The sequence below is a fragment of the Microcebus murinus genome, chromosome 13 (assembly GCF_040939455.1).
Source record: "Microcebus murinus isolate Inina chromosome 13, M.murinus_Inina_mat1.0, whole genome shotgun sequence".
In the NCBI taxonomy this organism is placed as follows: domain Eukaryota; kingdom Metazoa; phylum Chordata; class Mammalia; order Primates; family Cheirogaleidae; genus Microcebus; species Microcebus murinus.
In genome coordinates, this window is record NC_134116.1 from 6,480,337 (window position 1) to 6,624,515 (window position 144,179).

Genomic DNA, 144,179 nt, shown 5'->3' on the forward strand with positions numbered 1-144,179 from the left:
ATCTTTCCAACATAAACCACACGACTGTGTAACCAGATATAATATGAGGAAAATCTTCCTTTAACACAAATGTCCCAGCTAATCAGTGGAGAAGCGATAGAACTGGAACATGACCATGCTGCACCCCAAGAGTGCTGACGGATCTGGACGCGGAGCTGCAGCAGCTGCAGCCTTGGGGACGAGGGGATGAGGGGATGAGAGGACGAGGGACAGGACGGCACCCGAGCCCAGAGCAGACGCAGAACGTCCCGGAAAGCACCGCACTCTCCCCAGCATGAAACCCGAATCCGGGAACCCCAGGGCTAATTGCAGCTTATGGGAAATTCGGAGGAATGAGTTAGACCAAACCGCCGAGTGCAATGGGGAAAGCCCAAGTGTGGAAACATCATAGAACAAGGAGTGTTTCCTTCAACACATGAATCATAAGGAAAAGGAAAGGAAAAACAGCCACCAGACCTGTAGGTTGAAAAGACTCACGAACCCTTTCAACAGTCATAATTGTAGGAGTCTTATTTTCATGTTGGCTCAAGCAAATTAAAAAACAAACTGAAAAATATATCTATTTATGACGTATATACATCAGATAAATGACATTAAATAACGGGGTTGGGAAATTTAAGCACTGACTAGGTATTTTACGTTATTAAAGAATTATTGTTATTTTTTTAGGTGTGATAGTGTATGTTATCATAATTTTTTTAAAAAGCCTTTATTTTTTTAAAGATCCACGCCTAATATGTACACATGAACATATGTGCCATGTGGGCTTTGCTGGGGGAGGACGTGGGGGTGTGGACTGAACAGGACCTCTGTGAAGGGCTGGTGTCAAACTGGGAGATGGGTGTGTAGGGGCTATTGTGCCACTTTCTCCACTCTAATGTGTTTAACATAATTTGAAAGATAAAACATGTACACATATATATAGTCTCGGATTCTTAGAAAATAAAAGCATTACCACTGCTCAAACACTAAAGATTTTCTGCTCCTACTTGCAACATTTCTCTGTGCACACACAAACACACACGTGTATATATTCCCTAGGAATATATAGTCACGGATAACTAGATGTACATTTTAATTGCTTTCCCCAGTGAACAAGATAATACATTCGGGAGCCCCTGATTAAAAACATGAACTGTAAAATTATGCTGCAAAGTTTAGAAAACTTTCACAGGTTACATTTTGACATACTCAGATCTTGCCTTTAACAATGACAGAATGCTACACAAAAATACTGCATTTCATCTGGTATGAGTCTTTATCTTATCTTGACAGATTATTGCTGGTTAAATTGTAGTGCTGACTTAAAGGCAGGACTCTTCAAGGGAGTCAGAAATTAAGGCTTCACCAAATGGTAATAAAGCTATTAAAAATGCAAACAGCAAACAGCTACACTGTACAGGTTAGACAGCTAATCCAAACTAGCAGTTTAAAAAGCAGAGCAATTACACTTTTATTTAAATGCAAGGAATATGAGCAAGAGTAGAATGAGGAGCCTTGTTTAAATGCATTCTTTTGAATATTTATTAGAAATAATACATGTAGTTAAGCCACTTATCTGATTTCAGTGAATAAGTAAAATGCAAAAGATCAATTTTCATAATTATACCAAAGAAGTCTGTCTTTCATAAAAATCTCATTAATAACACCATTATTACTGAAAAAATATCTTGGTATTATTATTGTTATTCTAATTATCAGCAAAATGCTACTGATAATGTTGTCATAAAATTTCCTTTTAGTATCCTATTAAGAGAGATAGACTAAGTAGTGGTTTAAGTTAAATCTAGACCCTAAGTGGCATTATAAAAATCTTCTTTGTGTATTTGGTAAAATACATTATGTGTATATTACATAAATTGCTATGAGTTTGGCAAACAGGACTTTATGTGCATGTATGTCTTTATGTTGCACATAGTGGCCAAGCACACGTGCATACATGCACACCCATGACGCCATTCCCACAGGCGCAGGCTTTGGGAGGACAATAGCAGGGATGCGTGGAAGTTGCGCCATGTATTTTCTCAAGAAGAAATATTCTTGTTATTACTCAACAGTGGTTCCTGCTTTTAAAAGTTTATAAATTGGTTTTTACTCTTGCTCCTTAGTCATTTACCTGTACTCACTAACACCACCTTTGGAGGAACCTGTGCCTTTTGGAGTCTGATAATACACTGACACTTACGCCCGGATGCAGGGAAAATTACTCCACTCCTTGCCAGCCGTCTCTGAACAACCATGCCTAGGGAGGAAGGGCCTCAACCACCATTTGATTCCGATTGTTTGGTAGAAATAAAACAATGAGTAGCCTGAATCTTTGGCAAATATTGCTGCTACAAAACAAAGCAAAACAGAAAGCATTTTGAGACTTCTCTTCGAGTAATGAGCTCCATTAAGAAAAAAAGAATCTGAAGCCAAATTAACTCTGCAGTTATCATTGGGACTTTGTTCTTTGTTCCAATTTTAAAAACGAATGGACAAATCCAAGTGTCTTTGTTCCAGCAGCACAGTTTCCTCCCAGGGCCCAGCCCCGCCCGGTGGACGCAGCCGATGGGTGGCCAGGCACTCGCCCAGCAATTCTCTGTTAGGAGACCACAGAACAGAGGGCCACGACCCTTTCACTCAGGGGTCCTCAAAATTTTTAAACAGGGGGCCAGTTCACTGTCCCTCCGGCTGTTGGAGGGCCGCTGGAGAGTGTGGCCCACATTCTACACATGCGCACTGTGGGCCCGGGACGACTTGGCGGCGAAAGTACCCAGGGGGCCGGATACATGTCCTCGGCAGGCCGCATGTGGCCCGTGGGCCGTAGTTTGAGGACCCCTGCCACTCTTTGATGGTGAATGTTACAGACTGAATAAACAATCAAAAATAAGTCCACCTAATTTAATACCATTTGTGAGTTTATCTAAACATCATTGTGCTGGTGTGAGTAGACATGAATACCTAAAGCACTTGAATGTGGAGACTTATTTAGTGAATTAATGCTAAAACATCTCTTTGAATTGGAAGAGATAATTTTTTTCACAATGTAAATGAGCAGAAATAGCCACAATGAAGTAAAAGTCTTATTTTTATTTTCAGCTCAAAGCTGGAAAAGTAAAGACATTTTGGAATGTGGAATGATGGGCCACCGCAGGCCCCCACCACATCACAATTGCCCCCAGTGTGGCCCAGGATGGAGCTTGGGGGTTGGGCGGGACACTTCCAGGGGCTGCAACCCCAGCTGTGGCTGCCGAGGACTGTCCTCTCTGGGGAGGAGGCTCCGGCTCAGAGCGACCCCAGGGCCATCCTTGGAGAGAAGGAGCCTCACAGGTGTGGCGAGGGGCTCCCTCATGTCAAGGGATGTCAGAATTTCAGAGGCAGATTCCATGCCCAGAGTTCCACCTCCCACATGGTCAGCACCTCTCCGCACAACGTGACGCAAGGAGCCCTCTGGCCCTGACCTGGGAGACCTGCTGACCCCACACCGTTGCTAGACGGCTAGGGCAGGATGTTCTATCAGAAGCCAGGCCAGAATTGCATCCAAATTTGTACCTAGGGATCCTGACTCAGCTCCCTGGAGCTGTACACAGTCAACCTTGTTCCTGTGAAAGACCTCAAGCTTCCGAGGACAGTCACGATGACACTCTGACTGATGTTCCTCTGGGCTCCAGTTGCAGCTCCAGCTTTGCCACATGTGGTCTGTCCTCACACCGTCACCACGATGCCCTGGCTGGAGTCAGCTGCTCAGGGTTCCCTCCCCTTCCACCCACCCACTGAGCCTCAGCTCTGTGCCAGGCACCATGCGGGCACTGGGGGGAAGCGGGAGGCCAGGAGAGAGGGGGGCAGGGAAAGGGAGGGAGAGGGAGGGAGAGAATGAGAGTGGGGAGCACAAAAGGGAGGGAGGAAGACAGAAGGAAACGCAGAAAGAGCGCAGTGAACACGGTGCCACGGGACGGGCTGGTGGGGACATTCTGGTGGAAAGGGACACCGCCTGGAGGAGGCCTGGTGGCTGACAAACTACCTTAGAAAAACTCTTTTAAGCCAAGACCTGCAGGGTGACTACGTGCTGGTCAGATATAGGGAAGAGGAGTCTAGAATAGCCTGGAAAGTTCCCTCAGGGTCTGGCCAGGATATCTTGCATAGCTGCCATCTGCACAGAGTAGGAGAGTGGCCAAGCCACAAGGTGACCCAAGCCCTGGGCTTGGTGGAGGAGCAGGGGGCCGGGGCCAATCAGGGGTTGCCGCCCTCGGGAAGGAGAGAGGTTGTGGAGGGAGGAGATGTGTAGGACACTGCTCTGAACATAGTTCCGGGAAACATGGGCTGCAATGGGGGCTAAAGGGGCTTGGGTAGGCAAGGCCCATCTGGGAGCCTAACCTCTCTCTTCAGCCCTATTTGTATGAAAAAGTACTCTAAAGTCCTGCAATGAACTGGGGCACAACCTATTTGTAAACTGGGCACCACTGCCACTATAACTTTGGCAGTGCCCAGAGGGAGGGCGGGTCTCTTGGTGGCTCTTGGTGCACGCTGCCTCTCGGCGCTGAGAAAGGACAGCCAGGTCCACAGGACGGTTGGGACGGCTGCACGGGGCCATTCATAAAAGCACCTGAGCTGCTTTCTGCGACTCTAAGTTCACCAAACCAAAAGAATAGAAAAGCTAAAGCCTGGAGACATTTTTAAAAAAGAGCTTTAAAAAATAAGCCATAAAACTAGACCCTCTGGGAAGGTGAAGTCTTGGCTAATCCTTGCTACTGTTCAGTGTTAACAGAGAATCTGTGGGTACTGTCCCTGTGACCGAGGGCACCAGCCTGTGGCCAGGGACTAGCGTTTTAGTTTTAATTTCCAATCTGTCATGAAATGACGCTTTTGTAAAGAAAATAAAAATGAATTACTAAAAAGTGAAATAGAAGTAACCCATAAAAGAGAAGCTGGATTTTTTATTATGAGATTTAATACACGTAGCTCTCTCACTCTCCCAAACTGCTGTAAGAGTTTGGAACTTCGCCTCTCGCGTGCCGCGTGCGCGGCGCTGCGGTTGCGGCTGCCCGATTCCAGGCGGTCGGACGGTTTGGTGTGTGCTCAGGATTCTAAAGAACAATAAGCAGTCATTTTCCATTTTCCTTTTTGGCATGGAATTCCCAGGAGCAATAGGATGTATTGCCATTATTGTGGTCACTTTAGATGCTAAAATCAATTCTCCAGTTTCCTTTTCTTTAGGGGAATATTGTTATTCCTGCAAAGAGGTTATTGGGGCATCCAGGAGAAAGGGAGAAGGTGACTGTTTTCTAAACTGAAGAAGTGATCTTTAGGGCTGAAGTTAGAGGGAGAAAATATAGGCGAGAACCCCAGTGGCACCTGCCTCGGCAGTGGCCATGCGGCATGTATCACCTCCACCCCAGGTGTGAATCCCGGGAGAGAAAATCAAAATTCCACTGCTCCGTGCGTATGCCACGGTTGTGCTCACCAGCAAACGTCAGCTGTGTTCGCCTTCTCAGTCTGGTGAGAGGCGCTGTGACACTCTCCCGCCGTCGGTAACGAGGCCTGTTTTATTTCCTCTGTGGTCACCTCGGATCCCTGCCTGCCTCTCCTGCGTCTCAGCCGGAGTTTCCACAGCAAGTCAGTTGATAAGACGATTAAACAATAAGAAGTTTCTAGAATGAAGAGGTAATCTGGGGCTACCTGTGGGACGGAACTCCGGCCTCGCCCAGCTCTGTGCACCCTCCTTTCTCTCCGTAGCCCAGGGACAGGGGTGTATTGCCTGGGTGCCCCCCTGAGGCAGTCTCGCTGTGGAGCCTGCAGGTGATCAGCTGGTTCCAGGGTACGGTCTCAGCCTTCCTCTTTCTGCGTGTTTCTATTTGTGAAGGCATGTGCATAAGCAATAGGATTTTATTTTTGAAGAAAGGACCTACTAGAAAAAAGTGACCCTAATGAATGTCATTAAGAAGGAAACGTGGCTTTCTTGCTGGCGATGGAGTCAGCCCTTGATGGCCAGGAAAAGACTGACGTTGTAAACAGTCCAGGGTGTCCATGGCAACAAGCAGTTCACATTTAACTTTTCGGTGTATAAAGGAGGTAATTACTTTCTTCTTTACATTTGTATAGTTTATACCAGCAGTAATGCCACCCCCACCCCCCATGTCAGACAACTCCTGGTGATTAACAACCAACTGGCCATTTTCATTTATGATTTTTTTTCTTAAGAGCCTTTGATTTCACTCCAGGTTTTTAAACTCCTCTGGTCACTTGCTAACTGCCTAAAATTGTCCTCCTCTTGGGTCATGATTGCCCCCACGCGCCTGGTCTCAAGACAAAGGCAAATCCACCCACAGTGTCTTGCTGTGTGGCCCTGGGCTCATCTACAGGTGGCCCTGTTTTGTGCTACTCTGTGTATGTGTTTGTGCAAGTGGATCTGTGCATTTGAGCAGGTAGCTGTGAGGACATGGCAGGCAACATGGTGTACAGTGAACAAAGAACTATTTGCTGTCTGTGTCTTACAAACTGAAAGTGGTAATGCCATTCCAGAGTCTTCATTTAACCGTCCACATGTAGCTGTAGGCATTCAGGCTTTATTGATAATGCGAGGAACATTTATCAGTCACCATCAAGTGTGTGTGCCAGGTGATGCAGGATTACAGTGATGTATTTATTCTTTAGTCAACAATGTGTTGCGGCCGGGCGTGGTGGCTCACGCCTGTAATCCTAGCACTCTGAGAGGCTGAAGCGGGCGGATTGCTCGAGGTCAGGAGTTCGAAACCAGCCTGAGCAAGAGCGAGACCCCTGTCTCTACTATAAATAGGAAGAAATTAATTGGCCAACTAATATATATATATACAGAAAAAAAATTAGCCGGGCATGGTGGCGCATGCCTGTAATCCCAGCTACTTGGGAGGCTGAGGCAGGAGGATTGCATGAGCCTAGGAGTTTGAGGTTGCTGTGAGCTAGGCTGATGCCACGGCACTCACTCTAGCCTGGGCAACAAAGTGAGACTCTGTCTCAAAAAAAAAAACAAAAAAAAATATTGCACTTTGATTGTGTACAAACCTCTCTGCTAGACTTAGGCCATGCACGTGACGTGCTTACAGTCTGTTGAAAGAGACGGGTAAAGACAATAAACCCTACTAGAAGCATGCAGAATTAGCATCTTTAAGGAGACACAGTAATCTTAAAATTGTCCAGATGTTGTCATTTCCAACCACAGCTTTGGCAGCAGGGAGACAGCACTGTCACCTGATATCCCACTGCAGAGAACACGTCCTCCGATGTTCCCTAACCAGCTGGGATCGTTTGCCGGCTCACAGGACAGATCTCGAGGTGGGTTAAAACAGGCAGCACCCAGGGTGGGCTCTGCGGCTGGTGAGCAGACACAGGGGGAACCGCGGTCTCTATTCTGCATGAGCACTGAGTTTGGCGCGGCTGCCAGTGCAGTGGTGAGAAATAGATGTCTAAGCCTGTGCTGTGGCTTTGGAGATAGGAGGCTTCCTTATGACGTGGGCCCTGTGTCCGTGAGTGGGTAGGGGCTGAATGCGTTTGGGTCCATTAGTGACGCAATTGCTCGGCAGTGGAGGAGCTCGGACCACAGGCTCTCGGGAGTTCTTAACTCATGAAATACTATCTTCTGCTTATAATACTCCTGAGAATCCCAGAGTTATGTACACACAGACGTGAGACCCAGATGATTATGTCTGTCGCTTTTAGCTTTTAACTTATTCCATATGTATCATGAACTATGTGTAAAGGCAATTTTTAAGTGGCAGCCTTAAAAACAACAGATACCTAAATGACAACACTAATGGCGTTTGGCAAATGGTGTAGGCAGAATTGACAGATGTTTGTTTGGAAGATGGTGCAGCACTACAGTCCACGGCCTCCCTGCGTGCCTGTGGCTGGGCAGGAGAGAGCAGGCCGCTTCAGCTAGGAGAGGCCGGGCGCCGCCCCGCCCCGCAGCTGCATGCAGGCAGACAGCTCGTGCCCCTCCAGTCGCGATGTGCTGAGCACCATGGCTCAAAAAAAAAAAAAAAAAAAAAAAAGAAAGGAAGGAAGGAGGAGAAAAAACTACTCAGCTACTCTACTCTGCAATTCGTTCTCAAGGGAGGGCTGTCGCTTTTAGATCTCACTGAAGCTAAGCACACACTTCTCGTGTGGCCAGGAGCTATCGTGGCGCTCCTGTAAATACTCCGTGTAATCCCCCTCAGGGCTAATCGGCCAGGTCCCCACCGCTTGGGGTCCCCTTCCTCTCCTCATGCACTTTCCTCAAAGTTAAGTGTTGGTGATTCTTTAGAGTCTCTTCTCCCCTCCCTGCCGACGACAGCTGTCATTAATGTAATTATTCCCCAAAGCTCCCAGCTGGAGCTTGACTCTCCTTCACTAGAGTCCAGATAAAGCAGCCACATCGTCACTTCCTGTCAATTCAGGGCATTATTTATTTTGTCTTTATTTTTTATTTTATTTCGGCATATTATGGGGGTACAGATTTTAAGGTTTCAATAAATGCCCATTTCCCCCCTCCCCCCACAAGTCTGAGTCTCCATCATGACCATCCCTCAGATGGTGCACATCTCACTCATTGTGTATGTATATACCCATCCCCCTCCCCCCTCCCCAATACCCTATTACTGTAGTACCTATGTGTCCACTTAGGTGCTACTCAGTTAATACCAGTTTGCTGGAGAATATATCTGGTGCTTGTTTTTCCATTCTTGGGATACTTCACTTAACAGTATGGATTCCAGCTCTAACCAGGAAAATATAAGAAACCATTGTTTCTTAGAGCTGAATAGTACTCCATGGTATACATATACCACATTCTATTAATCCATTCTTGGATTGATGGGCACTTGGGCTGTTTCCACAGCCTTGCAATTATGAATTGTGCTGCTATAAACATTCGAGTGCAGGTGTCTTTTTTGTAGAGTGTCATTGGATCATTTGGGTAGATGCCCAGCAATGGGATTGCTGGATCAAATGGTAGATTCACTTGTATCGCTTTAAGGTATCTCCATATTGCTTTCTACAGAGGTTGAACTAATTTGCAGTCCCACCAGCAGTGTAGGAGTATAGAACTTTTTTATTTCCATCTTGATTTCTTCATTTATGAAGTAATCATTTAGTAGGAGGTTGTTTAATTTCCACGTTTTTGTGTAGAAATGTTTCTGTTAGGGTTGATTTCTACTTTTATTCCACTGTGATCTGAGAAGGTACATGGTATGATTTCTATTTTTTTTAATTTCTTGAGATTTACTTTGTGTCCTAGGACAAGGTCAATCTTAGAGAATGTCCCAAGAGCTGATGAGAAGAACCTATACTCAGTGGATTTTAGGTAGAATGTCCTGTAGATGTCAATCAGACCCAGTTGTTCCAAGGTTTTGTTTAAGTCCATTATTTCTTTATTAATTTTCTGTTTGGAGGATCTGTCTTGTGCCGTCAGTGGGGTGTTGAAATCTCCGGTGATTATGGAGTTGCTCTTAATCCATTTGCTTAGATCCAGTAAGGTTTGCTTTATGAAACTGGGTGCACCTAAGTTGGGTGCATATATATTTAAAATTGTTATCTCTTCTTGTTGAAGTGTGCCCTTCACCATTATATAATGACCCTCATTGTCTTTCACTATTTTTGTTGGTTTAAAAACTAAATCGTCTGAAATTAGAACTGCCACGCCAGCCTTCTTTTGGCTTCCACTTGCCTGGAATACTGATCTCCACCCTTTTACTTTTAGTCTATATGCATCCTTGCAGGTTAGATGTGTTTCCTGAAGACAGCATAGACTTGGCCTGTATTTTCTTATCCATTCAGCCAGCCTATGTCTCTTGAGTGGAGAGTTTAAGCCATTCACGTTTATTGAGAGAACTGATAGGTAAGGTAGGTTACTGTTCATTCTGTTGGGTTGGATGTTGTTGCTTTGATTTCTCTCTTGAGCCATTGTATTATCTGGCCTTTAATCTTTTGGTTTTGGTTGTTTTTATATTCGTGAGTTTTTATTATGGTGTTCCGTGCGTAACACTGTTTTGAGTACTTCTTGTAGGGCTGGTCTTGTCTTGGTGAATTCTCTGAGACTTTGCTTGTCTGAGAATTTCTTTATTTCTCCTTCATATATAAAACTTAGTTTTGCAGGGAATAAGATTCCAGGGTGGGCATTGTTTTGTTTCAGAAGAGTGAGAATGGGGCCCCAGTCTCTCCTTGCTTGTAAAGTCTCATTAGAGAAGTCTGGTGTTATTCGAATTGGCTTTCCCTTATGTGTCACTTGCTTCTTTTGTCTTACAGCTCTTAGAAGGGCCTCTTTAGTTGATATTTTGGTCAGTCTGATGACTGCATGTCGTGACGTCTTCCTGTTTGCCTTGAATCTCCCAGGGGTCCTCTGAGCTTCTTGAACTTGTATATCGAGATTTTGAGCAAGGCCTGGGAAATTTTCCTCTATTATATCTTCAAATCGCTTGTCCAACCCTTGGGTGTTGTCCTCTTCCCTTTCTGGTAACCCTATGACCCTCACATTAGGTTTCTTCACATAATCCTACACATCTCTTGTAGGCTTTGCTCTTTTCTCTTGTTTCTCTGCTCTATCTCTGTGATGGTTTTATTTAGCTGGAGAGTGTTATCTTCAATCTCTGAGATTCTTTCTTCTGTTTGATCTACCCTGTTCTTGAGACTTTCCACTGTATTTTGTAGTTCCCTGAATTGATTCTTCATTTCCAGGAGTTCGGTTAAACTTTTCTTCATTGTGTCTATTTCTTTAGTGAACTTTTGTTCTAGGTCCTGGAGGCTTTTTTTGGTTTCTTTGTGTTGGTTATTGAGTTGTTGTTGCAGCTCGGTGAGTGTTCTTATGATCCACATACGAAATTCCTCTTCTGTCATTTTGGTTGCCTCATTTTGTTTGGTGTCCGTTTCTAGGGGACTGGGGCTCCTCTTTGGGGGAGAGTTTTCTGTTTGGTTCTTCATATTTCCTGAGTTCCTTCGCTGATTTCTTCCCATGTCGATCAGTTGTTATTTCTTTCCTTTAGGTTTTTGTTTGGGTATTCACACGCCTTGTTTAGTTTCTGAGCCGTTAGGTGGTGCCTGTGGGTGAGATTCGACCACTCCCTGTATAATGAGTCAGTGGGTGCCGTGAAAAGGCTGTGCAGGATGCCGTCCCTGTCAGTAGGTGGCGCTTGCTTGGAGGAACAGGCTATGCTCTTGTTTTGTGTCCTGTTACCAGCTCTTGTTCTAGGCAGAGCTGGGTTGGTAAGCCTGCCCTCAGGCACCACCAATGCCATTAGCAGGGGTCAAAGTTCTGTTCTCTGTTTCCAGGAAAAGCTGTCAGGGCGGGGCTGGAATGGTCCCGCTCAGCCAGAAAGTCTGCTTGTGGGGGTGGGGCTGTCTGAGACCCGCAGTCTGGAGCAGGCCTCACTTCTTTCCACCCTCCCCAACTCCGCAGCTACTCCTGTCCTCTGCCAGCAGGCCAGACCACATGTCACCAGGCCTCCGCAGATTGTGATGCTGGCGGGGAGGTTCCCTGCACAGAAACGCTGCCTAGGCTGGGCGCACGGCCTCCTTTTGGTGGGAGTGTTGCCCTCTAGGACGCTGATCTGCCCCTGGAGGCAAACACACCTCAGCAGGCTGTTCACAAATATCCCTTCTGTGCCCCAGGCAATGCTAGACCTCAGTGCACGGGATCTGGTCTGCAGGTCCTACCTCTGGGTCCCAGAGTTCAAACTGTATCCCCACCAGGGAGAGGATTTCCGGTCCCAATTCACCCACAGGGAGCCCAAGCTGTGTCTGTGTCTCTCAGCCTCTGAGTCGGCACCATTCTCCTGGGAACACCCTGCCAGCAGCACTTGGGAGGGCTGGCGGGTAGGCAGCTCACAGTCTGAGTTCCCCTTAGTCAGCTGTAGGGTCCCGAAAGGGAAGGTCCTGTTCCCTGGAGGTGCCTCCGGCTGGTGGCTGTCTTGTCTCTCTGGGCAGCCGCGGGTAGGGTCGGCAGAGGGGAGGAGGAGGCAATATGGCGCCTGCCGCTCGGCTCGGGTCTGTGCACATGGAGGTGCCCCGAGGGAGTTGGGAGTCTGGTGCCGCGTCCGCTACAGGCTCACTGCTAGCTGGCGGTGGCTGTCTCTGGGCTGGTGTCCGCAGGTCTCTCCACTCGCTGGGGAGCCCACCAGCAGTCCCACATGCAGGGGAGGGGAAAGGTGATTTATCCACCTACCCTTCCTGCTGGTCTCCGGGCTGCTCCAGCGGTCTCAGCTTCCAGTTCTCCTCCGCAACCTCCTCCTGTGGAGTCTCCCGGGGTCTCAGGTACCCCTCCTTCCAGCCCTCGTCTGCTGTATGCTCGCCCCCTTGCTTCTTTTTTCTAATTTCTGCTAGAATCTGTCTTTTCTGCAGAGACACTCTTTCCGGCGGTGTTTCTCGTCCGCCATCTTGATCCTCTCCTGTAAATCCTATTTTGTCTTTAAATTGACAAATAATACTTGTGCATTTTATGGGGTATGATGTGATGCTTCGATGCATGTATCCACGTGGCATGAGCAAATCAGGCTGGCTGATAGCACTTCCATCACCTCACACACTTACCACCTCTTTGTGGTAAGAATATTCAAGACCCACTCTTTCAGCTATTTTGCAATATACGATATGTTATTATTAACTATAGTGACCTTGCTGCACAATAGATTGCCAAAACTTATTCCTCTTGTCTAATTGAAACTTCAAAGGGCCATTGCACCTTTGGCCCATGACTCTCCCCCTGCCCCGACCCTGGCCACCACCACCCTACTCTTCACTTCCCTGAGTTTGAATGTTTAGACTCCACATATAAGTGAGATCCTGTGGTACCTGTCATTCTGTGCTGGGCTTATTTCATTTAGCATAATGTCTTCCAGGTCCATCCTTGTTTTCCCAAATGGTGGAACTTTCTTCTTTTTAACCACTTCAGGGCCTGCGTCGACTATAGTCGACAGCCACAGATGGACGTGCACAGCAAGTTTAGCCGATACCTGTGATGTGACTTTTCTAATTTTTCATTTATCAAAATAAAACTGTGAACATTTAAACATAACGTAATGAAAATATATACGTATATGTGACCTATTCTGATTTACATGACAAGTAACGCTGCCTGCCAAGTAAAACAAGCTTTCAGTGCTTCAAGCTTTCCTCATCACACGAGAGCAAAGCGGATCCGTGGTCAATGCGCAGCACACACTGCCGCGCGGCCGGCGAGCGCGGTGTGGGCACGGTTTCGCGGCCGGCGAGCGCGGTGTGGGCACGGTTTCGCGGCCGGCGAGCGCGGTGTGGGCACGGTTTCGCGGCCGGCGAGCGCGGTGTGGGCACGGTTTCGCGGCCGGTGAGCGCCGTGCCCAAGTGGCTAAAGGCTGCGTAGCGTCCCACTGTGGATACATGCTGCATTTTCTGTGTGCATTCCACCCTTGGGGACACGCCATGGCTGTTGTGACGACACTGCTGTGCACGGGAGAGCAGATATCTCTTTGATGTGCCGATTCTCTTTCCTTTGGATATATGCCCAGCATGGGGTTCCTGGATCATATGATAGTTTGCTTTTACCATTTGAGGAACCTCCATACAGTTTTTCACAGTGGCTGTACAGTGGGCAAGTGTTCCCTTTTCTTCAAATCTCCTGTTCTCCATGTTGCTAGCACTGTTCTCTATATCTTACTTAATTTTTTAAAGCATGTTTTTAGGGCTTATAAAATACATTCTTTTATTTAAAAGAGAAAAGAAAGCCAGAGAATGGCTAAGCTGGAATAGTCTGTATCAGACAGCTCTGCAGCAGAGCATGGGATAAAGGGACAGATTTGGAGAAAGGGGAAGAGGCAGGGAAAGGCAGGAAGAGGGAAGTGGGAAGGAGCACAGAAGGGGGACAGAGAGGCGAGAAGGAGGGAGAAGATGACGAAGGGGAGCCGAAAGCTTCCACTCCGAAGGCACACGGCTGAGGGTGGGGTCCTCTGCGCCTCAGCGGCGGACGAAGACCCAGGGTCCGGCTTAGCACAACAGTTCATCAAAGGACCATATCCCCATGCTCGGTAAGAGGATTTGCTGTTGAGGCTGTGGGGAGAAAAGAGTAAAACAGAAAGGCTGAATGGAGAGGAAAGCTCTCAGCCGGTGAAGGGTTCCTGCTGTGCCCCGTTGCCCACGGCAACACTCGAGTGGCAGAGGCCTTTTCATCCCGGACTGTGCCTGGGGCCTGCGGCCAAGGCCCAGGGGGCCGGCTGGCCAGGAGTCCAGGGCCGCCTTGTCCCCGAGCCCTTTGCCAGTGCACAGCAACAACTCTCGGGGTCAGAGCTGCCCTGGGTATATCTCGGGGACCACACATGCCACCAAAGCTTGAGGACACTTTTGGGAGGAAGTCGTGGATGTGAGGCCTATTCAGAAGGGCTTACTGTGAGGAGCCAGGCAGACAGATGTGAGCATGGTGCCATACTCACTCCATTTGTTTCTGCAGGAGCAAACCATAGACAGAAATCGACAAGAGGGGAAGGAAAAGGTCAACCTGTGGACCAGAGGATGGATGGTTGATGGCTGTTCCTGGGTTGTCGTAGTTTCTACATGTGATAGAGGGAGAACAGAAGGATCCAAAGGCCTCAACTGGGAGAGAAAATTGAGGGGTGCTGTAGGCAGGAGATTTCCTATTACAAGGGATAAGGAGTTGCACCGGTTCAAGTCCGGCTCCAGGGTCGACTGCAGAGCCCGGCACCCCAGAGCGTCCACACGGCTCTCTGCACCACACAACCACACTGACTCGGCTCAGGACTCTGAGGTTGCTGTGAGCTATATCACGCCACTGCACTCTGCCTGGGGCAACAGAGTGAGACTCTGTCAAAACAAAAAAACAAAAAACAACAAAAAAGAGACTGTTTCCCCGCATAAAATTAGGAACAATATTGTTCCTAAGGTTGTCCAACCTCACCACTGCTGTTTTCTATTCAACATAACACTGGAAGTCCTAACCAATGAAATTAAGCCAGGAAAATACCCAAAACATACAGATTGCAAAGGAAGGAATATAACTGTCCCTATTCACAGAAGACATGATCACCTACATAACAAATCCTATAATCTACATAGAAAAGTACTAGGACTAATAGTTGCGTTTAGCAAGGTCACAGGATACACTATCAATATACTCAAAAAATCAATTATATATCTATATACTAGAAATAAACAACTAGAAATTAAATTTTAAGTACCATTTCAATTACAGCATACAAATGAAATATGGAGTTCATAGCACAAAAATTGCAGGATCTATATACTAAAAGAACTACAACATGCTGATGAAAGAAATCCAAGAAGACCTAAATAAATGTAGCAATATCTATGTGCATGAACTGGAAGACAGTATCGTCAGCATGTTACTTCTCCCCAAATAGATCTATAGATCCAAGGTCATCCTAAAAAACGCCAGCAGCATTCTTTTATTAGGTTGGTGCCAAAGTAATTGTGGTTTCAGACCATGAATTTTAAATCATTATAACTAGGCTCAAACATACATTTATTAATCAAAATAGGAACCATTATAATCAACACATTGTTGCCAGTAAGAAATAAGTCTGTTTACTCCTGTAGTATAAAAATCCGTGCTTCAGAATTCAACAAACTCTTTGAAAGCATTTTCTGCATCCTGCTGATTATGGAAGCATTTTCCCTGCAAAAAGTTGCCGAGATGCTTGAAGAAGTGGTAGTCTGTTGGCGAGAGGTCAGGTGAACATGGTGGGTGAAGCAAAACATCGTAGTCCAATTCATTCAACTTTTGAAGCCTTGGTTGTGTGATGTGTGGTCAGAAGTTGTCGTGGAGAAGAATTGGGCCCTTTCTGTTGACCAGTGCCGGCTGCAGGCGCTGCAGTTTTCAGTGCATCCCATTGATTTCCTGAGCATACTTTTCAGATGTAACAATGGTTTTGCCAGGATGCAGAAAGCTGTAGTGGATCAGACCGGCAGCAGACCACCAAACAGTGACCATGACCCCTGTGCAAGTTTGGCTTTGGGAAGTGCTTTGGAGCTTCATCTTGGTCTAACCACTGAGCTGGTCATCACCGGTTGTCATATAAAATCCACTTTCATCACACATCACCATCTGATTGAGAAATGGTTTGTTATTGCGTATGAGAAGAGAGGGTGACACTTCAGAGCAGGGACTTTTTTTATTTTTGGTCAGCTCATGAGGCACCCACTTATTGAGCTTTTTCACCTTTCCAATTTGCTTCAAATGCTGAGCACAGTAGAATGGTCGATGTTGGATTCTTCAGCAACTTCTCGTGTAGTTGTAAGAGGATCAGCTTCCAGGATTGCTCTCAATTGGTTGTTGTCAATTCTGATGGCCAGTCACTGCACTCCTCATCTGCAAGTCTTTCCTCTCCTTTGCAAAACTTATTGAACCACAACTGCACTGTATGTTCATTAGCAGTTCCTGGGCCAGATGTGTTGTTGATGTTGCGTGTTGTCTCCCCTGCTTTACGACACATTTTGAACTTGAATAAGAAAATTGCTCGAATTTGCTTTTTGTCTAACATCATTTCCATAGTCTAAAATAAATATAAAATAAATAGTAAGTAATAAGTCATTAGCAAAAATACATAGAGTAAGAAATGCACATTAAAAGTATGTATAACATAACCACATTTATTTAAGAATATATTCTAATATCAAATGGCAAATATCAACAATGTTAAAACCGCAATTACTTTTGCACCAACCTAAAATACAATAAACACTGATTCTAAAATTTACATGGAAAGGCATAGTTTCTAGAATCACCAAAACAATTTTGAAAAAGAACAAAATTAAAACCACCTAATTTCAATATTTTGAAGCTACCATAATCAAGACAATATTATATTGGCAAAAAGGTAGCCATACATCAATAGAGGAGAGAATAGAGCACAGAAATAGGTGAGCACAAATGATTTTCGACAAAGGCACAAACACAATTCAATGGAGAAATAGTCTTTTTAACAAATGGCACTGGAACCACTGGACATCTGTATAAAAAAAAAGGATCTCTATTAACTAAAAATATTAATAAATCATAGACCTAAATGTAAAGCATACAACTATGAAATTTTTAGAAGAAAATATAGGAGAAAACCATTATGACTTTGGTTTAGCAAAACATTCTTAGATTAAACATGGAAAGCATAACTCATAAGAAACAAATTAATAAACTAGATTTTATCAAAATTAAAAACTTTTGCTTTGTCCAAGTCATTGCTAAAAGAATACAAGATGCAGATCAGGATAAAATATTTTAAAATCATATACCTGACAAAGGACTTGTATACAAGCATATATATAACTCTCAAAACTCAACAATAGGAAACCAAGCAACCAACTAATTAAGTTAGAAAACATTTGGAGTCATACTTTTCCAAAGTAAATACATGGATCACAAATAAACACATAAAAGTGCTCAATACTATTAGTCATTAGGGAAATGAAAATTAAAGCCACAATCATATACTACTATATTTAATACATTTAGCCTGATTATTAATGGCTAAATTCTTTTTAATTACAATACTAAGTGTTGGTGAGGATGGGGAGCAATTGGAATTCTTTTTTTTTTTTTTTTTGAGACAGAGTCCCGCTTTGTTGCCTAGGCTAGAGTGAGTGCCATGGCGTCAGCCTAGCTCACAGCAACCTCAATCTCCTGGCTCAAGCAATCCTTCTGCCTCAGCCTCCCAAGTAGCTGGGACTACAGGCATGCGCCACCATGCCTGGCTCATTTTTTTATACATATATATATTAGTTGGCCAATTAATTTCTTTCTATTTATAGTAGAGACAGGGTCTCGCTCTTGCTCAGGCTGGTTTCGAACTCCTGACCTCAAGCAATCCGCCCGCCTCGGCCTCCCAGAGAGCTAGGGTTACAGGCGTGAGCCACCACGCCCGGCCGGAATTATTAAACAATGCAAAAATGGTTATAGCCATTCTGGAAAACAATTTTGAAATATCTTATAAAGTTAAACATAATCTTATAAGAACTTACCTATATGTATTTGTATTTATCCCAATGAAATGGACACATGTGTTCACAGAAAATCACTTTTCCAAATATTTTTGGCAGCTTTTTTTTGTAATAGCCAAAAATAAGAAAGAATTCATGTGTCTCACCTGGGAACAGGTAAATAAACGGTGGTCCCTCATAGGACAGAAACCCACTCAGCAATAAGAGAGAATGAGCTACTCACACACAACAACATGGAGGAATCTTCACCGTGTGGCATCCCAAGTGGAAGACGCCAGGCGCAAGGGGCTCCACTCTGTGTGCTTCCACTTGCATGACGTTATGGAAGAAGCAAAACTATAGGGCCAGAGACCAGACCAGCGGTCACCTGGGCTCACAAAACCCAGGTGGGGGCCTGGGGAGGGGATGTGCCCCAGAGGGTGTGGTGCGAGGTTGTGAGGGGGGAGGGTGGCGCAATTGTTCCTTTCCTGGTGGTGGTTACCTGACTGTTTGCATTTGTCAAAAATCATAGAACTGCGCATCAAAACAAGTACATTTTCATGTGTGTAAATTTTTCAAAGTTTCTAAAAAAAAGTATACAATGAAAATTATTTTTTTTATAAAAAAATCTAAATGTATTTTTTTAAAATTTAAATTTAAAATAAGAAAAAGTTACCTATATCCTTACCCAAAGATAACAACAATAGGAATTTTAGTGGATTTCTTCATATTTTTCTGTGCATGTATTTTTTTCTTAGTTTGTTTTGGATTTTTTAAAACCTAGGTTGTCATGTACGTAATTCACAGTCGCCTGCTGGAGGCTCCCAGGTTCGTTCTCCTTGTAGAGTCCCTTCAAAAAGAAAAATGAGGCACCTCTTACCCCTGGGCCCTGTTTCTCTGCTTCCCTGGTGACCTCCAGAGCACTGGTGTTTCTCCTGCTTGCAGTTGCTGGACCATCCTCTCAAGATGGTTCATCCTCATCGTCCGGATCTCAAAGTCCAGAGTGAGCCAGAGCTTGCAAAGCCTTTCGGCATAGACGCTTCCCTCACTACTCCATCCCCCCAAGTACCAGCCACACACGGCTGTGTGTGCAGCAGGCTTTCTGAAGGGTCACCCCAATCACACGTCCAGATGACCACATCCCCAGCTAATACCTCGAACACCCCGCGTGACACAGCCTGAGCTAGAGCACAAGCTACACCACCCAAATTGCGGATGCACAGAATCTACGAGGCGATAAATATTTGGGTAAGTTTTGGTAATTTTTTATACGGCAATAGATGACTACTACAGTAGCTAAGCAAAAGCAAAAGCAAAGCAGAAAAGTGCATTGGAATCACAGCGAACCATTGGTTTCTCAAGTGTGAGTGCAGCACCCTTTCTTTTAATATTGGGTATGAAATACAATCTTGGGGGAGAAAACTATCTGGTATGTTCAGCACTAAGATATGTGAAAAAACTAGTATAATAAAGAAAAAAATTTTTGATCTGTGAAAAGTTAAAGAGATTAGAGCTGCCTTATCCCTAAAAGCAGGGCAGTAAAGGCATGGGTGACCATGTCCTCCCTCCCAGAGCAGCTGTCCTCCAATCCACTGCCTGTTGGGCCCTTAGAGAATGAAGTAGTCAGTATAAAATAAAAGAAAAATACTCTTAGGCATAAACAAAAAAATGTCTTTATTCTAAGGAACTTCCAAGGATTATTATTAGAAGTCCATCTTTGTATAATAAATGAATGCCAAGGTAAGGGCTGAAAAATATGATTTTTCAAGCCAGAGCTTGAAAATGGATTTAACTGGATTTAAAGAATTAAATTATCCTTTGAATTATATCCTTTGAATTATAAACTTGAATATAAAACTCTGAAATAAGAGTTTTCCACATCCAATACCGGCACTAACATGACAGCCCTGTGCTGTGGCCGAGCGCCCTGTGCAGAGAGGAGCAGCAGCAGCTGGTGCTGAGAAGGCAGCTTCAGCAGGAAGCACCTCCGCCCTTCGCCCACAGTCCTGAGCAGAATGCTGTCTGGCCTGGGCGCAGGCGCAGTGGACGTGGGCAAGGTGTGGCGCTGTCTCTCGCTGGAGGAAGTCTGTGTGTCGCCGCAGGGCTGCTCTGGGCTGCCCCGGGTCTGCCGTGGCAAATCCCAGGCTGGCAAGGTCTAGGGACCTGCTGGCTCTTGTAGGTGCTGATCACGGAACACTCGTCCTGGAGCATGTTCCCTCTCTCCCTCCTTCTCCCATGTAATGCTGCCTTCGGAGATCAAAAATTGTAAGAAGGGGGAAAAGATACTTGATTTTACCACACATGCACAGTCATGCCTCCGTAGGACAGAGCTTGGATTTTTCAAGTTGGCATAAAAACAGCAGTCACTCATGATATTAGCGATTTCTTCCTATTATTTCCTAAAATAGCTGCAAAATAAGTTTGCTGCTTCTTACTTCAAATAACCAAAGGCCAGCAGTCTTTATCCTGTATTTCCATGTCCCTTGATAAGTTGAATGTGATCACAAAGCAGTTTTATGGTTTTCTCTTAAACAACTATTTTCATAACATTTTAAAAAATGGCTATCATTAATCTTTGTATTGGGGGATTTCTGGAACCTCCCTAAGTAAATATCTACTCCACCATTCACTTTTCTTAGAACAGGATCTGAATGCAAACGTGTCTTGGAGAAGAAAACTGATGCTGCTCACCTCCAAGACAAGCAGGACCAGGAATGTCAGAACCAACCACAGCTGGGACGTGGAATGCCACATTACTCTTGATCAGAGAGGCTCTTTGCACCCAGATTCAGAGCTTCACAGCTCAGGGCTTCACGCTGAGATTCTACAGCCCTGGGCATCAGATTGCTCAGCTATAGATTAAGTGCTGACTCCTTGATACAATAAAAAGGCAGAGATGCATGTGTTCTGTATTAAGGTCAAAGTTGTTAAATGTCTTCATCCTTTTCAAAGCATCGGCAGGTCCCAGGGTAATTCCCCCAGTCTCACTGAAAGTGCGTCTGGCGCTGGTCTGTGTGAGCCGCAGGACAGCTGTGACGTTTGAGACAGGCCTGGACGCTTCCTGGCATTCGGGCCACCCTGCATCGTCAGGAGAAGTGCCTGAAGTTTCTGGCGCTTTATATTGCTGGCAATCATTTGTTTATGCCCCTCCTCAACTAATCCTAAAAGCTTGCCTCTTTTTTCCCTAGAGAATTAAAGTCTAGGACGGTGAAAATAAAAATAATACAATAGATCTTGTCCAACTCACACCAGCCAATGGCTGGAACAGACTCTGACTCTTAAAGGCAGAGCCATTCTCAAAGCACCTAGAGCAGGAACAGTGGCCTCGCGCAGCAGCTACCAGCAACGCCACTGGGCCTCAGACTGTGGGGCGCGGTGTCAACGCCATTACAAGTTGGCGCCTGTTTCCGGCTTTGCCTAGAGCAGCTAACAAGTTCAGCGCACGCATAATTGCCCTGTGGCGCGAGAATGCAAACAAAGGGTCCTGATATGGGCTAATGCTTTGGTGGCTCGACAGTTGAGCGGCCTATCACAGCTTAGGGGTTGTACTTCTGGGGTATATAGCGGCCTGCGCGCTGCCGGGCTGGGTCTTCCGCATCATGTAAGTCTAAAGGGAACCCCATTAAAGCATGGTCAGAAGAACTCCTGTTGCCGCGTCTTCCTTGCTGGCGAGGCGGGCGCGACAAGTGGTGCCGAAACCCGGGACCTCGTGCAACTTTGAAGCACCAGCGGAGACGACCTCGACAGAGGTGAGTTCAGAACTGACGTGTGGGACGGCCAAAACTCCCCTGCTTCCAAAAAATGGGTAATATTCTGCTGCGGCACTTTTTGTGGCCTATTATCATGAAATGCCTGTATGATGAGACTTCAGGCCCGCGCGTAGCAGCTAGCCAAAGTGCACTGAGTGACTTGCAAGAAGCAAGCTCAGAGAGAAGCAGTAAGGGAAAAACCGCGGTAAAAGGTGGAAAAAAGGAATATAGAGCTCAAAAAAGGAAATGTAAAGCGCTAGAAAGGAAAATGCAGGGAGGGAAAGCGCAGCCCGACCTGCAAAGGGAGAGAAAGAAGAAAAGGGAGAAAGAAAGAAGAAAGGGGAGAGAAAGAAAGAAGAAAGAGGAGAGAAAGAAAGGAGAAAAAGGGAGAGAAAGAAGGAGAAAAAGGGAGAGAAAGAAGGAGAAAAAGGGAGAGAAAGAAGAAAGGAGAAAAGGGAGAGAAAGAAGAAAGGAGAAAAGGGAGAGAAAGAAGAAAGGAGAAAAGGGAGAGGTAGAAGAAAAGGGAGAGAAAGAAATGTAAAAGTACCAGGAATAAAAATAACAAAGGAAAGGACAGGACAGAAGACAGAGGAGATAGCCTTTTTCTGTCAGAATTTAAGAACTTAAATATTTCTGAGGATGATTCCTCTTCTTCCTCTTCTCTTCAGGGGAGGAGGCGGGGGAGGAACTAGAAAAGAAAGAGGAACCGGTTTTTCTGGAAGCGGCAGGTTGTGAGCGGTACCGCCCACCTCCGCCTGCCCCGCCTTGGGAAGGGCTGGGTTTTTCTTTGGGGCTGCTCGCCGCCGCTGGGGATCCTCTGCCCATACCCTGGAAAACAGAGGAGCCAGTGTGGGTACCTCAGTGGCCCTTACCCTCTGAAAAGTTACTCGCTGCCCATAATCTAGTGCAAGAGCAGCTTACTCTTGGGCATCTTGAACCCTCTCATTCTCCTTGGAATACTCCTATTTTTGTGATTAAGAAAAGGTCTGGTAAATGGAGACTGTTGCATGACCTTAGAGCAATTAATGCCCAGATGCAGCTTATGGGGCCTGTTCAAAGAGGACTGCCCCTTCTCTCAGCTTTGCCTAAACATTGGAGTCTAATTATCTTGGACATTAAAGACTGTTTTTTCTCTATTCCCTTGCATCCACAAGATAAAAGCAGATTTGCATTCACGCTTCCTTCCATAAACCATGAGCAGCCTGATGCAAGATATCAATGGCAGGTTTTGCCTCAGGGCATGGCTAACAGTCCCACTATGTGCCAACTTTATGTGGCCTCAGCTATCCAGCCAGTTAGGCAGAAGTTTTCAAAGGTAAGAATTATACATTATATGGATGATATTCTCTTGTGTCATTGTGATAATGGCGTACTTCGCCAAGCTTATGCGTCCCTTCAGGCTCACTTAAAGGAAAAGGGCTTGCTGGTCGCTCCAGAAAAGGTGCAAGAGGGAAAAGTAGGCGCGTTTCTTGGTAGTAGCATTCTCCCTGACAAAATTGTGCCTCAAAGACTGTCCATCCGAAGAGATGCCTTAAAAACATTAAATGATTTTCAAAAACTGCTAGGGGATATTAATTGGCTTCGACCTTTTTTATGTCTTACCACAGCAGAACTGAAGCCATTATTTCAGATTCTAGAGGGAGACTCACACATCACGTCTCCTAGAACTTTGACTCCTGAGGCCCTAAAGGCTCTTCATAAGGTAGAAGAAGCCATTCAAAAGGCGCAACTAGTGCGCATTCAACACCATGATCCTTTCTCCCTCTGTGTACTCCCTTCTCCTACGCTCCCTACGGCAGTGCTTTGGCAGGATGGTCCCCTTTTATGGGTGCATCCTCAAGCCTCTCCAGGAAAGGTGATTGGCCATTATCCTACCTGTGTGGCCGAGATAGCTTTAAAGGGTATTAGTTTGGCTGTATCCCATTTTGGACGTCACCCTGATAGCCTGATTTGTCCATATACTGCCAATCAGGTGAACACCTTATGTGCCAATCTTGATGCATGGGCCATATTGAGATGCACCTTCCCAGGGAGCATTGACAACCATTATCCCAAACATGCCTTATTGCAGTTTGCAATGAGAAACGAGCTTATTTTCCCAAAAGTAACTTCACTGCAACCTTTGGTTAATGCCTTGGATGTGTATACTGATGGCTCTAAGACGGGTATTGGGAGCTATGTCATTCAGGACAAGGTGTATACCAAACAGTTTAACTATTCTTCTCCTCAGCTAGTAGAGTGTGCCGTAGTCGGTCTGGTTCTCAGTACCATCACTGAACCTATCAACATCATCTCAGATTCCTTTTATGTGGTCAACGCAGTTAAACAGTTAGAGAACTCCTTTCACATTCTTGCCAAGAGTACTGTCTTTTCTGTATTTACAGAAATTAGGAATACTATTCAAAATAGGAAAAACCCATTTTCCATTCAGCATATCAGAGCTCATTCCTTGTTACCTGGACCTATGGCTGCGGGAAATGCTATGGCAGATCGCGCCACTCGCGCCCTCTGGGTGTCTGATGGCCACGCCGCCGCCATAGACTTTCATAAACTTTATCATGTGCCAGCTGAAACCTTACGACTTAAGTTCAACATCACACGTGCAGATGCTCGTGAGATTGTACTGCAATGTCCAAGTTGTGCTCCTTATCGCACTGTTGTTCATACAGGCGTAAATCCTAGGGGTTTGCGTCCTCTACATATGTGGCAAATGGATGTAACTCACGTCCCATCCTTTAAAAAGCTTCAGTATGTTCACGTGTCTGTTGACACGTGCTCAGGCGTCCTTCATGCCACGCCTCTGGCTGGAGAAAAGGCAAGTTACGTTATCATTCACTGCCTAGAAGCTTGGGCAGCCTGGGGCAAGCCCCGGGTTATTAAGACAGATAATGGCCCAGCTTATACCTCAAAATCTTTTCAGCAGTTTTGCACTCGCTTGGGTGTGGAGCACCGTACCGGTCTTCCCTACAACCCTCAAGCGCAAGGCATCGTGGAACGTGCTCACGGCACGCTCAAAATGTGCTTACAAAAACAAAAAGGGGGAGATGCCCTACAGCTAGGGCTATCACCCAAAGGACGCCTCTCCTTTGCTCTCTTTACTTTAAATTTTTTAAATTTAGATGTCAAAGGACGTTCGGCAGCAGACAGGCATGTCATGCCTGCTCCGCCACAGAAAGAATTAGTGAAGTGGAAAGATGTGTTGTCTAACCTATGGAAAGGCCCGGATCCAGTGTTAATGAGATCCAGGGGAGCTATTTGTATTTTTCCACAGGACCAGGACAATCCCATCTGGGTGCCCACGCGGCTGACCAGAACGGTGCAGCAGCCTCCAGAGCAGCATGGGGACCCAGTGGCTACTCCTCCTGACGACAGCATGGATGATCGCGAGGATGGCAGCGGAGCCACGCTGGAGGATCCTGTCAGTGCCTCCCCTGCCGATGCCTGTGACACATAACTCACCAACTTTCCCTCGCTTCTTTTCTACTAATGTTTCCCTGAGCACTGCGTACATGCCGTTGGACACGCAGAGTAGTAAACTGGAGGGAAATAGATCCTTCTCCTTAAAGAGGACTTTGTGTTTTGTGTGGGGTTAACGGAAGCTGCACGGACTTGGCCCCCCTGTCCATTGGTGGCTGGGGGTATGGCAAGGAATGCTAGTTTCGCATGGAATCTTAGCGACTCTTTTAAAGGTTCTGTGAGGGTGATTGCAGGAGGGCAAAACGCGACCTTTGCCCCTACACCTGTCTGGGTTTGGCCCCCGTTTATCTGGGTGGTATCCACGGAAAAACCCTCTGGTACACATGTGAATTGTTCCTCTAATACGTGCAATTATACATTGTGTTGGAATGCCATGTCTCACCCCTCTGCCATTGTTACTTGCTTGCCTAGATACATTCCTGTTCCTGTTGAAGCTCTTAGCTCTATGACTTTGTTTCGGTCTTGCAGCCACGGACCATGTGGTATTGGCACAGACATTTGCTGCGCTTGAACTGAGACAGTCTGCACAGGTGTGGTTGACCATGCTAAAAGGTTAGCCTAGTTTTGGGTTGCACCCGCTCCTACCCCCAGGTATTTTAGTAGACATGGCCTTTGCACTCTGAGGGGTCTCTCCCATTGCACCAAATAAGGCATGTCTCCTATCCCACAGCCAGCCTTTGCACACCTCCGAGTTGTGCTCATTGCACGAGGATAGGTGGTTGCTGGTGAAAGTGAGGCTCTGCAACCTTGATCGCACGGTCGAAGGATGGTGCTGAACGGTTGCTCAGCTCTCATTAAATTAATAAAACAGGGGGAGATGTGGGGCGCGGTGTCAACGCCATTACAAGTTGGCGCCTGTTTCCGGCTTTGCCTAGAGCAGCTAACAAGTTCAGCGCACGCATAATTGCCCTGTGGCGCGAGAATGCAAACAAAGGGTCCTGATATGGGCTAATGCTTTGGTGGCTCGACAGTTGAGCGGCCTATCACAGCTTAGGGGTTGTACTTCTGGGGTATATAGCGGCCTGCGCGCTGCCGGGCTGGGTCTTCCGCATCATGTAAGTCTAAAGGGAACCCCATTAAAGCATGGTCAGAAGAACTCCTGTTGCCGCGTCTTCCTTGCTGGCGAGGCGGGCGCGACATCAGACCATCACCTGCCCAGGACACCCACACATGGTCCTCGCACTGCCCCGTCCCCGGAACAGTCTTTCTCCTTCAGACACAGACAGCGGGAAGCAACTCACACCGCATGGAGGTTTCAGGTTTTGACTCCTGTCTTGCTCTCTCTGCTTCGCTATCCTTCCTTCCCTCTCTCCTTTCCTTCCTTCTTCCTTCCCACCTTCGCTCTTTTCCTTCCTTCCTCCCTTCCTCCTTTCCCCTCTCCTTCCCTCCTTTCCTTCCTTCTTTTCCTCCTTCTTTCCTTTCTTCCTTCTTTCCCTCTTTCCTTCCTCCCTTCCCCTTCCTCCTTCCCTCCCTTCCTTCCTTCCTCCCTTCCCTTCCCTTTTTCCTTCCTTTCCTTTCCTCCTCCCTTCTTTCCCTCCTCCTTCCCTTCCCTCCTCTCTTCCTTCCTTCCTTCCTTCCTTCCTTCCTTCCTTCCTTCCTTCCTTCCTTCCTTCCTTCCTTCCTTCCTTCCCTCCTCCCTTCCTTTCCTTCTCTCTTCTTTCCCTCCTCCCTCCCTTGCTTCCTTCTTCCTTCCCCTCCCTCCTCTCTTCCTTCCTTCCTTCCTTCCTTCCTTCCTTCCTTCCTTCCTTCCTTCCTTCCTTCCTTCCTTCCTTCCTTCCTTCCTTCCTCCTTTCCCTCCTTCCCTCCCTCCTTCCTCCCTTTCTTCCCTCCTTCAATTCTTCCTCCCTTCCTCCCTCTGACAACCCAGTCCAGCAGGGCCGGGCACTGTCCTAGGTGCTGAAGATTCAAGTCAAACTGGGGCAGGTTTCTGCCTTGAAGCAGTAAAGGACTGAAAAGCAAACCGTGATCACAGTGTGGTGTGACAGCTGAGGGGGCCTCCACGTGGAACGGGCTGAGGGGGGAGTTCTCTGGAGGAGGTGGGGGTGTCCTGGAACCCAGAGGAAGTCCCATGACTAACAGGGCCCTTCCCGGGTGGCTGCGGGGGCAGCGCTGCTACTCAGCCGTGTGGCTGGCGCACGCTCCCCAAAGTCACCGATACCATTTGAGTTTTAATATCCAAATTGCCCATTTTGAAATGTGTCTACGTGAATCTATTTAAAGTCCTGTCTGCTGCGCAGTGGTGCACTTGATATATGAGGTTTTGATTTCATTTCTCATTTATTATTCTTCATATTCAAATTCAGAATCTGTGATTTCACTCTGAGAGTTCTGAGGACTGCGAGTGGGGCAGGACACGCCTCTCGCTTCTGTGGGCTCCCTCGTCCGGACCGGCGCGCACTCCTGAACCCGCGTGGGGCCGGGCCTGGCCGGGCCAGCACTGTTGGTGACGGCCTCTCAGTCTGCTTGGGCAGGATGCCGCAGCGGGCCTGGAGCTGCCAGTCCCATGTCAGCCCCCAGCTGCCGAGCTCATTAGGGACCCTGAGGTCATCCCGGCCTCCCTGGCAATCTAAGCAGGAACCCCCTGATTGGGGCTCGCAGGCACAGCAGGGATCTGGGCGCTGGGATAAAAACACATTGGCCTCTCTGCAGCCCAGGGAGTGGCGGTCGTCAGAGCTGCCTTGGTTTAGAATAATTCCAAGCTGGGGCTGAGCCCTGAGAACGCAGCTCTGAATTGAATCTCCTCCTGGACTGATTGGCAATTACCCTGCCCTGCGTAGATGCAATCAGATCTGAAATCATCTCAGCCCGCCACCACCAGCCCCGCACTGCTCCTCGTGCACCCGATGAGCTTCCCGCCTTGCTCAGGAAGGTGAGCTACTGAAACAGGCTACACACCCCGCCCGGTTTGCTCAGAAGGGCCCTGGGCCGAGCACAGCAGAAACACAACGAGACAGGAGGGTCAGGACCGAAGCCCCAGTGGCTGGCTCAGTCGCAGGTGGAGAGAAAATGCTCACTGAGATGTCAGCTTGCAAATTCAAACAAGACAGAGAGCTGGACACACTGGGTTTTTCTTTTGTATGCAAAGAGCTTCCTTATCATCTCTCCTGTACTGCACACGGAGGAAGACATCGCTGTTTGCCAAAAACATGTTCACATGCCAGCGGGACCCAGGCTCACTGCACACTTGGAAGAACCCCGAGGCAGGAAGGCGGGACCCTGCCAATCCCACCGCCCACTTGCAAACCTGCTACTCTGACAGCCCTTCTCACAGGTAGAGATGCCCTGTCCTACTTCTGCCTGTGTCCACTGAGGGCTCGCTGCAGCTGTCCTCTGTACGTGGGCATGTCTGTGGCCTGCTTAGCCTCCAGCCTTATAGGCAAAGAAGGTGAGACACCTCGAGCCCGGTGGGTCTGTTGAGTTGGGCATCTCTGTCCTGCCTCTGCCCTCAGGCTCCAGCTGGGTCTGGTTACAGGAGCCCTGGCAGAACCCGAGGGGTGGAGAAGTGGGGCGTGGAGGTCAATGTCCACTCCCGGGGAACTGCCAGGGCCACTGCGCCCCATTCCACTGAACATTCTAGTTTCTGTCTATGCTGACCCAAGCATAGAAAACGCTCCCTTCTTCAGACTCCCTTGAAGCACCTTGTTTGACATGGCCATCTGTTTCCTGCCCATTGTGGCCTGGCCCGGGGCCCTGAGTGGTTCTCTATGGTGCAGGCCCGGTGAGTGGTAGCAGGTGTGATCGCGTGAGCCCCGTGCAGGAATGAAAGCCACGCAACACACCTGCACCCTGGCTCCGCTCAGCCAGTGCCGGTGCTGGGGGCCTGTGCACCACCACGACATGTTTATTAGTGTCTTGGGGCTGCAGCACCAAGTGTGCTGGGGGCTTAGACAACAAAAATCAGGGATCTCACAGTCCTGGACGCTGGGAGTCTGGAATTGAGACATGGGCAGGGCCACGCTCTCCGAAATGCGGGGAGGAGAACACTTCCTCCTGCTTCCTAGCCTCGGTGTTTGCAGCAGGTCCTGGGTTCCTTGACCTACTGCTGCATCCTGCAACCCCTGCCTCCAGCTTCACATGGCTTCTTCCCTGTCTTTCTCGTCCTTTGAGCTCTGATGGGTGGCACGCATTTCTTTTTGTTTATGCAAGTGCCTGCATTTCTCCAAATGTCTGAGACCCAGCAGAGCAGAACCACTGAGAGAGAACTTCAGGGCCACGTTGCCTGCATCCCAAACCTGGACCCAACACTCACCATTTCCTCATCATGAAAGTGGTCATCAAAAAGACACGGACAGCCTCAGAGCATGCATTTGAAAGTCGTAGGAGGTAATTGCTGAAGACTTAGGATGGTGCCTGGCAAGGAGCAAGCGCCGGATGGTGTCCGCACGGAGCACTGTGACCCAAGCCTCTGAGCCTCGCCGTGGGCCTGTAGCCGCAGCGGAAATGCCAGTGGCAGCTCCTCATCGCCTGAGCCAGTCGACTCTGCGTTCTGTCCTCCACCAAGTATCAGGAAGGGGCAAATATATCCACTTAAAGAGCTATATGCTTTTTGTTTGTTTATATAAGGATGTAACATAATTTTCTCAAGGTGTGTGAGCTATCTGTTAGGTCGTGAGTATTTCAAGGCTGGTGTTCACGAGGCTTGATGGGGAATATTTTTCCAGTCCAGAATAAAAAAATACTGAGATGTCTTTTGAAATGTTCTAATTTCATTAAGTTTTTATTTCTTTCATTCTTTGAAAAATCAATAAAAATGACATCTATAAACATTTAAACATGAGTTATATTAATATATTTTTATTTTTATTACCAATGTTTTACTGAAAAGCTCATGGTAGTGGGGAAAGGATTTTGTATTTTATCAAGATATTAATTTGGGCAATTCTATTTTTTCAACAGAAAAACTTAGGAAACTATTTTTACCCAGTGTAGCAAAACCTCACACTGCGCGTGTATATCCGTGGCAGAAAGCACTTTGGCAGACAGTGTCCCACTTGATCTGTCGTCTCTCACCAGTGGCCAGTGTCCTGCCTCCGCATTGGCCGCCTGCACAAAGCTTCAAGGTGGCCGGGCCTGCACGCCACATGCACCCCACCTGCACCCCACCTGCACCCCACCTGCACCTCCCGCTGGGCCGAGGTGACGGTGGGGCTGCGGGAAATGACCTGCCTCCTCCTGGCCCTGGAAACCAGCCCATCTGCCCAAGGGCAGCATGCTGCCCCGACTGTGACCACGCTTTTCCTCCCTCAGAAGCTCAGCTGCTCCTTACCCTCTCTTACCATGTTTTTACCCTCAGGCCTCTGTGCATTCCCCCTCATTCGACCAACACACATTGAGCACCGCGACAGGCCTGGCACTGCTCCAGGGCGGAGGGCGCAGCAATGTGCCAGCCATGGTGTCCGCACGGAGCACTGTGAGGGAGCTGCTCACGCTCGGGGTGGGAGACTAAGGCTGCAGGAAGCAGTGACGTGGTTAGCTGCTCCTTGGTGGCAGGTGCTGTGGAGACGAGCGGATGGGCCCAACCCAAAGCAGGTGGTCAGGGGGCCTCAATGACAAGCTGGCTTTGGAGCAAAGAGCTGACAAGGGGAAGTGAGGAAGGGAGGCAGTCTAAGGACCAGGTCCCGAGGTGGGAGGAGGAAGGAGGCCGTGTGGTTGATGTGCACTGACTAGAGCGGACAGCAAATTAGAAATGTGTCCCAAGGGCAACAAGGGGCCAGACTGTGGAGGGTTGGATGGCCCAGTGCCACTCATGCCAGGGAGGGCCGCCTCTCTGGACCAAGCGTCCTAAGGATGGTTGTGCACCACCCACTCTAATGCACTTATGGGTCTCTGTCTCTGCCTCTTTTGTCTCACTCTATCTCTGCCTCTTTCTGTCTCTCTCTGTCTCTTCCTCTCTGTTTCTGTCTTTGTCTCTCTGTCTCTGTGTCTCTGTTTGTCTCTCTCTGCCTCTCTGTCTCTCGGTCTCTCTCTCTGTCTGTCTGTCTCTGTCTCTCTCTGTTTCTGTCTTTGTCTCTCTGTATCTCTCTGCGTCTCTCTCTGTATCTCTCTGCAAGAGTGCAGTTGCTTTCAGAATTTCTCAAGGGCCAATTCTCGTGGACCCAGGAACACTCAATAACTTGATTTACAACAGCTCTGGTGGCGAGATGTCCCATTTGGCCCGTGTACCAAGATGTCACATACCACCCACAGCCCTCACTGCCCAAAGACTCAGGTCTCCACTCCTTAGCCTGCCACCCAAGGCCCTCCAGGCTTGACCAGACCCTCCTCCAACATGCCATGCTCCAGCAGGGCATGGCCACTCCCTTAGTTTCCCAGTACATTACCTGCAACTGAAATTGTCACACTGAAGGCCATCTGGGTTTATTAGCTTTCTTTGTGTTGCTGATCTTCTTTTGCTGCAAGGTTGCAAATTTCTTGAAAGCATTATTCATGACAAATATCTTTTTCACTTTTGTACCCTACACTTTGCAAAGTTCCATAACCCTCTGTTCACATGCTTAAAGTCTGCTCCACCCAAACGTGGGTCTGTCCCCACCTCGAACATGCTTTGAACATCAGTCTCATCGCACTCCCTCTGCTGAGAAATTCCGACCTTCCGTGCAGGCTCTAGGCAGGCCCTCTGTTTTAAGCCCTGAGAAAATTGAATCTCCTTCTGGGAAACTTTCTCTAACTGCCCAGCCCCAAATCATCCTTTCCTCTACAAAATCATGAAAGCATCTGTTCCTATAAACTAGCCTCTTGGCATAGACGGCTTGCACTTTCCTGGAGACACCCTGCTATGTCCTGCCTCTGTGCTTCTGTGTGTGCTGTTCCCCATCCACACTGCCTTTCCCTTCCACTCCCCTTTCTTCGAGACTGATCTCCCAGCAGGGCATGGCCACTCCCTTAGTTTCCCAGTACGTTACCTGCAACTGAAATTGTCACACTGAAGGCCATCTGGGTTTATTAGCTTTCTTTGTGTTGCTGATCTTCTTTTGCTACAAGGTTGCAAATTTCTTGAAAGCATTATTCATGACAAATATCTTTTTCACTTTTGTACACTTTGCAAAGTTCCATAAATATAATAGATATTTAACAAACACCTGCTGAATCGAATTCTTTCCCTGTGGAATTCTTTCCCTGTCTTGTCAAAGGAGTGTGAGTTGCTGTGCTGACTCATGAGTAAGCCCCTGTGAAGATGTCAGTTCATTGCTTGAGATTAGAGGGACCATGCCGTGGGTCTGCAGAAAGCCCCCTCAGTCCCTTCCCTCTGTCTTTCCTCCCTAAGAGAGGAGCCATGAAATATGAATCTTTAAAAGCCATGAACCTTCAGCCTGGCTCCGACCAGAGCGTGGCGAGGTGTGAACGGGCTGTGCACAGAGTGTGCCTCTCTGGCACAGCAGGACAAGGAACAGACTTATTTTTCTTCTGGAGGAGAAATGGATTTCAACGAAAAACCTGAAAGGCTTAGTGGAAGGCTGAGGGTCCTGCATGCTTCCAGGACACACCTGGGTTTGGTGCACCCAGTGGGCTGATTGGAAAACAGCCAGACAGTGCACGGGAGGCCAAACCAGCACAGCCAAGAGGGACCTGGCACTGCTTATCTGACAGCGCACCTGCAGCGTTGCAGCGGCACGTCTTCTGGGCTCTCCGCCCCTCACCCTGGGGACACATCCTCAAGACCAGATGGTGCCTCTAGAAGTTTCTGAGCATGAAGTAAGGAGGGGGGAAGTCAGGGTCAAGTTCCATCCTTGATGACCCATCTCCCATGGCCATGGTGGCCACAGTGACCCCCACTTACCTGCCCATACAAGCGCCACAGCAGGGCTGCTCCGGGGGCCACAGGAGACATGCTGGTTTGCTAAAGACACTGGGATGAGAACGCTGACCCCGTGGGAGTTGTCTCCCCCCAACATCCAATGGACACGCATGGGGAGAGCTGGGGCGGTTTCCAGCTCTCTGACGCCTTCATTGTCACATGAAATTTAGAATTTTAAATTTTTAAAATATTCTTTATTCCAGACCTTAGCCTCCAACCCCTTTTGCGTTCGTCCTCTTATTTTGGCAGCTGCTTCTGTGCAGTTCATTGTCCCACCTGCAGCTCTTGCTGACCGTGGCCTAGGAGCCACTGTGACGCTCTTCCCTGCCTGCTCACCTTCCCGTTAGAATGCACGCTGGCTGTGGGGTTCCTCCTCGGTTTCAGTTTTTTTGCATGCTCTGGCCAGTAGGGATGCAGTTTAGACCTAAGATGAAGGCTATCATCATCACTGCCACTCAGAAATATGTTCTGAGTGTTGTATTTTTGAAGTGGAGTGACATCCTGTGGGCAGCAGGCTGCTCGTCTACGGCTATTGTTTGAAATATGTTTACTGACCGCCATTCTGTTCATTATATCAAATTATCAACTTGTTAAGTAACTTTTATGATAATAAAGAGAATATAATGGTAACAGGAACAACAATTCAGTGAACTTTGATGAAAGGATGATAATCGCAATGATCAGACAAAGCAGTAATTTTCTCACCTACAAAATTACTTAAGAGGCTGTCTGTGAAAGCAAGCTGAGCTCTGCCGCTGACTCCAGCAACGTGGTCTTTGTGTAAAAGCCTCAGGAACCTTCCTTTCCAACCCTTGATGCTTCAGCTCTGTTATAAGGACTTCGTTAGCATTAATAGCAGTTTTCAGAACTAGAGAAACAATGTGTAGAGTAGATCTGAACACTATGCAGATAAGCAGAAAGTAGCCATCACACAACGATGTACAGGAATCAGTTTCTTGAGCTATCTCTATCCTAGAACGTGTCAAACAGCGCAGCCAGTGTGCCCTGAAACTTGATGGGTTTTCTGCCCTCACAAGAAATACATCTTGAGGAAAAGAACAAAGAGCCTACCAGCAACGGACCAATGTGCAAACTACATAACTGGCTTAGAATTATGGGAACTTTAGAAACATCTGTTTTCCCATACAAGTTGTCTAACTTGCAAAAGCATTTATAATTTGCTTACTGCCATATTAAAATCTAGATAAGGTTCCTCATTTACGAGAAGACTTTGTTGCTTTCTTATCTGCTTTTGAGACATCTTGTAATAAGAGGGTTTTTTTTCTTTTGGGTCTGTAGTGCTTTTTCAATCAATGTAGCTGACACCAGATAATTTCAACACAAGGGACATATCATACTGGCCTTGTATGAACATTGACCTAATTTAGTTAATCTTAGATTGTTTATCCAGAGTATCTTGTCTGTGAATATTTGAAAGTATATAACCATTGTAGTCTTTAGGGAGAAAAAGAAAAACAGAAAGCAAGCAATGGCTTTATGAGAGGCAAGAGCATGGGAGGCCATGCATGCATATGGAAAATAAACCAAAGAGAAGTGAGCTGAGAACTTTGCTGGCAGGGCCAGTGTCCACCTTGTCCCTGGGCTTCTCTTTTCTGCACCTGTTTATAATTTTTCCTTCTTTTTTTCCTAGATGATTCTGAACAAGTAGGAGAGCAGAGCCACGTCTGTTAGTGGCTAAATTCTTGCTGTTCACCTCTTAGTTGCCTAAGTGAATTTAGCAGAACAAACATGAGTCGTTGCAAAAATAAACCACTTTGTCATACTAATAAGCATAGCCACAGTCAGATTATTTGAGTCTCTAATGGGATCTTGATGGCTCTTTAACAAGGTATATGCTAAATTTTTAGTTATTTCTTTGGCAAATTTTTAAAAATAGGTAATTTGATTAAAGAATAAAACATTTTTATTCAATGTTCCTTACTAATTGAACAAAAGGCCCCAATTTTTTATTATTTAAATTTTTTTATTGATAAGGTATTACTCTGTTGTCTAGGCTGGAGTGCAATGGCACCATCATAGCTCACTGTAGCCTCCAACTCCTGGGCTCAAGCAATCCTCCCACCTCAGCCTCGTGGACTACAGAGCTCACCTAATTCCTTTTTTAATTATTAATTTTTGTAGAGACTGGGTCTCACTATATTGCTCACTGTGGTCTTGAACCCCTGGCCTCAAGCGATCCTCCCACCTTGGCCTCCCAAAGTGCTGGGATTGCAGGTGTGTACCACCATGTCCAGCTCCAGAAGCTTCGAATAACAAGTGACATTATCCTAAGAGTTAATAACAAAATTAAAACCATTTCAATTAGTTTACCTATAAAATCTTTTCCTTTCTTGGTATTTTATTAACATAACATTTTGTTTTTCCCTTAGTTTAATTTAACCAAAAATAAGTAAATGTATGTACTAATAATGAACAACAGGACAGTTTCTTTTATGATAAAACAATTTTTTAATTTTATTCAAAATTATCCATGAGACATTTCCAATTTATTAAGAAAGTAGACTTAATGTCACATTTTTGCCGATTCATTTCTTACTAACTATACAACCCTCAAAACAAATATATCAAAATGTAATGTGTGTATATCAAGCCTACATGCATGCAGAAGTTTTATGTTGTAGTTATACTGAATGTATCAAAAATAACACTCTTGGAGAACTCTCTTCTCACTCACTGTCATCAACAGGCAAAATATAATCTCTAATTTTTATAACATCACTTCTAGAAATCAGTGTCTAAAATGTTATGTAAAATATTTTAAATACTTCATTTAAAATAAAAAGTTTGCAAATGTGTTATCTTGTAACCGCCATGACCAAAGTATGACTCACAGATTTTTGAAGCTACAAGTCAATCATAGGAATAAAAAATCTAGAAGGAATTCCATTCTCAATTATTTAAACACATTTTCACCAGGTGTAAATTGTTGCTCAAGTTTTGTGTTTTGTTTGTTTTGTTTTGGGTTGCAGTGATGGTAGGTGGTGGTGATGGTGATACATCTGCGTGGAAAAATTAAAGCAGGAAAGTACCAAAACGCTGACCTGAAATTTGAAAATAACAGGAAAGAGGTTGCTTTAGAACAGTGTAGACATTATACAATAACCTGTAGTAATTTACATCTCATCATTATCCAACATTTGCAACAAGATTCTTCAAAAGTTACTGGAGAGTTCATGTAAGATTGCTGGCTGAGATCACAATATAGTAATTAGATGGAATTAGAGTTAAAATGGAAAGAAAATGAATCAAGCAATGAAATACAGTGTGTAGTGCCACCCCTCCCCATGCATTCTCAGAAAAAAGCAGCTTTCGTAACATGCTACGTTGCAAAAGCACGGTAAACTTCCTGCTGTATCAGAGGCTCCGCCTTTTCCTCCATTTTTGTGTTTTTTTCCCATTTTCTGAAGAATCAGTGAAGAAGCCTAAAGCTGCCCGGCAGACATATAATGCGAGCCACAAATAGGTGCTGCCTGGGTCATTTCAAATTTCCCAATAGCTGCATGTTTAAAAAGCAAAAAGAAGCAGAGGAAATTAATTTCAATAATATATTTTATTTAACCTAATGTATCCAAAATATAATCTTTTCAACCTGTAATCAATATTTTAAAATGAGTAATGAGGTATTTTCATGTTTTTTGAATACTACATCTTTAAGATCCTTTGTCTTTTACACTCAGCACATGCCAATTCAGAATGGCCACACTCTACGTGCCCACTGGCCACTGGCAGTGAGCAGCTGCAGCAGTGGACAACATAAGTCCAAGTAGCAGTCAAGGGCAGCCAAAGAAAAGGCACCAAGAGAGGGCGTGAGCCCGGAAGCGCGGGGAACCGAGTATGGTCCAGTCTACTCCAGCATCCTCAGGCAGGAACCCAACTCCAAGAGCTCAAAAGAAAAGGAGCAATTAAAGTTGAGAACTAAAAATGTTCTTGTCCTCCCTTTCTTGCTGTAGATGTTTGATTTTTATAAAGATTCATCATTCAGCGCTGCGTGTTTACCCAAGTGAGTGTTCTCCCAGCTGTGAGATGTCACCTTCCATGGGGACTGAGGCCACTTGTCACTGTGGAGACCAAGGGGACTGCAGTGTGTGTGTGTGTGCACATGTGTGGCTGGAGTGAATGTGTGTGACTAAGTTGTGTCTGCGTGACCCACGCGTGAGAGTGAACGTGTGTGACCCTGCAGTGTGTCAAAGTGAGGCTGAACCCGCGCATGTACGTGGCGCGCGCGTGCGCGAATGCAGCAGAATCCCCGCCACACTCTGGAGCGGCCTTTCGGGCCTTTTCCACCGGGAGGCCAGGTGGGTCCCAGGATGTTCCCAGCCACTGAGCCATGGGCGCCCTTAGGGCGAAGGTGACCTGCGCTCCCTCAGCAGGCACATCCGGCGCGTCCACCCCCAGCCGGACGCGGTCCAGCCTGGCCAAGGCCCCTCTCCAGCACGGCCCGCGCCCTCCTCCCATGGCGCCGGCTCAGAGGCAGCCCGGGCATCAGGCGTCCTGGCTTCCAGCCTGTCCCGGCCCCGCATGTGGCCTGGCCACGTGAGACCTGAGCGAGAGCCACCGCGCCGCGTCTCAGCTGACACTGCGCAGCCTCGAGGCCGCGTCACACGACTTTGGTGAGAAAAAGAGCGTTCTCGTCCTGCTCCCCGGAGGAGTCCGGCGTCGGAGGGTCCTCCCTCCCGCAGCTGCTCCATGGCGTCGCCATCGCAGCCTCCAGCGTCGCCGGCCCAACCCCAGGACACACACCCTATGGGGCCTCTTCTCCCTTTGTTTCCCTGTTCTCGTGTTCACGCAAACAGGATTTGGTTGCACGCCAACTCCATACCCGGCCCCCTCGGTTGGTCCAGAAGCCGGAAGGCAGCAGCGGCCTCGGGGCGCAGGGGCGAGCCGTGGTCCCGCCCGGCTCGCTCTGGGTCCCGGTTGTCCTGCTGGCTGTCTCCAGGTGACTCCCTTTCCTGGGAGTTCTTCCAGCCCAGGGCGAGGAGGGAGGGGGCATCCTGTGAAGCAGAGCAGCACGTCAGCAGAGGCCGGTGGGCCGGAGGGAGCTCGCCGGGCCTCCGAGACCCTCGCGCTCGCCGGTCCCAGCGCCCGCAGCCGCGGTCGGCCGCCCGCACTCGCCCCAGCGCCCGCCGGGCTCGCGTCCGAGCTCTGCGCCCCGCCCCGCCCCGCCAGGCGCATCCTTCCCGCCCCGGGAGTTCTCAGGGAACGAGGCCGCTGGGGGAGATGCGCCGGGCAGCGGAGGAGGCTATGGAGGGAGAGGGAATGAAAGCAGTTACATACATGACAGAGACGAAAGTTCTAGAGCTGTTTGTAAGAGTGCTGCAGAGTAGCGCTGCCTGGCCATACTACTTGTTTGCTCCAGGGAGCACAAACCCTCTGCTGTGTATTGTTTTGAGCTCAGCCTGAAGCAAATGGTTTCAGAAACTATCACTGGTGCTATAATTAAAACAGAAGATGATGTCTGTTAAATTCACTCTGCTTGATACCTTGGCTTCTTTCAATGAATCAAACTTGCAATATTAAAGCAACACTTTAGAGAAAACTAGGATATCTGGAAATCTCAGGGTCGTTTGAGTCAGACATCTGAGCTCAGAACCCCAAGAAAGGTTTTCAAAGTTCGGGAACCCACCAGAAAGAGGAAACTATGGATCAGCAGAGGCTGTCACTTGCAAAAAAAACTCCCTCCTCCCCACTGCCCCTCCTCTTCCTACCCCCTACCAACAGAAAGGGACCTGGACTTTGGAACTTGTCATGAGGAAAAGAAACCTTCCCTGAGAAGGCTGCTAATGAATTCGGATTGTATAGTTTTCAAAATCTGATGTTTTGCAATGATGACATTAGTGTGGCAACTGAGGGTCCGAGGCGACAAGTCTGCGCAGCTGCTCCGCACTTTGAAATGCCCCAGACAATGGGCGCAGTGTTCCCGGCGCTTGGCCTCTCCAGCCATTTGCATAGACTGTTCCGCCTGATTGACCGGCGAGTCTGTCGCGGGGATCAGCATTGTTCACGCATCACTTCAAGATGGCCGGGGCGACAAGATTCAGGTGAGAGATGAAGTGGGATGATTCCCGAACGCCACAAGAAAAAACAACGCTGGGAAGCTTAGCAAGAACTTGGGTTTGATGTTTTCGCGGTGGGACTGGCTTGTTTGCTCTTGAAGACGTCGCCTGCTGTTGGAGGGGAAAATTAAAGACAAGGATTTTAAACAGGAATTTGCAAAGCCTCGTTTGGGGAGTGATTTGGGGTCGTCTTTTATCCAAAACTCCAATAATTTTATGGCATTTTATTTCATTGTAATCTTTCACTCGTCAAAGTTTAAAAGTTACGCTGCCAAAGGGGGAGCAAATAGTTTCATTCTCTGTGGCCAAAACCTATTACCAGTTGAGTCTGAATTTGTTATTTTCCAGAAAGACCATTTTGAAAACTTGGCGGCTGTGGTCCTTGGGTGGCGACTCCGAGCTGTGGCAGTACATGGAGTCAGGGTGGTTTACGTCCACGTTGCCAGCCAAAAGCAGTACTTGGTTTCAGAAGTCGTTTCACACTTATTACAGCAACGAAGTCACACACGCAGAGCACCTCCACCACCACCAAAATAATTTTCGCTTGACGCTGATGTTTTGACTTCAGCTCAGAAAGACAAGTCTCTGTAATACAAGTTCGTCTTCCCCAGAGGGTTGACGCGCCATCTGCCACCATTTCCACCCCTAGCACTGAGCTCCGCATCACTGCGGAACTGGGGTTGGTGTCCGCGTCCAAAATTTCCCGGGGATTTCAGTCTTGAGAGGTGTAAATATTCTCAATAACTCGCAGAGACCAGGCCTTGAAGGAGGCTCTGGGGGAGGGACCTAAGTGGGAACGAGTGCAGCTAGAGGAACCCAGAGGGTTGGAGGGAGGGGGGGCGCTCAGGACATTGTCTCTCCCAAGCCAAAAATGTTTGATTCCTTCTCGGACAGCTCTTCCACTGCGGCCACTCAGAGGACGCACCGCGACACCCGGAGGGCCTACCCAGGTGGGGCTGGGCCAGGGCTGCCCAGTCCCCCAACCCTTTCTTCCCCTACCCTCCTCCTACCCGCTCCGTCTCCAGCGCCCCAGCAAAAAGCCAGTCCTGGGGAAGGCACCCAGCAGCCCTCGCCCGGGGACACAACACCTGGGCACGGCATGTCGGGGACGGAAGCAACACTTGCCCGCAATGTCCCCGCGAGGGCCCGGGAGGTGTCTCCAGGTCCCCACCCGCGTTCGCTGAGAATCGCAGCGAGGCTCATCTCGGGAATATAACTATTAATCCAGCCGCAGGTTTCCAGATAAGTGATTGTGATGGAGATTGTTGGCTTGAAAATAGACAATTATCCGCTGTTAGCTTTACATAAAGATCGCATTAACTCAAATTAGTTATCAGACAAAAGAGCGTCGGCGCGCGCGCCCTGCCCGCCTGCGCCCTGCCCGCGGGGACCCAGGGCGCACCCGGCCCATTGCTCTGCGGGCAGGGCCGAGGCCTTGGTGGGCGCGCAGCCTTGACGGGGCGCGGGGCGAGGGGACCGCGCACTGGGGATCCGGGCGCCGGCCCCCGCAGGGACTCCAGGTGGCGCTCGGCAGGACGCAGCTCGGGGGCTCTGGCCGGAGCACAGCAGCAGCCTCTAGGGCGCCCGAGCTCCAGCTCCTCCCCCAGCGCTCCCTCCACTGCGCTCTGGCCACCCCTCCCTCCCACTTCCAAGTCCCCGTCCCGCAGGCTGTCCTCTCCCGCGCGCTTCTCCAGAGCTGTCCTAGTCCCCCCGCCGCCCGCAGGCCCTGCTTGTCTGTCCTCGAGGGCGGGCGGAAGACACCGAGAATCACTCCAGGAAAGGACGGGCCCTCCCCTGCCGCGGAACCAGCCTCGCTGCGAAATCGTCCTAGGTTACGCCAGGCGCGCTTCGACCCACCGTTCCGGGACCCACCGCCCCCACTCCCCGCGCGCGGTCACTGTCCCTCCCCCTACACTGAGTGAGGGTCCTGTCCCCTAGACCCTGCTGCCACGCGGGGACGAAGACGAATGGGAAGGGCGGGTTACGGGAAGGAGCACAAAGCGACCGTTGGAGCTGAGTGTCGGTGGCCGGGGTCACCGGGAGACAAGCCGGGCCAGAGCTACAGCGGGCACAGGGCCGTGCGGCCTGGACGCCGGACGAACAAAAGTTACTCTCCGTCCGGACGCGGCGTGGCGTCCTGCCATGCTCTTTCTCCGTGTTCCTGTTAGTTTTGACACCGGCCTGTCCGAGCAGGGATTTCATTGACGTTGTCGTTGCAAAGCACGGCCCAGCTCCCAGAGCCCCAGCCGGGCGCAGGGCCCAGCGGGGTCCCTGCTGCCGCCCCGAGCTGGCGGCGGTGCTCCCACCGGGCCGGCCTCCTCGGCCCCAGGGTCCCCAGGTCCCGCTGAATGGGGGATAATGACCCCCGGTTCCCAAGGCAGGCTTTCTGCTGCCTGGTGAGCCTTGGATTTGTGTGGTCCAAGCCTTTCCCAGCTTGTCCCATTCTGTCACCGGGATAAGGGGCTCCCTCGGCTCGTTTGCACCTGCGTCGCTTTTGGCTCCTTCAGGAATGCGCTGAAGCTTGTAATCAGCTTTGTGAAGCCATTGAGTGCACGGCTGAGTGAAACTTCCAAAGCTCGAGGAGAACCGGCCTCTGAATAGCAGCCAGCATGGGGCTGCTCTCCAAGCTGCGGCTGCCAAATTCCAGCAGAGCCCCTCACAATCGCTCGCGCGGGCTCCGCTGCTTTCCCCACACTGAGAAAAGTGAGAAAAGAAAAGCGAAAATACCAGTCACCGAGGTTAGCCGTTTGTTCCCAGATTAATGGCAAACGGCTCCCTCCTCCCCCACCAACATAGACAGCTCACGACTCAGGCTACCGGCCAGGGGAGGGGAGAACAGTTATTAATAACTCCTCATTTGATTTCGCACTCTCTGTCCCCTGCCCCAGGGCGGGTCTTCGTGCCGGCCCCCAGGCTCCCCACTTTTAGTTGCTGAGCTGCGCTCCAAGCCCAGTCTGCTTTGGGCCTGTGGCCTGGGGAGGCCTTGGCAGTCTTGGCTGTGCTCCTAGCTTGAATGGAGGAGTGAGATGAAGCCAAACCCAAGAGATCCCAAAACTAGTCTTGCAAAGCCTCCAAAATATTCTTCCAGGAAACAAAACCACAAACCAGTCCTAAGCCTTCACCGACTCCCTTCCCCACATCCAGTCAACAGGGCTGCTGTCCTCCCACCCCTAGAACAGGAACAGCTGGATTTCAAGGGCTTAGAAGACAGCAAACTGCAGGGAAGGAAGAACTTCTCTGACCACTGAGAGGTGTGTGTGTTTGCTCTTCCCAGATGACCTCAGCATTTGGAGCTGCAACTGCCACCCTATGGCACATGTTCATGACTGGTTCAGGAAAACAGGCGTTCTTCAAGGTGTTATTTCTTACCAAGAGTCTCTAACCATTCAAACAAGCGCCTCCCAGGGCTGCCTCCCAGGCCCTTGGATCCTTCCCTCCCAATTAAGGTACACAACGGTTCTGGGCTGGCTTTCTTTCCAGAAAGGCAATCCTGGGCAGCCAGTAGCAGACCAATCAGCTTGCAAAAGGCCAGCCCGTACTCACCCAGGGCAAGGCATGCCTGCACCCAGCAACTGGCAGCTCGCCCAGGGCAGGGCTCCTTCGTGTTGTTAAGCCCTGTGGTCCTAGAACAGTGCCTGGTAGTGTGTATGTAAAAGACACACTCAAAACATGTTTACTGAATGAAGCAGTGCCATTTTGTCTCTGAACTCAAAGCCTGGAAGCCGGTCCTTTGAAAAGGAAATATGGAATCCTTCCTTGGATTACTCGCGGTCACAGTCTTCGGTTGTGACTAACAGGCATTTCTTGGAGGAGAGACGGTGAAGGCAACATTCTACTCTATATGTAAAAACTCTTTACACTTGCTGTGCATTTCTTTATCCAATTAATTCTTTCCACCATCAATTACATGTCTTTCCTTTTCTACAAGCTCAAATGTATCATTTTGACATTTGATCTTGATTTCCATTCCTTCCAGTAAACACAAGTTCAGTCCTACAGGGTTTTCCTTCTGCTGCAGTGCCTTGCTTTTGTAGGGGCACCATAATGTGTGACTGCTGCTCTGTGCTATAAATAGTCCCCTGGTGGATCGAAAGGCGTAATGGGCCTCTTTAAATACCTAACTTATTATAAAGCCCTGGAGAGAATGACATTAACAGGCAGACAGGAAAGAGAAGAGAGCTCCCCCTGTAGATGCCCTATTCGAGTTCTTGTTTACACTCTTTGTAAGACTTGGAGTGGGCAAGACTTAGAAGTTTAGACACAGTAAGGAGAGTAAGCTGGGGGGCCTTGGATGTGAAAGAGCCTGTTTGAGCAAGGAGGAGATGGTACTTCAAGAGGTCAAGTGATTTGCCCAGAAGTACTCAGGGGTGTCATGACTGTTATCGGTAATAAGAAGTAAGGAAATCAGTTAGTGCTTTGTCCTGTTTTTAAACACATTGGATAGTCCTGTTTAAGATCAACGCAATCCTTCAGTTCTGAATCCCCAAAGGTGGCACAAGAGAATTGGCACTCAAAGAAGAGTTAAATATCTCTCTATGCCAAGGCTTTGTGCATCCATTTGTAGATGCTTAAATGCTTTAAACATTCCAAATTCATACCACCCATTTTGACATTTAAAGTTTACTTTTTACTGTAAAGTTTGACATGTTGTTTTCAGTAATGTTTCTCCTTCCAACCATTCTCAGTAACAAGTCAGGAGGATATGCAGTAATTCAGAAATTAGTGAAATTTTATTCCTGGTGGGGGTGTTGGATTAAGAGGCTGGGAGAGTGTGAAGCAAGTCAACGTGTAATTGCATGATAAGGCTCTCACGAGGAATTTATTGGCCAAGTTGCTATTTCTATTCCTTCCTAATCTCGTTTAGCACATTCATTCTCTGCAATCTGTCTCCATAATCTTCTGTAGCAGAATGGCAGCCAATAGAAGCATGCATGTTTGGAGAGAAGAGAAAATATGCAGAAGCGTGATAAACTGATGCTAATTATCCATATTTAGGACACCAAGTGCAGAAGATCAAGGTTTACAAATAACAAACCAGAGCCAATGATGATGGCTTCCTCGTGTGGAATATATTGGAGGAGACCAGATAAGGGTTTCATGGGCAGGAGAGATTTATTGGTCAAAGGGTTCACCTTCCACTTTTCCACTTTTATATAGCAGTAAATTATTTAGGCTAAATTCACCAGAACATTACTCTTTCATTTGGCGCTGTGCCATGACTTGCTCTTTCTTTGTGTCCTTTCAATGCAAATCCTTGTAGTTTAACATCAGTTGATAAGAAACAAATAATTGAAGTAATAGGTAATTCCCTTTAAATTGTGCATATAGGATGGTCCCAGGAAGAATGAGATGAGGTACAGAGAACAGTGCCTGGACAGAAAGAGAAGCAATCTCAACCTCAGCCCTTCAGTGACACAACTGGGAGGGGAAAAGAATTTAGACACTCACCGCACACGTGCGTGTGTCTCTGCATGCCCCGCGGCGGGCAGGCTGGCGGTGAGTAGTAGGTGTGCAGCTGTCCCAGCAGAGGCCCAGCGTGGCTGTTTTTCCTGTCTGGAATCCTGACCATTTAAAACTAAAACAACAAAACAAAAACCTAAATATATTCTTTCTCTTCCCTTCACTCTCCCATACCACCTCTGACTGAATTAATATTTAGAATCGGCTCCCAATCCTCTCTAAGACTTATGGCTCTGACAAAAGACCTAGAAAGAATCCAGACTAGAAACACCCCGTGGCATGGTTGAGGGGTCAGTGATAGAGATTTTTCTGCATTACAATGATTGCCTTGTAAAGTTTCCAGAGGGCAAGCACGAAGTAGCACCGTATTTTGCTGTGAACTTCATGCTTATTTCAAAATGTGTAACATTAACTAAACATTCAGTGGTACTAACCTTGATTTGGGGGGAGGAGGGATACTTATTTTCAGCTTTGGCACCAACTGGGAAACTTGATTCATCCTCTGAGAATCTTCTAGAGTTTTCATTTGTAGCTTTTTCAGTTGATGGTGGGCAAAGCAACAGAAATTCTCCATTGAATACACACTCGAGCATGTGTAGACCACCTATTATAAAGACAAAAAAAGAGTTATGTGGAAATTTGAGTGTTTAATTCATAATTCCTACATAAAGAAGTATTAGGGAGGAGCACTGATCTTTGACACATGATTTTTCTTCACCTTAGACCAGCAGTCCCCAACATTTTTGGCACCAGGGACTGGTTTCATGGAAGAAAATTTTTTCATGGACCCAAGCCCAGAATGGGGAGGGGTGGTTTGGGAATGATTCAAGTGCATTACATTTATTGTGCACTTTATTTTTATTATTATTACATTGTAATGTATAATGAAATATTATACAACTCACCATAATACAGAATCAGTGGGAGCCCTGAGCTTGTTTTCCTGCAACTAGACGGTCCCATCTGGGGGTGATGGGAGACAGTGACTGATCCGACAGGAGGCGGAGCTCAGGCAGTTTTGCGAGAGATGGGAAGTGGCTGTAAATACAGATGAAGATTCACTCTTGCCCGATCACCTTTTGCTGTGCCAGGTTCCTAACAGGCCACTGACCAGTACTAGTCCTCAGCCCAGAGGTTGGGGACTGCAGGCTTAGACCATCTGGACAAGAAATCATTTGCATGCTTTCACACACATACACTTTTTCTCTCTATTTCAACAAGCTTAAGATGCCATTCATTAAAAAATGCATCTTTACATGCTGCTGTGAAAGAAAAAACTGTCAATTATAATTGTAAGTTGTCACTGATGGTAATAGTGCATTTCTATTCCAAAGGTGATAAAAATGTTTAAAATGTGTACCTTAGGACCAAAAAAGTATAGCATGTATAGTTGAGTTAGTCAAATAATGAGTTTATAACATTTTGTTCAAACTGTTTTCAAAATTACCCATTGTTCTGTAGAAATAAACTTTGTTGTAAATTAATAAATGTGTTAACAATCATGTGTAGTTAACACATAAAACACATACTGTCTAGTTATACATAGTTTAGAAATGTAGAATTAAAACATTTATCCATTCAATTCACCAAAAAGAGAAAGAAAAGGTAAAAATAAAAATATTCTTCCATCAGCAATAATCTAGCAATTGAAGCAAAAATTGTAGATTGCTGGGTTTTTTTCGTAAATTAAGTTAGAGTAAGAACCTCAATTATTCACTTTATTTGACACATTCAGATATGAAAAAATCCAATGTGCTCCTTCACACATATTAATACATATTTGGTATATGCCAAAGTAAAGTGAGTAATTTAGGCTTATTTGGTGTGGTGTGGTTTGGTTTGGGTACTCCCGCTTGGATGTGGTTAATTGGTGTGAATTGATGCCAGAATCAGCTTTTCTCCCTGAATTACAGGATTTTCATCTAAATGAACTAAACAGCACTTGAACTCGTTACCCATATGGGCTCTCATGTTCACCTTCAAACATCTCTTCTCATCCACACTTGTGACCACCACCTATATGTAAAAACTAACCATTATTTTGAAAGCAGGATTAAGTTCAGAGAAAAATCAACAATTTTAAAGTAACCAGTGAAATGCAAGGAACCAGTTAAAATGGTTACCAGTTGAACTTAATTTTAAAATTTTAACTTCTTCCTAAAATTAAATTCAGTGTTTCCTTTTCAGTTAGCTTGTGTTCATACAGACAGACACAATTTTTATCCCACTAGAAGTGTACCGTGGCAGAATGTGGGAAAGCAGATGAGGGAGGAAGTTACCAACCAACAGACCCAGGAATTCCAAATGTGGCCGGGAGGACACCTGTGCCCTTCTGAGCCTGTGTGCCTGTAGTGAGCTTGCACCGCACCCATGCAGCTGTGCATGTGTGTCTGTGTGTGCGCGCATGTGCACGCGCCCTGGTGCCCGTGTGCTCACAGATGGGGGCTGAATTGTAGCAAGATGCAGCAGACGGCACTTCTGGCTCCTGCCAGAGTTAGGCCCTGATGGAGCTGGGTGAGGAGAGAATGCAGGTGCAGAAATGCCAGGAGGAGATCAGAGGATGACAGACACTCTGAGTTAGTGTCTTTCTGGAGACCACTTTGTTCTTCCTGATAGCTCATGGAGCCAGCTATGTGCTGGCATGAACTGTGTGCTTCACAGCCACTCTTGGGGCTTTTTCTAAATGAGGGGATGATTAGTTTGGGGTGTGGCTGTCCTTTGGTCTTACTCCTCCTGTCTGAGCCTCTCCCCTTACCCTGTGTTCATTAATAAACAAATATATATTCATAATGCATGCAAACTTAAGTAAGCATTTCTTTCATAAACACCTAGCTCCCACTGAATTTTCAAATAATGCAGAAAATGGCTTTGTGTGTTCATCTTCCTGGGTCACTCCCCTGGATCGCTTTAGTGCAGACATTATAGCCTCTTTTAAAATATGTCTCCAGCCGTGATTTTCTTCTCTATAAGCAGTATATACCAAGGTATCTGAAATAAACACAGAACTCCAAGTATTGTTTGCTGTGAACTCGTTAGCAAGATGATTACAAGATACTGCAAATGTGCTTGGCGTTTTGAAGCACACTTTCAGCTCCAATGACTTCAAATAGCTTCTAAGTAAAACAAATAAACAGAATAATGGTGGGATTTATTTGGAATTATTCATTATGACACTACCCAAGGCATGACATTTCCAATCATGTCTTAATTTCTTTATAGAAGTAGAAACAGTTTTCATATCTTGACATATTCATCACACCAAACTCGGGGCAGTTACCTCTCTGGCTCATTCTGCAGCTTCAAGAGCTGATAGGACACCATGGGGTCTTTCAGAAGTTATGCCTGGCTTGCCCCCACTTCCACACATTAAATGCGAAATAAATGCCCAGGCTGACTCTCCTGCATTATGATCTGTGAGTTGATGTGTTAAATGAGCTCGTTGCTTTAAAGGTTATAAATGACAAGATTTTTACTATTACAAGTAATTTATAGCTATTTCCTGTTTGACATGACAGATCCTCATGGAGAAGTCCAAATTTGTCTGCTTGACATACATTTATTTTAACACTTTTCTCCTTCTCCAAATTCTAGCATGTATTAACTACTGTTTTCCTAGGTGTCAATTTGCACCTGTGGGGTCTACCTCTCGAGGCCTCACTCAGGTCCCCTAGCCTCTATTCCAGCTGGCTGCCTGCATCTCAGCCGCTAATGTGGGTGATTACTGGCATATTTACTATAATTTATAAAAATCACAGGAAATGACATTTTTATTAGTCACTGACTCCACCATCAGCAACTGCAATGGATGTTATGCACACAAATGCATTTAAAAAATTGTTCTTCCGAAATCAGAAGCTCTTTCCGGTCTCTGACTCTGTGAAAGGATCACATTTCACTTTCACTTACAACGAATGGGCTCACTCAGGAGCTCAGAACTTGGCTTAGTCCTCAGGACTTGGAATTTTGGGAGGGGACTGGATTAGGGGTCAGGACTTGCTCTCCACAGCTGAGAGGAGGCTCCCTAGAGTCCTGACCCCAGTCTGGGAGTCGGAGTGGAGGGCAGTTAAGAGCTGGAACTCCTGGGTCAGGCTGCAGCTCACAGACCCTCTCCAGCCCACGGTGAGCCCTGTGCCTGCACTTGCTGTCATTGCTGCTGTCGGTGTACCAGGACTTTATGTCCCGTCCACACTGTGGGCTCCAGAGCCACTTGGAGCTGCTGCCATGCGCCTCAGAAACCTGATAGTCTGGCTTTCCCAGTCCCCCCCATGTCTCCAGGAGGCCTTGCCCATCTGAGAAGGTTGGGGGTGGGCTGAGTCTTATGGATGAGTAGGGATTTTTGTGCGGACAGAGGGCAGGAAGGCTCACTTGACAAGAGTCAGGATGCGGTGTGCATGAGGAGCACAGCGCGCACCGGTGCTACACTGTTTCCACCCTCATTGTCTCCTTCAGTCCTCACTGTAACCCTGCCCCCTTTCCTCACTGAACACCGGCAGTGTCGGCCTGGGATTTGGACCCGCGCAGGTGTGACTCCGAAGTTTGCTTTCACCACTCCGCTGTGCCGCGTTACTGAGGATAACTGTGGAGCCAAAGGGAAGTAGACTTTAGACCAAACAGAGGAGAAGCCTCATGCAGGCAGGGACGGCCGAGGCGGAGGAAAGGGGACTGCGCTTGTTAGTCTCTAGCTCGGCTAATACGTGCACGCCCACGTGAGACGCTGCGAACCTGCGGCCTACCCGTGTGGCACAGCAAGGTGGATGCTCCTCACGCCCGCGTTACTAAGGAAACTGAGGTTCAGGGAAACGCGGCGGGGAGATGTGAACGCTGGCATCCGCCCACACCCGCACGACGGCAAAGCGCTCCTAAGCCCATCGCCCGCCCTCGGCGCAGCCTGTCCCCTGCAGCCCCGCAGGCAGCGGCGCAGGAGCCAGCGAGCCCAGCCCCGCCGCGCTTGCTGCAGAAGCAGCAGCCCAGTGGCCTGAGGAGGAGGAGGGGCCTGGTGGGGAAACTGTTGCAGAGAGGGGTTGAAAGATGGAGGGGCCGTTCTCAGGAGCGGACGAGTCGGAACAGGAGGGCACGAAAGGAATCATGGAGGGTTTTGAGGGCACAGCCGACTTCAGATTAACCAAACGGAGCACCCCACGATCTTGTAAGGAGGGTCTGAAACACAACACAGATCTTACTGCGTTAGGGATTAGGGCAGGCTATGGCCGTTTCACGCCCAGGGCAGTGAGAGGCCGACTATGCTGAAAGGTCTGGAATGGGGCAGCCTGGGGAAGGCCCAGAGAAGAGAAGCCACGTCGTGGGTGCAGTGTGGCTGGTGACAAGGGACATCTTAGAGCCAGGTGGCCCTGACTCTGCCAGAGTTCTGCCCCATGCCCTTAGCAGGACAGAGGTTGGCATGGCATGTGGAGAGAAGCAGAGAGAGAGACAAAGACAGAAAGAGACAGAGAGAGTCAGAGAGAGAAAAGAAGAACAATAAGAGAAGGAAAGAGTAAAGAAGGAAAGGGAAAGGAAGGAAGGAGAGAGAGAAGAGGGAGAGAGACAGAAATAGTTGAAAGGGATGGGACTGTCTTGTCACTTAGGGCCCTGAATCATAAGTATCTCACAATACAATAAATTTTATTTTAATATCATGGCCAGTATTGATGATCTAATTAACAAATCCCCTGCTCTTTGGAATTAATAGTCAGATTTAACAAATATTTTTTGAGGGTCTATAGTGTCTCAATCTTTGCAGAACGTTTCCTTCTTTTGTTCTCAAAACAATCCTTCAAGTTAGATGTCCTTTTTGCCATTTCCCATTTGAAGAAACTGAAGCTCAAAGAAGCAGAGCGATCAGCCGAGGTGCCCAAGGCTGGCGCCAGCACCGTCAGTGTTGGAATGAGACACCGCGCTCCCTCTCGCCCGTGCCCGCTGCGGGCCCACAGGCGTGTGCACATGGCGGTGCAGTGAGGGTGGCATCTCGCCACCCACCGGCTGCCCTAGAGAAAGACCACACGCTGTGGGAGGCGATAAAGTGGTGATGGTTGGAATTATGATACTTTGGAGATCGGCTGGATCTTAAAAGGTAAGAGGCTAAACAACAGTGCACTCTGGGAGGGCTGAAATTAGAAAAAATTCCAAAGACAAATCTCATTTACTTCAAGTCAGGTCTGGCTTAGAACGAACAGCATCCTCCTCATCCTGTAAGCGCCAGATCCTGATGCAACCCTGAATTTCCTGGGGTCCGCTGAAGCAGGAAGTCCCCACTGTTCAACCCCTTTGACAATCTGGCAAAGCGCACGAACCCCTTCTCAGGATAATGCTTCCAAAAGCCTAAAATAAGGTGAATAAAAGGAACCAACTCATTTTGAAAACTAGGAAGTAAAGGGAAAGAATCTAGCATATTTTGCATATTTTGTCTTTTTATACTACCTCCACCACTGGGTAACGCGTCAAGGAGACATGTTTTTTCTTTGTAGAAATATTACAGCTGATAAACTTTTAGGAATGATTGAACTAAAATTAACCATTTTGCAACTCCTAATTAACAGGTGAATTTGCACATTGGCATCATCACGGCTGCTAACAGAGACACCGAGAAGTAACGTCGTCTTCCCTTCTGCCCCAAACACAACCTGAAGAGCACTGGGCTTCAACTGCCAGTTTCCAGCAAACATAGGAAAGAGGGAATGAAAAAACTGCACCACAGATTCCATCCCCAACCCAGACTGTGGGGAATTCTACAGGATAAATAACTTTCTTTTATTTTAAGGAATAAATTACAAAAGGAAAGACAGGAGAGTGGTATTTTAATTGCATTCTTAAATAGTGATAATTTCTCACTAAAGCCATGGGTGTGCCTGCCATTGGTATCAGATCTTGCTGCCACCCCCTTCCTTTCATGTTCACATGGATTTTTGTGGGGTGCTTACTTTTTTTATCACAGCAGCTGCCAAAAACCTAGCTTCATAAAAAGTACAGTGCTGTTGTAAAAAATGGAACGGTTTGATGTTAACCTGTGAGCTACCAGTCTACACAGTGTCCACAGACGACAAGTAACACAGTATCACTGTGTTTCTCCAGCATGTTGAAAATATCAATGTTACCGGCTCCTCTGTGAGTGTGCCATGATGGCCCGGGGTATCGTGGCGCACAGCCAGAGAACCAAAGTTCTGGTCCGAGTCACGCAAGCAAGTGCACAGGGTCCAGAGGAACCAGCGTCCCTGGCTTCCCAGCCCCATGGACAGCACTCACCCAGGGACTATGCCTTCCTTCTCATTTCATTTTATAAGTGAATATACGTCCAGAACTTGACAAAATTATGTGACATATCACTGGCCTGATAAATTCTGAAAACCTTTTCTATCCAAGTAAAGTCAGCTTATCTGGACTGTGTCCTCTGGCAGATTTCTTTCATCAGTGGAAGGTCTACTGTATAAATTTAAAAAAAAAATAGCATTTTTTTCAGCTGTGACAGTTAATTTCCATTCGCACTTCTTTTTCATGAGGAAGAAGCTGGCATCAAACTAGACCTTCTGCTGTTAAAAATCTATAAAACTGGACAGAAGATAATAAACAACTGTTTTCAGATGCTGGACAACAAGCAGCTGTGGACTGTGGTTCCTGAAAGACGAGAAGCAAAGGAGATGACCTCTGGGCACCTTCTGTGTGGAGGCACTTTCCAAACAGCATGCAAGGAGAGGGGCCTGCTGAGGTGAGGAGGAGGAGAGCAAAGAGTGGGACTCTGCGGGGCCGCAGGGCAGGATGCAGGGGACGCTCAGAGAAGGGGCTCCAGGAACCCGCATGGAGGTCCCTTGAGCCTGTGGCTGGATGCTTCGCTCTGCATGCTGAGGGCAAGACTCAAACTGTCAGGCCAAGGTCAGTCACCAAGGAGATGAGAGCGGAGTTGAGATTCCAGAACTTACAGGGCGCTGGGAGACAGTGCAGGCCAATCATCCCGGAAGAGAGAGACCTCAGTGAACACATCACGAGCCCAACTAGTATGCCACACTTCAAGAACAGGGCACTCTCGCCCTGGAGCAAAGACCACTCTAGATGTGCACCACAAAGCTTATAGGTAAGACTTAGAAGGATTAAGTTGATCTGTCAGAATTAAACTCAATACTCTTTAAATGAGAACAAAACTCAGACAGTCAACAAAGTGGCATCCACTATGTGCAGCATGTAATAAAAAATTACCGGATATGTGAAAAAACAAGAAAATGTGAGGAAAATGTGAGTAGCAGACAAATCAGTCAAAAGAAGCAGACCCAAAACAGCAGAGATGATGGACTTTAACACAGACAAGTTGAAAGACTCAAACAGAAACGTGCACATACCATGGGACAGATGGGGAAACAAATAGGCAAAAATGATTGAAAAGACAACACTTGGGAATTCTAGAACTGAAAGTACAATGGAAAAGAAAATATTTCCATTTCACCGGTAAACTTTCCAATCACAATGTTTTGTCCACAAATATAATGCAGAATACAAAATACATTTTATCATCCACAAATAAAATACTATCTATCAGTAAGACTAGGAACCCTAGTCTATGCTAGGACAGCATATGTTTCACTCTAGCAGCTTTCCCAGAAGGACACCAAGGAACTTCATGGACATACCCGGTGCTCTCAAAGCCAGTGGAGCACGCCAGACACTGCGTCTACTCTGAGAGACTGTTGCGAGGCCGTCCCGTGATGATGGAAACGATGACTGTCTGCTCTGTCCGGTATGCACTAGCCAGATGCGGCTATTCAAATTTATCGTGATTAGAAACAGCTCCTCAGTACCAGTAGCCGCATTTCACGTGACCACAGCACAGCTCTAAGGTCTTAAGGAAGATGTTTATCGCCTTAAAGTCAGTTTTGTAAAAATACATTTTTTTGTATGTTGACAGAATTAACTTCCAGAGTTTGGAATAACTGATGACTCCATCAGGAGTAGTCTATGCACTGGGAAAATCCAGGTGGGAATTTTTTTGTTCATTTTATTAGTCAATATGTTAAGAAAGAAGTGAAGCCTTGTTTGAATACCATATTTCTCAAAGTTTCATGGGCAAAGCAGTTAGTTGGAGAGTTTGTTATAAATGGAGATTTCTGAGACATACCTACTCCTAGATTAAGGTGTATCTAATATGGGTTTCTATTCCTGGGTGGAACTCAGAAATCCCTGTTTTCCAGATACATCCCTGATAATTCTGATACATGATTATGCCTTAAGACATGGCAGAAAAATATACAAATATCCAAACCAAGTATTAACATTTCAGTTAGCATGATTCTACATGCCTGGTAGGGACAGTTATTTAACTTTTCCCTTTCATAACTTGTGTTTAATTGATCAGCTATGCTTGTTTTAAATGCAGAAAAATATTTTTTTTTTCATTTTTACTTCATTCAATTGAAAGCAAATTACATTTTTCAGATGATTCAAAATGTCATGTTTTTTTGCTTTGGAACTTTGGATGCAGTAGGCATTACCTGTTTGCTGAACGAGCGAATCTGGATGGCAAATGTCTTGTGGACACAATCTCTGAACCATTTGCTCCTCACACACCAGTGAGTTACCGTGTGAGACCTGAAACGCTTGACCCCAGCTGAGTGCTCCCCTTTCATGTTGTCAGAACGAATTTCACAAGTAAACTTGTAGCTGCTAGAGAGTTCTGGATCATTAGTACCTTTTTCCTTGTAAATTAATTATAATAAGCATTTTAATCACAAAATCACCAAAATATGTGTTCTCCTGTTGAGGTCACAGAAAATTCTCATAATAATATAAAATAAATACAGATTTGGGTTATTGAGTTCATTTTATGAAAATCAGATTTGGAGGCATTCTAAAAGGAATGCAATGAGGTATGTTTGATTTCAGAAACCTTGTTTGGTCTACTTTTTCAACAATGAATTAGAGGCTGACTCTTAATCCTGATAGAGCTAATGCTTTTATCAAATCAATTTATCATTAAGTTTCCTACACTTCAAATTAAGTATCTCTTTGTAGGAGATTATGTCTACAGAGTACAATCTTAGAAAAGATTTTCTAATCTTATATTTAACAGGATTTTTTGTCTGTTTATTTAATTAAATTCTTCATTTTATTTTATAAGCCAAATGAAATTGTTTTGTGTTGTGTTGTGCTTTGTATTTTTGATGTATTGGTAGAAGATACATCAGAAGATAGCATATCTGTGCCCTGTGTACATAAACTATGTCATATACATGTTCTCGATTATGTAGTCCTCTAATGCCAGCTATAATTCCATTTTGGCGTTTTTGTACATATTATGAACTAGTGAGGAGCAGGGAACAGTTATATTTAATTATAGCCACATATGCATATTTTGAGAAGAGAAAATATTCTCCCCATTTATTGTTTATCCAAACTCTGAACCTTATAAAATTCTGAATTATAAAATGCTTTTTTGAGGGTTTGATTTGTAGATCCTTGAATCCATTCCTTTTTATATATTCAAGGAATGTGCTGTGTGCAAAGTATTTTTGGCCACAGTAGTTTCACAAGACTTTATTTTGGGGGCTTTTGTTCCAGCTATAGCCTACTCTCTTTGTGATGGAGATGGAATTAATGAATTAATACCTTTATAAATATTGTCTGTATTTTCTATTCCTGAACATTTCTGAATAAGGCCCATGAATTACTAAATTTTGTTAAAGTCTTTCCATGGCAATTCTCTGGCTGTCTCTAACTAGCTGCTAGGTAAAATTCTACGTTCCCATGAACGTAGCCCTAAGTATCTACTGTATCACAGCACTGAGATCACAATCATCCTCTCCAGGAATTACGTTCCTCTGGGGTCTGGGCTGCCTGCTGACCTAAGTCTCTCTGGTGACTGACCACACTACTGATACTGCTGCTGTTGCCATTGTTGTTGGTGGTGTTTGTCACTGTGGTCCCTACTTCCCAAGAACCCAAAGAAGTACCCTTTGCAGAAGCACTTTCATTTCAAGGTTTTGCTTTAGTTGCAGCACTCTCATTCTCATTCTGCTCAGGTGTGGAAGGCCCCTTCACTTCCGTGGGAGTTATGCCCCTTCCCTTCCCCCATGCCAAATGGACAAAGTCTTTTGAAGTTGAAAGGAAAAAAATGGGGTCACAGGTCACATTGAGCCACAATTCCAAATTCAGAACAGTTGCAACCAGCATTGGGACATTTCATCTTTGGAAACAAGGACCCCACCAGCCAGGTGCTTTATGATGAGTACTCACAGATGCCTGAAACTGAAAACCTAGAGGTGGAGATAAGAAAAGAGCATGGAATCAGTAGATCCAGAACCCATTCCCACGCTGGGAAGACCACAAACACACACTGCATTAAGCGTCTCCTAAGAGCTCAGGGAAGATGGGTTTCCCTTAATGTGTTTTGACCCTGCAGAACTCTACTCTCTGCTACAAACTCTACTCATGAACCACTCGACTGTGCACCAAGCTCAGTGCTCTGTAAAATGGTGTGACCTGATGTCTGGAGAACAAAGAGGTTGAGGAACTAAAGCTGGCTCTGGTTTCCTATACAGATTCAAGGATGTGGGAAGACAAAGAAAAGAATTTTGTGAGACAAAATGGTAAATGTCCAAGACCTACAAAAAGAAGAAAAAAGTCCAATATGATTAGCAAAGCAAACCCTTAAAATGGATGTAAGCCATTGAAGCAAACCTCCCAAGATGTTCTCTAGATTGTCACCAGGGCTGTAACGTTCATTAAATGTCATTAGACATAATGGTAGCATCGTTGGGTTCTGCTGGTTAAACTTGGAGGTTTCAACACATATATTTGTTGTTTTTTCCTTCTAGTGACCCACTAACATTACAATTACGTATCATAATAAATGAGAGGAGACAACAATGGACTATGAAAGGCAGTAAGTGTTTTGGAGATGAGATATAAGAAAGAGTAAGCAGACTTAAGGAAGTCAAAAACCAGGCCAGGTGCAGTGGCTCACGCCTGTAATCCCAGCATTTTGGAAGGCCAGGAGTTCAATGCCAACCTGAGCAACATAGTAAGACCTCATCTCTACAAAATTAGGAGGGCATGGTGGTGTGTGCCTATAGGCCCAGTTACCCAGAAGACTGAGGTGAGAGGATCGCTTGAGCCCAGGACTTCAAGGCTGCAATGAGCTATGATGATGTCATTTCACTCCAGCCTGAGTGACAGAGCAAGACTCTGTCCTCTAAAAAGGATAAAAATAGTACTCTCTAAGGGACTCGAAAAAAAAAAATAAATAAAAAATAAAAAAAAAGGATAAAAACCTCTAAAAAGGAGAAAAAGCCAAAAACCTAGTGCCTAAAGTGAGTGATATGATAAGACACAAACTCATTCTTACTCCACAAGCAGAAAAGGCCCAGAAATTGAGATTCTGACACGATCGGGCTCAGCACAGGTTGCTTGAAGTCCGTGTAGAGACCTGTTAGACTTGGAAACCTCCCACCTCCTGCATCCAGCACACCAGCAACGACCCCTCCTCCAAGACAGCAGATTTATTTACAGAAAACTGAACCAAAGAGACACTAGATTAAGAGACAACAAACATAGCAGAGGGAAGGGGAGAAGAGCTGCACTGAAAATAGAACAATTCTAACACTTGTACCCCCATAATATGCTAAAATAAAAACATTAAAATTAAAAATAAATAAAAAAATTAAAAAAAGAAAATAGAACAATTCAGTGAAAGTTTACATATTGAACTGTGAGTTCCAAGAATGCTTGCAGACAATTGCAAAATTCTTCTCTAGAGAAACAAAAAGATTCAATAAGAAAAAAAACCCATGAAACTATAGATAACTGACATTCAGATATTCCTGCAATGAAACACTCAAGTTTTAGGCAACAGTGAAGCCTGTGATGTATCACGCAGCCCACTCCCAAAGCTTTCAATTAGTTTTTTGATGCCTAACTCAAAAATATTAACATATAGAAAAGGATAACTAGACATTTGTGAAAAGCCCCCCACATGAAAGACTGGGTCCAAAACTAACAGGCAAAAGGGATTCAGAAGAGCCAAAGCAAGCCAGAACAAGCAGAAAGTACTTTTGAAGAAAAAACTTAGAAAGATCTTTAATTCATAAAATGAAATCAGCATAATATTTAAAATGAAAAGATATAAAGAAAACTCAGAGAACAAAATAAGTCCTGGAATGTAAAAAATATGATTGCTGAAAAAAAATCAATAGAATAAGTGAAAGACAAATGTGACAAATGCTCCAAGAAAACAGAATCAAAAGAGAAAGAGATAGAGACACAGAGATAAAACAGAAGAGAAAAAATATAAAAATCAGAGGATGATGCCGTTGTGACCTCCAACTAACAGAAATTCCAGAGAGAACAAAGAACAATGGAGACAAGGAAATTTTAAAGAAATAATTCATGAAATTCCTCAGAATTGAAGGATATGACTTTCAAGATTAAAAGAGTACAAGTTCCCAGCACAATAAATGAAAAAAGATGCACACCAACGCACATGATTATGCAATTTTAAAAACCAAGAATAAACAGAGGAGAAAAAAACCACATGCATACAAAGCACAAACCAGCTTACACAGAAAAACTATTGATCAGATTTTTTAAAAAGTATACTAAGCAAAAATTAGATCACATATAAAAGAACAAGAATCAAAAGAGCATGGACTACTTAGAGCTAACATTATATTTAATGGTGAAAGCCTGAAAGCATTCCCTATGATCAGGAATAAGAAATGAATGCCAGCTCTCTCATCACTTCTCTTCAATACTGTACTAGAGGTACTAGCCAGTGCAATAAGAAAAGAAAAGAAAATTAATAAAAAAAAAGGAAAAAGACATTCAAATTAGAGACGGAATGATAGAAAGGAAGACATAAAAAATGTCCATATTTGAAGATGTTGGAATTATCTATGTCAAAAATCTAAAGATAAAATAGTTTGAGATAAATATGACAAAAAATGTACAAGATCTGTGCACTGAAAATTACAAAGTGTTACTAAGAGAAATTAAGAAAGATTTAAATAAGTGGAGATTATATAACATGTTGATGGGTTGAAAAACTCAATATTGTTAAGCTATCCAAATTCATCTATAGATTCCATGAAATTCCAATTAACACTGCATAAGGCTTTTGTTTTTTTAAGAAGTTGACAAGCTTATAAAAAAATTTATATAGAAATGCAAAGGGTATAAAAGAGCCAAAATAACTTGGAAACACAGGAACAAAGTTGTAGAATTTACACTATTTTCAAAACTTAGTGGCCAGGTGCGGTGGCTCACGCCTATAATCCTAGCACTCTGGGAGGCTGAGGAGGGCGATTGCTCAAGGTCAGGAGTTCGAAACCAGCCTGAGCAAGAGCGAGACTCCATCTCTACTATAAGTAGAAAGAAATTAACTGGCCAACTAATATACATAGAAAAACATTAGCTGGGCATGGTGGCACATGCCTGTAGTCCCAGCAACTCAGGAGGCTGAGGCAGTAGAATTGCTTGAGCCCAGGAGATTGAGGTTGCTGTGAGCTAGGCTGACGCCATGACACTCACTCAAGCCTGGGCAACAAAGTGAGACTCTGTCTCAAAAAAAAAAAAAAAGACTTATTGTAAAGATACACTAATCAAAACTGTGTGGTATGGGCATAAAAATAGACTAATAGATCAATTTAGCAGGAGAGAGTCCAGAAGAAGATCCACACATATGGTCAACTGATTTTTCACAAAGGTGCCAAGGAAATTTAATGGGGAAAGGGTAATCTTTTTTAAAAAAATGATACTATAATGATGAGTAACCATATGCTAAAAATATTAATCCTTCATGCTACACACAAAAATTAATTCAAAATTTATCATAGACCTAACTGTGAGAGCTAAAACTATGGAATGTTAGAGCACTGTTCAATAGAACTTTCTGTAATGAAAATATTCTTTGTCTATACTGACCAAGAGAATATCCACTGGGCCAAATGTGACTACTGAGCACTTGAAATGTGGCTGGTTGATGGAGGGATTACATTATTTACTCTATTTAATTTTAATAAATTAAATGTTAAATTTTAATAGCTACATGTAGCTATTGTATATTGAATTGGATAGCACATTTCCAGATAGAATCATAAGAGAAAAATCTTAATGACTTTGAGTTTACAAGGAGTTCTTAAATACAACACAAAACATGAGCTGTAAAAGAAAAATGAAATCAATAAATCAGACTTCGTCAACATTTAAAACTTTTCTTTTACAAAAGATGTTACTAAGAAAATGAAATGACAAGCCAAAGACTGAGAAAATATTTATAAAACAGATTTCTGACTTATATCCAGAATATATTAAGAATACTCAAATCTCAATGACATAATAATAATGGGCAAAAAATTTTAACATAAATTTCATCAAAGAACCTATATGGATGGCTAATAAGCATGTGAAAAGATGTTCCACTTAATTAGTCATGAGGGAAAAGCAAATTAAAACCATAATGGAATACTACTACACATCCAATAGTATGTTTATGTACTAAAATTAAAAAGCAAGTGTTGGTGTATATGTGGAGGAACTAGAACTGTCACACACAGCTGGTGAGAATATAAAATAGTACAAATACTTTTAAAAACAATTTTGCAATTTCTTAAAAAGTTAAACATACCGGCCAGGCGCGGTGGCTCACGCCTGTAATCCTAGCTCTCTGGGAGGCCGAGGCGGGCGGATTGCTCGAGGTCGGGAGTTGGAAACCAGCCTGAGCAAGAGCGAGACCCCGTCTCTACTATAAATAGAAAGAAACTAATTGGCCAACTAATATATATATAGAAAAAATTAGCCGGGCATGGTGGCTCATGCCTGTAGTCCCAGCTACTTGGGAGGCTGAGACAGAAGGACCGCTTGAGCCCAGGAGTTTGAGGTTGCTGTGAGCTAGGCTGGCGCCACGGCACTCACTCTAGCCTAGGCAACAAAGCAAGACTCTGTCTCAAAAAAAAAAAAAAAAAAAAAAAAAAAGTTAAACATACCTACAATATTATATAACCTTTCCACTCCTAGGTATTTTAATCAAGAGAAATAAAAGCATTATCTATACAAAGACTTATATAGAAATTCATGACAGCCAAAAATTGGAAACACATGTGCACCAACAGATAGATAAACAATTGTATATCCATATAGTGGAAGACTACTCAACAATAAATGGAATGACCTATTGATACATGCTGCAATATGGATTAATTTCAAAATCATTATGCTAAGTGAATTAAGCCAGACAGAAAAGATTATACACTATAAAATTCCATTTATATAAAATTCTATTAAATGCAAAGCAATCTATAGTGACAAAAAGCAGATTAGTGGTTGCCTGTGGGTAGAGAGAGGCAGGAGACAGGGTTTTCAAAGACAGTAAGGAAATTTTTGAGGGTGGTAGGTAGGCTTATTATCTTGATTGTGGTGATGATTTCATGGGTATATACATTTGCTAAACTGTTTCAAACTGTGTGTTTTATATAGGCACAGTTGATTACATATCAAGTACCCCTCAGGAAATTGTAAAATACAAACAGTATAAACTACTCTAAAGCAACAGTACCAGTTAGAAGACAGAATCTCAAGAGAAAAGTATTTCTTACCCAGAATCTTATACCTAGCTAAACTATCATTCTAGTGTTGTACAGCCTACCAGAATGCTTAACTTGCCAAGACAAGAAAGGAAATCAAACAAGAAAAAACATGGGATCCAGAAAATGGGAACCTATGGAAGAGAGGCAAAGTGAGGTGAGATGATGACAAGTGTGCAGCAAGACAAGAGAGCAACCAGTCCAGTTGGAACAGGTGGGGAGAGGGCCTGCAGGGCTGGCTCCAAGGAGACATGGAGCTGATAAAATTCCCGATGTATTGAACCTCACCAAAAACAGTATTCAAAAGTGTTCTCTAAAGCTAAGGTAGTGTTTGGGAAGAATTTGTGATAGGAACGTAGAAAACTAAGTAAATAACTTCTCTCACAAAACAAGACCATTAATAACTTTAGGCAAAACAAATAGTTTCCTAAGAATGGAAATATCATCAGCCATGAACAGTACTTCTATGTCCAAAATAGGATAAACATTGAAAGTAAATTTAGCAAAATGAATGATGTACCTACTTGGGAATGACAGAAGTGCAAAAGAATGTGAAAGGGCATGAAGGCTGTGTGGTCTCTGCTAAAGTTGAATAGGTAATTTTAAATCAAGAATAAGCAATATAAATATATATTTCAGAAATATGGAGACAAATATGTGAGAAAAATGGCCAAAAAATTCTCAGGAGTTGCCACGGAGAGGGTCAGGTCTGTGGGGCAGAGGAAGGTGATGGGAGGGACTGACATTTTCCCTACAAGCCTATGATACTGTCTGCCTGTTTAAAAATGTTCACGTCTAATGCTAATTAGTTATTAGCATTAGAATCTGGCAGCTCTATATTTTAATCCTGAATTTTCTGCACATTAATAACATTCCCTTTGGTAGATTACTTAACCCCTCTTAGTCTCTTCAATCTACAAAAAGGGAAAATAATTATACTTATATCTCAGAGGTGTAGTGAGGATTAAATGAGATTATATGTGTGAACTGTGTAGCAATGAATCTCTTTTTACACTGCATTATTCCAAAGGAATGAAGGTGGTTTACAAAAATGCTTTTAATTTAGCTACATAAATTGAATTAAAAAGAAAAATGAGGCAAAGTCTGGCCCCCAGGAGTTGCTCAGTTCCTTTCTCCCATATGGAGGCACCATGTTATTTGGGCAAATTTCATGAGTCAGTGTGTCCACTATGTGCTGCCTTAAGGTGGCCAAATACATCCCCTCTGGCCTCCTGTAGCTGCCACAGTGACACTATGTAGATGATTACTTCAGGATACGTTCAAGGGCAGTTTGAGGGTAACTGATCGGTAGTAGGACAGATTAAAAGCTCCTGTTTACAAAAAGGTCTAGGGGATAGCTAGAGTCTTTGAAAGCCCACAAGACTAAACTACCTGATTTTCTAGCAGAGAACCAGGGCCTTCAGAATACACAATAGTTACTAGGCAAGAAAATGTATTAATGTCATCATCAACCACCACTCATAGGGCTTAAGCTGTGTTTCCCAAAAAGATGCCGAAGTCCTAACTCCAACCCCTTTGAATATGTCTTTATTTGGAAACAGAGTCTTTGCAGATGAACAGGTTAAGACAGTCATTAGAGTCATTAGAGTCATTAGAGTCCTAATCCAACAATTGTTGTTTTTTTGCAAAAGGGAAATGTGGGCACAGGCATGCACACAGGGAGCACGCCACGTGAAGATGGGGCAAAGACCTGACGATGCATCTACAAGCCAAGGAGCACCAAGGATGGCCAGCAAGGCCGGAAGCTGGGGAGAGGCCTGCGACAGATCCACCCTCAAGTCTTTGGAGGGAGCCAACCCTGCCAACACTCTGGGCGTGCACTCCTTTCCAGGACTGTGAGAGAATGCACATCTGCTCCTTAAGTCCCCTGGTGTGTAGTAATTTTTTTACAGCAGTGCCCAGAAACCAATACAGTGAGGAATTATTTAGAATACACAGGCAGGTTAAAAAGTCTCCTTAATTAAAATAATCCTATAAAAGCACAAGTAGAGGCTGTGATCACAGCTGTTAGCGTTTGTTCCCAATCTCTGACCCACGCCTTCCAGCCCTGGCTCGGCCCTGTGGCAGCGGACGACATGCAGCGTCTCTCTGGGATAGGGTGGCCTTGCCACCAAAGTCTTATTGTCTGAAGTTTTGTCTTTCCGGCATGACCCATCTCTGACTCCTTTACTTTGGATCCACTTCTAGCTTCTAGGTAACCCCTCATTCTTAATCATTTCCTTAATGCTACATATATTTCTTGGCCTGAATTATATTCTCAATTTATTCCTATGTTTTGGTCATTGTGATGAACACATACACCCTAAATATTTAATCACATCTAGTACAAACACAGTTAAATGATTAACTGTGTTTGTTAACACAGACTTGCGTGGGGAAGAGGTGATTGGAGGACACCTGTACATTGAGAATCAAAATTATGCCACACATTTTCACAGAGCCCAGGCAAGAACAGGTAAGGAATCCTGTTGTCTTCTGTTTTCTGCTCAAACTAGATTCCACAGTCCAAGTGTGAGCCGCCTTCCTGTGCCCGTTACGCTTCTCCCACCATGGCCCCATGTTCTTAGTCTTCCTCAACTCTACTCAACCAAACAAAAAAAAAAGAAGAAAATGAATTTTTAAAAATGAAAAGCTTTTGAAAAAACTAATTTAATGTGCATAATTGAGAGCTATTGCTTTTAAAAGGAGCATTTTCCTCGCATTTGTATGTATTTGATAAGCATATAAGATAAAAATAATTATTTGAAAAAATATTAATCAAAAGTTTTGGAGTCAGGGTAACAGAAGTAATTCAGTACTGATCTTCTACTTTTTTGTTTTGTTTTCGTTTTTTGTTTTGAGATGGAATCTCACTCTATTTCCCAGGGTAGAGTGCAGTAGTGTCATCATAGCTCACTGCAACCTTAAACGCCTGGGCTCAAGCGATTCTCCTACCTCAGCCTCCCGAGTAGCTATGATTACAGGCACATGCCACCATGCCCGGCTAATTTTTCTACTTTTTGTAGAGACAGGGTCTTGCTATGCTTGCTAAGGCTGGTCTCAAACTCCTGGCCTCAAGCAATCCTCCCACCTCAGCCTCCCAGAGTAGCAGGGTTACAGGCATGAACCACTGAGCCCAGCCTGACATTCTACTTTTTGAACTGCCATCTTTGCATGCTCAATTTATTGGACACTTCTATCGTTGATATTATTAATACTATTGCTGCTATTATTATTATTACATAAACTTTCCTTGTATACTACCTACAACATTCAGAACTACAGACATTGTGTCCCCCAGGTGGTTAACACAGAGAGAAGGAAATCCTATGCTCAGAAAGAAAGAAAGAAGGTACTGGAACAGAATTGTTTATATTGGACTTAATGAAACAAAATAGAAAAGTAGAATTTAGGGTAACTCTTGAAGCATTTTGCTGATGGTCAAAACTATTAGAAGAAGCATCTTTTTTAGAAAGATGGCAGAAATCCTGATGCAGGGATTTTGTCTATTTCAACCAAAATAGACAAAACCAATGAACACATTTTAGTCATTCCTTGATATACAAGTTCAATGTTAGTATTTTGGCATCTCTAATTCTCTCTGAGTTGCATGGATTTAAATTTGGTTAGATTTAAATTTAATTTGAGTAAGATATTAATGTAAAAGCTTGCTTGCTCATTTTTTATAAATAAATCATTTATTTCAGTCTTTAAACTCAGATTATTACTAGAAATGTATCCTTAATTTCAAAATACTGACTATGAAATTTTATAACAAACTAAATTATCCACACTAAGGGAAATTATATAAAATTCTTCAAATAATGAAACCAACACGTTATTATTCCAAAATGAATGCATCACCTGTAGCAACTACTTTGCAGAAAAATAAAATTGTATCTAAAGTTGTGGCTTAAATTAAAGATACATTGCATAAACACATAATATAAGCAAAAACAAATAATTTTATATCGATCTATATGCTACAAGTTCAATATCAGTTTGAATAGTGTAAGTTTTTAGGACACCCTTAGTGCCTCAGGCTGAAAGAAATGCCTAACAGTTCTGTTTAAGTAGTTATGTTCAAACAACTTAACATATATTTCTTAGTAACACACACAAATTGAAAGAAAAAAATTTTTCTTTCCACTCTTTAAAAAGCCATAATTGCTTATTAATGGTCTGCATGTGCCACTGTGACTTCTCCCACCTGGTGTCAGGTGGACCCAACACCTCACTTTCTGGTCTGCATGGCTCTTCCCACAGGAATTGCTTTTGACATAGCAGCTGTGGGAAACCCAGTTTCACAGAGACAGGCTGTCCTCCAGAGCGGTCTGGCTACAAGTTCACACTGGGACTCTAAAGTACTCCCAAGCGACAATTCACATGGCATCTCAGAGATGCCCAGTATTGCTGGGTTTCCACCAAAATTTAAAACTACCCTGAGTGATCTCCTGAGCTCACTGTGAAGCCCTGGGGTGCCTTGGTTAACAGTTTGGGAAACCACAGGAGCAGGGGACAAGGCTGAGACAGGTCATGTGGCATTACCCTGTCACTCAGGGTAGGCACCATGTGCATCTTTTGCACAGTACTGACACCAATCATTCTGATTATCAAAAATAAGTTTCTAGTTTTGTATATTTCAAACACATACAAAAGTCACATGGTCAAACTCATACTGCAACAAGGAGTAACACAAAGTGTCTTAGAGTAATAAACCAGGCATCTGGAGACAGATCCAGGCAGGATTAGCTGCCAACCTGTTTCCACATCAAGGTCCCCCCTACACCTCCCACTGGGTCTCTGGCAGAGCCATGGGCAGGGCCCGCAGTTCCAGTGGGGTCTGAGCAGGGAGGGCAGCCTTGTCCTGCCGGGCCTGGTCTCTTCCAGGTGCCTGGAACACCCTTTGCACCAGGTGTGGCTTTACTGTCATGTTCGTAAGAGAAAAATCCTACCTCATTATAATATGACATAGCACAGCACAGCACGGCATAGGACAACACAACACAACACAGCACAGCACAGCACAACACAACACAGCATAGGACAATACAACACAACACAACACAGCACAACACAACACAGCATAGGACAATACAACACAACACAACACAGCACAGCACAACACAGCACAGCACAACACAGCACAGCACAGCACAGCACAACACAGCACAGCACAGCACAGCACAGCACAACAGCACACAGCACACAGCACAGCACAACACAACGCAACACAGCATAGGACAACAGCACACAACACAGCACAGCACAACACAGCACAGCACAACACAACGCAACACAGCATAGGACAACAGCACACAACACAACACAGCACAACACAGCACAGCACAACACAACACAGCACAGCACAGCACAGCACAACACAGCACAGCACAGCACAGCACAGCACAGCACAACAGCACACAACACAGCACAGCAAAACACAGCACAGCACAACACAACACAGCACAGCACAGCACAGCACAACACAGCACAGCACAACACAACGCAACACAGCATAGGACAACAGCACACAACACAACACAGCACAACACAGCACAGCACAACAGCACACAGCACAGCACAACACAACGCAACACAGCATAGGACAACAGCACACAACACAGCACAGCACAACACAGCACAGCACAACACAACACAGCACAGCACAGCACAACACAACACAGCACAGCACAACACAACACAGCACAGCACAGCACAACACAGCACAGCACAGCACAGCACAGCACAACAGCACACAGCACACAGCACAGCACAACACAACGCAACACAGCATAGGACAACAGCACACAACACAGCACAGCACAACACAGCACAGCACAACACAACACAGCACAGCACAGCACAACACAGCACAGCACAACACAACGCAACACAGCATAGGACAACAGCACACAACACAGCACAGCACAACACAGCACAGCACAACACAACACAGCACAGCACAGCACAGCACAACACAGCACAGCACAACACAACGCAACACAGCATAGGACAACAGCACACAACACAACACAGCACAACACAGCACAGCACAACACAGCACAGCACAGCACAGCACAGCACAACAGCACACAGCACAGCACAACACAACGCAACACAGCATAGGACAACAGCACACAACGCAGCACAACACAACGCAACACAGCACAGCACACAGCGCACAGCACAGCACGCAGGGCAGGGCACAGCAGCACGCAGCATTCCTAGCACCCCGCGAGCGGAGGCCGCCGTGGTGGGAAGCGGGGAGCCCGGCCGGCCCCCACGCGCAGCGCAGCTCCCGCGTCACGCTGGCCCAAGTCGCCTGCGCGGGGAGCCTGCTGTCCCGCCGGGGGCTGGGGCCCGCGTCCACGCCCTCGCCCCGCGTCACAGCACGGCTCTGCTTTCTGTGCCTCCCGAACAACCACGAGCGAGCGACAGCGACACCTGAGAAGTGGCTTACACTTGCAGGCTCCTCCAGAAGGCTCCAGGGTGCACTGTCCCACCATCCCACTCTGGGCCTGCGAAAGACAGGGGGACTTCCTGGCGGAGGCGGCGCACCTTTCCTGTGTGGCTTCCCGCATCCATGCGGTACCCTGCTGTGCTCGATTCAACTCGGTAAGGCTAGCCTGTTCCTCGCTAAGTGCCCGGAACTGTGTTGATGCTTGTAATCAAAACGCAAAAAAAGCCCGCTAGACTGAGTCGCTGTTCCCAGGGAGGCGCGGTGACGCTGCTGTGTCTGACCACGTGCGCGCCCGAGCCTGGCACCGGGGAGCCTGGCTGCCCCGCTGCAGCAGGGGCCACACGGCAAGCGTGGAGGACTGACCCTTTTCTGGCTGTTACATTAAAAAAAAATCCTAAAGTGAAGAATTCACAATAAAATGTTATTGTAAATGTCCTATTTTTCTCAAACTTAATATCATCATAATTGTTTCAAAAACAGTAAAAACTTATGCTGTTTAAATTGATATTGAAGTTACAGCTTATAGATTGATTTAAAAGTATCTATTTTTATTTATATCATGTCTTGATGCACTTGCATGATTTAATTTGAACAGTGACTTTAAATATAATTTTATTTTTCTGCAAATAGTTAAGATAGGTGATGCATTCATTTTGGAATAATTAAGGTTAGTTTAATTATTTTAAGAATTTTATATGGTATCCCTTGGCAAGTGAATAATTTACTTTGCTATCTAGATTTCATCAATAGCATTTGAAAAATAAGAATATATTTCTAGTAGTAGTCTCAGTTTGAAAGACTAAAATAATTTTTAATGACTATTTTAAAATTTTGAAAAATGTGTCTATCTCTTATCTAAAATTTATTTTTTTATCCCCAAATACTTGGCCTGAACAGAAGAAAAAAGTTTAAAAAATTAAAAATATTTAAAATTTATTTTCTTACATGCTATTCAAAGAGATATGGGTTCTTCCACAACAATCCTTTAAGCTATACCTGTATCTATAGCTATAGTGAATGCTATCTTTATTATGATCAGCAGTAACATCCATAATGCTGAATTAAATGCTTTATAGATAAAATACTGTTGTGATCACACCCTCTATTTGTGCTTTTATAGGATTATTTTAATTAAGGAGATTTTTTAACCTGCTTGTATCTTCTAAAATACTGTTGACATAAAATAGTTTATTCTTTTTATAATGTAGCCCCCCATATGCACAACCTCTTCCTCTCAAAGATACTTAAAGCCTCTAATTTTTCAAGCTTTTTTACAAGGCTTTCCCATTCCACAGATAACAACATCAAGGAACTTGGTGGCCAAGTAGCAAATCATTACCGTAGTTGCGATTACCATAGTTAGGATCTACTGGGCAGAACTGATTTAGTCATTTGTGGTACTAGTGAATGGCCTTTCTGTTTGCTTCCTGTGTTCCACATTGACTTCCCTTCAGGAGAATCACAATGTATTTACAGGCAAAACAAACAAAAAAAAAACAGTTGGAAAGTAGAAAATAAAACAGTAAATCAGTCAGTCTTTTCTATTCACAAGATTCTAATAATCCAGCTCAAAATTATTTTTATTCTCTAATTTAATTTTTTTTCAAAAATCATCTACATTGAACAATTAAGTGAGAGCACTTTATAAATAATAAATTGCTATTCAAATTTAAATGATCTAAACACAGGGCCTTAGTAGCTACTTACCATAAAATAACATTCAGGCCCATCTCTTAACAAGGTCTTCCAAGTGTCATCCAGGATGGGCCTCAAGCTCCCCCAGAGTGTGCCTAAGAAACGCAGGCCCTCCAGGCCCACCGACCCAGCATTGGCTCTGGGTCTGGGAATCTGCATTTGTAAGGAGCTCCCCTGGCAAACCCTTGCTTGCATCCTGAAGCTGAGAGGCCATTGCCCTTGAATTCTCTACTGCATCTCTACCACGGAGACCGACCTGAAGCAGCCATTCATGAAAACCCAAAGCGTTGCCGTGCACACTCTGCTCAAGTGTACATGGCAAGCTTCATCTGGCTACAAAGAAAACAGACCGTGTGGGAGTCTCACCCACCAAGGGAGTTTTGACAGAAGCACTGTGGAGTCTCAGGATCTAGCTTAGTCTTCCCTGAGTCCCCCAAATTGGCAAGAAGGCTCACATAGCATCTGGCATGTACCTCTGTCACACAGCTGTGACTCTCCATATCACACATGCCTGCGTGACAATCAGCCGCACCCACCAGGTGGTGGGCCCTGTCAGGTCGATAGTTGCATTCTCGCACCTAGTAATAGGCTGGACACATCCCATGCCTCCTAGAAAAGCCTGGAAGTATAATGAATGTACTTGTAACAAGTGTTTGTTGAGCAGATGAAAGAATGAATGTGATGATTGGCAAGTAACTTTAAAGAGGAATAATTATTAGCATGGATTACTGTGAAGACTGTGTTTTGTATAACTACCATTGTTTCCTACCTAGACCAAATCTGACACTTCATGTCCCAATTCCCTGTTTGATTCTCCTGACCATTTCTTGAGAGTTTCATTATTTGCTAGGCACTGTGTGCGCCTGGGATCATGTATCTTTGCCTGTGAAGTTGGTTTTATAATGTCTGTTTTACATCTGCAGAAACAGACTCAGAGGGAAGGACATTTGCCCAAGGACACAGAGCTCATCTGTGACCAGCATGACTGACAAGGTGACTGCCAGTTTTGACAAGGATCAACTTCTTGCTTCAGTTTCTGACACAAAGAGAGGAGCGCCTGCCTCCCGCCCACATGGACACTCTCTCACTGCTGAAGTTCGGCTTTTCCACTTACTGAAATTTCCCCCTCTAGGCTGAATTACTTAAAAAATGAGGTTGCTAAATCTTTTCCTAGTTTAAAACATGCTCACCTGGATCTCCTCCTATTCTGTTTCTTAGGGATAAAAAGATAACTTGGTCTCTGCTTTGAATTTTTTCAGGTCGATTTTGACATTGTTACTACACTCTTCACAGGTTTTACATACATGTCTCTGCCATATAATCCAGGGAGTCAGCATGAGAAACTCTGGGTCAGCTCTTTAGCTGCCTAAGACTCTTGTTTTGTATCTTATGAGTATGTAGGACTAACACAGAGAGCTATTGCTGCCACTAAATATCATCTCTAGTTAGCATTTCCGGGGTGCTCAGAGAGAAAACAATGTCTGGGTGATGACTCTTGTCAGTTTCCCCATTGTCAAACCCAATCTTACGTTCCTCCACACTCACAATATTTCCCCATTGGGAACATGCCTGACATTGCAATTTCTCAAAACTGCAGCTCTGCAGTGAATGCCTAATTCCTGAAACTGCAAAATCTAACAAAAGCTGATTTTTTCCACTGATTTGACTGGCTGACTATTTCGAGGCTTTGCATGTGATGACCTGCTGTTCTTCACAAACAACATCTTTAATGTATCCACATGGTTGTTGTGTAGTGGCTGAGGGCAATTAAATCCTTGGAGCTGCCTGCAGGGCATCAGAATCACTCACAATGTCCAGCGTTTCTGCCACAGACAAATTTCCCCATAGGGTCACGCTTAGCTGCCAAGCAGCATTCTGTTACTTGATTTTGAACTCAGAACCCATTTTCCACCATACTGCACCAGTGTCACCCAGGGCAAGCCATGGGTATGCGCCAGCTCACTTGGAGTTACTTGTGTTGTTTTAAAAACTGCTTTCTCCTCTCTCTCTCTTTCTCTCTCTCTCTCTCTCTCTGTGTTGGTGTTTTCATATTGCCACATGAAAAGCCAATTTAGAGGAAAATATGGCAATTCTGTTCTTTTTATTTTTACTATCAAAATAGATGATCTTTTTCTGTCTTTAGATATAATACTTGTTTGGATTCTTCATACATTTTTCATATTTGGTAAAACTCTCCATGGTGTTATTTCAGCACAGATCCCCAACTTGGCCACTAAGGAAGACAAATTTATCTACTTTCTTCGCTTGTCCCCTGACCTCGCTCTCAACCTTCACCCCACTCCAGTTTCTATTCCTTGGCCGAGGGGCGGTGAGTGCTGAAGCCAGGGCACGTCACCCGGTTTGGCGCCTCGGTCCTCACCCCACCGACAATGCGGTCTAGTGGCAAAGAGCCCCGATACTTTATCCCGCTAATACTGCGTCACACACGCCCCCGCAAACACAGATCAAAGGCTGCAAAGCATGGGAGATAAGGCAAGGTTTCCCGGAGCGCCCGGGGAGGAAGTGACTGGAAGCGCGCAAAGACTCGCTCTTTTGATTTTTCTGTTTCTTATGGAAATTGAGTTGCGTTTATAAAACAGAGCCTCCCCGACAGAGCGCCCGGGCAGCACCCTCCCTAGTCTTCCCCCCAGAGGAGCGGCCCCAAGAAGACTCAGGAAAGGAAACGCTGGTATTTGCTAAGGAGACGGCATTCGGCTGGGCCCGAGCCCCACGCCGCCAAGGCCGCGCCCGGGCGCAGCCCGCGAGGCTCTCGGGGTGCGCCTCCCTCGGCGCCTGCTCCCGCGACCGTCGGCCGGTGCGGGCTCTTTCCCACCCCTCCTCCGCTACGCTCCCGACCGCCGGCCGAGCCCTGCCTCCCCTCCCCCTTCTCCTTGCCACTTGTTGCGGCCCAGAGGAGACGCGCTTGTTCCGCCGGCTGATTGTAAAAGGGTTTGACTTGCGGCTGACCCCGGGTCAGGACTTTCTCTCCACTAATCCAGCTCTCCTTAAACACAAAAACACTCTGCCCCCGTCCCTCGCATCAGTCATCTTAATCTCCGCCCCCGCCCCCGCCGGCGGCTGACACCCCGCCTGGCCTCCGCGCCCAGGCCGGCCGGAGCTGGGCGGGCTCCCCGAGGGCCCCGCGGGACGCCCCCGCTCCCCGCCTCGAGCCCGCGGGGGCGCGGCCGCTCCCAGGCACCTGCCGAGTCCCCACCCGAGCCTCAGATGCAGCGTCCGGGGGCCGAGCGGGACGGCAGGGGGAGGACAGGGCGAGCGGGACAGACAAAGAGAAGGCCGGGCAGAAAGAAAGGAAAGTGAATGAAAAGCAGGTAGATGCGGAGTCGGAGTGGGATAAAGCGCGAGAGGGGAAGTGAAGAAGTAGGAGTGAATGGGTGGCGGGTGGAGAGAGGAGTGCGCAGGGTGAGAGGGAAACCGCGCAATGTCGGGCTCAGCCCGGGCAGAACTCGAGAAAGGCAACTTTGAGAAGGGGCTGAGGGTGGGGCGGGGCGCAGTGGGGCGCGCACGAGAGGCTCCATCCCGGGAGGAGGGGACCCGGACCTGGGCCTGGGCCACCGGGCGCCGCCCGCTGCCGACGCCGCTCCAGTCCCGGGGAGGCCTGCGGGGTCTCGGCCGGCGCGCAGCTGGAGAGGAAGGGCGGGAGCTGGGGGGAGGAGGGAAGAGCTCCTCTCCTCGCCCCTCGCCGGAACTTGTCCCCTGTACGCAGGAGGAAGCGAGGAGGCCTGGCACTGAGCTGGAGGAGTGGGCTAGGGTGACGGGTCCCTGAGTCCCCACCTCCGCGCGCGCCCGGCCGCTGGTCCTAGCTCAGCCCTGGCGCTGCCCCCACCCTGCAGGACTGAGGGACACCGAGACGCCTCCCGCTCCTCTCCTCGGGGCCCGCGGCCCCCTCACCCCTCCCCATCTGGCCGGGCCTTTCGATCCTGCCAAACAGTCACGCTGGGAAGAGAACTGCGCCAAAGCCAAGTCTGCTTCTCACTTGAAGTTCCCAAAGAATCAAGCCTGTGGTTGAATTCTGCTGCCCACGCTTCTAAACCTCTGCCCCGGGGCCTGGTTGTGGGGCGTGGGTGTGGGCCAGGGTGGGCGCGGGCTGGAGCTAAAGCGACCGAGGACCGAGGGGTACCAGAGCCCCGCCACTTGGAGCGCGACTTCCTGGGCACGCGTCCTGGATGCAGTCCTTGAATTAACTGAAATTTTCCAGAGAGGAAATCTGCGGTGCCCAGTCTTTGTCGGAGACATGAAAGCGTGGATATAAGTGTTATTCTTCTCCCACAAGCACCATTTAATAGACCTATCACTCAGGGTCCCCGACTCACTATCTGCAGATCAGGCGGCTGTACCCGAAACTCTTCTTTAAAAGTAGTTCATTTCATCCAGCTACTGGTGTGTTTCTTTGGGGAGGAGGATCTCAAATCGTAAAAACAACAACTAAGGGGCCAGTGAGTTGAAAACCGAAACAAAATAAGGTTAACATCAAATGAAACCAAACCAAAGAAGCTTAAAGCACACAAACCCTGGCACTCTCAGTGTAGACAGGGCCAGGCTCAGTGGGCAGATTGATAAGCCACCCAGTCCGCCTGCACGAAGTCGTGCAAACTTTGTTTCAGGCCTCAAAAGGATCCTGTCCACGTTCCCTCCACGGGTTTCAAACAAAATTGGACTAAGCGACAGAAACAGCATCCTGTGATTTGGGAAGTGAATGAAGTCATCGTATAATAATGATCATCATATAGTAATTCTGTTGGTGAAAACCATGAGTACTGCCTGGGCAAAAACTGAGCTCACAGTTGAGTGGAATGTCTAGGGCCTAGTGGAATAGTTTCTCCACGAATTTAAATTGGAGAGACACGGATAGGATCTCAATCCTGAGATAAATCCCAGCTAATCTCTTCTCCTCCCCTCCCATGCTGTTTTTAAATTGAGTCATTAAAGAATTTATATGCTTTTTTCTGTGTCATTCTAATCAACAGAACAAAAAGGAAGGAAGATGGTTGGCGCACCTGGCATTGACTGTTCCCACTGTGTGTGGCAATGCGGTAACTGCCACACTGTAAGTCCCCCTCCAGGAAAACAACTGACAGCTTTGCCCGGTGTTCCAGGCATACTGACCAAACTTTTTGTTTAAAGTGGGCCCCCAAGTTATTAATGTGTGATGAGCCCAGATTTAGATGGCAAGAGCTGGACATAGACACAAGGGCAAGCATAGCTGACAAGTTGAGAATGGTATCTGAAAGACCCTCAGAAAGAGTTCTTTAAGTCTATTTCAGAATAAACAGGGCTCAGGAAGCTCCTGGTGACTTAACAGAGAGAGCGCTATAGCCCTTCCCGAAGCTTCTCCCAGAGGGGACTGGTGTGGCACTTGTCCCCACACTGTCTCAAGGTGCTGCTCTGCTCAGCCATCCATAAGCATGCAGGCACTTTTGGAAACGACTGCTTCACAGAGGATCAAATTGCTAAAAGAAAAAAAAAATGAAGAAAAAGAAAAGGGGGTCTTTTATTATCTTGTTAGAAAGCAGTGGACATCATTCTTGAATATTTTGCAATCACTTTAACGAATGAGTGGTTTAAGCAAAATTATCAAAATGATTCAAAAAAATTACACATGTCAATTGTCAGATTAGCATTATACTTAAAGCTATTCTCGAATGCAGACTGAATTCAGTTCTCATTAAACTGATGGCATAGGCCCACTTTTGGATGGATAGTCCATACTCATTCATTCCAGGACAGAAAAGATGTTGAGAAATAAGGGGAGAAGCCTAAGGCTGCAGAAATCAACATATTTCAATCTGGATTTAAAGTGTTTTTTTTTTCAAAAATATAATTTCATCTTAATATTGTGATTAATTTCAAAATGTATTTGCTAAGTATAACTTTTAAATGCAATATTTAATGCTGTCAGATTACTTGAAGACAAAGTTTTACAGAAAACTTTAAATTTCAGAAAAACTGCAATGTACCAATAAACACCTAGAAAAAATATAATTAAAAAATTTAAAGCATCAAACAGCCTCAAGACCTCATAGGAATAACAACCGGCATTTCGCGGTCTCGTCCTTTAGCAACTTGCATACCAGTTCCCGTGAGAGAAAGAGGGGCTCGATTTTGTGTGTGTGTGAAAATCCCGCAAAATTACTGTGCCCAGTTCCCAAGGAGAAAGAGGCAGAGGGGGACGGAGGGGTTCAGCTGCAGTACATTTTGGTTCAGTGATTGTGTTTCCTTGAACCACATTCAAATAATTTCTGCTCCCAATCTTAATTGGGGAATTGGGGGTCCCGTGTCCCCGCCATGGCCTTTGTCCCCAATCCTTGGCCTAGTCCCGCCGCCGCGGGGGTCTTTCCTTCCTCCTTTCTCCTCCGGGCCCAGCTGCCCTGCAGACGCCCTGCCAGGCCAGGAGGGCGCAAAGCTGGCAGCACGGAAAAGCAGAACCTGCCCTCGTCCCAGGCACTTGCAGGGCCAGACCAAAAGAAGATATTTTTGTAATTATGCCTCGTTCATATTAACACTTCAACTCTACAAAATAATTTATGGATTTTAACTTTCTTCCTTTCCACTGAATAAAGCTCCAAGAAAATCCTACTCCCAAGCCCCTGGGGTTCCCTTACATTTAGTTCATGCTGATAATTTATTTCTCCTCCTCAGGATTTACTAATTGTACTTTGAACTTATAAAACATGCATATAAAATTAGCACGTTTCAAATTTATGGGGAAAAGCGGGCTTTTTTCTCTCTTAAATTTATTGATTCAAAATTCAATACAATTTGGGGGGGTTCTTTTTTCGTTTTTAGAAGAAAGGCTTTTTAGGAAACTATGTACATAATCTGATTCCTCCTCCCCGCACCGCAATGCCTAAAATAAAAATTTCACAATGCATTTACATGAAATAATACAAAACCAAAAAAATGAAAATGCTGAGATACATAAAGTTTTACAAAACCCAGAATATAACTCCGCCACCTGAAGGGGGGGTGTTAACCTCTTTGTATAAATTAACAAACCAACTCAGAAGAGCGGTAGCAACTACAAAAACCTTGTAAATGTTTGGATCTGCCTTACTACATTTATAACAAACGAGACCAGCTCCCCATCACAGGCCTCCGGCAATCCACGCCGCCAGGAAGCAATGCAGGATGAAAGCGCGCTGGCTGTGATACAAAAGTTGGCATCGCCCCTCGCTTTTTTTTTTTTTTGTCTTTTTGTCCCCTCCTCCGTGGATGATAAATACTGTACAAAAAGTCTCAATAAAACACCCAAGTTCAGTCTCAAACGCAAGCCTTGATTCAGCGCCTAGTGGTCCCAGGAACTCCTGGAAAGGTGAGTGGGGAGCATGTCACCTGGTGTTCGTCTCCAGCGTTTTCATTTCACAAGAGCGTGGAAACGTCTGTACAAAAGCAAGGCCGGCCGGGTCTGGCGGAAGCCTGGGTGCGGGCCGTGAGCTCGGTGGTCACCGAGTCGCCGGCCGCGGGCCGAAGTGTCCCGGCATCCAGGCAGCGCTAGATGTGCGTCAGGGGCACCGTGCCATTGACGCCCGCGCCCGCGCCCTGGTAGTGCTGCGGCAGCGAGTGAAGCCTGCTCTGCGCCGCGGCCGCAGCGGCCGCCGCCGGGTCGCCACCCTCGCCGGCGGGCAAGTACATGCTGATCATCTCGCGCAGGTCCCCGGGGCACGGCGCCCGCGAGTGAGCCGGGGCTGGCGGGCTCCCGCTCGGCTCCGACTTGACCAGCGAGCCGAGCGCGCCCAGGGCGCCCGACGACGCGGCCGCTGCCGCCGCCGCCGCCGCCACGGCCGAGTTCTGGTGAGCGCCGCCCGCGGCAGCGGCGGCAGCGGCCGCGGCGCCGTAGGGGAGGCCGCCGTAGCCCGAGGGCGAGGCGCTCATGTAGCCCTGCGAGTTGGAGATGGGGCTGTACTGCAGAGCGCCCATGTCATAGCGGTGCATGGGCTGCGGGTTGTGAGGGTGCGCGTGCGGGTGGTGCGGGTGCGGGTGCGCAGGGTGCGCGTGCGGATGCGCGCCCCCCGCGCCCGGGTGCTGCCCGTAGGCCAGCTGCGCCTCCTGCATCATGGCCGCGGCCGCGGCCGCCGCCGCCACCGAGCCGGGGTAAGCGCCGTTGGCCCAACCGTTGACGTGCGCGTAGCCGCCTCCCGCCGCGCCGCCTGGGCTCTCCAGGCGCTGGCCCACCGCCGCGGCGCCCACGCCCACGCCCATGGCCACGGCCGCACCGCCGCCTCCCGCGCCGGCCGCCAGGAGCCCGCCGGCCAGCGAGTACTTGTCCTTCTTGAGCAGCGTCTTGGTCTTGCGGCGGGGCCGGTACTTGTAATCCGGGTGCTCCTTCATGTGCAGCGCGCGCAGACGCTTGGCCTCGTCGATGAACGGCCGCTTCTCGGCCTCGGACATGACCTTCCACTCGGCCCCCAGGCGCTTGCTGATCTCAGAGTTGTGCATTTTGGGGTTCTCCTGGGCCATCTTGCGCCGCTGACCGCGGGACCACACCATGAAGGCGTTCATGGGCCGCTTGACCCGGTCTTGGTTGGCCTTGGCTCCGCCGCCGCCGCCGCCCCCGCCGCCGCCCCCACCTCCTCCGCCGCCCGCCCCAGCCGGGCCCGAGAGGTTCGTGGGGGCCTGAGCGCCCCCGGGCGAGTGCAGATCGGTCTCCATCATCATGCTGTACATCGAGGCGGCTCGCGGGTTCACCAGCACCGCGAGGAGAGGACCTGGGGCATAGACGGCTGGGGCGGGGGGAGATGGAGAGGAGTTCAAACGCAGCGAGACGCAGGGGTTCCTAGAGCAGAGAGAAGAATGGGGGAGGGTGGAGGCAACAACAACAAAAAAGAGGCAAAAACGCACGCACTCAACGCTGGTTAGGCTCGTGGGTGGAAAGTTTCTCCTGGTGCACAAACCACTTGCCAAAGAGGCCAACGGTCGGGGTCGCAGTCTTCGCCGCCACAGCAACCCGGTCGCCTTCGGCGGAAAGGTGCAAACAGGTGCAGTCGTGGCCAAGTTGCGGCTCCACTTTCCGGGCCTGAGCGGTGCACTGGGCCGGGTCTGGGGTTTGCAGTCTCCTCCGCGCCGACCGCTGCCGCGCGCTACCTCCTCCCTCCTGTGCTCCGTCCTCAGCGGCCTCCAACTCCCGGGCTGCAACTTCTAGCAGGGCGGCGCGCCGCGTGCGCTGGGCATGTGCTGGTCCCAGGCGCCCGGGGGGAGACAGGCGCGGAGGGGGGCCCGGAGGGGGCGATCCCGGTGCAGCCAGGGAGGAGGGCCAGGGACAGCGGAAGGAGCGCGGAAGGGCGGAGAGGCCCAGAGAGTCGGGGCCGCCGAGCCCGGGACTGGCTGCCCGCTGCCTGCCCAGAGCCGTGCGCTCGGAGCGGAGGCGCACGCGGGGCCGGCGGCGCGCGGGGCCCAGCAGCCATACGCCGGGCCCGGGCTGCCATTAAATGAGCGCGCCGCGGCCAATGGGAGCTGGCGGCGGCGGTGATTTGCATGGCGCGCTGGCGAGTGACGTGGGGAGGGAGTAGATGCACTGGGCGCGGGCGGCGGAGCGGGGAGGAGGGGAGGAAGGCTAGGGGAGCAGGGGCAGGAAGGAGGGGAGGAGGAGGCTCGGGAGGGGGGGTCAGAGCCACACTGCTTCCTGAGCGCGCGCGCGCCGGCGCCAGCAGCCGCGAAGCCAGAGCTAGCCCTCCTCGCCTCTCCCCGCCCGCGCGCTCCGAATGATTAACGCTTGGATTTAAAAGCGAAGACCGAGAAAGAATCGCTGGGGGTTGGGGGGAGGAATACAGCCCCGGGCCGTGTTTAAACGCGCAGCGGAGACCCAGCTCCTCCTCTGCCCCTACCGCCAACTCTTCGCCTGCGGGGAAGGGAAAGTTGGAGATCGAGGCCAGCACGTTGCCCTCCGCTCGGTCTGAGTGCGGACAAGAAGCGGCGGTCCCCTGGACGCAGAGGAGACCGTACGAGGGCCATAACCCCGAAAGCCCCTACAGGTTCTCCTGTGAGGACTAGGCAGTCCAGTCACCCCCACCCCATACATTCTTCACCTCTGCGCGCAGTGAAGTTCTGCAGTGCCCCCACTCGCAGCCAAGGCCTTCAAGGTCCAGGCCTCATAACTCCGGTAACGGGGGAGCATTTGTGTGCTGCATGGCTCCATTAGCTTCGTTTACTATCAGCCCTGAACTTTGGGGAAGGAAGGGGCCTTTTGATGAGACTGGGAGTTAGAGTCACTCTTCCCAACCTGACTTCCTCCTCTTGAAAAGGAATTTCTAGGAAGGTTGAAAACAACAAGATCTATCTGGAATCTAGTTACTCAACAACCATTGAAAAAGTTTGTTGAAATCGCAAAAGAATGATCTAGCCCACGCTTTCTAGAGCGGATCTTCCACAAGCTGTTTGCCTAAGAACTGGGAAAACTGAACTGCGCAGGGCCCAGCAGAAACCGAATGGAAACCTGGGGCCTGGTGACCAGGCAACAGATACCGTTTCCCTGCATTATGCAAAGGGATAGCTGGGTTTATGGGATGATTGAGGCATTCCACCTGCTGTTAATTTTTTTTTTTTTTTTTGAGATAGGGTCTTGCTGTCGCCCAGGGTAGGTTGCAGTGGCGTCCTCATAGCTCACTGCAACCTCAAACTCCTGGGCTTAAGGCATCCTCCAGCCTCAGCCTCCGGTATAGCTGTATAATTCTTAAACCTCAGAGCGTCTTTGATTTGGGGCACAAGAGATTTTCAAACGCAATCTCAACACCATTGTGCTGACGCTACCATTTCCATCACAATATGAAAGTGGCCGAAAGACTCCTCCTAGAAAACCCTTGAGCTCAAGTATTCCTCCTATGTCCTCTGGGAGGTGCAAGGAGCATTTCTGTTTGCACCCTGAGGTGAGGGTGCTTAAGCAAGTTGGTAGTGGGTAAAGTAGAGTCTTAACCAAATGCCACGTGATTGGCCACGTAATGGAAACCATGATGATGACAATAGAGTGCAATAGGGATGTTTAAGTGTGTTGGGCAGTGAACATGTGACACCTCTTCTTTTTTTTTCTATTTAAAAATCTTCTGAGGTTGTGAATTTCCTGACCCTATTGCTTGTTCAAAGCCGAGGAATAATGCTTTTCTTCCTCTCAATTACTGTGATTATTACTGTAGTTTTTTTATTGCAAGGTTGCTACAGTATGCAGTGCAACAGCAAATTGATCTCTCTGCAGATTAAACTGCTTTCATTTCAGGCCATTCAGCATTTAATAGTAAACTCATCAAATAATATATAATTATATTAAAAGGAAACATCATTTCATGTTTATTTTTCACCAAATATCTAGGTTATAAACTCGGTTTTCAACTACCTTCTTATTCTACCAATTGAGTTTGTTAAATCTTTTGATTTGTTTCATGAACTACCTACAAATATCGGTTACATTGTGAATGAACAAAAAAGGAACAAGAATATTGTTTAGGAATGCTATAGACCCATTTTTTCTTTGATAATTTAGGAGGCAATGGGTGTGCAGGGAGATCCAGTGTATTAGGAAAAGTCAGCAAGACTGAAATAAAGGAAATGGTTTACAAATTATAAACTATATTATCCACTTAGCAGTTGAAAGATTTCTTTCCTCTGCTTTTCAATTTAGATTTTAAACTAAATAGCTTAAGACCCCCTGAAAATGCTTTCTATGAATCAGGCTTGGCACATTATTTTCCATATCAATGGAGCAATTTATTTTATAAACACCCTGCACTCCAGTGTGCTTTGCAGGAATGCTTTATGCTTTGGGGAACTTGGATAGCTGACTTTGAAATGGTCTCGTTTCTTTCTACCATAGTCCTGAAAATTGTTTCCCAATACGTTACCCTTGTTTTTCAGAGCGTCTAAATAGGAGGCAAATGGTGTTGCATTGTATGAGATAATGTTAGTGCTCAGTGTTCAGGGCACTCTCTAAAGCGAGATGTTCCCTGGGCCCAAGCGAGTCCACACACTATGGGTGCCCACCTGCACAAGTATTAAACCTGAGCTGCAGTTGTGACTTGTTGCCAAGCAATAGATGATTGGCAGTGACAGGGCACTGCAAGCCAGACCTCTGTGCCTTCCATCCTGGCCTGAGTTGTGAGGAATCATATTGCTCTTGCCGGTGATGGCCTCAGTTCCTAGCGACTTCTAACCTCTCTCCCCAGTGACTCTTTAAAAGAGAGAAAAGAGTCCAAAACGCATTTGAAAAGTACCCACTTCCCTCTGACTCCCACCACGTTGGCTTCGACCTCTTTCGGGACTGTGACTCTCCCGATGGCCAGACTCTTCAGGGTTTGAAGACAAACTTCCCCATTTCCAAGCAATGTCAGAGGAAGTCCAGAGCCCCTGGCAGAGGTTTACTTTCACTGCTGACTGACCAAATTTGCTCTCTCTGCAACTCCAGAAACTTCATTGTGCCTCTTTGCTAAAAATGCCAAAGAGAAGATCAACTTAGACATGTGGATAATTAAAGATGTTTTCTGTTCTTTTATTTAACCTGTGGCCATAATCCTCAAGGAAAATCCAGATTCAAGCCACCATCAGAAGAAATTATATATACACATATGTGGTTACACACATGTAATATATGCGTGTGCATGCATATGTGATCAATTTAAGCCATTATGCAAGAGTCCTTGGCTTTCAAATAATTGCGTTATGGACTTTAACACCTCTAGCTTTAACTGCAAAAGTGGAGTAACTAAAACTTTTAGCTTATGCTCCCCTCCCAATGGTTGTGGTCATGACAAATCTGGGAAGCAGAGTCCCAGTGGATGGAATTCCCTGCCCTTGGCGACTTTTAAGTGAACGCTAGTTTTCAGACATCTGGAGATGGATTTTGTGTACCCGGCATCGGTCTCCAGCTCCAAACATAGAGCTCGAAGGGCATGGTAGGAGTTCTGGGGGGTCAGAGAAAGAAGATAAAAACTCCTTGTCTCCTGGGCTCTGGCACAGACTCTCGGTCCAGTGACGCCCTCCCAGGGAGAAGTGGCCAGACCACGACCTGTTGCGTTCCCACAGGTCAGCTGGTCAGCTCCAGGCTCCGGGACCTCCAGGGAAGCAGCCTTACAGGCTCAGGCGTTGCCCCAAGAGTTGAGACCACAGTTAAAGGGAGGCAAGTCGTGAGCGAGTCCCCAGTTTCCTGGAGGGACTTCTGAGAGAGAAAAGAGTAGTCTGAAGGAGGAGAGGAGGAAAAGAAGTTGGCAAAGAAAGCGCGGGAGAGAAAAAAAGAACGGTTCAAGTTGGAAGAGGCCTTGGAGGTCACCCCTGCCAACAGGAGGTGCGGGGGGGGGGGGGGGGGTGGGTGGGTGGGTGGGCGAGGGGGGGGTGAGGTGGGCGGAGAGAGCGAGTCCGGGAGAGGACGGCGCGCAGCGGGGTGGGAGCTGCAGGGGAGATCGTGGGGGAGGGACGGGGCGGGGCGCAGGGGCCGGGTTTCTATCTCCAGGCCCCAGGGGCGAGAAGCGAAGAGGGAGCAGGCCCTGGCTCTGTGCTCCAGCCCCGAGGCCCCGCGGCGCATCCGCGCTGACCGCGCCGTGGCGCGGGCCGCGATCGCCGTCTGCTGGCCGCCGCCGCCCTCGCGGGGACTGCGGGACCCTCGGGCTCTCCGCCGGTCTGGCGCCCCTTGCCTGCGCTTGCAGCCAGAGGCCTTTTTGAGGGCTGGGCGCGCGAGTTCGGGTGTTAGCACGCCAGAGCGCGCGGGGTACGGCCGGGGGCTGTCGGGGCGTGCTCGTCTCTACCGAGTCCCCGGGCGGGCTCTCTCGGTCTCTTACTCTGCGCCTGAGCTAACTTGGCTCTGCTGTTGCAGAACAAAGCCAAAGGAGCCAAAGTAGCAGAAAAGTTTTTTGTTGGTGTTAGTGTTGGTTGGTTTTTTTGTTTTAAAGGAGAGAGAAAGAGAGAAAATAATAATAATAGTAATAAACAGTCAAGGTAAAGGGGGTATGTGGGAAAAGAGAACAATCCGCCTGCAGGCCGCCTGCAGGTATGGGAATTGGAGCGACCCCTGAGCGGCGAGGGACCGCGAGCAGATCTGCGTGGCCGCTCTCCGCGAGCAAGCTCTGTCCTCTCCGACTTAAAAGCGCGTCTGGGTTGTAGGGCTGGTCCGGTAGCGTCTGTGGGAAAGGATCAATAAAGTCCTTCCCCACAAAAGCAGCCGAGGCCTTCTTCCCCGTGGTCAGCGTGGAGACCCGCACGTTCCCAGCCGCAGAGCCAGCAGCGCTGTGCGCGCGCGCGGTGGTGTGTGCCTCCCAGCTCTCTGGGCGAAAGCGTTTGGAGAAGCTCTGGGAGCTTTCGAGTAGGGGCTCACCCTGTGAGCAGTACTCACACATATAATTCAAATTTCACAGCTGACCTGCTCTGAAAACCTCAATCAGCTTCTAATTGAAGGGAAAACAAAATATTGCTTCCCTACAGCAGAGCTAACGATTTAATCATTATATCAGACATTATAGCTTTTAATTAGGCTAATGCTGATACTGTATGGAAAGAGATAATTCAACACAGTTCTTGATGAATTCTGTAATTGGGTTAACGGCGGAGCAGTTGGGGGAGAGACGTCAATATTCAAGCTGCGTCTGTAGCCACCAGGTTTATGAATGAAAGAGAAGACACGGGGAGGGAAAGACTGGAACCCAAGGGGGCATTGCGCCCTCCGCCCCACGAGCAGTGGGCGCTGGGGAGGGCGGCGGTGGATACTGGCGGAGCTGAGCGAGCGCCGGGTGCAGAGCCTCCTGCCGCTCCGCCCGCCCGGCCCTTCTTTCGTGAGAAACTTTCCCAGAAGAATCCTAGCCAGGCCTACCTGGCCTGCACACCTGGCGCGCTGGTGTCTCTGAGCACTGGCACTGAAGCCATCCAGCGCGAACCAGTCGGGGCAGAGGGCTGGGACAGGCACAGCGGAGCGCGCTGTTCCATCGGTGGCCTTTGAGACTCTAGCTCTGCCCTGCCGGGCACCCACCCCTCGCCGGGTCCGGTGCCCGCCAGGCAAGCACAGCGCCCTGGCCAGGGTCACCCTAGTCAGTCCCCCAGCTGACAGGGCGCGGTGGATGCGCGGAGCGCCAGCGCCTCTTGCCACCACGGGCTGCCTGCGCTCTCGCGCTCTCGCCGATCTTTGAGGGGTCAGTGGGAAATGGCGGCTCGACTGGGCGCCCAGTCCTAGTGTCCAGCGACGTGGCCCCCTTGGCCCTGGCTGAGCCGCTGCTGAGCTCAGGGGCTACAGACGGAGATTGGCAATTAAAGAGCCAGGCCCACTTCGCTTCCTCCCCGGGTCTCTAAGGGTCCTGCAATGAGGAAGGAAAAAGCTGTTCAGACGCGCCCGCGGAAAGTGAATGGGAGCAAGGGTCTTCAGTGACCCGTCCCCTCACTTCTCCATCCCTCCTTGCAAGTATGGCCTGGGCAGAGGCAGTTTTAGGGTCACCCAAAAATCGCACCTGCCGTCTGCATCGCCCAGTCTCTCCCTCCGCGTGGCGTGGCGCGGGCGCGGGCAGCTCCCCGCACTCATCTGCCTCCCTCCCGGATTGGCGGGATCCACGAATGTTATGCGCCAGTCGGGGAGCTGGCGGGGCTGAGACTTGACCTCGCCAGAGTGGATGGTTCTTGAGCCTTGGATTTTGAGGAGAAAATGCCACTGCCTCTAAAATTTCGCTGGGCTCTTTAAAAAAGCCGCTTAAGCCGGCTCTTTAAAACAAAAAACATTTGTTTTAACCCAAATGTTTTCATGGCGTGATTTTTGTGTACTTTTAATATTTCTGTACCCCCCCTTAATTTTTTTCTCTTACTCTTGTTTAACTACGTCAGTGCAATATTCTCCTTCAAGATAAATATACTGTATTGTGATTCATCCTTGTCTTATGTTGTCAGTAATTACGGCAAAATTAAATGGGTCACTGCCTAAAGTTTCATTTACACAAACCCCCATAATTAACAGTTTGAATACACCTTTTTACATTGTACAAAAGTTGTAATTTTCTAACGCATGTTGTTTTTTATTGATAAAGAATGCTTGTGTTAGATATGATAATAGGAATACAAAGTACTTCATCTGAGCAGTAGGTGTGTTTTGTTTATTCCTAAGCTAGTATACAGAGTCAGCTGCAAAACCAAACTTTTCTGAATATGGGGAGCTCCATAACTCTTCGCATTAAAGTATGCGCAGGATAAGCATCCACGTGTGTAGGATATCTGATTAAGCCACACTCCTGGAGCAAACTGCAGAAGCTAAAATTCCGGGGAGAAACTGAACCAGCCTGGCGTGTTAAACAGACAAGCAGCTCACTGCTCCCTGGTGTGCGGAGGAGAAGGTGGGATCTGACATACCAGGGCTGCTCTAATGTTCATTCTGCAGAGATCAAAAACTGTTTCAGGCCGACACAGCACGGCTCAAGTCCCAGCCAGTCACTGCCCCGGGCTGCGTGGGAGAAAGAACGGCAGTTAGGGGTAAACACAGCCCTCTCTCTTATTCTCTCATTAGCCCCAAACACAGAAGGCATCACTCACAAGAGGAGACAAGTCATAAAGAATTTCTATATGAAAAGAAATAAAGTGAAATCAGAGATGCTTTTCCTTGCAGGCCATCCCTGTTATTGCAAATTAGATTAGCTACACTGGCTTCAATATAAACATGACCCGAGTTCACGCGAGAGAAAGATCATCCACTCCAATCTCTGCTTTCATCGAAGCATCTCACATAAATTACATCTTGTCCTTTAATACACTTTTCAATGAGATTAAAACATCACTTTGACACAATTTCAAGCCCTTTCAGTCGCATGGCTTGCTTACTTCAGAAATCAGCAAATGGGGGAAGGTGGTTCTGTTTAAATCTGGGGGCTCTGGGATGGGGCTTAGAGCTGCACCGCCGGGCTGGGCGCCGAGCAGCAGAGGCCCCCTGGCCCCATTTGATCACCATGTATCTTACCTGGAAGAAACAGAAATCAGATCTCTCTGCTGTGGGGTGGAGGCCTGGTGACTACCTGGACACATGAGCCTTTTCGGGGAGTGCACTGGTATTATCCAGGACACCGACCATTGGACAAGAAGAGTGGGGAAGGCCTGCGCTCCTCCCCCACCCAGGGCCACTTGCAACTAATTTTGGGGAGAGGGTACCATGTAAATGAGGTAGAGGGAGGTTTGGCATAGTAGAGAAAGAGCCCTATTTTAGACTGTGTTTGAACCCTAAATATTAGTTTAGGGTCGATGAGGAAAAAGTGGGCAAGCATAGGTGAATATTATACAAAACTGGCTAAAGAGAGATTTGCACCTCGTCTTCCAGGCAGAAATGCAGCCTCTTGGCTCCTGGGCGCCAGCTTCCCCTTTGTGGACTGACTACCCCCACCGCTGGCCCCAGGGAGTGGCAGGGCCCCTAAACCTACAATGGACCCGACCAGGCAGCAGGAGAGGAGTATTTTGGTTTCAGGGTAGGGCTCTAGCATTTATACATTTTATATTTCAGCTATCTAAAACCGTGTTGAACGCTCAGAACGCATGGGTGTATTTGCTCCTGGAATACAGGCTCCTTACAACCCCTCTTCCCAGGGTTGTATTCTCTACTGTCTCGCAGATAGGCCCCCCACATGGAGCCTTGCTCCTCCCCAGCACAGCCAGACCGAAGGGTTCCCGCGGCCTCCTCTTCCTCTTGGGAAGGAAAACCCTGAGCAGCAGGTCCAGCTGCCAGAGGTGCCAGTTCCATCCCAATCCCGTTCCCCCTGCCTCCGCCGCCGCCTCCTACGCCAGCCCCAAGCATCTGGCTCTATCCAGCCCCCCGCAGTGATAACCAGGATCCGAGCACTAGGGCACCTTTCTGTTTGTCCTCACGGGCACGCAGTGGTCCCCTGTGCGCGTGCATGCTCTGGCCGGCGGAGCCACCGGGCCTGCGTCGCCCGATCCAGGATAAACGCTTCCGGGGTAGGAAACCTGGTGGTGCCGAGGGGATGTGTGTGGACAGCTCTCCCTTCCTCGTGGCGCTGGTTTTGGTCACCCACCCGTACCACAGCTGAGCTCGTCGAGGCACACTGGCCCACGTTGGGCGCTTATCCCTCCTCTGCCGCCAGCGGTATCGACCTGCCAGGCCCTAGGGGCGGGGGGGCGGGCCTGGGGTAACAAGACCTTAGTCGTGGGAGAGGACAGAGCCCGACTCCTCCTTCCAACACCAGGAGGAAGACGCCTCTGCCTGGGCCGCCTGGGTAGCCTCATGGTCCGCCGGGGTGGCAGGGGCTTCTGGGGGTCCTCTGAGCCAACTGGGTGCCATCAGTGCAACGACCCCGCCCAACCCCCCCGCCTCTCACAAAGGAGCTCCCAGAACGCCAGCCCCGCCACACTCGAGGAAATCGATGCCATAAAGGGGGCTTTTAATGGGTTAATTGACTGGCCGCCGCTATCGCGTTCAAACACCTGTTTCCTGCTAGGGGAGGAGGCCAGCGGGCCCTGCCCGATCGAAGACTGCCGGGCCAGCCCCGCCCTGCCCATCGACTCCAGTAGCAGCCACCGCCGAAAATCCATTTCACCTTTGAAACTTCGTGACCTTTCCTCTCCACCAGCGGCTCAAACCCGCAGAGAGAGAGGGTGGAGGCGAGCGGCTGGTGCGCGCTGGTAGGGGAGACTCCGAGCCGCGCGCACAGAGGACCCGGGTCGTGGTGCAACAGGAAGCCGAGCGGGAGCGGTTTCGCCGGAGGAGGGAGGACGAGCTGAAGAGGCTGGGCGCCCTGGTGGGGGTCACCCCTCCTAGGGCGGCCCACTCAGCAGGCGGGGCTTTGGGGCACTCCAGACCCCACCTTGGGGCGCCCTTCCCTCGCCCGTGGGGCACGCGGCCGGCACCGGGTCCGAAGGCGTTCGCTGCGAGTCAGGGGCTTGCAGCTCACAGTTTTTTTTTTCCTGGTAGCAGAATTAATACAGTCAAGTCCGTCGGTCACTCAAAGTTAAATTGATTCTTTGCCCAAAGCACCTCTCACTAAATGGCACACGCTTCAACATGTTAATTTTTAAAATGTAATTTCAACTAGCGGATTGAGTTCTTGGCGCGGCCTGGGTGCAAGGCGAAGAGCCGCAGCCTGGCGCGGCCGAGAGCAAGAAAGGAGTCGCGAGCCAGGGCGCGGACGGGGCGTGGGGGCCGGAGTCAAAAGGGAACTGCAGCGGACGCGAACCTCTTCCCCAAATCCGCTGGCCTGACGCCCTTCCCCCAAAGGAGACCCAGAGAGAAACAGAGGCTCGGTCCGTGGGGTGGCGGCCAATCCAAAAAGCCAAGGATGGCGGGAGGAGTGCACTTACAGATAAGAAAATGACAAATATACCCCGGCAGGCGAATCTGCACGCCACGATCACCACACATACCCACCCGTTCTCTACCGAGAACCGAAAGCTGCCAGGACAGCCCACGCTCCTTTACCGAAAGTCACCGTAGAGACACCGCGCCCCTCCCCAGCACCTTGCACGCCCCGTTCCCCAGCCCTGGGCGGGCTAAAGCCCCCGCGCAAGTTCGAGACACACTTACAGTTAGTTCCTCCTCCAGCTCCAGCGGGTCCCCAGAGCGGTCCGGCGCAGCCTCGCCCCCAACGCTCCGCCCTCGGGCACTTCCCGGAGCCCCATCGCCTGCTGGACCGGGAGGCCAGCCCGCTCGGCACGCCAAGCGCGCTGCCGCCCTCGGACCCCGGCCGGGCCTGGCTCCCGGCGGCGCCAGCCCCGCAGCAGCGGGCGCCCGCGCCACGCGCACGCACACTCACTCGCACTCACACGCGCACCCCCGCTCGCACACTCACTCGCACACGCTCCTCTCTCCTCGCCTCGCGCGCGCGCGCACACACGCACACTGGCAGGCGAGAGAAAATGAAATTTATTATTGATAGAAAAGACTTTAAAGACAATTTCAAGTTATTGTTTCTCTCTAGAAATAGGGGGATCCCTCCACATAATGAAACGTCTTTTGTGTGGCGCCGAACAATACCAAACAAGTATTCTAATAAATAGCCACTTTTTTGTTCCTACTCGACAGTGAATAGAATTGAGCAGTTGGTTCGCGAGCAGCTGGGACGCCGTTTTGAGCTGGGAGGTGGAGCCGCGTCTCCAGTCCTCCTCTACCCAGCGCTCCCCCTCCAGCTCCCCTCCTCTCCCCATTCGCCCGCTCTCGCCCCCCGCCGCCGGCCCCCGCCCGGCCCCCGCCCTGCTGCCCCCCGGCTCTCCTCGCCCCCGCCCCGGCCCCGCGGCCGGCCGCCGCCGCGACGCCCGCCCAGTGCCGCTGCCTGCACGTCCCTCCTTCCCTGCGCCTCTGCGCCTAGTGCCTCGAACGTCTCCCACCAAGCCCCGCAAAAGAGTTGGCACTCTGTCATCACGGGCTACTACTATTCTCTTCGAACTGCTCTCCCGGCCTTCCCTAACCTCTGGACGGCAGGATGTCACCCCATCCCACAGCAGGGTCAACTCGGTCATTTCATAGGGTGTTTCAGCGCTGCACCCCCATTCCCACTCCCACCGTGTCTTCGCGTTAGGCTGTCTCCTCTTGGGGACTTGGGGACTCAGGGACAGCGTTGGAGCTTTGTTGTCTCGCTGAGGGGACACCTTGGCCGTGGGCGCTGCGTCAGGCTTCCCCGGGGAGCAGCCTGGGCTTGCTTTTTTTCCTCCCCTTTTTACTCTGCTACGCGCTCTTCAATTCGTTCCCCCATCCCCAACAAGTGCCCTCACGACTAAGGGCAGCTGCTAAACGAAATACAGAGTCTAAGGATTAGCGTTGGGGACACAAAGCTCTCCAGGTAAAAGTCGCCTCTGGTAGGAGTCCGCGCTCCAGGCACGCACTGCGGGTGGGGAGCCCAGCGCTGCGGGGATGGGGGTGGGGTGGGGGTGGGGAGGGGGTGGGGTGGGGGTGGGGGTGGGGAGGGCTCCCTTGCCCGGGGCTTGGACCTTCGTTGCACTGTCACTCCCCTTGCGGGCGGAGCCCCTGCCCCCCACCGACCAAGCTGCCCGCCCTCCCCACGGCCAGGCGCCTCCGCCGGGGCAGAAGGCAGAGGAGGAAGCCTCTCCAGAGAAGGCGCCTGGGCTGGAGGCACACAAGTCTGAGTCTGTCTGTCTCCTCTCTCTCTCTCCACGCCGCGCCCAACTGTGCGACGCTCTCCGCGCTTCGGACTTAAGACCGCCACCCTCCGAAACTCTTTGGAAATGTATTAAAAGCAAACTAACTGCTTTTTTGAAAATGATGGCCCCACGTTTGCCCAAGGGACCTGTCGCCCCCTCCCACCCAAAGGAAAGATATTTACCAACAGTAAAAAGAAAAAAAAGGCACAGCGCAGCACAGCTGAGACTGTAAGCGCGCGCCAGCGCTCGACGTCGGGGTGCGGGCGCGCGTACTTGTCCATAGATCTCTCCTGGACAAATGCAGGGTAATTTTTTTTTTTTCATTGCCTGCAGCTGCAGTTTGCAGGAGATCCTTGTCTGTCTGGCTCTAATCTCAGAGACAAAAACCCCACATCACTTTTACTCAATGGATCTTAATCTAGAGAAACACTATGTCATTTGCAAATTATTTCTTAATCGGACTAAGCAATTTAGAAGTAAGCGCAAGTAGAGGAGTTAGTGTTTTGGAAATCGCCAGAGAGCTCAGACGCTGACTAGAAATACTCTTTCTGGCAGCGTGGCTTTCCCCAAAAGGCATGTTGGTTTCACTGTCAAATGCAAAATAGTGCAGGTACGTTTCTTTACTTGGGGATTAATTTTCTTTGAATCTACTTTTGAGAAACTGTATTCCCTTGGAGTTTAAGGTAATTTAGTTCAGCCATCCGAGATGTTGGTAACAACAGGAAGAGAGAGTTTGGACTTTGACATTTAAAAAAAATCAGGTTTGTACAGGAATCTTGTGGTGGGAAAGCGAAGACACGTTGGAATTGGATCCATTCCAGCAGACACCCTGAAAGCTTTTTCCTTTTGTATGGAAAATGGAAACATTTTGGAATCCAGATTTAAAACTTTGACTTATATTTTACATGTTAAATCACTGAAAGATTGGGTACAACACTGCATAAAGCTTCAAAACCTGCAAATATTTGAATGGTTTTTGTGAGCGGAGCAGCTGCCAGTCAGCTGGCTTTGACAGGCTGCCACAATTTTGTCACTTAATAGCGGGTGTTAGGCTAAGTGCAAAACACTCTGGCAAACAGATGTCAAACCCATATCAATGGGGGTTGTGAAGTGGAGTTTTAACCCACATGTAGGTCTCGGCATGGGAACTGGTGTGTACACGAGTATGCAGCGCATCCGCATCCGAGAGAGCCAGGGAGCACGCCTAAAAGTCGTGGCCTAGCCATGGGTGGGGGAAACGCGACCTTGAAATTCTGTAAAACCAAGGATGCGCCTCTCCCGCCTAGGCAGAGGAGAAGCCGGGCGAAAGGGTCCTGCAGAGCGCGGGGGGCGGGCAGGTGTACAGACCCCTACCCCACGGCCCTCCGCCTTCCCTCTCCCTCCCTCGGCAGATCGTGGCTGCTCTGTGCAGGTCTGCGCGCTGCGTCTCCATCCCCGACTCTGCGCCCAGCAGCAAGCCTTGCCGCGGCCTCCGTGGCGAGACGCAGAGGACACACGTAACAGAGCCGCGCTCCGAGCAGAGCCAGCGGGCGCGGCCCAGGTCGCTGGGACGTCTGGGGCTCCAGAGCTGGGCGAGGCCCAGAGCCAAGTGCAGAGCGCCGGCACCGGCGCTGCAGTCCCATCGCCCAGAGTGCAGCGGCTGGGTCGAAATTAGGCTCTCCTCCTGCTGGTGGAGAGCGATGTGGCCAAAGAACAAGGAGGCCTCGCGCAGCGAGGCAGGGAGGGCGGAGGCTCAGAACATCTTCTTTGTTCTGGCATCCAGAGGTGGGCCCCTGCAGGTCTCTCTCTCTCTCTCTCTCTCTCTCTCTCTCTCTCTCTCTCTCTCTCTCTCTCTCTCTCTCTCTATCTCTCGCCCTTCTAGCCAGAATGCGTGGAGCGCTTCAGGGTGCAGGGTCCAGAAATGCCCTCCGGCTCCTGCGCGGTGCCGCTGGCTGATAACACTAGGGCGTGGCCGCCGGCTGAGGTGTCTGGCGGGTCCTGCTCTCCAGCAAATCAGTGCAACGAGTGGATTGATCTGCACTGAGAGTATTTACAGTTACTCATGTGGAGCTTTAGTCTTCCCAAATTCTTATCTCGCGATAATGCCTAACTTGTACACAAGTGCAAATGTTTACAGGATCACACCCATACCCGTTGTTTATAGGGTAACGCCCACGACATAGCAAATGGCCGATTGTTGGACTTTTATAATTTGGATTGCATTTGACTTAGAACACAGTCCACATTTCTTATTTCCTTTGAATAACCATCCTGCCAACTTTCATTTTTGGAACTTAAACTTGAAGCCAGAGGGGCAAAATAGAACATTTTTATTACACTACAAAAGGTAATGAAAGGCAAATTTGTCTTTATGTAGATTGAAAAAAAAAATTCTTAGGGCTTTCCCTTGAGGAAAGCGACTTCATTCTGCATTGCATATTCCAGCATGATAGGTATTTTAAAAAATGACTATGACTCTTTAGTCTAATATCTACTTTATAATAAATATAGGTCAAAACACTCATTTTAATTTGCTTTACTATATGGTCAGCCTGAGACCCATTCTTATGTTCCATGAATGCATATACAGTTAATAAATGCTTGAAATAAGATCCTTACTTGTTTCTTATATTTTCATTGTTAGAATGTAATCAAAACAAAATTTAACACCCCTCTCAAATCCTTTTAAATACACAGAACAAATATTCTACTGGGGTGGAGGAAGGGATTGAGTTGTAAAGATAACTAAATCTTCTCTGTGCCATTGATTTAAACTAGATTTTAAGGGAAAGCTAGAAGTGTTATATTTTTAAAAGCAGTTTTTACAGTTCCACAGGATTAATTCTAAATGTACAGCAATGAAACATGTTTCACCTTCTGACTAAAGTTCATGATTTTTACATGTAAATGTATGCAACCACAGAATCATGTTTGGTCTTCTGGAATGCCTGTGCTTTCCAGGAAGGTGGGGGTTGAGATAGGATCCGTCACTTCCAGCAAGCATCCCTGTCACTGCGTGAGCGGTGCAGGGGAAATCTCACTTTGAACTGGGAGGTGGAACTGGACCTGAAGCAGCTTGTTAGTGAGTAGACTTATTAAGATATAAGGAACTTCAGTCTTTTGAGGGAGGGGCAAGTGACACTTGCTCAATGCACCAGATGTGCAGTAAGTAGGTAGTGGAAGAACCACAGGGCTTCAGTGTTAAAATGCCTAGTGCAGCTGTGCAGTCCCAGGGGGGTCAGACCCCTGGGGGAGGGGTGGCTTGAAGGAGAAAGATGATTCAGGTAGAAGGATGACATTGTCACTACAGATGGGATTCCAAGAGGTGAAATAACTTCCTAAAATTATAGTTAGGAATTAAAAAAATCTATTACAGCGAATTAAGACCTTCTCATTCAGGTGCTATTTGCTTCCCCTAGCAGTGTTTTTCACATTGTTGGAATTCACCCCTCAAATAATATTCTCTGAATTTAAGTTCTACCTACCTATTCTTTATTAGAGGTAATAATTCCATTTTCATGGTAATATTTTATCGAAGGATTTAAACTGAACCACCTGGTAAGCCATGAAATAATGAATTTTATGGGCTTGTTGAATTTCTGTACTCATATTTAAGTGAAGGGAAGTTTCCCTCTCATGTCCCCAGCCCCACTCTTTCTTAACACTCAACTCACATAGCAAGTCAGATGCAAGTAGAACTGAATGTGCAAATGGTTGGGTAGGAATACAATGGTATATCAAAATCTTCTCTGAATCGGCTGAACTGGGTTGAATATTTCCTTTTATTCCAGCCCTTGAATATAGAAGCACAGCTGCAATTATTGGAAGACCTCACCCCAGAGTTAGATATGGTTGATGGGGAGGAACTTGAGTAATTGGCATACAAAGAAGGAGGAGTCTGCTATGTATATCAATATTGATTATATATGATATCAATATATTATATTTTATATTTTATGATATAAAATTTTATAATATAGATATTATATATGACTAAATGACCTTCTTAGTCATTAATAAATTCACAATTAAAACAAATTTAAATTGAAAAGTTGAAATAACTTTGTAAAATTTCTAATATTTATCAACTCTGCCTAATTCATAGGTGATGTGCACATGAATAGCCTTGGCCAGACTTTTCAGCCTCTGTTTAGCAGAGTTTGAAGGCGCAGTCACTGCTTCCTGATCTACTGTTGCTTAGAACTGGTGGTTGGCACCTAGCAGGTGTTCAGATTTGTTTATGAATGAAGAGATTGCAATAAGGGCATTAGAGCAAGATAGCCTGCACTGAAGCCTGCCTTTGTCCTGCTGTTTGTGCTGTGTGTCCTTGGCCAAGTCAGTTAACTTCTCTAATGCTCAGTTTTCTTGCCCACAAAGTGGAGATATTAAGTCCTACACTGTAGGATTATTGTGACAACAAAATGATGTGATGAATGTGAAATCACCTGAGACCTAGCACTCAAAACTCACCGAATTACTCAATTCTCTCACTTGGCTCTCTGGCAGACCCATTCACATTGACTGATCTAACTCTCTCCCTGGAGAGAGTTAGATCAGTCATGAAACACCTTATTTCTTCAGGGAACCCCCTTTGTCTGGCAGTGGGGCATACCTGGGTGTCATGCAGCAACTCCTAGCTATAGGCTTTGGTTTGCAGCAACTCTGGCTCTGGCATACCCTCACATGTCAGTATTTTCATCTGAGTGCTCTGGTCTAAGATGGATTCTCCCTTCTTTGAACTATTTAAACATCTATAGCCTATGATAAAAATCCAACATCTCTTACACGCTGTCACATGTGGAATCAAATTGGCATTTTTGTGGAAACAGTGGCTATATCTTAACTTCCTATTATGTCCACTGATAAAGCCTTATTTATTGACTGGAATTAAAACAAAATTGGATGCACATTCCCTATTTCAAAACTATAGGATTTGGAGGTCTTACCCTTTGCTTGTTTGGGGAGTTTCTCATTGCAGACCTTTATTCATTCATTCATTCATTTAACAACTTTTTACTGCTCCCACTACACCAGTTGGGGAGGGAACCAAAAGCAGGTTCATCTCTATCCTTAAGGAATGTGGAGAGCTGCAAAGGTGGTGTTTGGTGGGTACCTGTCTCTTTTCCTGGGCCGGCTCCTCCGCCTTCCTCTGACGCTCTCTCTTTTTACCTGGTACACGCTTCTTAAAGCTTTCTTTGATTTTGTTTTTGTTTCTCATGGTGAAATTTTTCCTGCTTTCCTCTGAGGTCTATGATCATGCATTGAATGTGAAGGTTCTTGATGGGGGAAGGATAGGTGATATTCTTTTTCTGGCTTTGAGCCCATATGGTGCTCGTGCCTCTGAATCATTCCATCTGAATTTCAGTTACTCTGCTGCTGGTTGAGCTCTAGCTACATCATCGGCAGATGTTTGGACACAACTCTGGGCAGGTTACTTCGCCCTTCTGTGTTCTCAATTTTCCAAGCTCAAAAATAAAGCAACAAAACTCAATGGCTCTGAATACTCTTTCCAGATCTAATGCTTCGTGGTTCTAGAATTGAATAATGGAATATTTTGTGATGGTTTAAACCTCCAGGGTTCAAGTTCTTGGTCTGTGAAGTGGGTACAAAAATGTACTGGCCTCACGGGAACATTAGTGTTCAAAGAGGAGTTCTGAAGCTTCTCAATGTGCTTATTATAATAGAGAGCATTTATTCTAACCCATGTCAGGGGACAATAAGGCAGGGAGATGGGAGGAGAGGCCAGTGACAGCCCTGTTGAGACAAGTGCTTCCTGCTATCTGGATTTTGCAGCTCTGCAGAGTACTGAGTATTAGGAACTCAAAGAGTGATTTCATAAAGAAAAAAAAGTGTAGTTTATACCAAAATGGAATAAACCCCCTTTTGAGTAACAACAATCTGCATAAATGCTTTAAGAAAGCCTATAATTATGATAAAAATGTTGCTCAAAGTTAAAATTATGAAGCAATCAAGATTTATAAACAGTCTCTCATCGACTTTTAATCATTCTTTTTTATATACAAACTGTACACAATATATGGTTGCAATATATCATGCTATATATTTTATTTTCAGTAATTTAGCTGAGTAAAATATATGTGAGGTGACACTGAGAAACTATGTTATATATGCATGTGATTATGGGCAAGTAGCTGCTTGCAGTGCATGTGCGCGTACACACACACACACACACACACACACACACACACACACAGAGTTATGCATCTTTTTGGTATCTTCCACAGAAGAGATGCATGATGCTTTTACTGTATCAGAATTGCTTTGAAATTGTAATTAGCATAGCTCCTTTTGCAGTAGTTTCAAAAGTATGACATGTCTATGAGCACTAATTACTTTTTTTCCAAAATAAATATTTTAATTACTGAATGACTGAGGCCAAAATTGACCAGATTGATCAATATTTATCTATATTGAGCAAAAATTGCCTAATCTGAGTGACTAGAAATAAACAATTTGGTGACCATGTGAAGGGCTGAGCTAAAATACAAATTTGTAACTATTATGCTTGAAATTTTTCCATCAATAACTTAAAAATGTGTAAGGTTAAATCAAAGAGTGAAGCCTAAGTATAACCTTGACAGCAATAAACATTCATTAATTGGCATGTTTATGTCAGGGATTCCAAAAAGATTCTGGAAATATTTCCAATAATTGTATAAGAAGAATAGTACCCTGCAAAGAAAACTATGTTTTTCCTGTGGCTTACTCTTTCTTTTCTGACTGTTCTTAATCCCTAATATCCACTTCATTTTTGTCTCAATACAATCCAGAGTACTAGCCTAATGTATTTAATTCTAGTTTCTTCACTCAGTTGGGCCTTGCTACATGAAATTAAACATATTAGATTGCAAAGAACTAACTTGTAAGGTTTAAAAGGACTTTTTAGGCAGGATGTTATTATCTGAAGATCTGAAAGGGAAGATTTAACTACTGAAACTCTGTCTTGTCAATAAATACTGACCCATAGTACATTGATTCTTCTAAGGTAAATGTCCTCAGCTAGTCTTGATGTTCTCTAAAAGGGTTATTTATTCTTGTTGTCCTGGAAGACACAGCCATGACAGATGTATTACCAGCAATGAACGTTGGCACCTACAGTTACCAATACATTTCTGAATTTGATCTTGTTGGAGACATTTCAGTGGTGTTCCATCTCTGAGGGTATAATCTAAATTCTTTAGTAGGTCTGCCTACCTTTCCCACCTCATCTTGGCCTTCTGTCTCCAGCACTAAAGTCTTTGGTCCCTTCCTTGGGGGCTCCTCTCAGACTCTTTTCTTTGTCTGGGTCTCAGATGCTCTTTCATCGCTTACAGCCCTCTCCTCCACTTTTTATGAGGCCTATTCATCTCTCAAATCACTTGTTCAAACATACTTTCTACCCCAGTCTAAATTAGGGTACTCTTTTACTCTGTAAAAGTACTATTTACTTTTAACATATAATATATATCCCAACTTTAACTACAGATTTATTTCTATAGTTTTTTTGTTTAATATTTGTTATTTCCCTATAGGCTATAAGCTTTGTGAGGATAGCAATGTATGTTCAACATTGTATTAGTGCCTAGCACATTGTAGACACTCAATAAATACTTGTTGGATAGCTTCATATTAGCAATTAAGAGCAGTTGTCTAGGAGGGAGAAACTAGTATTGGAATAGTCTTCCAGCTATAAACACCTATAAAATCTGACAAGTATATGAGCCCAATGTCTTTCTACAGTGGACAACAGGAATTCACACATGACCTCAGGAATAAGGAAAATTCATGAGGTGTACCTCATGCTTTGGTTTCAGTCAGAGTCCAATTTCCTGGCCATGGTATAGAGGGCTGGGACCCAAAGATAATATGGCGGTCCCACTGGGCTGAGAAAGCATAAATCAAAATTCTGGGTACCTGAATTGGTGGAATTTGTAGGGCGTAACATTAGAGAGTGGAGAGCCAAGCAACAAGGGGTTCTGTGGCTATTGGCCAAGCTGTGCATGCCCAAGGCAATGCTAACCAGGACTTGTCAGATAGAAACTAGTAGGGGATTGAGAGTGAAATAGAAAAACTGGAGGTTGAGCAGTGGTTCCATTGTCAGAGTTCCAGTCCTGCCAGGGTGGAGAGGTCTTGTTAACACTATTTTACACATGTAGTATCCAGGTGAGATACCAGAAAGACTGCCTTAGGAGTTGGGATCACATGCTAGTGTAAGACAGACCTGCTCTAGTCCTGCCCCAACAAAATCTAATACCAATCCCTATAAAGATACACAGGGATATAGAGAGTGAAGGTTAATCCTTCCCAAGTTAGAGGAGCTTGGGAAACACTTTGGACTTCCACAGATAAGCACTAACAAAGCTTATCACCAAGTTCACGGTGATCATTTAGTAATTGAACTGCTTGTTGTCATGCAAGTCAATACTGAAAAGAAGAAGAGAATAGAATCCAGAGTCTCTACAACATAATATCCACAAAATCCAGTATCAAATTTAAAAAATCACTGGGCATTTGAGAAATGGCTAAATGAGATCCATAGTCAAGGGAAAAAACAGTCAATAGAAACTGATCCTGAGATGACCCGGATGTCATACTTGCAAAGATCTTAAAGTAGCTTTGGTGACATGTTCAAAGAATTAAGAGAAACTACAGTCTTAAGTGAACAGATTGAGAATTTTAGCAAAGAAATGGATACAATAAGAACCAATCAGAAGTGATGGAACTTAAAAATACAGTAACTGCAATAAAAAACCTCACTAGATAGGCTTGATAGTAGTTAAGTTGAATATATCAACAGATATCATCCAATGTGAAAAATGAAGAGAAAAATAGAGGAAAAATGAATAGAGTCTCAGAGACATATGAATGATATTAAACGGCCCAACATACATGTACTTGTAAGCCCATAAGGAGAAGGAAGTGAAATTGGGGCATAAACATTTTATGAGAAAATAGTGGCCAGATATCTGCTTAATTTGATAAAAAACATGACTTAGAGATCTAAGAATCTAATCAAACCCAATAGGAGTATATAAAATGTAAAGACAACCCATACCTAGGCACATTGTAGTTAAACTGCTAAAAACAAAGATAAAGGAAAAATCTTAAAATTAGCCAGAGAAAAAGACACATGTATGGGGCTATAGCTAACTCCTCATGAGACACAATGGAGGCCAGAAGACAACAGAAGGGCATTTTTACAATGATGGAGAAAAAAACTCACAAACCTGTGCACCCACAGCAATTTTTTTTTTGAGACAGAGTCTCACTCTGTTGCCAGGGCTAGAGTGCTATGGCATCAGCCTAGCTCACAATTACCTCAAACTCCTGGGATCAAGAAATCCTTCTGCCTCAGCCTCCCAAGTAGCCGGGACTACAGGCATGTGCCACCATGCCTGGCTAATTATATATATATATATATTTTTAGTTGGCCAATTAATTTCTTTCTATTTATAGTAGACACGGGGTCTCACTCTTGCTGAGGCTGGTTTCAAACTCCTGACCTTGAGCTATCCTCCTGCCTCGGCCTCACCCCCAGCAATTTTATGTGAAACAAAAATCGAAAGCTCAAAATAGACAATTTACCCTCAGTGAAGGCTAACAGTATTTGCAGCCAGCAGACCTGTACAACAACAAATGCTAAAGGATGTCTTTCAGGAGAAATGGGTGTCAGGGGAAGCCAACATTCGCAGGAAAAAGTGCAGAGCAACAGACATGTGAAATAAGACTATGTTTATTTCTGCCCATAATTTACTTAAAAGAAAACTCTGTTTAAAAGGTAAGTCTGCAACTACAGAATTAGGGTAGCATTGACAGAAGCTCATGGAGGTGGAATCCTTGGCTTCACTAATTCCAACAAGTGGAATATTTATTTACAGATAAAGCAAAAATGAAAAGGAGAGAGAAAAATAACACAATGTTGGGAATGATGATATTTTACATAATGTAAGCTGAAGCACAAGTAGTTAGTGAACTTCCTGAATATTTTTCTGAAGCATTGGGAATTAATGAACTTTCTGAATGTTTGAACTCAATGTTACCAAATTTGTTGAAGATGAAATGCCTATTACCTCCCAGTCTGAAACTAGGTTATATTGGGGAATTATTGTGTTCTTCAAATGTACAATAAATATTCTACCTTCTCTGTATTATTAGCTTATTTCTCTAACAATTCTCCAATATTCCAAAGAGTCCTTGAAAGCATTAAAGAAAAGGGACAGAAATTTTGAGTTAGGAATCTGGCCCATTTTTACAAACTGAGATTTGTTTGCAACATAAGTTGAGTATTATCTTTCATATTGCTTCCCATGGGTGTTTGAAATCATTTCTCCTCAAAAGAGGTTCATAGTAAAGACTTTAGAGCTGAATAGTTGCTTGACTCTGCCCCTCCCATGTATAAATATAAAATAAAGATGTATTTCTTCCAAGAATAAAAAAATAGTAGCCAAACACCCACTGTAAGTAAGACTTATGGCATTCTTTCTTCCTCCTCTCCCCTCTGTTCCCTTCTCCTCCTCTGGATAATTTACTATTTTTGGCTATGAGCCCCCCATTTTAAATGAATTACAATCTGGAATGAAAGAAAGCATGCTGTATCATTAAATTCAGATTGGAGAATTGGTAGAAAAACAAGCTAATAATACAAAGAAGGTAGAATGTTTATTGTACCTTTGAAGAACACAATAATTTCCCAATATAACCTAGTTTCAGACTGGGAGGTAATAGGCATTTCATCTTCAACAAATTTGGTAACACTGAGTTCAAACATTCAGAAAGTTCACTAATTCCCAATGCTTCAGCAAAATAGTCAGGAAGTTCACTAACTCCTTGTGCTTCAGCTCACGTTGCAAAAAAGAAACGCACCATTAGAATAAATATAGTATTGCCTATGAGGACATTTAGTTTCTTTTTGCCTGCCTTCCTTTCTTCTCCTCCTTCTCTTCCTTCTTCTTTTTTCTTCTTTTCTTTCTTTCTTTCTTTCTTTCTTTCTTTCTTTCTTTCTTTCTTTCTTTCTTTCTTTCTTTCTTTCTTTCTTTCTTTCTTTCTTTCTTTCTCTCTCTCTTCTTCCCTTGCCTTGCTTTCCCTTCCCTTCCCTTCCCTTGCCTTGCTTTCCCTTCCCTTCCCTTCCCTTGCCTTGCTTTCCCTTCCCTTCCCTTCCCTTCCCTTCCCTTCCCTTCCCTTCCCTTCCCTTCCCTTCCCCTTCCCTTCCCTTCCCTTCCCTTCCCCTGCCTTCCCTTCCCTTCCCTTCCCTTCCCTTCCCTTCCCTTCCCTTCCCTTCCCTTCCCTTCCCTTCCCTTCCCTTCCCTTGCTTTCCCTTCCCTTCCCTTCCCCTCCCCTCCCCCCTCCCCTGTGGGGCGCGGTGTCAACGCCATTACAAGTTGGCGCCTGTTTCCGGCTTTGCCTAGAGCAGCAAACAAGTTCAGCGCAGGCACAATTGTCGGTTGCCCTGTGGTGCGAGAATGCAAACGAAGGGTCCTGATATGGGCTAATGCTTTGGCGGCTCGACAGCTGAGCGGCCTATCGCAGCTTAGGGGTTGTGCTTCTGGGGTATATAGCGGCCTGCGCGCTGCCGGGCTGGGTCTTCCGCATCATGTAAGTCTAAAGGGAGCCCCATTAAAGCACTGTCAGAAGAACTCCTGTTGCCGCGTCTTCCTTGCTGGCGAGGCGGGCGCGACAAGTGGTGCCGAAACCCGGGACCTCGTGCAACTTTGAAGCACCAGCGGAGACGACCTCGACAGAGGTGAGTTCAGAACTGACGTGTGGGACGGCCAAAACTCCCCTGCTTCCAAAAAATGGGTAATATTCTGCTGCGGCGCTTTTTGTGGCCTATTATCATAAAATGCCTGTATGATGAGACTTCAGGCCCGCGCGTAGCAGCTAGCCAAAGTGCACTGAGTGACTTGCAAGAAGCAAGCTCAGAGAGAAGCAGTCAGGGAAGGACCGCGGTAAAAGGTGGAAAAAAGGAATATAGAGCTAAAAAAAGGAAGTGTAAAGCGCTTGAAAAGAAAATGCAGGGAGGGAAAGCGCAGCCCGACCTGCAAAGGGAGAGAAAGAAGAAAAGGGAGAGAAAGAAGAAAAGGAGAGAAAGAAGAAAAGGGAGAGAAAGAAGAAAAGGGAGAGAAAGAAGAAAAGGGAGAGAAAGAAATGTAAAAGTACCAGAAATAAAAATAACAAAGGAAAGGACAGGACAGAAGACAAAGGAGATAGCCTTTTTCTGTCAGAATTTAAGAAATTAAATATTTCTGAGGATGATTCCTCTTCTTCCTCTTCTCTTACTTCCTCAAGTTCAGGGGAGGAGGAATTAGAAAAGAAAGAGAAACCGGTTTTTCAGGAAGCGGCAGGTTGTGAGCGGTACCGCCCACCTCCGCATGCCCCGCCTTGGGAAGGGCTGGGTTTTTCTTAGGGGCCGCTTGCCGCTGGGGATCCTCTGCCCATACCCTGGAAAACAGAGGAGCCAGTGTGGGTACCTCAGTGGCCCTTACCCTCTGAAAAGTTACTCGCGGCCCATAATCTAGTGCAAGAGCAGCTTACTCTTGGGCATCTTGAACCCTCTCAATCTCCTTGGAATACCCCCAATTTTGTGATTAAGAAAAGGTCTGGTAAATGGAGACTGTTGCATGACCTTAGAGCAATTAATGCCCAGATGCAGCTTATGGGGCCTGTTCAAAGAGGACTGCCCCTTCTCTCAGCTTTGCCTAAACATTGGAGTCTAATTATCTTGGACATTAAAGACTGTTTTTTCTCTATTCCCTTGCATCCACAAGATAAAAGCAGATTTGCATTCACGCTTCCTTCCATAAACCATGAGCAGCCTGATGCAAGATATCAATGGCAGATTTTGCCTCAGGGCATGGCTACGGCAGTGCTTTGGCAGGATAGTCCCCTTTTATGGGTGCATCCTCAAGCCTCTCCAGGAAAGGTGATTGGCCATTATCCTACCTGTGTGGCCGAGATAGCTTTAAAGGGTATTAGTTTGGCTGTATCCCATTTTGGGCGTCACCCTGATAGCCTAATTTGTCCATATACTGCCAATCAGGTGAACACCTTATGTGCCACTCTTAATACATGGGCCATATTGAGATGCACCTTCCCAGGGAGCATTGACAACCATTATCCCAGACATGCCTTGTTGCAGTTTGCAATGCGGAACGAGCTTATTTTCCCAAGAGTAACTTCACTGCTACCTTTGGTTGATGCCTTGGATGTGTATACCGATGGCTCTAAGACGCGTATTGGGAGCTATGTCATTCAGGACAAGGTGTATACCAAACAGTTTAACTATTCTTCTCCTCAGCTAGTAGAGTGTGCCGTAGTCGGTCTGGTTCTCAGTACCATCACTGAACCTATCAACATCATCTCAGACTCCTTTTATGTGGTCAACGCAGTTAAACAGTTAGAGAACTCCTTTCACATTCTTGCCAAGAGTACTGTCTTTTCTGTATTTACAGAAATTAGGAATACTATTCAAAATAGGAAAAACCCATTTTCCATTCAGCATATCAGAGCTCATTCCTTGTTACCTGGACCTATGGCTGCAGGAAATGCTATGGCAGATCGCGCCACTCGCGCCCTCTGGGTGTCTGATGGCCACGCCGCCGCCATAGACTTTCATAAACTTTATCATGTGCCAGCTGAAACCTTACGACTTAAGTTCAGCATCACACGTGCAGATGCTCGTGAGATTGTACTGCAATGTCCAAGTTGTGCTCCTTATCGCACTGTTGTTCATACGGGCGTGAATCCTAGGGGTTTGCGTCCTCTACATATGTGGCAAATGGATGTAACTCATGTCCCATCCTTTGGGAAGCTTCAATATGTTCACGTGTCTGTTGACACGTGCTCAGGCGTCCTTCATGCCACGCCTCTGGCTGGAGAAAAGGCAAGTTACGTTATCATTCACTGCCTAGAAGCTTGGGCAGCCTGGGGCAAGCCCCGGGTTATTAAGACAGATAATGGCCCGGCTTATACCTCAAAATCTTTTCAGCAGTTTTGCACTCGCTTGGGTGTGGAGCACCGTACAGGTCTTCCCTACAACCCTCAAGCGCAAGGCATCGTGGAACGTGCTCACGGCACGCTCAAAATGTACTTACAAAAACAAAAGGGGGGAGATGCCCTACAGCTAGGGCTATCACCTAGAGGACGCCTCTCCTTTGCTCTCTTTACTTTAAATTTTTTAAATTTAGATGTCAAAGGACGTTCGGCAGCAGACAGGCATGTCATGCCTGCTCCGCCACAGAAAGAATTAGTGAAGTGGAAAGATGTGTTGTCTAACCTTTGGAAAGGCCCGGATCCAGTGTTAATGAGATCCAGGGGAGCTATTTGTATTTTTCCACAGGACCAGGACAATCCCATCTGGGTGCCCACGCGGCTGACTAGAACGGTGCAGCAGCCTCCAGAGCAGCATGGGGACCCAGTGGCTACTCCTCCTGACGACAGCATAGATGATCGCGAGGATGGCAGCGGAGCCACGCTGGAGGATCCTGTCAGTGCCTCCTCTGCCGATGCCTGTGACACATAACTCACCAATTTTCCCCCGCCTTTTCTACTAATGTTTCCCTGAGCACTGCGTACATGCCGTTGGACACGCAGAGTAGTAATCTGGAGGGAAATAGATCCTTCTCCTTGAAGAGGACTTTGTGTTTTGTGTGGGGTTAACGGAAGCTGCACAGACTTGGCCCCCCTGTCCATTGGTGGCTGGGGGTATGGCAAGGAATGCTAGTTTCGCATGGAATCTTAGCGACTCTTTTAAAGGTTCTGTGAGGGTGATTGCGGGAGGGCAAAACGCGACCTTTGCCCCTACACCTGTCTGTGTTTGGCCCCCGTTTATCTGGGTGGTATCCACGGAAAAACCCTCTGGTACACATGTGAACTGTTCCTCTAATACGTGCAATTATACATTGTGTTGGAATGCCACGTCTCACCCCTCTGCCATTGTTACCCGCTTGCCTAGATACATTCCTGTTCCTGTTGAAGCTCCTAGCTCTATGACTTTGTTTCGGTCTTGCAGCCACGGACCATGTGGTATTGGCACAGACATTTGCTGCGCTTGAACTGAGACAGTCTGCACAGGTGTGGTTGACCATGCTAAAAGGTTAGCCTAGTTTTGGGTTGCACCCGCTCCTACCCCCAGGTATTTTAGCAGACATGGCCTTTGCACTCTGAGGGGTCTCTCCCATTGCACCAAATAAGGCATGTCTCCTATCCCACAGCCAGCCTTTGCACACCTCCGAGTTGTGCTCATTGCACGAGGATAGGTGGTTGCTGGTGAAAGTGAGGCTCTGCAACCTTGATCGCACGGTCGAAGGACGGTGCTGAACGGTTGCTCAGCTCTCATTAAATTAATAAAACAGGGGGAGATGTGGGGCGCGGTGTCAACGCCATTACAAGTTGGCGCCTGTTTCCGGCTTTGCCTAGAGCAGCAAACAAGTTCAGCGCAGGCACAATTGTCGGTTGCCCTGTGGCGCGAGAATGCAAACAAAGGGTCCTGATATGGGCTAATGCTTTGGTGGCTCGACAGTTGCGCAGCTTAGGGGTTGTGCTTCTGGGGTATATAGCGGCCTGCGCGCTGCCGGGCTGGGTCTTCCGCATCATGTAAGTCTAAAGGGAACCCCATTAAAGCACTGTCAGAAGAACTCCTGTTGCCGCGTCTTCCTTGCTGGCGAGGCGGGCGCGACACTCCCCTCCCCCCTCCCCTCCCCTCCTCTCCTCTCTTTTCCCCTCCTCTCCTCTCCCCTCTTCTCTTCTCTTCTCTTCTCTTCTCTTCTCTTCTCTTCTCTTCTCTTCTCTTCTCTTCTCTTCTCTTCTCTTCTCTTCTCTTCTCTTCTCTTCTCTTTCTCCTCTCCTCTCCTCTCCTCTCCTCTCCTCTCCTCTCCTCTCCTCTCCTCTCCTCTCCTCTCCTCTCCTCTCCTCTCCTCTCCTCTCCTCTTCTCTTCTCTCTCTCTCTTTCTCTCTCTCTCTCTCTTTCTTTATTAAAACACATTTTTGTTTTACTGTCCTCATCAGCTTAGCGGAACAACACACACACACACACACACACACACACACACACACACACACACACACACACACAGCTCTCTCATCCTCTTCTGATGAGATACACACTTACCAGGGTCTTTTCCTTGACACTGTGTTTCTACCTTTCTTCCAGCCTTCCATGAGCTGTTTTCTCAAAAACTGAAGTTCTGTATATTAATTTTAAAAATCTGGAAAAAATGTTTTTTATTTGCCAACTGGATAGTCATTTGCAGTGATAGAAAATGTTATCAAAAGAACAGCACTGAACTAGAAGTCTTATCTAACTTATGTTGACAGTTTTACTTACATTTAAACAAATAATTGGAGTATGGTTGAACATTCTTTTTCATTAGTATGATTACCGGATTTTTCTAACATCTTCTCCATGTTGCCCAAGGGCTACCCATCGGAACTTGGTATGTTGAAATCGAAGCACTCCGTGGCCAGCACTCAGCACCACCTGAGAGCTGGGCAGGACTGCAGATTGGCCTGTTAGCCTGACGTGTACTTTGTGGCAGGCTCACACAGTGACTCCCAAAAGAGAAGTGAACAAGAATTTTTGATTATTGTTTTGATACTTTTCTGGAATGTGTGTTTATACTCAGTGTTTTACACACAAAAAAGATTGATTGCCTTATATTTTAAAATAATGATAAAAGTGCATTATGAGTTTCCTCCAAGTCCACTATCTGAGACAATTTATGAGTTATTTGGGGTCAGAATGTTTTAAATGTGAGCATATCAGTACTTAACCATTTACTGTCTACTTACTTACTATTGTCCTGTGCGGCTTTGTCCTTCCTAAAGTTCAAACTAGTTTTACTGATTTCAAAATGTCAATTTTCTTTCAATCCTATGCACTTCCTAAAGTAATTGGACATTTGGGTTATAACTCTTGTGTCATCACGGCACTGAGGGAGAGTAAAGACGAATTGAAATAAAGTAAATATCAATGAAATGCTGTTATGAGCTGGGAAGCAGAAAACTGGGGGTTATAGCTAACGACTAGAAACAGTCAGGTTCTAAATTAATTTTACCTCTCTTCTCTCTGGGTTTCTTAAGCTATTATTTACAAGCTGTCAAATTTTATGGTTGAAGTAATTTGTATGGAATATGCAGTGAAAGCACATTTTACTCATTGATTTCTCGACTGTTCCTGGTTGCCACTCAGCTCCTAAAGAACATGTCTTTGCTTGCACAAAACAAGATTAAAATATCAGTCTTCAACCTTGTCTTTAATGCAGAGGTAAAGAGAATGGTTTTGAAGTTAGCCAGGCCTAGGCTTAAATTATAGCTCTGTCCCTTAGTAATTGTGTGTTCTTGGTCAAGTTGTTTCTTATCTCTGGGCCACAATTTCTTCATTTTTAAAATGTACATAATAATAGTATAACATCTGAAATAGTTGCAGTGAGCATTAAATAAGTTAATACATGTGAAGCCCTATCATTTGGGAAATTTATAAAGGGCTTTAAGAGAATTTTTTTAAATGAAAAATTTTAAGTACAGTTTTATCTACACTTGAATTTCTTGCCATTTCCAGTAATTGTAGAAAAGGAAATTTGCAGTAACCCTCCCATAGAGGATAACCCAAAAGATCAGGCAAACTGTAAATAAACAAAATCAATTTTTAAAGCATCAAAAGAATTAATAGGATAGTAAAAAGTTACTGGACCATGATCTGGGAGAGGGCTGGAGCCCAGAGACATGAGCATGGCCACTTTGGTCTTCCAGGCAGGGACTGGCCAGAGAGAGTGGCTGAAACCTGAATTGCACTCTGGCAGCCTAGTAGGGCCAAGGGGTGGGGGGACAGGTTGGAAGTGGGCTCGCCCACCAGAGGACCTTGACCACAGCTCTGGGCTGTCAGCCCTGTGAAGGGGACTCCTGCCATCTGTGAAGTGGAAGCAGGCCCCCCCCGCCCCCCCCCTTCCCCCGGGACAAGCTGCAGTGGGTGGTACAGGCATTCATTTCCAGGGCTGCTGTAACAAAGCCCCACAGCCTGGTGGCTTCAAACAACAGAAGTTTCTTCTCTCACAGTCTGGAGGCCGGAAGTGTGAAATCAAGGTGTGGGCAGGGCAGGCCCCTTCCTGGCCTCAGCAGCCCCCCGTCTCCTAGCTAGCAGCTGTGGCACTCCAGTCTCGCCTCTGCCGGCCTGTGGCCTTCTCCCCGAGTGTCTCTGTCTTCACAGTCACTCCCCTCCTGGGTCTTTCTTCTCTTACAGGGACACCAGTCAAATTGGAGTAAGGGCCCTTCCTAGGCCAGTATGGCCTCAGCCTAACTAACTACATCTCCAAGTTGGTTCTCATTCTGTGGGAGGATGCATTCAATCCCTAACAGAGGGTGCAGCAGACAAGGCTATGAGGACAGAGGCAGGGGGTGAGGGGCTGCCCTCAGCCTTCTTCAGCCCTCCTTTCCAAGCCCCAGGCAGAACCATTTAGGAGTCTTTTTTTTTTTTTTTTTTTTTGAGACAGAGTCTCACTTTTGTTGCCCAGGCTAGAGTGAGTGCCGTGGCGTCAGCCTAGCTCACAGCAACCTCAAACTCCTGGGCTCAAGCGATCCTCCTGCCTCAGCCTCCCAAGTAGCTGGGACTACAGGCATGCGCCACCATGCCCGGCTAATTTTTTGTATATATATTTTTAGTTGGTCAATTAATTTCTTTCTATTTTTAGTAGAGACGGGGTCTCGCTCAGGATGGTTTCGAACTCCCAACCTCGAGCAATCCGCCCGCCTCGGCCTCCCAGAGTGCTAGGATTACAGGCGTGAGCCACCGCGCCCGGCCTAGGAGTCTTTCTTTACTCACTTTAATAAAACATCTTGTTGGGCTGCAGAGTTTTTCACTGTTAAAGCCAGATTCTGATGGTTCATCTTCTCAGGAAATAAAAAAGTAAGCTGATTTCATAGGAAACGCTCTCAACCTCATATTTTGTTTTAATTCACTGCTTTTCCAACAGAAAGTATTCTCTCCCCTGGCATCAGCCTAAGTTGGCTTCTTTATGTAAGTGTTCTAAGGGTCCAGTGCACTGGACCGAGTCAGAGGTAGGGTGCTTACATAGCCTCAACTGAATCCCACATATCTTCGGAGAATGCAACTGGGAAAATCAGTAGTTTCACTGGTCTTAAGAAGATGATTTGGTCTTTCTTAAAATATATTAAAAAGTATTAACATAGCAAAAGAGTAAACCTCTTTCCAAAGAATAGTTGTGCATTTTAGTCAAAGGAAGTATGCTCTATGTCTCTATGCATGTTCTATTATTTGTTTCAGATTTACACTTTTTTGCATACAAAGGTGAGTGCTTGTAAATCACCCACTGAGGAGTGCTGTGATAGAGAGGTTATTTCTCAATAATAACCTGAACAAAAACCACCAATGCAAACTTCCATTTGTGTACGTGCAAAACAGGTAGCACAGTCTGGCACGGGGCAGTGGAGGCAGCTTCTCCCTTCTTCTCCAGCTTTTAGTTTTCTACCTAATGGGGTTAGGTTTGCATCAGGATAATTTCAGTTGCATATCAAAGTCATTTAGCTGCAGTATATAAAGTTTCTTTCCAAGGAGCATAAAGCCATTGACATAAATGAGTGCAGTCAACTTTCTGAGAGACAAGCTTAGAATGAGAGACCCAAATCTCAAAGGTTCCTGGTTCAAGGTTCCCAAGCCAGGGTTCATGCTGCAGATTCAAAGAGAACTAGGTGTCTTAATTTCTCACCAACCCTCTGCTGTGTTGGCCAAAAGATTATCTTGTAGGTGTGGTACATTTTCTCTTTAAAATAAAGTACGAATAAAAACAGTTGCTGGTTTGAACTCATTCTGGAAAGAGATGTGATGGCCACAGGCATTATTTCAGTCGTAGAGTTCCATTATCTTGAGCAAAGCTTTTAAGAGATATCGTTACTCAATAATCATTCAACAGGTATTACTAAAACCCTCCATATGCTAAGTGCCGAGTATATTCCTACAATGGCATAGAGCGAAAATGTTGAACAAACTACTTCTGTGCATATCAACACAAATGGATCTTGAACATCGTGTTGAGCAGCACAAGCCAAATACAAAAGAGAACATGCTGGATGACCCACTTACAGATAGCTCACTGTTAGACACACTACTGTCTTGGAAGGTGGGATGGCTGGGGTGGTCATGGCCAGGGGACTCCCAGGGACAGATGGTGCTTTGGTGTCCATCCGGGCACTGACTCCATGGTGGGGGCGGCTTGCTTTCTGGACTTGTATCTGTGCCCTCATGACCTGGGCACTTTTTGGCTTGTTGTGCATCAGTCAAAAGCTCTTGGAAACACTGGTGGGCATCAACGCCCTGAGTGACATGAGCAGGTGCCTGTATCCTAAGACGTTCTCTCACTGTGTTGTGTAAAATAGACCTGGGAAGGCAGAAGGGACAGCAGAGAGAGCAGCAGGCATGATGGCGATGGGGTCCGGAGTGGACACAGTTGAGCAAGGAGGATAGACAGGTGGACACATACGGAGGAGGAAGAGTGGACAGGACAGGAACACACTCTCAGCCTTGTGAACGGAGTGACATTTACTCAGAGGAGAAAAATCGGAAGTGGAATTGATTTGTTCTTTCATCTTCATACACCCAAGCCCCATATAGTCAAATGCAAATAATATCACATTCATTGTAGAGACCCTGAGCCTCTGCTGCATAAAGTTAGCAATTTTAACTTTATCTAGCACTTTCTTCCCTCTAGACTTCAAACACACGTTGCATTGTGCTGTTGTAGGGTGAGCACGGGCGAGGGGCGGACGCTCAGCTCTGGCGAGCAGGTGAGGGCGTGCAGGGCTCTGAAGCGGCTGGCACAAGGCCAGAGGCTGGAGCCCCAGTTTGGGGCCAGTGGCAGCCACTAAGTCTGGTGAGGGCCTGACACCGCGCATGCCTTCCACGTCTTGGAAGCCACTTAGATGTGAGAACTAGAGAATGGGAGTTTCCCACACATTTTTTTTAGGGAAAAAGGATATAAGCCAAACCAATTTTGATAGTGTCGTTCTGCACCACAATTCATGATGACAGCAGGCACAGAGACCAAATCATGCCTTGGGATTCCAGCCAGCAGGGGTGAGCTTCTTACGTTAAATGCTGACACAGCTTTCACCATTGCCCACAGTTGGAAAACAGTAACTTCCAGCACAAGCTTTAGGGGAATGATTTAATGTAAGTTCCAAATGTGGATGCCCAGATCCACTTTATAGAGTTTGGCTACACTGTACCCATTTTCCATACACACTCATGTAGCCAGATGGCAGGATGGTGCATCGAGATAATTTATGAATCAGCTCATCTTTGTTACTATGAAACAGTATTTCAAGAAGATAAATTATTTCTTTCTCTCTGCATTAAACAGCCCCAGTTTATTCCCAAAATAATTGGAGATACAGACCAATTCAAGGTAATTAAGGGTTAAGACCTGAGCTTTGAAAAGAACTTTCTGCAATGATGGGACTGTTCTGTGTCTGGACTGTCCACTGCTGTGGTCACTGGCCACATGTGGCTATGGAACACTTAGTGTGGCCAATGCAACAGAAGACGTGGATTTTAACTTTTATTCTATTTAAATCTAAAGAGCCACATTGAGCTGCCACACTGAGCTTTGCGGGTGTAGACATTTTGAGGCTAGCACAATTGCCCGCCTTTCTAACACAGCTCCTTAGCATGGAAAGATATGTTTACATTTCCTCCAAAGCAATATTTAAAATACTTCTAATAATCATTATTCTCATGAAAGAAATACATGCATTTGTAATACGGCTCCTATTTTACAGCAGAAACGTGAAATTGTGTTAGTTTGCCACATGTTCTTTACTGAGAATCCAGGGCTTGCAGTCAGCAGTCCAGGCTCTAGAGGCATCTCATGGACGGTTAAAGGCTCACAATGCTGGAGCTCGCACTCCAGTGGGGAAAGAGACTCGTAGGAACGCTGTGTGTCATAGTTAAGTGGTGATATGTGCTTCAAAGGGGAGCAAAGTGGGATGGGGGTGGGGCACAGGTTCGTCTGGGAAGGTTCCCACCAAGAGGTGACATCTGACTTACAGGGCGCGAGGGGGAGACCTGCTCTCATGCTGAGGGAAGAGCTTTCTGGACAGAATGGACACCAGGAGCTAAAGCCTGGAGTGGGAGGGAGCTTGCAGTGCCCAGGAACCAGCAGACCAGGCTCCTGCAGCAGAGGAGGAAAGGGGGCTGGCAAGAGGAAGTAAGATAGGTGACGCAGCTTGGAGGGGTAATCCTCAGATGACTCAGTGAAGACTTTTTCCTGAGTTTTGAGTGAGTTGGGAGGAAATTGGAGGGTTTTGAGGAGGAGGGTGATGTGATTGGGACATATTTTCAAAGACTCTGCTAGTCTCTGAGTGGTGAGCACAGTGCAGGGGTGGGGGTGGGTCAGGGAGGCCCGGGAGAGGTGAAGGCATCACCCAAGAGAGCAAGGTCCAGGCACCAGGGAGCCCATGCCCTTGGGCAGCAGTGGCCATGGTGGGGCAGGCACAAGTTCCAGATATCTGTGCTAAAGGACTGAGAATGAGGCATGAGAGAAAAGGAGATGATAATGAATGCAAGGTTTTTGGACCTAGAAACTTGAAGAATGGGATTACCATGAAGCAAGGTGGGGAAGCCAGGCTGGGGCAGCTTGGTGTGTGTGGACGTGTTTCGGCCAAGTGAGGCCTGAGATGCCCGTTCTGCAGCCGAGCAGAGATGCTGAACAGCCGCTGTGCAGATGTGTCTAAGCACAGAGATCTTAGCCGGGGAGATGGCGCTGGTGGTGTGGTGGCCACACTGCAGCCCTGAGGCTAAGAGAGACCACCTGGGGGCCTCGAGGGGTGCGTCTCTGGGGTAAGCCCAACACTTAAAGGTCGGTAAAGCGAGGATGAGCCGCAAAGAGGATTGAAGCAGCAGGGAAGCAGGAAATGGAGGGACCCTGGAAGCCAATGATGACTGTGCTTCAGGAAGAGAGAAGGGTCACTTTCTTGCCAGGTCAGGGTGGATGAGACTGAGAAGTGACCATTGGAAGTCATTATGTCAACCTTGGCAAGTGCCATCCAAGTGGACGTTGGTGTGTTCAACAGAGAATGGTAGCCATGAGGGCAGGCTCTGAGTTCAGACAAGGCCTGGAGGGCTTCAGGGCTTCAGCCAGAGTGTGGCATGAGCTGTTATTTTACAAACCCGGAGAGCCTGCAAACATGATGCAATCTGCATGGGTTACGATTTGACTGGCTCAGATGTCATTAGAAAGTAGTCGGCTCAATGACACATGTAGATCCATTCTAAATAAATGATTTAGTTAGGATTTTCAGGGCCTTTTCCTTATTTAACACATATGCTAATCACTGGTCAATATTCATCTTTTCAGATAAATGTTTGAACATAGCTAAAATAATAAGGATGGAAAAATGTGCCAGTGAGCCCACATCTGAAAGAATTATGCAAAAGAAGTGCTGGAAGAACTTTGGAGACAGTCCCAATTTTACCCCCAAAGTTACATTTGATCCAGAAAAAATTTTGCTTACTATTAAGAAAAAAGTCCCACAGTCCTCTTTCAAAAAATTTCAAAATACTAAATTTAATTTTACCTTTCTAGAAGATTTCAAGACATTTCCAAATAGAGATTTCCATGCCAGCACAGAAGCTCCATTTGTCTCTAATATTAAGAGAGGAAACCTTTTCAGTATCAAATTAGCCTTGGAAAATACCAGCCATTATTCAAAATGGCTTCAAAAATGACAAGGGCTGTTTCTGTAGCCCTGATTACCCATGACTGTGGGTCATATCCATACACTCATCCTACAAGTCAGTGACAGACGTGGGCATCAAGCCTGCACATAAAACCGGGTGGTGTGCCCATCCCTGCCTTCTACTGGTGCAGGCAGAATGATTCCCTTCAAATAGTGGGTCTTTCCAAACAGTCGGTCTTGTAAACGTGGCCGCACAGCTCATCATCGGTGGAACTAGTTCTGTTGCCAAAGCTTGCCCTGTTAGATACAACCTCACCACGCTCACATACCTTGCCTGCTTGTTTGTGTGACCAAACAAGGTGATGTGGAACAAGTGAGATGGCTCGGTGTGCCCACAGGTATAGGCAGCACCTTACCTTTCTGCAGAAGCAGCCAGGAAATTGAAGGCCAATTTTCCCAGCTTCCTGAGACATTCACAACTAATGAAAGACCCAGGACATGGATGCCAAATGATCACAGCACAGAAGCAACGATGGTGGAGCGGTGATTAAGTACAAACTCACGCATCTTAATGTAGGTATATTTTACCTTTTGGCTTTTAAATAGTCTTTTAGATCCCAGCAGAGACAGAAGACTGGGAGAAATGTTATGTGCTGGTATAACCATAACCAATAGGCTTGGGAAGAATGCCCTGCCTTAGTCTTGGCATCGACCCTCCTGGCCAGGCAGGAGAGACAGCAGGAAGAGGATGTTCAGGGGTGGTGTGGGTGCCGTGTGGGAGCGCGCACTAGCGGTCCTGCCCCGAGAAGGGTGCTCCAGGGCTGAGACGTCCCGGGGGCCTGCTGCACACCTCGCTGTGCAGACAGGAGGTGCAGCGTGAATGCTAGGCGTTCATGTGGATGCACGCCAACGGCCAACAGTCAGGCCTGGGGCCCCTGCCACACCTGCCGGCAGGGAGAGAACGGGAGGCTGAGGGCCGGACGCTACCCCAGGTGTCCTGACGCAGCTTCAGTTACTCTGCCCTTGGATGCAGCCCTGGATTAGGGAGCAGAGGGAAAAGCCTGAATAAAAAGAAATCACCCTGAGTTGGCTGAGAAAACCTGGACCTGACTGAGATTGTCCTCAGCTATCAGGTGGGCCGGGGATTGGGATAAAATAGCCAAAGAAAAATAGAAAAAGATGCACTTTGACTCTCTTGTTTTTTCTTGCATGATGTCTGCACTCTGCACAAATGAAAACCATGTGCGTAGCAGCTCCCAAGCTTGCGCAGGCGGGGAGGAGGGCAGAGGCCATCTTGGAAGCTACCAGGGATTGATTTTCTTTTCTAAAGAAGGCCAGATGGTGGTTTGGTCGAGGAAAAGAGCTGAGAAAGAGCCAAGAAGGTTTTTGGCAGTGAAAACGCCCCATGCAGGGCCTTTCAGGTGAGCCTTGTGTGTGTGTGTGTGTGTGTGTGTGTGTGTGTACACGTGTGTGTATGCACAAGAGCTGCTTGGCTTGGCAACAGGGCAGCTGTCAGTGTTGGCGTAAAGGTGTAGGTGCTTGTAGAAAGTGGGCACCGAGAGGAGAAGGTCCTAAGGGCTCTGTCAGGACGCGAGCACTCTGTTGAATTATGTGATGAAATCAATACCCCTGTACTAGTCCCCCAGGGCTGCCATGACAAAGTGCCACAAACTGGGTGGCTTCAACTACAGGAATTCATCCTCTGGCAGCTCTGGAGGCTGGAAGTCTGAGATCAAGGCACCTGCAGGGCTGGTCCTCCTCTCTCCTAGCTGTGGGTCCTTGTCTTCGTCTTCACGGCGTGTGCTCCTATGTGCATGTCTATTTCTGTGTCCACGCTTCCCCTTCTTACAAGGACATTGGTCCTATTGGACGAGGGGCACCCAGAGACCTTGTCTTCACTTGCTTACCTCTCCATAAGACCATGGGGTTAGGATTCCAACACATAAATTGTAGGGACACACAATCCAACCTGCACCTCTCCCTCTGCCTGAACAGGCCAGGCAAGTCACTGAGACATGAGAGCCCCAGGCTGGGGAGGTCCCTCCATTTAGCCCCTTTCCGCAGCATCCTCGGCTTGCCCAGTCTCGGCGGCCCCTCCGTCAGCAGCCGTTTGCGTGGCTGTCGTGTTTCTAGGGCAGGAGAGGCGGTGAAGTCACCAGGGCGATCACCTAGGGCGTGCCCGCGACCGCATGACCACTGGCGCTCTTGAGGACCTCAGGGCTCTGCCACTGGCAATCGAGTGGCCTGAGGCAAGTCACCTAACTTCTTAGCTTCAGTTTTTCATCTAAACAAGAGAGCAGTCTTGTTTCTGTGAGAGCCGGGCCAGGCCCGCCGCGCTCAGAATCAGCACAGGCAGGGCGCTGCTGCTGTCCCCAGGGAGCAAGTCTGTCCCGAGGGAAGGGTCTGGACAGGGCCAGGAGGCTGCTTCCCACCCCGCGTTGGAGGAGGGGCAGGCGCCTTCCCGTCCCTCAGAGGCAGGCTGTGTGGAGTGAAGAGGGCCGGTGTGGAGGAGATGAGTCCCAGACCCGAGCCCTGGGCAGGGCGTGCCTGGGCGTCTTTGCCAGGTGGGTGAGGACGAGCTTCCTGGTCTCGCCGTGCTGCTACACCAGAACAGGTTCTGTCCACGGGGACTCAGTCGCACTGCGTGCCGTGAACACGGACGCTCGGCGACACGCCTCTGCTGCGCTGGGACCGGCGAGGAAGAGGGTCTGCTGACCCCTATCAGCAAGGCGTCCGGGCGCTGCTTCCCGCCTCTCGGAGCACCTTCCGGCGGGCACAGGGAGTCGCTGGGGCCGCGTAGTTCCCAGGAAACCAGGTCTCTGCACAGGGAGACAGACACGCCCGCTATGGGGCCGGGGGCTGCAATGGCTGCTCAGACCCAGAGGCCTGTCCTGTGGCCTTGGGCTGTCCCAGAGAGACGGCGGACACATGTGGTCCTGCTTTGTCACAAGTGCCCTGACCTTCAGACACCAGCTGCCAGGGTGCATGTAACTCACCAACCCCTAAAAATACAAACCACTGAAAGGCAGTCGTTGCTCAGATTCCAAATGTGACACTGAAGCCTAGATTAAAACAGCTCCATCCAGCTGTCAGAGTTCTATCTAAGGTCCACAGACTTCTTTAGGTGGCAAGTAATGACCAAAAATAGAAAAAGACAAAAATCAATATTTACTGTTAGTGCCTCAGGCCCCATAGCGGAATCGTCCAGAACTCCTTTAAGGCAATATGAGAGAGTGAGTTACCGAGCCCGGCCCGGGCTGTTTAGTAGGGAGCCTGTACTGCGAGGAGGGATGGGGTTTCTCGCCAGAGGCTGCTTCCAAGCAGAACACTGAGCCACAAAGCCAAGGCCGTTCTGGGCGCGAGGGCGGATTGCTGTGGGGTCTGGAGAGAGCAGGCACGGGGCGCGGCACGGAGACACCTGCTCCCGGCCCGGCTGCAGCCTCCGAGCGGGCAACGCTGATGGTACAAGAGCTAGCCTGTCTCCACGTGGAATGAGAACATCAGAAATGAGTCCTGGTTTTGCCTTTTTACTTTAATGCATTGTGAGGAGAATCCCAGAGAAGGAGGGGCAGGTAGAGGTTGGTGGGACCCTGGCCATTGTACCAACGTGCTGTGGAGTGAGAGGGTGTTAGCATGAGGGTGTGTGCACAGCAGATATTCCCACTGTTGCCTCCACTGGGATTGGTGCCTACAGGTCCTGGAGAATGAATGCTTATTAATCACTAATGGTAGTGAAGAGTTCAGACAGGGAGCTAGGAAGAACTCAGTCTCTTAATTGTTTTAGTAGGACTCGGCTTACGGGGGAATGGCCTGTGCCTACGTGGACACACACCGGGCTGGGCTGGCCTGGCCCTTTTCCATGCGGCACACTGTCCTTCATCTCCTGGTGTGTCTTTCTCTGCCACGTGGGCTGTGAAGCTTGCGCTGCACAGTCCCCAACCCCTCTGCAGCTGGGAGTCTGAATGTCACTTGGATTTCTCCACAAAGCCAAAGTGAGGCGGGCGCCATCTCCTTGCTGTGTGTGACTGCCTCCTGCTACCCCGCAAGGCTGGGGTGGTGGGGACTCCAGGGCATCGGCCCTGCGTTGTGGAGTGGGGTCTGTGGTGGCCACAGTGGGAAGCTTTGCAGGCTGAGAGGCATCGGCAGCTCCCTGCCCCAGCCACATGTTCTTGAACTGTAGCCAGTTGGCTCGGGGCTAACTGATTCCCCATTTTCAGGTTGTAGCCAGGCTGTCAGTGGGTCAGTTCCTCTGGTTCTACATGCAGACCTAGCTTGCAGCTCTTTCTACCAGCCCTGCTACTGAAGGCACTCAGCCCTTATACTGGAGCTCCGAGAGTGGTTTCTGTGTCTTCCGCTGAACTATCCCTGCTGTAACTCGTCACTCCTCGGGCAGGTGGAAGATCTCTGTTCATCCATTCATCCATGGATTTGCTCTTTCATTTGACAAACACTAACACTGAGCACCTATGACTTGTAGGCTGTTTCTTGGGCTCTGGGGACGTAAAAATAAATAAGTCCTGATCTTTAAGGAGGTGGAAATCAGAGAAGCTGCTCTGTTAAACACATCCTAGGCAATGGTGGAATCCTGCTAGGAGCAGAAGGTGGGACGCCAGGGGAAGGTTTCTGGGAATCCTCATAGAAGAAAAAGAGGGTGGACTGGCAGAAGGACAAGGCTGACTTTCAAAGGCTCTGTGATCAGGGCACGTCTGAGAAGAGAAGTGGAGGAAGGAGGGCTGCAGGTTGGTGAAGGAAGTGACAGTGACAGCCGCTACTCAGTGTGCTCTAGGGGCCCTTTCCAAAGTCTGGGAGCCAGAGCTGCCACTGGCGCCTCTTGTCTGCCGGGCTCTGGGCTTCCCACAGCCCACCCCCGGCATCTGCACGGGTCCCCCTCCCATGGCTGAACCTGATGGCTGAGAACATAGCGTGTGTCTGATTCCGTGTCAAGGCAGAGCCTCTGGGGACAGCCCTGCGGTTCCTCCCATGCAGAGCATTCGTGGTTGCTCTTCTCCTCCCAACCAAATCGGATCGCCCTCAAAACAGCTCCCTCGGCCTCATCCTGGACTGGGCACACCTGTTCCTCTTTTCCTTTCCGAATTTCTCCTGTCAAGCCCAGGGCGGCACACCTGGCTGAGGGCTCGCTGCATTCGCTTTCCCTGTTTCCTGTGTCCTGACGCTGGACTGTGACTGCCAGCCCTGCAGAGACCCCGTCCATCCCGATCTCGTCGGCACCCAGAACCTCCTGGCCCACATCCACATTGCCGGGTGGCCAGTGACTCGGCCAGAGCTGCCCCTGCCACAGGTGTTCACCGAGGACCTGCCGCACATGCCAACGAATGTCACACCGAGTACAACGAACAAGGTTTCTGTCCACATGGGCCCGGGAAGCCCAGATACTGACGTAGGAAGCAATGACAGGAAGGGAGAGGGAATTCCCCCCTTGAGAAGACGAGAGTCTGTGCAGATGGCAGAAAGGTAAACAGTGAGATTCAAGGTGCCCAGGACCAGCCCGGGGCGTTGGGTGCGACCAGAGACCAAGGGCACCTAACACCAAAGGCAGGGGCATCACAGCTAACCACGGGAAGCCGCTGGCGTGGAGGCGCAGCTCTGCATTGTCTCTGCGTCGCAGGAGTGCTGCCAAAGCATCCCAGACCAGGACACACCAGCGCACAGAGCTCTGGTAACCAGCGAGGCCGCCCCCGTGCCCTGGGCAGCAGCTGCCAGGAGGGAGGATGGGAGCGGAGCCAAGTGTGGAGCCGGGAGGCTGGGAGGCCGAGAAGCTGAGGTTCACTGGGGACTCAGGGCCTGGTCGTCCCTCACCGCCTGGAGTAGTGGGGCCCACAGCGGGCCGCGGTGCACAGCGGGCCTCGGCACCCGGAAGCTTGTCCACAGAGGTCTATGTCTGTCAGTCCTGTCCAAATTATCACTCTGCCACTTACAATGTTTAGATATTAGGCAAAACCCAGTGCCCCAAGCCTCAGTTTTCCCAGCTACAAATTAGGAATAAAATGTGTGCTTTGTAGCATAGTTTTGAGTACTGGAGCCCAGTACAGGTAGTGTTCCTAGCACTGTGCCTGACATATAGTAGGTGCTCAACAAATGAGTACTATGAACCTTCATCACTCAGCACAGCTGCCAGTGCTTCCTGAGGGCTGTGGAGGAACAGGCAGCTAGCCCTGGTCGCCTCTGCCCCTCCCTCTGCCAGGACTCACTCATCTTGCTGCTTGTCTCTGAGCAAATGTCGGGAGCACGCTCACCCACGAGACCACCTAGAAAAGCTGTCTCCCGGGGTGACAGCCGCACCTGCAGGACAGGACCATGGCAGTCCCCTCTGCTCCCCACCAGAGGTGGGCATTGCTGGGCATCTGGGAGCTGGGTGCTGTCTTAGATAAAGGGCTCCCACATGACCGATTTTGTTCTTACTACCTTACACCTTTCCATAAATGATAATGCTGTTTGTTATAAATCATTTTATTTAAGAATTGGCAGGGATCTCAAAATGTCATTTAGTGATGCAACAAAATAAGAACAAAATGTACCAACCTGTGGTTCTCCCTCTAGGTTCACCCTGCCCCATGGGTGGAGCCCTCTGGGGGTGTAATGAGATTATCGTCCCACCTTCTGAGCTCTGTAAGCCTTTCGTTAATGTGAACCTGGAGAAACTTCCTGCTTGTCTGTACATAGGCAGGGGTTGCACCTGAGGAGAGAGGGTAGGAGAACTGTCCCCCTTCTCCAGAATGCAGGCGCCCTGCCCGTGTCGCCAGCGGTCTGCAGGGCTCTGCGGAAAGCTTAGCACGTGAATGTGCTGCTGCTCTTTTTGCCACACTAGGAGGGTTCTGCTTCCCTTGCTTCGATCTCCTGCACGCTCCAGCCAGGCCTGTGTGCAGAGGAGCAACAGCCAGCGAGACGCAGAGGGCATTCTTCCCAGGGCCCAGGAGCCCAGCGCGACAGTGGGTGGCTTAACACTTGCGCTCCCAGGCAGCGGTAAAAACAAGGCCCTCGCACGCTCGAGGAGCTGGGCTGAGCTCCTCATTGATTTTAGAGTGTGTGGTTGGCAACCGTGGCATTTTGCTTGGACTTTGACTTCATTTGAAACTCCATGGGTGAGAAAATATGTCAATCAGATTGTCTACTTGAGAATGAGGCCTTTGCTGACAGGCATAGAAACCTAACCTGCGTGATAGAATTCAATAGTTTCTACTAGACACGCGCAGCAAAATTTGGATCCTTAGAAACTCTGGGAAATTTCTAACAGCGGTGAACTCTGGGAATTAGCTGAGAATCCATCCCCATCCTCTTCTTGTCAATGGCCCCAGCTTCGGGGGAAGAGGCAGCGATGCTGTGTGTGGCGCTGAGAGAGATGTTTCTGGGAGGTGTGGTCCGCCGGGGCCTCTGCCGGTCCTGCTCCACTCTCCAAGCTGCCCGTCCCTCCCCAGGCAAGAGCTGGCACTGTTACCACCTGCACCGCCCCAGGGACCTGGTCCTCTCAGGTGTGAGTCCACAATAGTCAGCTTCCTGAAACTCATTTGCTCTTTTAAATAATGTCCAACCAGCGAATCATTTGAATTGTTCAACATCGGAGCCCCTCGTTACCGTACAAGATGCCTCAGGCAGGTTGGTGTCCTGCACCAGGGTGTCCCGGGGCCGCTCCTTAGGGCACATCAGGACAGGCATGGTTTGCCCCGCTCCAGATTATTGACCACTTTTCCAGGGGCACGGTTCATTAGAGAGAGAAACTGCACACCACTGCAGGGCCAGGCTGCGTGCTGGGCTTTGTTGGGACGAACGTTGGGACGAAGGTTTGACAGATACGGAACGTCAGCTTTTGATCCACCCCTGCCCCCATCTATGCCAACACCTCAGTTTGGGCCCAGATGCCATCTTGTCAGGAGGTTCAGGTGTGATGTGGCTGTCATAGTTCCATCCACATGTTTTCCCCCTAAACCCAGTTTTGTCTCTTCAAAAAAGAAATGAGACTCTTCTTGTTCATCTGATAAAATTACTTCTAGAAAACGCCAGTTTCTTTGTGTGTTTTTAAGGGAGCTGCTCTACCTGGTGTGTGAGGCACGTCCCAAGGTCAGCAGTCTGTGTTGAGGGTCAGGTGAGACCTTCTGCTTGAAGCCATGGTGGTCATTAGTCATTGATTTATGGTTCATTTATTGGAGCAGAGTGAGAATTTTTGCCAACATTTTACTGCTATGTTCTGCCAGTTCTGCTCGAACTGGGGAGGTATTCGCTGGTGGCTGCCGGTGTCCGACGTAGGCCGTGTCCCCATTCTGGGCTGGCACATCGCAGAAGGTCCTCATGGCTCCCCAAACTCTGACCACTTGCTTCGCAAGGGTGCTGGTTTCTCTGACGCTGCTCGGTGAGCTCTGTGAGTTTCTCTGCTCCTCTCGCCTGTTCGACCCCAGCTTCTGCAAGGCCTTCGCTGCCCGCCGGCACCCGCCCGCTCCAGCCCCGGACCTGCTCACTGTGTGGCCTGGAGACTTCTACAGAGTCTCTGAAGAAAAGGACGCTCGGGCCAGTGCTGAGCACAGCACAACTGTTTGGACAAGGCCCAAACAACTGGCCATTAACCAGTCAGTGGAAATAATGCAGACACAGCCCTTGGGACAGAAAAGAATTAATCCACAAACAAAACTAATTAATGTTATTATATAAGTACTGCCCCGAGTTTTAGGGGATAATGAATCTTACAGTCAGAATAACTTGCAAGGTCCCTGTCTTCGTGTCATTTTCCTCTCTTGAGATGCCTTCCTTTTCTAGAACCTACCCATCCTTCCAGGCCTCCTGTAAATATCCCTCTGACCAGGCAGCTGGACAGAGAAATCCAGGGAGACAGACGTGAGAGCTCTTCCTCCCGTGCAGGTGCAGTGGGGCCCTGATATGTGACAGGTGCCCTTGCCTCTGCCACGTGGGGCCAGGTCAGGTGCTCTGCCCTCTCTGGTCCACGAGACCCGACTGTTCTTCCTGCCAGCCTGGCCAACACAGTCCCTTCAGGGGCCTGCAGGAGACCTTCTCTGGCATTGCCACCCCCAACTATACCTGCTTTAAATTTACCTTGCTCCTGACGCCCCTCTGTCTGTGGCACTCAGCTCTGTCTCGGTGGGTTTCTGGTGCCTTTGTGGCAGACACTCCTTGCAGCCATGCCGTTCAGGACAGAGAAACACGTCCCTGGCATTTTAGGAAGACGGGCCGATGGTTCCGGGCAGTGGCTGTGCAGAGCCACGGGAACTGCTGCCCGTCGACCCTCGGCATGGGGGCAGCCAGGCCGAGCCCCGCTGCGTCCTCCAGCCTTCTTCCTCCCTCCTACCTAGGCGTGGAGGGAGGGCCTTTTCACAGAAAAACAGCGTAAGGCAGCGCCTCCTTTCATCCACTTGCTGCGTCTACCTGCCAAGTCCTCCTCGGCATCTGCACCTCTCTGGATGGTGCCACCCCCACAGGGGCCTCCGGATCAGTGGCCCATGCTCCATCCCTCAGCTGGGGAGTGTCACGGTGGCCCAGGCTTCTCCATTCGTCACTGGGGCCAAGTCCTGGGTCCCCGGGGCTGCGGTATGGCTCCCCCAGCTCACTTCCAGGTGGCTGCTAGAGTGCCCTTTCTGATGCAGGCGCGAGCAGTGCGGCTGGCTCACAGCCTCTCAGTGGCTCCCGCCTTCCTCTCCAGGCAATGGCTCAGGCCCCTTCCACCCGGCCCCTACCCGCTTCTGGTTTTGTCTGTGACTTAATGGCCCCTTTGCAAATTACTTGCAGCAGCTCCGATGGGGTCCTGCCCCTCCTTCTACCTGGAAAACACCTCGTGTTCAGGACTGATCTCAGACGTCACGGCACAAGGCATCCCTGACCTCATGACGTCTTGGCCAGACCTTCTTCTTCCTCTCATCCAAACCACGCAGGCCCCTGTCCTGCCCTCCCAACAGCTGCGCCTTCTCTCTCGCTTTCTCTCTGAGAATGTAAGTGTCTTGGGGATACACACCAGCCCTTCCTTTTCAACTTCCTCCCCTCAAATCAGGGCTGATGAGTTCCGTGGGACCACTGGGATTTGCGGCTCGTTCGGTACCCTACAGATTGTAGGGAGGGTCTGTCCAGAGCAACCTGCTTCCCGTGCAGCCCAGAGAGGCGGCTGCACTGGCCTGAGCCCTGCTCCCAAGTCTGTTTGAACAAATCCCACGGGGACATTTCCCCTGCACCGCAGTGCGGGAAAGAGCAGCACCCTCACCTGGAGGAGCAAGGAGGCCCCAGCGCCGGAGCAGGGGAGGTGTCTGAAGCAGGAGGTGGGGAGATGTGTCCCCTGCACCCACAGAACATCTTGGGTGAGGTCTCCAGGTGCCAGGGTGCCCACAGGGCTGCCCAGGACAGCCAGCTTCCGATGTCAGCCCAGCTGGAGGAAAGCGTCCTGTCACGTGGGGCTGGTCAGGAAGGGCCCTCTGCCGACGCCCAGGAGCAGCTGGGCAGCCCCGTGTGCAGGGAAGCCCTGAGCGTGGGGGAGGAGTGCGGCCGGCACGCCCTCCTCCTTCCAGGGCTGCAGGCCAGGCTGGGTGGGTGCGGTGGGAAGGGAGCTTCAGCCGTGGACGAGTTCAGAAGGGGGTGGACCAGGACACTTCCAGAAATGAAGTGATTCTTGTGTCTGGGAGCGACCAGAGGACTTTGCGTTGTCTTCCAGGGCTGAGGGAAGCTTGGAGCCACGGGGTCCCTTCAGGGAGGAAGAAGGAGCCCCCACCCCACCGAGGGGCGTGCTGGGAGCAGGCAGTGGGAGGCGCCGCACAGACGCTTGAACTCTCTGTGTTCTACCGGAATTCTGGTCCTCCCTGGGCACGTGAACCAACAAAATGACAATCCTTGTGGAGGGACCAAGCATTTCACATGGATTCTTTCCTTTTTTACCTCAGTGTTTCATTTTGAAAAATTTCAAACTTACAAAAACCCTGAAAGAGTAGTGTAACGAACACTTTAAATTCACCAAGTGTTAACATTTCTGCACACTTGCACTCTCTCTCCCTAGGTACGTGTGCTTCTGTGCGTGTGTGTGAGTGCACGTTTGCTCTGATGGTGTTTCCACTAGCCCAGCGGAAAGCAGCCTGCAGGTCGGAGCCCTCACCCCGGCTCTGCAGCCTGGGCCGATCTCTGAAACACCCCAAGGCGCTTCCAGAGCCCAGCAGCTTGGCCCGCACTCGGTATTGATCCGGTTATACAGTCTGTGTGCACATCTCCCCAGCTGTCCTTTTCGGCCTTTGGAACCGCAGATCCACAGGAGGGAGCATGGCGTGTGCTTGTTGTGGTCCTCACTTTCCTTCTAGTCTAACGGCCCCCCTTACCGCATCCTCATCTATTTTGCTTTTGCTCTTTCCCTTTTGTCTGTGGCTTTCGTGACATTGCCATTGTTGAGTTCTGGCCAGCTATCTTGTATATAGGACCTAAAGCCAATATTCCTCATAGATACAAACACTAAATTAGAACATTAAGGAAGAAAGGACCCTTGTTTATCATAGCAACAAACAAACGAACAAAAAAACCCAACAGCAGCAACATCAAAAATAACAACAAAACTGGAAATAAATTCAACAGGAAATGTGAGAAATGTATATGGGAAAGCTTTAAAATACCACTGGAATACACGAAAGAAGGCTTGATCGATGGAGAGACATATTTTTCCTGACAAAGAAATCTCAACACTGTAAGGATATAAATTTCCTTTAAGTCATTGTAAAAATGTAATATGATCCTCAAAATATTACCAATATTTTTGAACTAAGCAAACTAATTTCAAAGTTCATAAGGAAAAATTAGTAATAGCCAAGAAACCGCAAACAAGGGAGAGCAATGAAAGGCGCAACTAGGTGTGATACATGAAGATTCTGGCACACACAGAAAGACGAGTGGGACTGAGGGGGGTCCAGATTGGAAACAATGTTGTAGGAATTCATCTATGATAAAGGTGACATCCCAAGTCAAGGGAAAAGACATGACTTTCAATGAACAGTGTGGGGATGATTGTACAGCCAACTGGAAAAAATAACTTTGGATTCATATATCCTACCACACACTAGGATAGATTCTAAATGAACCAAAAAATTAAATATAACCAGGACACACCACAAATATACTAGATAAAGTACAGATAAATTTTAGAACCTGGATTGGGGAAACTAATTAAGACTCAAACATTCAACTGTAGTTAAAAGAAATGCAATTTATATCACAAAAGACTAATTTTTCCTAGTTTCCTAATTTAATACGGAAAGAGTTTCACAAATCGATAAGAAAAGACCAATAAGTTAGAGGAAAAATGGGCAGAGGAAATGAACAAATTGGTAATATTCTAAATCCTTTGTTGTCATTTCAGCAATGTTCATAGCATCTTCACCAGGAGTAGATTCTATCTCAAGAAACCCCCTTTTTCGCTAATCCATAAAAAGCAACTTGTTCAAGTTTGATCCTGAGATTGATCCATTCAAGTTTGATCATGAGATTGTAGCAATACAGTCACATCTTTAGCCTCCACTTCTAATTCTGGTTCTCTTGCTATTTCTGTCACATCTGCAGTTACTTCTTCCACTGAAGTGTTGAACCCCTCAAAGTCATCCATGAGTGTTCGAATCAACTTCTTCCAAACTCCCATTGATGTTGATATTTCAGTCTCCTCCAGTGAATCACAAATGTTCGTAAAGGTGTCTAGAATGGTGAATCCTTTCCAAAAGGTTTTCAATTTTCTTTGCCTAGATCCATCAGAGGAATTGCTATCTATGGCAGTGATAGCCTTATGGAAAGCATTTCTTAAATAATAAGACCTGGAAGTCAAAATTACTCCTTGACACATGGGCTGCAGAATGGATGTTGTGTTAGCAGGCATGGGCACAACATTAATCTCCTTGTACATCTCTATCAGAGCTCTTGGGTGATCAGTTACCTTGTCAATGAGCATTAATATTTTGAAAGGAATCTTTTTTTTTCTGAGTAGTAGGTCTTAACAGTGGGCTTAAAATATTCAGTAATTACTCTGTAAACAGATATGCTCTCTTCCAGGCTTTGTTGTTCCATTTATAAAGCACAGACAGGGTAGATTTAGCTTAATTCTTAAGGGCCCTAGGATCTTCAGAATAGGCAATGAGGATTGGCTTCAAATTAAATTCACCAGCTGCATTAGTCCCTAACAAGACAGTCAGCCTGTCTTTTAAAGATTTGAAGCTAGACATTGACTTCTCCTCTCTATCTCTGAATGTCCTAGATGGCATCTTCTTCCAGTAGAAGGCTGTTCCATCTATATTGAAAATCTGTTGTTTAGTGTAGCAAGCTTCATCAATGATCTTCTGTATAACTTGCTGCAACTTCTATATCAGCACTTGCTGCTTCACCGTATACTTTTATGTTACAGAGGTGGCTTCTTTCTTTAAGCTTCATGAACCAACCTCTGCTGGCTTCCAACTTTTCTCTGCAGCTTCCTCACCTCTCTCAGCCTTCACAGAATCGAAGAGAGTTAGAGCCTTGCTCTGGATTAGGCCTTGGCTTAAAAGAATATTATGGCTGGTTAGATCTTTTATCCAGACCACTCAAACTTTCACCACACCAGCAATAAGGCTGTTTAGCTTTTTAACATTTGTGTGTCTACTGGAGCAGCACTTTTAATTCCCTTTAGAACTTTCCTTTACATTCACAGCTTGGCTAACTGTTTGGCACAAGAGGTCTATCTTTTGGCCTATCTCATCTTTTGACATGGTTTCCTCACTAAGCTTAATCATTTCTAGCTTTTGATTTAAAGTGAGGGATATATGACTCTTCCTTTCACTTGAACAATTAGAGGCCATTGTCAAGATGTTAACTGGCCTAATTTTAATATTTCTGTGTCTCAAGGAATAGGGAGGCCCAAGGAAGAGCAGAGAGATGGGGGAATAGCCTATTGGTAGAATGGTCAGAACACACAACATTTATCAATTGAGTTTGGTGTCATATGGGCATGGTTTGTGTTGCCCCCAAACAGTTACTATAGTAACATCAAAGGTAATGATCACAGATCACCATAACAGATATAATGATACTGAAAAAAGTTTAAAATATTATAAGAATTATGAAAATGTGACACAGAGACATAAAGTGAGCACATCCTATTGGAAAAATGGTACCAATAGACTTGTCAACATAGGGTTGCCACAAATCTTCAATTTGTAAAAAATTCCATATGAAGTGTGAAGTGCAATAAAGCAAAGTGCAATCAAAGATGTGCCTGTATTTACTAAAGCTAAAAATAAGCCCATCCAAACCCAACATTTCCACTCCAGGGATGGATGTGAGAGAAAGGAGCTCCAACACTAGAAGTGACCCAAATGTGCGTTGACAGGAGAAGGCTGAACACACTGTGCTATGTTCTTACAGTGGAATACAGCTTAGGAATAGAGAGCAAATGACCACTACGAGCAACTTCACGGATAAATCTCCAACATGCTGAGTGGAAGAAGCCAGGCGCAAACACATGCCCTCTGGTTCTGCTTACATGAAGCTCAGGGTCAAGTAAAACTGGTCATTGGCGGTGGGCTCCGTGTGGTGGTTTCTTGTGAGGGGAGTGAGAAGGAATGGGAAGGGCAGGAGGGAGCCCTTAGGGGGCCAGAGGCTACACAGTGCGCTCCTGTGCAGCACGCCCGCGAGTCGTGAGCTTCGAGTCTTTGCAGGAGGTTTGTTTTACCTCAATAAGAAAATAAAACATTGGCTGGGCATGGTGGCTCACGCCTGTAATCCTAGCTCTCTGGGAGGCCGAGGCGGGCGGATTGCTGGAGGTCAGGAGTTCGAAACCAGCCTGAGCAAGAGCGAGACCCCGTGTCTACTATAAATAGAAAGAAATTAATTGGCCAACTAATATATACAAAAAATTAGCCGGGCATGGTGGTGAATGCCTGTAGTCCCAGCTACTTGGGAGGCTGAGGCAGGAGGATTGCTTGAGCCAGGAGTTTGAGGTTGCTGTGAGCTAGGCTGATGCCATGGCACTTACTCTAGCCTGGGCAACAAAGCGAGACTCTGTCTCAAAAAAAAAAAAAAAAAAAAAGAAAAAAAAGAAAAGAAAACATTGAAGTGGTCTTCCTAGGGTGAACGCCTCTCGTAGTTTGTGTTCTGGCAGAGCCCTCTCTGCCTCTTCATTAATTTTTAAAGACACATAATTTTGTAATAATTATTGACTCACAGAAAGTTGTAAAGAAATGCAAAGGGAGGACCCTTGTGTGACTACAGGATAGTATCAATACTAGTAAGATGGCAGTGATAAGATTCACAGGGCATTTCCAGTTTTCACTGGCTATATATGCCCTCACTTGTGTGCGTGTATGTGTGTGCACACATGTGCGTGTCTACATAGTTCTGTGTGATTTCATTTTCTGTGTGGTTTGAAGTTACCACCACCACAGTTAAGATAGAGACCTTAGTCCCTCAGGCTTCCTCCCTTCCTTAACTCTGGAAACCACTAACCTGTTGTCCATCTCTGTAATTCTGTCATTTCATGAATGTTGTGTGATGGATCCATATAGTACGAAACCTGTTTAAATTGGCTTTTTTTTCATTCAGCCTAATTCTCTTGAGGTTAATCCCAGTTGTTTTTATCAATAGTTTATTCTTTTTATTTCTAGGTAGTGCTTCATGGCATGGATAGACCATAGTTTATTTAGCTCTTCACCCATTAAAGGACATTTGAGCTGAGAGCTTCCAGTTTTTGGTGATTGTAAATAACATGATATGAATATTCATGAAAAAGTTTGTGTATGAATGCAGGTTTTTATTTCTCTGGGAAAAATGCCTAAGGGTGTACTTGCTGGGTCATGTGGTAAGTCCATTTCTATTGTGTTTGGGCCCTTAAGCACACTTGAGTCTCTTTGGTATAAGTACTATGCACCATTTATTCCTAATTTACACAGAGTGGAAATTCATAGGAATATGGGGAGTTCATGGGACCTTATTAGGTATGATGGGGAGAAGTGTGGGCACCTAGAGAGAGAATGCCTTTGTGTATTGGCCTGGGTGTTTTTGAAGCCTAACAGAACAAGTTCATGAAGATTGAAATCATATCTAGTATTGCTTCTGATCACAGTGGTATGAAACTAGAAATTAATAATAGGAAGAATCTTAGAAAATTCACAAATATGTAAAAACTAAACAACATGATCCTGAACAACTAATGAGTCAAAGGTGAAATCAAAAGGGAAATTAAAAACTTCTTGAGACAAATGAAACTCAACATATCAAAACCTATGTAATGTAGCCAAAGCAGTTCTAAGAGGGAAGTTTATAGTAATAATTGCTATATTAAAACAAAAGAAAGAGCCCAAATAAATAGCTTAACATTATGCCTCAAGGAGCTAGAAAAAGAAGAACAAATTAAATCCAAATAGTAAAGATCAGAAAAAATAAATCAAATAAAAAACAAAAATCCATAGAAAAAATTAATAAGACTAAGAGTTGGTTTTTAAAAAAATAAACAAAATTGACAATCCCCTACCTATACTAAATAAGAAAAGAAGACTCAAATAAATAAAATAAGAAATGAAAGTGGAAATCAGAGGCATTCATATATGCCAACAACAGTCAAAGTGAGAACCAAATCAATGACTCAATTCCCTTCAAAATAGCAACAAAGAAAATAAAGTACCTAGGAATATATTTAACTAAGGAGGTAAAAGACCTCTACAGGGAGAACTATGAAACACTGAAGAAGGAAATAGCAGAGGATGTAAACAGGTGGAAGAACATACCATGCTCATGGGTTGGCAGAATCAACATTGTTAAAATGTCTATACTACCTAAAGTGACCTACAGAGTCAATGCAATCCCTAGTAAAATACTATCATCATTTTTCACAGACATAGAAAAAATAATTTTACACTTTGTATGGAACCAGAGAAGACCCTGTATAGCAAAAGCAATCCTAGGCAATAAAAGCAAAATGGGAGGTATCAATTTACCAGACTTCAAACTATACTACAACGGTATAGTAATTAAAACAGCTTTCGACTGGCACAAGAACAGGGACATTGACCAGTGGAACAGAACAGAGAACCCAGATATAAAACCATCCTCATCTAGCCATCTAATCCTTGACAAAGCAGACAAAAAAACATACACTGGGGAAAAGAATCCTTATTCAATAAATGGTGCTGGGAACATGGGGTAGCCACATGTAGAAGAGTGAAACAGGACCCACACCTTTCACCTCCCACAAAAATCATCTCACGCTGGATAACAGACTTGAACCTTAGATGTGAAACTATTAGAATTCTAGAGGAAAACATTGGAAATAAATACTCTTCTAGACATTGGCCTAGGAAAAGAATTTATGAAGAAGATCCCAAAGGCAATCATAGCATCAACAAAAATAAATAAATGGGACCTGACCAAATTAAAAAGCACAGCCAAAGAAACTGTCAAGAGAGCAAACAGACAACCCACAGAATGGGATAAAATTTTCACAAGCTACACATCCTATAAAAGGTTGATAACTAGAATCTATTTAGAACTCATGAAAATCAGCAAAGAAAAATCAAACAACCCTATCAAAAAGTGGGCAAAGAACATGAACAGAAACTTCCCTAAGGAAGACATAATAAAGGACAACAAACCTATGAAAAAATGCTCAACATCTCTAATCATCAGGGAAATTCAAATCAAAACCACAATGAGATATCACTTATCTCTAGTGAGAATGGCCTATATTAACAAGTCCCGAAACAATAAATGTTGGCGTGGATGTGGAGAGACAGGAACTCTACTACACTGCTGGTGGGACTGCAAACTAGTTCAACGTCTGTGGAAAGCAATATGGAGATACCTTAAAGTGATACAAGTAGGTCTACCATTTGATCCAGGAATCCCATTACTGGGCATCTACCCCAAAGAACAAAAGACACTCTATGAAAAAGACACCTGCACTCGAATGTTTATAGCTGCACAATTCACAATTGCAAAGACTTGGAAACAACCAAAGTGCCCAACAACACATGAGTGGATTAATAAAATGTGGTATATGTATACCATGGAGTACTATTCAGCTTTATGAAACAACGGTGATATAGCACCTCTTGTATATTCCTGGATAGAGCTGGAACCCATTCTATTAAGTGAAGTATCCCAAGAATGGAAAAATAAGCACCACATGTACTCACCAGCAAATTGGTATTAACTGATCAACATATAAGTGGACATACAGGAATAACATCTATCAGGTATCAGGCAGATGGGGGAAGGGAATGGGTATACACATACATAATGAGTGTGATGTGCACCAACTGGGGGATGGACAGGCTTGAAGCTTTGACTTGAGGGAGGAGGGAGGCAAGGGAAATATATGTAACCTCAACATTTGTACCCCCATAATATGCTGGAAAAAATAAAAGAAAAAAAAGAGAAAAAAAAAAGAAATTCAAGTGGAGGCATCACAACAGAAATAAAAAGCATTATAAGAGACTACTATGAACAATTATTAATATATACCAACAAAAGTGATAAATTAGAGTAAATGGATGAATTCTTAGAAAAATATAACATACTAATATTCAATCAGAAAGAAAGAGAAAACTTGAATGGACCAATAGCAAATATAAAGAGACTAAAGAAGTAATTAAAAACCCTCCAACATAGCACAATTCCCAGTACCCTGCTATGGGCTTTCTGTGAGACCAAGACAAACAGATGGTACTCCCACCAGCATCTTGTTCATGCTGTTTGCCTGCAAGGGGCCTTGCCCTCTTTGACTACAAGTCCACATCCAGAGCCATTTTGAGAGTTTTACACCTGGCAGAATCCTTCCCTTAGGCCAAGTTCAAGATAACGTGGCTGCAGCCACAACCTGGCCGGGAAGAGACAGGGAAGACCAAGTTCCCCTAAGCACATGGAGAACAGTACCCACCATCCTGTTACAGGCAGCTGTGGGACTGGGGAGTAGCCTGCCCAATCCATTGCTGCTACCACTAACGCCAACACAGACCACTTGGGTCCGAGTGGGTGGCTCTACCGCTGCTAGTGCTACCTCCCACATGGTACCAGCCGCTCAGGGGCCTGAGAAACTGTCCAGACACCTGGCCTCTGCTCCAACTGCTAACTTCTGAGAAAGCCACCTGAAGTTTCAAAAATTGGCACCCTTAGGACACACTAATACTGCTGCCAGTATAAGCTACTCTGGGGCCTCAAATCAGACATGCTCAGCCCATTGCTGCTATCACTGGGGCCCAAAGACTGGCTCAGCTTACATTCAAGTCATCAGCAAAACTTCACCACAGCCTGAACCAAGAACTATGCCCTAAGCTACAAAGGATATCAAAGATGCCACTGAGTTTGGATACACAACCAAGCTGAGAAACAAATCAACAACTCAATTCCATTTACAATAGCTGCAAAAAGTATAAAATACCTAGGAATAAATTTAACCAAGAGGTGAAAGATCTGTACAAAGAGAATAACAAATCACTGATGGAATAAATCACAGACAACCCAAACAAATGGGAAAATATCCCATGCTCATGGATCAGAAGAATCAATATTGTTAAAATGACCATACTACCCGAGGCAATATACAGATTCAAGGTAATTCCTATCAAAATACCAATGCCATTTTTCAAAGAATTAGCAAAAACAATTCTAAAATTCATATGCCACCATAAAAGAGCCTGAAGAGCCCAAGCAATCCTAAGCAAAAAGAATAAAGCTGGAGGCATCATATTACTTGACTTCAAATTATACTATAAGACTATAGTAACCCAAACAGCATTGTACTGGTATAGAAATAGGCACATAGATCAATGGAACAGAATAGAGAACCCAGAAATAAAGCCACATACTTACAGCCAATTGATCTTTGACAAAGTTGATGAGAACACACACAAAGGAAAGAACACCCTTTTCATAAATGGTGCTAGGAAAATTGGATAGCCATATACAGAAGAATAAAACTGGATCCCTATCTCTGACCATATACATAAAGTAACTCAAGATGGATTAAACTCTTAAATGTAAGAATCCAAACAATAAAAATCCTAAAAGAAAAGCCAGGGAAAACTCTTCTGGACATTGGCCTGGACAAAGACTTTATGACTACAATCCAAAAGTAAATGCAATATAAACAAAAATAGACAAATGGGACATAATAAAACTAAAAAATCTTCTGTACAGCAAAAGAAATAATCAAAAAAAGTCAGACAAGAAAAAGAAATTAAAGGCATCCAAATCACAAAAGGAAGAAGTAAAATTATCTCCATTTGCAGATGACATAATCTTATATGTAGAAAAGCCCAAAGATCATACACACACATGACTGTAAGAACTAATAAATTAATTTAGAAAAGTTACAGGACACAAAATCAAAATACATAAATCAGTAGTATTTCTATACACAAATAACAATCTAGCTCAAAAAGAAATTTTAAAAATCCCATTTATAATACATCAAAAAATTACTTAGGAATACATGTAGCCAAGGAGATGAAAGATTTATATACTGAAAGCTATAAAACATTGATGAGAGAAATTGAAGTGGAAAGATATCCCATGTTTATGGATCAGAGAATTAATATTAAAATGCCCATACTACTCAAAGCAATATATAGATTTAATACAATCCCTTTCAAAATTCTACTGATATTCTTTACAGAAATAGAAAAAACAATAAAAGAATTTTAAAGATTGTATGGAACCATAAAAAATCCTGAATAGCCAAAGCAATACTGAAAAATAAAGTTCAAGGTATCACCTTTGCTGATTTAAAATTATATTACAAAGTCACAATAATCAAAACAGTATGGTGTTAGCATAAAAACAGAAACATAGATCAATGGAACAGAGTAGAGAGCCCAGGAATAAATTCAAACATATATGGTTAATTAATTTTCAACAAAGGCACAAAGAGCGCACAATGGGGAAAGGAGAGTCACTTCAATAAATGATGCTGGGAACACTGGCTTTCCACACGTAAAAAAAAAAAAAAAAATGAAATTAGACCTTTATTTTACACAATCCACAAAAATCAACTCAAAATGAATTAAATGACTAACTGGAAGACCTGAAACCATAAAATCCCTAGAAGACCACTCTAAAAAAATCTCCTTGACATTGGCCTTGGCAATAGTTTTCTGGATATCACACCAGAAGCTCAGGCTGCAAAAGCAAAAATAAATAAATAGGACTACGTGCAAACTTAAAAACTCTGCATAGCAAAGGAATCAATCAACAAAATGAAAAGGTAACCTATGGACTGGGAAAAAATATTGGCAAATCACATATCTGATAATATCCAAAATTTATAAAGAACTCTTACAACTCAACAGAAGAAAAACAAGTAACCCAATTTATTATAAAAAAAAATGAACAAAGGACCTGAATAGACATTTCCCCAAAGAGAACATAAAAATGGCCAACAGGTATCTGAAAAGGTGATCAACATCCCTAATGATCAGAGGAATGCAAATTATAGCCACTATGAAATCCCATAACCTCACACCTGCCAGGATATTGACCAGTGGAACAGATGTGAGAATCCTGATATAAAACCATCCTCATATAGCCATCTAATCTTTGACAAAGCAGACAAAAACATACGCTGGGGAAAAGAATCCCTTTTCAATAAATGGTGCTGGGAAAACTGGATAGCCACCTGTAGAAGGCTAAAATAGGACCCACACCTTTCACCTCTCACAAAAACCAACTCACGTTGGATAACAGACTTAAACCTAAGGTATGAAACTATTAGAACTCTAGAGGAAAAAGTTGGAAACACTCTCCTAGACATCGGCCTGGGCAAAGAGTTTATGAAGAAGTCCCCAAAGGCAATCACAGCAGCAACAAAAATAAATAAATGGGACATGATCAAACTACAAAGCTTCTGCACAAAGAAATAGTCATGAAAGTAAACAGACAACCTACAGAATGGGAGGAAATTTTTGCATCCTATGCATCCGATAAGGGACTGATAACTAGAATATACTTAGAACTCATGAAAATCAGGAAGAAAAAATCAAATAACCCCATTAAAAAGTGGTCAAAGGACTTGAACAGAAACTTTTCTAAAGAAGACAGAAGAATGGCCAACAAACATATGAAAAAATGCTCAACATCTCTAATCATCAGGGAAATGCAAATCAAAACCACAATGAGATATCACTTAACCCCAGTGAGAATGGCCTTTATCAAAAAATCTCCAAACAATAAATGCTGGCGTGGTTGCGGAGATAGAGGAACACTCCTACACTGCTGGTGGGACTGCAAACTAGTTCAACCTCTGTGGAAAGCAATATGGAGATACCTTAAAGCGATACAAGTGAATCTGCCATTTGATCCAGCAATCCCATTGCTGGGCATCTACCCAAATGATCCAATGACACTCTACAAAAAAGACACCTGCACTCGAATGTTTATAGCAGCACAATTCATAATTGCAAGGCTGTGGAAACAGCCCAAGTGCCCATCAATCCAAGAATGGATTAATAAAATGTGGTATATGTGTACCATGGAGTACTATTCAGCTCTAAGAAACAATGGTGACATGGCACATCTTATATTTTCCTGGTTAGAGCTGGAACCCATACTATTAAGTGAAGTTTCCCAAGAATGGAAAAACAAGCACCACATATACTCACCAGCAAATTGGTATTAACTGAACAGCACCTAAGTGGTCACATAGTTACTACAGTAATAGGGTATTGGGCAGGTGGGAGGGGGAAGGGGAGCGGGTATATACATACATAATGAGTGAGATGTGCACCATCTGGGGGATGGTCATGATGGAGACTCAGACTTGTGGGGGGAGGGGGGAAATGGGCATTTATTGACATCTTAAAATCTGTACCCCCATAATATGCCGAAATAAAAAAAAAAAGTCAAAAGATAGCAAATGTTGGTGAGTGAGTGGAGAAAAGGCAACCCTAGCACACTGTTGGTGGGAATGTGGATTGTTATGACCATTATGGAAAACAGTGTAGTGATTCCTAAAGAAATTAAAAGTAGAACTACCCTATGACTAAGCAACCCCTCTTCTGGGTTCTGTGCTCACCTTCCTGTGCCCCCAGATTGGCCTGGAAGCCACATGCTACAGGCTCAAGAAACAAATGTTTCTCCACAAGTGGGTGATATACCTAAAGGAGGTGGCATTTTGCAGCTATCTTGCAAAAGATAGCTGCAATTCTGTGTTTATTGTAGCATTATTCACAATAGCCAAGACAATGGACACAGCCTAAGTGTCCATTGATGAATGAATGGATAAAGAAACTGTGGCATGTATACACAATGAAATATTATTTAGCCTTATAAAACAGAGATCCTGCCATTTGCTGCAGCACGCATAGAGCTGGGAATATTATGCTTAGTGAAATGAGCCAAATACAGAAAAAATATTGCATAGTATCATTTATATGTGGAATCTTTTTTTAAAAAAGTCCAAATATACACAGAGAATAAATGGGAGCGAGGCAAGGGTTGGGGTGCAGAGGATATGCGAGATGAAGGTCAAAGGACATACAGCAGCAGATATACAGGATGAGCAAGTCTAAGTCTAGGGCTCCGATGTGCAACATGAGGACTACAAAATAATGAAAGTGTTTTGTATTTTAAAAATAATAAAGCTTGACAGAGTGTGTGAGTCAGGAAATGCCTGTGGTATCAAATAGCTACTAAAGAAACGCTTCTCCCAAGTTATGTCAATGACCAAGGCAAATCAATGTCTGATTGGAATGCTTAAACACAGGTGTTTTGTTTGCAGGTAGGTTGTTATATTTGATATAATTTTAAAACTTCTTTTTTTCGTGAAAATCTTTGAAAAGTCTTTTATTTTTTCTTTAAAGCACAAAGCTGTAGAAAATCAGGTTATGGATCTAAGAGTTTCTCAGTGGAATGATTATTCTGGGGCAATAGGAGCTTGAGCGGCATGTGAGTGAGTGAGATAACGTGGAAAGCGGCGGAAATGGCTGGGAAGTTCACTCAGGAAGTGGCAGCAGCCCTGTTTCTGGGGAATGAATTACAGTAGTCCCCCTTCTTCCCGATTTTGTTTTCTACAGTTTCAGTTACCCACGATCAACAACCTTGGTTCAAAAATATTAAATGGAAAATTCCAGAAATAAGCCATCATAAGTTTTCAATCGAGCACCGTCCTAAGGAGCATGATGAAATCTGGTGCCAGGCCACTCCGTGCACGCGACTCCTCCGTTCTCCAGGGTCCGCTGTCGTCTGCGCTACCTGCTGGCGAGTCGGTCAGGTCGACTGTCATCGTATCGAGGTGCTTGTGTTCATGTAACTCTTCTTTGACTTAATGATGGCCCCAAAGTGCAAGGGTACTGATGCTGGCAATTTGAATGTGTCAAAGAGAAGCCATAACCTGCTTCCTTTAGGTGGAAGGGTAGAAGTTCTGGACTTGATAAGGAAATGAAAAAAAGTCCGCATCTTCTGTGAAATTGTGAACAGCATATTGTTATACTTGTTCTGTTTTATTATTACTTATTGTTAATCTCTTACTATGCCTAATTTATAAATTAAACTTCATCACAGGGGTGTATGTACAGCAACAAACAGTGTACCCCAGGGATGTCTGACAATCTTTGTTCATGAAACTTTGGAATGGAGAAGCTTTCATATTCACTCCACAGGGAGGTGGGAAGCTGAGTCACAGTTTTTTTTGCAAAGCACCTTTGCTCTATAACACAGATCTCACAGAAAGCATCATGATGCCTTTCTTATAAGAATCTCTTTGTTAAGTCACTGTGTTCTGAGAAAATCTCTCGAATGTGTTCTCCAAGCCCTCACCTATTTGCATAGTGGATCTTCCAGAACCTGCTAGAGGACATCTTGATGTACAGTGGTGAGCCTTGTGAGAGACAGTGACTCCATAGGGTAACTGTGCCCTCTGTCCTGCCAGGACTCATAGTCTGGACTGGAGGAGGGAGAAGAAAGATTCTGGTCACCTACCTCCTCAATGCCTGCTGTCTGTGGCCACTTGGGTGAGTGGGACTTTCTTAGTGCAGGTAAGGTGAGGTGTGAGGGTCCCCACACAGCTCAGGAGGGGAGCAGATCTTTGGGTCTTGCTCAGGTCCCAGCAGAGCCCATTAGAGGAATCATCTGAGTCCAAACCCAAGGCAATTATATTTGGCAGGCACAGAGTAAAAGAGGAGTCACTGCTATATCCCCATACAAAAGTGGTTAAAACCTAAGTTAATTTAGGTGGAAACAACCCTGTCAGAAGAACTGAAAGCACTACAATTCTCCTTCTGCAAAGCTCTGCATTTCAGACTTGTGTGGTCAGAGAACAAATGTCAGTAGACACAATTCTTTAGAGGCTCAGACATGGCATTTTTCCACTGTTGAGTGGAGACGCTGCACCCACCCTCCTGTGCCCCCAAATTGGCCCAGAAGCCAAGGTTGCAGGCCCCAGGTTCAAGAAACTCAAGCTTTTGCACAAGTGGGTGAAGCTCTCCTACCCAAGGACTCTTGTCGCCAAGTGTCACTTGAGTCAACACCAATGCGACCTCCTCAACCTCAGACTCCAGATCTGAGCAGAGAGCATCTTGGTCTGATCCGTGAGGTTGCAGAGAGCACCGGGGGTGGGGCAGCAGGGGAGTTGCGCGTTAGCTGAGCCGAGTGGAGCGGGAGCGGTGGAGGGGCAGGTTCTGCCTGCCTCCCAGGAGGACACAGCCCGCGCCAGGCTTTTGCAGGAAGGACGATGCCCTGGGCCAGCTGCCTTCAAGCCAAACCTCACTGGCCATGAGGCATGGCCAACTCTGCCCAGAAGTGCCAGGCCTTTGCCTGACCAGGAAGGTAAACATCAACAGAAAGTCTTGAGTAAGCAGCTGTGTTACAGGTTGTGACGGAAAATGTGTACAAGACATGGTCCTGTTGTCTGGGAGTTTGTAGTAGCCTTTACGGCAAAGTGTGTTTAAAGTAGGAGAAGGGGAAGCAGAAGGAGAGGAAGGGAAAGAAAAAAAATGAAGGAAAAACAAGACAGAGCGAGAGACCATGCTTGTACATGGAGAATCCAAGTGAGGGGTGGGGAGGAGGGTAAGGTGGGTTGCGGGGCCACTCCAGCCAGGGGACTGGCATGGGCCGCAGGGCCTACACTGCCAGGCCCAAGACTTGGCCAGGCCAGGCCGCCATGGATTTGTCTGCAGAGGCCTCTTCCAGGGCAGTGGCGGGCAGGGGTGTGTCTCTAGGTGGTCTGAACCTTGGCTGAGAGCTTTGCTTGCAGCTAGGGCTTACGACAGGGCCTGGGGCCCAGGCTGAGGGGCTAAGGAAGGTGCGGCAGTGTTCAGGGGTCAGCCCAGTGCCAGCAGGGGACCTGGAGTACAAACCAGGCTCTCCCGGGCAGCCCCCAGGCCTGCAGGGGCTGCAGGCAGCTGGTCCCCTGGGACCACCCCGGCCACGCCACTCCCAAGCCTCTGGCAGAAGGACCGATGCCAGCTGTAGCCATGTGGCATGGGAAGTGGCCAGGGCCAAGCCATGGGCTCCAGGACCCGGTGATGGCAGATAAGTGGCTTGGCAGAGGCTGAGCCTGCCGGCCAGGCGGGCGGAGGAGGGCAGCACCCCCAGCCTGCAGGGCTTTCTTTAGGCTCCGCTCTTTGAGGTCTGATTTGTGCTCGAACCAGCGTCCCCTCCGGCTAGACCACTGTTAGTCCCCTGGGCTGCATGGCTCACGCAAGAGAAGTGTCTGTCCTCACAGGTCTGGCGGCTGGAGCTCCCACCCTAAGATGCTGGCAGGGCCGGGTTCTCCTGAGGCCCTGAGCTAGGCTCAGCCCCGCCCTCCTGGGCGCCAGGAGACTGCCTCCTCCACACGCCTCCGCCTGTCTGTCCGCGCCGCCTCTTCTCGGAAGGACATCAGTCACATCGGATTAGAGCCCGCGCCAACAGCCTCATTCTTTGTTTATTTAATTGCCCCAATCTTTCTTAAAGAATAATTAACAAATAAAAACTGTATATATTCACAGCGTATAATTTGATGTTTTAATACACGCAGATCTCTCCACAATCAAGCTAATGAACATATCCATTACCTTACATAGTCCCACCTTCCTCGCTTTTCTCTTGGTGGTGAGAACTCTTATCATATTCTCTCGTAGCAAGTTTCAAGTACAGCATAAGAGTGTTGCTGACCATGCAGGCATTGCCAGCCCTAGTTCTCCAGAACTCACTCATCTGGCGAAACTGAGTCTTTGTCTCCTTGGCCCAACATCCGCCGTTTCCGCGTCCAGGCTGTGGCGACCGCGCTGCCGACTGCTTCTGCGGGTCTGACTACTTTAGATTCACCACATTCGCGGTGTCGTGTGGTATTTGTCCTTCTGTGCTTGGCTTATGCCACTTAGCACGATGCCTTCCAGGTTCATCCACGTTGTTGAAAATGGCAGGATCTCATATTTTAAAGCCGAATAACCTTCCGTTGCATGTATGCACCACACTTTCTTTATCCAGGTATCCATCCACAGACAGTTTGTTTCCATATTGTCTGAGTCCATCCAGGCTGCTATAGCAAAATACCTTAGACTGAGTAATTTATAAATAATAGAAATTTATTTCTCACAGTTGTGATGGCTGAGAAGTCCAAGACCAAGGCCGTGGCAGGTCTGCTGTGTGGTGAGGGCTCTCTGCTCCATGGAGGGTACCTTGTTCACGTCTTCACGTGCAGAAAGGGCAGGGCTGCTTCCTTCAACCTCTTTGCAAGGCACTAATCCCATGACTTAATGGCTTCCCAAAAGGCCTCACCTTTACATACTATGACATTGGGTATTAGATTCCAACATACGGATTTGGAGAGACACATTCAGACCATAGCACACATCTTTGTCATCGTGAATAGTGCTGCAATAAGCATGAGGGTGCAGAGACCTCTTTGAGCTGCTGATTTCATATTCTTTGGATGCACACCCAGTAGTGGGATTGCTAGATCATATCAGTTCTATTTGTAATGTTTTAAGGAACCTCCATGCTGTTTTCTGTAATGGCTGTACTAATTTACACTCCCAGCCACAGTGTATACAAGGGTTCCCTTCTCTCCACATCCTCACCAACACTTGTTACCCCTTGTCTTTGTGATGATAGCCATCCAGCAGGCATGAGGTGGTATCTCACTGTGGTTTTGATTTGCGTTTCCCGGATGATTGGTAATGTTGGGCATTTTCTTCATATACCTGTTGGCCATTTGTATGTCTTCTTTTAAGGAATGTCTAGTCAGGAATGATCTCACTTTACCATGATTACCTCTGTAAAGAGCCTATCTCCAATGAGGTCACACTCTGAGGTACTGGGGGTTAATACTTCTACACATGAACTTGGGGAACACAGCCCCCCTTACACCCCAGGAAGGACACCTGCTGGCCGTCTGGCTGTCAGGCCCAGATTCTTCTATGTGGACCCTACCCTCATCCCTGAGGTTAAGGCAGTAACTCCCTGAGTTTTGTCCCTGCTGTGCCATCAACCCTGTCAGACCTGCCAGACAGGGGAACAATTTTTCTTAGATGAGGCCACTTGAGCTAGTCCTTTCTGGTCAAGGCTTTTCTATTTGCTTCAGTAACATTCTTCTTCCACTAAACCAATCCAATTGTCTCCTCCACCTACAGAGACAGCCCATGTCCCTCCTGTGACACAGCCATTATAGATATTGCAATGGGCACATTACCTCCATTTCACAGATGAGAAAACTGAGACTCAGGTAGTGGAAATCACTTGTCCGAGGTCACATGGTTAGGACAGCCTGGTGCTGGTTTAAGGGACTGTGAAGCCAGCTCCCCTTCTGTTCCACCACATTGCCACTGCCCATGAAAACAAGTGCCTGCTTTTGGCTTTCTGAACATGCACAAGTGAGAACTGAAAGTTCATGCTAAACCATTTGACTCTCTGCACCACATGTCAATTCACGGAGGAAAAGTTGCGAGCCTTCACACGTAACCCCCATCTGTTTACTGATGCTGTGCACGTTGTGCACATGCTCAGCTGAGGTTGCAAAGCAGCATGCTGCCCAAGGACAGCAGGCTGGTGACAAAGGTCTAGTGGCCAACCCCGTGGCACATAGCGTTAGCTAGTATTTTTCATTATTATAAGCTCACTCATTTGAAACAAAGCAAAATGACTAGAAGAGAAAATAATTCGATCTATTTGTGCCTATGAAAGAAACCTTGAGTTGCCTTTCTTTTTAACAGAACAGATGGCTGGCAACAATGGCGTCAGTGCTAACGCATTGCAGAGCCGCAGTCCCACAGCGGGCAGGGGAGACGGGGGGGGGGGGTGCATGGAGAAACGTGCAAGAGATATTTTAAGAAATTCATGTATTCTTCAACTTCAGGTCCGTGAGAAGCCGGATATAAATGAGGATGAGACAAAAAGATAATGGTTTTGTCGGCACACACAGAAGATAAACATTTTGGGATGAGACCAGATTAAACCAGTCGGGAGTGCAGGGCTTTGAGATGGCAGGCTGGGCGTGGTGCTGTCTCCAAACCCTCTAGCTCCTCTGCGTCTCAACCCGGGAAACGGAGACATCACGACCAGGTGCCGAAGGGCCGAGGGCACGAACAGGCCGCGTGAACCACTAGTGGTGGTGCCCCTCCCGCAGCGCCAACCCGTCACCCAGTCTTCCCCGGGACAGGCCACTTTCACCTGAGGCAATAACCCTCCAAATGTTTCTTGGATGGAAAAAGAAAACAGCCAGAATCTGATCACATCTCTAAGACTGCGCTGCCCTAGAACTGGCTTTTAAAAAGTATTTAAATTACTTAAAATTAGATTAAATTAGAACTCAGTTGCTTAACTGCACCAGCCATATTTCGAGGGCTCAGAAGCCACATGTGGCCGGTGGCTGCTGTGCTAGGCAGGGTTGTGGAACATTCCCACTGCTGCAGACAGCCCTGCTGGGCAGGACTGCTCTGGAAATAACGATCAGTTGACAGAAAGCACAGAGGACGGAGAATATGTCAGGGAACGGGGACGCAGTCAGCAAAATGCAGAGTATGAAACTTTGGACTAGGCACATGACTTCATTTCTTCAACAAATAGGTAGTGAGAGTATAAAGGTGAGAGAGTATAAAAGAACTGTCAGACACCAAGGAGACATGAGACGCATTTTAGCTGTATGCCATGTGCAGACCTGGCTCGATTTTAATTAATGGTAAAATTTTTAAAAAAGCATTTTTTAAGACAGTTGGAAAATTGTGAACATTGACTGGATATTTTAAACTATTATTGAATTTTGTCAATTTTTTTATTTTTAATAATTGTGGTAATATATGCAACACAAATTTACCATGTACCCATTTAAATTGTATAGTGTAGTGGCATTAAGCACATTCACATTGTCCTGTAATCACTGTGGTCCGTCTCCATGACTTCGGC

The 144,179-nt window shown here is 46.8% G+C and overlaps 1 protein-coding gene and 1 long non-coding RNA gene across 2 annotated transcripts; both read right to left on the bottom strand.

Annotated features, from left to right (window-relative positions):
- Window positions 1-35,423: 35,423 nt before the first annotated feature.
- LOC105864232 (uncharacterized) lies at window positions 35,424-88,768 on the bottom strand. Its single transcript, XR_001150897.3, has 4 exons — window positions 88,642-88,768; window positions 44,891-45,060; window positions 44,445-44,571; window positions 35,424-35,984 (listed from the first exon to the last, which is right to left on the bottom strand). It is a non-coding gene; the product is annotated as an uncharacterized LOC105864232 (long non-coding RNA).
- On the bottom strand, window positions 73,081-78,425 carry SOX1 (SRY-box transcription factor 1). Its single transcript, XM_012751967.3, has one exon. It carries the CDS (start codon window positions 77,844-77,846, stop codon window positions 76,674-76,676), a length of 1,173 nt encoding a protein of 390 aa, XP_012607421.1. The 5' UTR covers window positions 77,847-78,425; the 3' UTR covers window positions 73,081-76,673.
- Window positions 88,769-144,179: the final 55,411 nt, after the last annotated feature.

What these genes read in the sequence shown, in the direction of transcription:
- SOX1 (XM_012751967.3), bottom strand. Translation starts at nt 77,846, where the DNA reads ATGTACAGCATGATGATGGAGACCGATCTGCACTCGCCCGGGGGCGCT.